Genomic DNA, 144,179 nt, shown 5'->3' on the forward strand with positions numbered 1-144,179 from the left:
ATCACGACCAGATGAAGCCAACAGGACCACGTCATCCGCAAAAAGCAGGGACCCAATCCTGAGGCCACCAAGTCGGATCCCCTCAACCCCTCGGCTGCGCCTAGAAATTCTGTCCATATAAGTTATGAACAGAATCTGTGATAAAGGGCAGCCTTGGCGGAGTCCAACCCTCACCGGAAACGAATCCGACTTACTACCGGTAATGCGGACCAAGCTCTGACACCTGTCGTACAGGGACCGGACAGCTCGTACAAGGGGGTCCGGTACCCCATACTCCCGGAGTACCCCCCACAGGAGCCCCCGGGGGACACGGTCGAATGCCTTCTCCAGGTCCACAAAGCACATGTAGACTGGTTGGGCAAACTCCCATGCCCCCTCCAGGACCCCAGAGAGGGTATAGAGCTGGTCCACTGTTCCGCGACCAGGACGAAAACCACACTGCTCCTCCTCAATCCGGGATTCGACTATCCGGCGGACCCTCCTCTCCAGGACCCCTGAATAGACCTTACCAGGGAGGCTGAGGAGTGTGATTCCCCTGTAATTGGAACACACCCTCCGGTCCCCCTTCTTAAAAAGGGGGACCACCACCCCAGTCTGCCAATCCAGCGGTACTGCCCCCGATGTCCACGCGATGCTGCAGAGGCGTGTCAGCCAGGACAGCCCCATAGCATCCAGAGCCTTAAGGAACTCCGGGCGGATCTCATCCACCCTCGGGGCCTTGCCGCCAAGGAGCTTTTTGACCACCTCAGCGACTTCAGCCCCAGAGATAGGAGAGTCCACCCGAGTCCACCAGCTCTGCTCCCTCATGGGAAGACGTGTTGGTAGGATTGAGGAGGTCTTCGAAGTATTCCCTCCACCGACCCACAACGTCCCGAGTTGAGGTCAGCAGCACCCCATCTCCACTGTACACAGTGTTGATGGAGCACTGCTTCCCCCCCCTGAGCCGCCGGATGGTGGACCAGAATCTCCTCGAAGCCGTCCGGAAGTCTTTCTCCATGGCCTCGCCGAACTCCTCCCATGCCCGAGTTTTTGCCTCGGCAACGGCCGAAGCCGCATGCCGCTTAGCCCGTCGGTACCCATCAGCTGCCTCCAGAGTCCCACAGGCCAAGAAGGCCCGATAGGACTCCTTCTTCAGCTTGACGGCATCCTTCACTGCTGGTGTCCACCAACGAGTCCTGGGATTACCGCCACAACAGGCACCAACGACCTTGCAGCCACAGCTCCGGCTGGCCGCCTCAGCAATAGAGGCACGGAACACAGCCCATTCGGACTCAACATCCCCCGCCTCACCCGGGACATGTTCGAAGCTCTGCTGAAGGTGGGAGTTGAAGCTCGCTCTGACAGGGGACTCAGCCAGACGTTCCCAGCAGACCCTCACAACACGTTTGGGCCTGCCAGCTCTGACCGGCTTCCTCCCCCACCATCTGAGCCAACTCACCACCAGGTGGTGATCAGTTGACAGCTCCGCCCCCCTCTTCACCCGAGTGTCCAAGGCATGTGGCCGCAGGTCCGACGATACGACTACAAAGTCGATCATTGAACTGCGGCCCAGGGAATCCTGATGCCAGGTGTACATATGGACACTCTTATGCTGGAACATGGTGTTCGTTATAGACAATCCATGACGAGCACAGAAGTCCAATAACAAAACACCATTTGGGTTCAGAGGGGGGGGACCATGCCTCCCAATCACTCCCCTCCAGGTCTCACTGTCATTGCCCACGTGAGCATTGAAGTCCCCCAGCAGAACAATGGAGTCCCCAGAAGGAGCACCCTCCAGCACTCCCTCCAAGGACCCCAGAAAGGGTGGGTACTCTGAACTGCTGTTTGGTGCATAAGCACAGACAACAGTCAGGACCCGTCCCCCCACCCGGAGGCGGAGGGAAACTACCCTTTCATCCACCGGGGTAAACCCCAACGTGCAGGCACCAAGCTGGGGGCTGATGAGAATGCCCACACCAGCTCGGCGCCTCTCACCATGAGCAACTCCAGAGTGGAAGAAGGTCCAGCCCCTCTCGAGGGTACTGGTTCCAGAGCCCAAGCCATGCGTCGAGGTGAGTCCAACTATATCTAGTCGGAACCGCTCAACCTCGCGCACCAGCTCAGGCTCCTTCCCCACCAGAGAGGTGACGTTCCACGTCCCTAGAGCCAGCTTCTGCAGCCGGGGATCGGACCGCCAGGGTCCCCGCCCCTTGCTGCCGCCCAGCTCACATTGCACCCGACCCCTACGGCTCCTCCCGCAGATGGTGAGCCCACGGGAGGCGGGGCCCATGTAACCCTTTCGGGCTGAGCCCGACCGGGCCCCATGGGCGAAGGCCCGGCCACCAGATGCTCGCTCTCGTACCCCGCCTCCAGGCCTGGCTCCAGAGGGGGGTCCCGGTAACCCGCGTCCGGGCAAGGGAACATTCATGCCCAGGTTGGTCGTCATCATAGGGGTCTATGAGCCGTGCTTGGTCTGGTCCCTCCCCTAGACACCTGTTTGCCATGGGTGACCCTACCAGGGGCATAAAGCCCCCGACAACATAGCTGCTAGGATCTTCGGGACGCACAAACCCCTCCACCACGATAAGGTGACGGCTCAGGGAGAGGAGCGCTCCAGGAAGAACTTAATGCCTACTAGAACACCTTGTATTTTACCTAAATGTGCTGCTAACCCTACCACTTGTTTTTGTCATTTTAAATTTTTAAAGATTCTTTTTATAATTATACTTTGAGTTGTTGTAAAACTTCAAGCTTTTTCCTTTATGAAAACTTTGGATGTCTCTTCTGTATGGTTTCTAACACGGTGCTGCAGGTTACAGAATAATAGGGAAATTTTTCTAGTCCTGTCTGATGAGACAAGGTAAAACATGAAAAAGGCATACATTTTGGTAGGTTAGTGTTGGAATTGCGCTTTTTGAAATTGATTAATTTTTTTTTTTTTTACCACCCAGAAGACATCACTCGGCCTCTAAGTCTCACCTAATTAGAGTTTCTTCTGTTTGAAAAGCCCCTGTACTTGGAGGTAATCCAAACAATAATTGTAATACTGAACCTTTTTGTTCAGCTGTTCAGAGTGCCATTCCAGATTGATTGTAGGTATTACTTTTAATGTCTTGTTGGTCATATATTCTCATTTATGACTCCACAGAAACATTCAGCCCAGGCCTTTCTACAGCCTTACATTGTAAAATATGCAGAACTAGTGCAGAACTCTTCTTTTCTTACCTCCTGTTGTTTGCTGCAATTTGACCTGTATTGCCTCTACACATTTATCAAAGCTGCAAGCCCCTGTCACTCAAAAGCTCTATCTTTAAATCGACATAAATGCACATTTTAGTTATATTGAGTAAACAAAATGACCTTACATGGCCAGTGACATCACAGGAAATTAAGTTGTGCTGCTAGGAAATGTATGTAATTTTCTGTTTTTGTTGTAATTTTGAATCTGTATCAAAAGAATAACATTTTTTTTCTATTAAACCAACAATAAAGATGTAAAATGACACCTAATGCCATTGCTAACCGTCACCTTGTTGTTTCTTTTATATGCTTAGATCAAGCAGGTTTTTTTTTGTTTTTTTAGTCACGTTAGAGATTTAATCTCAGATTCCTTTGAACAAATGAAGACATAAAGATTTGGAAAGAAAAGCAAAGCTCTGCTCTGGTACAGAGAAAAACTCATTGTGCCTTCAAATGCATAATCTGCTCATTATCACCACAGCAACATGGCTGAGTTCACTCGGGCATTAAGTCCTCCCTCAACTCCCAGTTCTCCTCATTCCCCTCTACATTTCACACCCAGGCACCCAATCCTGCTGAGCTATAAAGACTACGGTTCACTGGATTGGCTCCTGGAAGCAGAGCTGTGTAAGTACACACAGGGAACTATTGTATACCGGTCACAAGTGAAGAATAATCGGTTGTTTAGCCTATCTCTGAGCTTTGTGCCCTCCCCCCTTCCCATACACAAGTCTACATGCCATGAAGATTAATACTGTGGAACACACACTATGTCATTAAACAGGGCTGGCTACAAATTTAGTCTTTTTTTTAACCACTAGACCAGATCATTGTCTTATCTCCTATAACCAATGCATTGGTTTAACTGATTCACTGAGTTAAATATTTCAGGCCGAGCACACACGGCCTTAGGAAGAAATATTTCACATTTCATGTAGGCAGCAAATGTTATCACATTTAAAATCTATTTCATAATTTTACCAAGGAGTAAAAGAAGCCAACTTTTCACATTTACTGAAGTACTTTACATAAATTTGAAATGCTTCTACTTTTACTCTCCTATATCTCAGATGTAAATATTGTGTGTTTTAACATGACATTTATCTCAAGATGTATTATTCATTCATTTTCTGAAACGCTTAATCCAATTCAGGGTTGCGGGGAAGCTGGAGCCTATCCCAGCTGGCTTTGGGCAACAGGTGGGGTACACCCTGGACAGCTCACCAGTCCATTGCAGGGCCACACAGAGACAAACAACCACTCATGCACACACTCGCTAGGGGCAATTTAGAGTAACCAATTAACCTAACATGCATGTCTTTGGATGGTGGGAGGAACTGGAGAACCCAGAGAGAACCCATGCACACATGGGGAGAACATGCAAACTCCACACAGAAAGGCCACTGACCAAACCCCTCCCCAGCCAAGGATTGAACCAGTGACCTTCTTGCTGTGAGGCCACAGTGCTAACCACTAAACCATTAAATAAAAACCCATTTGCCCATTGGTCATGCCTGGTCAAAAGAAATATAAAGGGAGAGGCTGGAGCCTCTGTCAGCTGTGATGCTAATTACAAATCTAATGTTTGTAACTACAGTTTGTCAGAGTGTAGATGAAGTGGCTGCTGTAGTGCATTAATCAGTTGGGAAACTGACATAAACCTTGTAGCAGCTTTAGTACACAGGGTTACTCAACTTGGTCCCATGAGGGCTGAAGCCCCTGCAGGTTTTCAAAGAATCCCTGCTTCAATACATCTGACCTAAATTAAATGGATCCAACAGCCTCTGGAGTTCTGCACAATGACTCATTCATTTGAGTCAGGTGTGTTTGTGCAGGGATGCATGAAGCTGAATAGCTCTGATTTAAAATGATTATTTTCTTTACTACTTTCAGAAATATTATAGAATTATTATATTAAAGAAATAAAAAAAAGTTCATTCATTTCAAAAGTTGTCCTTTTTAAGCTTACGAGCCAAGATTCTTCCACTAAGGAAATCTCTTCCATTCATACTCTTTTACCACAAGGTAGAAAACATAGACTTATACCAAATTAGTGGCCTATTTTTTGTGTTTTTCAACTAGACTTTTTCTGGTATCAAATGAACAGATGTTGTTCTTGCTTTACAAAGGGAAATTATCAAAATAAAGTTCCAATCAAAAGTTTGACTTGTGATTGCTGCTGTACTTTTTCCATTGCTGGATGTTTCCATACACTGATATCAACTTCAGTAAACCTGTTTTAGTGTAGTGTAATGTTACAGGTTGTCCAGCAGGGGTCCTCACCCTCATTTCTTCAGACAAACTTCCTGTAGCAAAAGAAGCCTTTCTTACTTTAGTGATACTACTATAGATTAAGAATATGTCAAATTGTCCCTCAAGTAAATGTTGAGAAGACTAAATGAGCACGTTGTTTATAGCCATGTGCGTCCCAGCTCCAACGCACATGATCAAAGTCAAATGGATCCAATAGTTTCATGTCAATTTCTGCACAATGATGCCTTAATTTGAGTCTGTTGACTGAGGAAAAAACATCTGAAACTTGCGGGATAGTGGCACTTTAGGACTGGAGTTTCAGATTCTTGGTTAGTCTGGAAGTTAGGAACTTCATGTAAAAGTTTCTCACACTTTGTTTTAAAGAACAGATCATTTAAGGAAGGATCCAGTACTTCATTTAAATGGCCTTCTGATTAAAGATAGTCAAATTTATCAGCACATATTTAACTGTGATTGGAAAAAATCTGATAAAAACAAACACAGAGATAATCTTTGTCTTTTGTCTGTGAGAGAATCCCATCTATGTATTTATTTGATTATATATTTTGCAGTGATATCACCATATACATCACTGCTATGGATAAATAATGAAATAATCATCCTTTTCGGTAAAACTTCTTAACATTTCATTGTCCTGTAAAGTTTGATGATGCGTGGCAGAGCTGTTATGAAATGTTTCTACTTTTAGGAGTTTACATTAACCAATGTCATCACAATGGGAACTTTCAAAAACTGACGCTGTGTCTTCATTCAGAAAGCAGGTTTTCAGTGTAATTATCTATTCAAGACCTTAAATCAGTTAAATAATTAAAACTTGTTTTGTGTAAGTAATACAAGTATTGTAAGTTGCTTTGCTTTATAAAACACATAGGTATGAAGGTCAAAGGACCGACTGATGATTTTCAAGAAATAACATAACTAAAAATTACACAAAGCATGCACCCATACACATTGGTCACTTTTAAATGGTGAAATTATCTCCCAAGAAAAAGAGAAAAAAAGTACTTCTGCTTTCTTGTTCTACTGCAGGTTCTCAACAATCTTTCATATGAAGACAGGAAATGAGGAAATGATGTAAGATATGATGACAAAATTCTGGTAATTTTTTTTTCTGCTTGTGTCAAACTGTTTTCTTGTCTGTGACTTATGAAAACTAAATCCTTAAAAAGAAAGAATCAAAGAATTATTCAGTAATGAAAACATGTGGTTGTCTGTATTGGAAACTTGACTGTGAGAAAGACATGAGAGCTGCCATGTGACAGACCTGTATTTGTTGATGTTGCTGCTTTCACACACTGTGAGCTCAATCCCAGCTGCTGATAGGTGATCGTACCTGGGCAACATTCCACAGCCTTTCCATTGTCATCTGCTCTAACGTCATGTTTTTGAGCCATCATCCAGCAGGATGTGAATATTGGTGCTCCGTTTTTTGAGATTACAAATGGCATGTTATTGTTTTTCTGAAAGATAATGTGTGACAGCCACACAAAAGGTGCTGCTGCCACATCTTTGCCAATGTATGTCCCGTCCAGCATCCGACCTCCAAACAAAACAAAGCCCCCACACCTCCTCCATGCCTGAAAACATCCAGGCTGATAATGAGGTGATTAAGGTTGCTTGGACCGACACTCAAAACACAGTGCTTTATAGAGACATGGATGGACCTTGTAAATTTTACCATTCCCTCTTTGTTACTTTGTGAACTGACTTATTCTTCCTCTGTGTAACACAACTGCATATTTTACGTAAACAGAACAATGCTGGAGCTCGAGCGTTGTTTGTTTCTGCCAGGAGGGCCTGGTGAAGGAGGATAAGACCAAAAAAAAAACAGAACAGCTCAGGGAAGTTCTGGCTTAAAGACACATGGAAAGAGAAAAGAAAATGTTTGGGGAAGAGGGAGGAAATTAAAGGAAGGAAAGTTCTGGGAATGTGCTTTTGTGTTAACCGATGTTTCAAGGCATCATAGAAGGACAAAAGAAAAGAAACAAATACACCAAGGCTCAGAAATTTAGTTGATAAGATCTCAAATAAAGAACAAAAATAAAACTTTTCCAGTGATATACAAGAAGTCAAACAGTTTACATCCATCTGAGACTAAAATATTCACACACTTACATTCAAAAGGTTTGCTCTGCTCTTTGCACAGCTGTGTTAAATATTCTTCTGCATTTGAAATATTATATTCCTTTGAATATTCATAATTTCCCAACAGCAGGTTTATCAACAACAATGAAGAGATCTGTGGTAAAAAGAGAAGTAGTTCAAATGTAAACAAAGTTGTGGCTGCAGAAGAGATAGCTTCAGATAGTTTAAATATAACTTATGTGCTCTACATAGCAATTCTCTTTTCTCTCTTTCTCCTGTCAAACTCCAGAGGAACGCTACTAAAATTCTGCTGGAAGATGCTGGTTGTCTGGCCCCATGGTGTCAGACCCCTAGCTGTGTGTCACAGCCCAACACCTCCAGGCGGAGAGCGATGTCGTTGATCCAACCCCGAGGGTGGATGCGAATAAAGCGGCCAAATAGAGGAGAGTCAAATATAGCAAGAGCTTCCTCGTCTGGATCATTGTTTCCTGGAAATATCTGAGGGGAAAGAGAAAGGAAATAGAGAAACATTGAGGATATCTGACAAATATTAGCATTCAACACATACACGGAAGTCACAATTTAGAGATAAATTAATGCACATCTTCAAGATGTAGATAGAAATTTTACAAGAGTGACATTTCAAATTCTGTTAGTCACAAATACATAAAAAACAGCCTGATGGCTTGATTCATTTACCAGTGAGGAAGAAATCCCAGATTTTACGAAGGAAACAAATGAAAGAGCTGGTTTATGAGATTTCTTGGAAGCACTGATGCACTTCTGATCACATTGGAAAATTATTTGTGCTTTTAATGTACCTTTTCTCTTTGGGAGTTCTCCTCTAACACACTGTTCCATAAATGTCCATCCTGACTGAAGGTGACTGAGAACTCAGTCACCATCATCTGGGTCAGCAGGGATCGTGCTCCTTGGGTGACCACACCTGTGACACGCCTGACTTTTCCCAAGTCCACCTGCAGCCACTCGTGGGGGTTATTGTTCTGGGGTGAAGAAGAAACACTTTAGAATGCAGAGAAAAGAACATTCACACAAACGTAGACGTATTAGCTAGAAATATGAGCAGTTTGTTTTTTTCTGAGCCATCTAACACCCACTGATATGTGCTATGTTACTGTGGGACCCTATGTTGCAACTTTCTGGTATAAAAATGTTATAAAGGAACAAACAAAAAGCCAACAAACTGTAACATTAAGTGCCTGAGAAGTTCATGACTGTCATAAGATGACTTAATGTTATTGTCTATGTTAGCAACAAGCTAAGTACTGCAGCAGTACTATTTATTAGCTTCTGTAGTACTTTTGTACAAAAACAATGCTTATTCCATCAGACTAGCATTGACTGAAAGTGTTCAGACATTGACAGAAAACAGTGAGTAGTTTTCCTAAATTGCTGACTTTGCCCTGACTCAGTAAAATGAGGCCAATAAACCATCAGACCCACTATAAAAACACTGTTTCATTCTTAGTCTGTTTGGCAGAAAAAAAGGTTATAGTTGTTGCTGCTTTAGTCATTGGTTATTTCAAGCTTTTTTTCTAAATTTTATTTAAGATGATTCTGTTGCACCATGGCAACAATTACCAGCTCTGGACCACTTCATCTGCTGTACTGCAAGTTTGAGTAAAATCCGTGCTGCAGAGCTCTTCTTTCAAATAGGATGGTTCTGCAACAGTTTCTGTCAAGTAGTGCACCAGCTTCTTGATGACCCATTTATTTGAGTCAGGTGCTGCAGGGAATCATCTAAAACCAGCAGTACAGTGGCCCAAGTACTTGGTGATCCCTGCATTAGTGTGTACCATTGTGGTATTTATCTCTACATTCAGAAAAAAAGGCTACAAATGGCAGTATTGGTTTACAAAGGTCTCTGTCGATCCAGATGGATTTTGCTTCACTTATAAAAACATTTGATTAAGTTATATGTTAAGAGTATTGTTCCAGGAACATGGTTGATGCTTTGCTTCACATGTGTGTTGTGCTGCCTTTCCATGTGCCCCTCCTTCTGCTAAGTGGTGTGTTGTGGTGGCCTCTAAAGCCTCTAAAGGAGCTGGACGTCCTGACATTTGGCCACTTGCCATCCCACAATGTTTGCATGTAAGTGTTTGTAAGTGTTTGTTTGGGTTTATTTGGTTATTTATTTAAAGTTAGGGTAGTTCAAAATGAGTTTTCTTTTACTTTTGTTTTTGGGGATTATTTAAATTGTCTTTTACTTTTTACTTCGGGGTGTTCTGTTTGTTTAGTCGGCCTTTGCTCTCATCAACCCTTCTGTGTTTAAAATGTTATACAGACAATGAATAATCTTACTCCCTTCTTCTCCTAGACCTATCTGCAGGTTTTTCCCTAATTCAGTGAAGCAACTAAATTGGCCAGTGTAGAGAGACAGAACATTTGTCAGATTAAGCTTAGGTGCTGTTTGAAAATGCTATTAGATAAAGGGTGAGTGGGCTTTAAGTTCTTTGGACATTACACAGTAACATTTTGTGCTGACTAGATGGCAAGCGTCACATGACAGGCTCATTACAACTAAAAGTAACTCTAAACTTGTCTATGATATACACCATGCATGGGGCTTTTACTTTTACACAAGTTTTCTTTTTCTTTGTCTTCTTCCTTAATAGATTTGCTTACTACTGAAAATAGTAATTCTGACACTCAATAGGCCCCAATTTCCCTTTTTTATATCTTGATATTATTATAGACATATTGTAAATGAGTGATTGACATTCGTGCAAAATTTTAAACTTTACAGAAAGAAATAGTGCAATTTTGATTCTTTCAGATTTGGTTTAGTTGCAACAAATTTTCTCCGTTTACATATATTTTAAAACCTAAATATGCCATGATTAGGGTTAAAGTCGCTGCTGTACTGTACACAGTAAAGCTCCCATTAGATTTAAAGAGAAAATGTGTCCAAACCTGTGTCTGGCGGTGTATTTCAAAATCAAAGCTAAAGCTGTCCAAAGAAAATATTAGTGTAACAAATGGGCTGTGTGTATCTCTGTGACCTTTGTCAAAGATTTTCAAGTGTTGTGTGAAGGCTTTAATAGCAGCTCCACAGTTTGCCAGCAGGACAAGTAACACTCCCACAGTTCAGGGATGCAGGGTGTGAAAACGATAAGCTGAAGAGGAGGAAAGGATCAACCCCAGCCAAGCATGATAAGAGAACAGAGAGAGAAGGTAAAAAGGTTCTTATTGTTTGCATAACTGGTTTAAAACACACTGTAATAGTTCTCAAATACTATTTGGAATTAAAGTAGCTGTAAATAATATTTTTTTCTAATACCACATTACCATAATTCATTCTTCATAACCGTGATCTACTGGCTACCAAGTAGTTCATTTGATGCAACTCATTATGGATATCAGCTGTGGTTTTGCTCCAGTTTTAGAAATCCTCCTTTCTATTGCATCATGAAAGTGGATCTTGTTGGTGTGTTGTGTTTCAGTTGCATGTACAGCTAAAACTCTGCGCACCTGTGGCCTCCAGGCGTTGACGCTGCCTCTCTGGTGAAGACGGGCCAGGCTGGGCTTCCAACTCCGCAACAGAGATGAATGAAATGAGGAGGCAATAAAGTTCTCCTCAGGAATAATCTTCTGGAGTCCAAGAGGCATGGAACAGCCTGGTCACATATAGAACCTTTTAAGCTGAGTCATCCACCCCACTTTTTCATGCTAAAATACAATTCTGCCACTGTTATGGCCACTCACTGTTAAGATCACATCCCAGCAGCTCCATCCGGAGAGCAGGTTTTTGCATGTAGCGGAATGGGTGAATCCTGATATAGCGAGCCACAAACGGTGGAGAGAAGCTGTTGTCTTTAACTTTGGAGCTGTCCAGGTTCCCGTGAAATACCTAAAACACAGAAAGACACTGTAACTCAGAATGAAAGGATAAGGCTGGTTATTACGGCACATTTTGGATTGATTTACATTTTATTGCAACTGATTTAACTGGAACTGGCTGCTTGTTTTCCATCTTAAATCTCTGCTTTGCTGTAAAGTTCTTTAAAGAGGAATTAATTTTGTTACCAGATAATAACCAAGTATGATAACAGAAAATACCATGGTGTTCCTGGTGCTGTTTCCTTTGTAAGTGGTCCAAGTCTGTTGGTCCAGGCTGTATGAGACGGTGAAGAAAGAGATGTAGTGGTCCCTCAGCTTCGATCTCACCCCCTGAGTCTGCACACCATGCAGCAGGGTTGGCTTCTGAAGATCAACCTGAATACACACATAATCTTCTGCTCACTTTTTAAAAAAAAAAAAAAAAATTAAACTGATATTATGTGTTTTGGCATCAAAGTAGTTGCAAAGGAAACATAAAGACACACTGGAACACACATAGTTCTATGTCTAACCTGTAACCATGATTTCTTGCTTCTGCCCATCCAGGCGTTTATGTAACCGGACTGGTCCAGTCTCGCAAGCCTAGGTTCCCAGTTATCTGGATGCAAAAATGCAAACAATGTCATAATCTGTCACACTGTGTGTAATGTTTGAGCTTTCAGAATACATAAATGAGAGTTTTAGATTTTAAAAAGTGGTAAACCCTTCTCTTAATAATGGCAGGTATTAGGAGTCTTCTTGGTGTGTTTAGAAATAAAAACCACAAAAACAAACAAACAACAAAAAACAACAACAACACAGTCTTACCAATCTGATCTGATGCTGTGATTTGGGAATCATCTATTCTTTCTGATTTCATTCCCAGCGGTAAGACACACACTGCAGGTCAATAAATTAAAATACAAGATCAGTAAAGCATTTCAGATTTGTAACTATATGCAACAAGTGAAATACATCAAATATATTTATTATTTATGATTGCTACAGTATGAAAACACAATTTAGTCCACTGTCTGGGTGCACAAAATGATGTACAAAAGGAATAAATGCAAATAAATCTATTAGATAGAAATGGGTGTAAGAAAAAAGTAGAGTCAGCACAGTTATTTAAAATAACCAGAAAACAGCTAATTGCTCTGACAGATACACACACTGACTACAACAGCCTGCAAACTGGCTAAATATGCATCCAGCAAAGAGAAACAAGGAGAAAAACAGAGGTGAACTGAATTCAAAATGGAAACTAAGAAACACAAAAAATAAACAACTGCCAGATGCAGGGATGATAGCCAAGGGATAAATGACTGCCAATGAGAGAAAAAGAACAAGAAGAGACACATCAGGACAAGCTAAACGAGATGCATAATGGAAGCAGTCAGATACAAAAACAATGCAGAGACAAAACATTTGCAAACAAAGAAAGAGCCACAAAAACTCAAAACACACTAGATTTTGTGACTTTTCTTACGAGGATACGTGGGAGACAAGATGGCTCAAAATGCACAAAACCCTCTAAAGTCCAAACACATAAACTACTTTTTTATGTATAATAATCTATTATATTGTAGTTCAAGTGAGCTTATAAACAACATCACACATACAAGGATATGAGCACCTACATGGATTATAAACCAACAGTTTAGCCCTCATGCCAGCCAGCTGATAGTCTCCTATGGTGCACTCCACCAACCATGTGCCAACAGTGGGGGGGTTCATTTCCACTGTCCCAAAAACACCTGGAGGAATGAATGAGTGATAAGGGAAATGTAAGATGCATGAATTATATCACACATCAATGAAACAATTGAAAAAGAAGGTTTATTTCAAACTTATTTGTTTTTATTTTTACCAGGAAAAAGGTTGAAGACACCCATACGGTGTTCCTGCTTTGCGTGAAGAGTGAAAGGTAGTCCATGAAAATGCACGGCGTGGTACTCTTTGTCACCTCCCACATTCAGAAGGTGCCATCTCACGAGCTGGTTCTGGGCTACCACCAAACCAGGAAGAGTCTCCGCCACATAACCATTAATTGCTGAAAAAAAGGTGTGTCATTTCTGAGAAAACAAGGATGGAATGAAGACATCAGCACCAGCAAACATGATGCGAGCACTCAGCTACCTGCAAACGTATTGCTGGTGTGGTACCAGGGATCCTGAGTGTTGGCCTGACAGGGTGGAGCACAGTATTGCTGCAGGTTCTCCTCCATGTACCAGCTCTTAGTTTCATCAAAAGTGTGGAAGAGGAGGGTGAATTCCTGGATGTCCAGCTGCTTGTTGTAATGTGTCTGCAGGGTACCAGTCTTACAGATCACCAGTGGACCAATCAGACCAGAGTGAAGGTCCCTCTCCTAGAATATTGTTTTATAAAAAAAAAAAAACAAAAAAAAAAAACAAAAAACATTTTCTACATATTAATAAACAAGTTCCTGGAGAATAAATTTGTGAAATGATGTATATCTAAGTTAGAATACTGGCCTTGTCCACAGTGGAGTAGTAAGCTCCGGTCTTGCAGTCAAATTCAGAGTCAGTGGGTCCCTGTTTCTTGCTTATTCTCCAATTGTATGTTCGAGCTTCCCCAGGAGGCACAGGCTCTCCAGGAATCCCAGGAGGAGCAGAAGAGAAACTGCTTTGTGAGATGCCAGCTCCCTGACTTAGGTCATAGACTCCGTGGAGATGAAAAGAGTAAGGTCTGTTTGCATTATTTTTAAAGATAACCTGAAATAAAAGTGCAAGGGATAAGAGTGGTTATCAGACAGCAAAAAGCAACAATTTTGTTTCTTACTGCCCCCCCCCCCCAAAAAAAGTAAACTTTGATCATCATATCGCCAGAAATATTTCCAGATAAAAAAAAGGAAACACTTACAGTGAGAAGGTCGTTAATTTCTGTTCTGATAAAAGGTCCCATGATTCCCAAGTGTTCCTCAAGCTCTCCTCTGGCCACAGGATGCAGGAAATCTTTATCCATATAGGCCCGAAACACCACCTTCTTATAGACTGGGAGGAACTTCCTCATGCCCCGACGCATTTCTCTGAAGGGAATAATAAAGTAAACACGGCCGTTTACCCAGACTACATGATGAGATTTACATTTCATTTTTAACATGCAGAGAAATAAAATGGCACACAATAATGTAATTATTAAACTTTAATATGGATTTGTTACTGTATGCGACCTCTTAGGCTGTGGTGAAAAGCGATGACAAAAAAAACAACAACAAAAAAACAAAAACACATCACAAATTCCCCCAAAAATGCAAAGAATGGCTGCAAACAGATAAAAAAAAAACCCATGACACCACCAACACTATTACCTCACAGCAAGAAGTTTCCTAACCGGAACGTTTCTTCTCTGGTTTCTGTGTCAGAGTTTCAAGTGTTTTATTATAGCAGGGTGTTGTGTAGTATTTGATGTCCCAAGTATTATAGTTTAAAAATCAGAGAAGATTAATTCTGACAAGGAGCTCAACTAAATGCCTCTGATGGGGCCTGCAAAGAACAAAATTTTTACCTCCTTAAGCAACGTACAGCTAAAACATTGAAAGTTGTCCAGGCAAAAGCTACATGTATTTTCTTTCTACACCGGACCACTTCTCCATTAGACTGGTTTTCTTTGTCACTACAGTTTTCAGCTGTCATGAAAACACCATAGTTGAAGCATCGCCCACTTTTCAACCTTGTCATCTACAAGGTTACTTCACCATGTAACCATACAATATATGTACTGTGTTAATCAGGATGCTTTCTGTTTAACTGTCTGATACAGAAGTGTGAATGTGTAACAATACACAATGCTGCTCTTGCTTGAGTTTTCATTAAATCTTTTGAGGTTTAAGATGTTTTAGATGGTGAGAAATTGGCTTTTTTCATGGCCCCCTCCTGAATAAACTTCAGCTTGCGCATTGGAAATTGTTCTGATTCTCCAAGCTGTGAGGGCTCTGACATTTGTTTACTGCAACCATGATAGTAATCACACATAAGTACATCAACCTTTACACTTGAAAAATAAAAGATCTATTAATTGCCTGTTTCTAAATAGTGACGTCTCCTATAAATGTGATACCAAACAGGATGATACAGGCATACAATGTCAAATTTCTTCACGAAAACTTGGAGGAAGTATTATTCTTACCTGGGTTTAATAAGTTGACGTGGCGTTCTGATGCCATAGTTCCAGGTGATCTCTTCTGCAGCAATGTAGTAGTGCCGAGGTCTGATTTCTCCAGAACGGGGGTCCACAAAGCCTTTTCCAAACATATCTGGTTTGTTGTTGATCTGCAGATAAATTTTATCTTTAATTCTGGCAAAAGGTGAGTTTAAATTTGTGGTATTTCAAATTCTACTTAATAAGACTGACACACAGACTGCAGTACCTCATGACTATAGTCATCATACTCGAGGGAGAGATTGATATCCGTTGTGTTTGCATCCGTGAAGTTGTATCCCAAATCCAACATATCATCTGTGAGCCTCTCTCTTTCGGAATAAAAGGAGTTTTGTGGCACCATTTCATCATCCATGTCCCCTGAGGAGCTTGAGTCTGCAGTTTGTTGCCTGTTGTTTGTTGACGCTTCACTGTCCAGTGAGATCTTGTTGCCATCTTTGAGTTCTGCAGTCGTGCTGTTTGTTTCTCTTAGCATTGTACTCTTCTCGTCAGTGTCCGTCATGTTTTCCACATCTTCTCCAATATTATCTATTGTTATTCTTTCATCTAATACTTCAAAACTTGTGCCTTCCTCTGTCCAGTTCCCACTTACTTGTCTTCTTTGTCTACCACCTCTGTTGTCCCCATGTTCAGTCTGATTCTGAGGAGCAGTCAAGTCCCCATCTCTATCTATATTTTCCAGGATATCCCCTGGAATTCCTTGATCTGGGGGAGGTTTCCCTCTCCCCAGCGATGCCACTGGAACTCTCCTTAGATGACAGGCTGCATCTCTACCTTCAGTTTTGACAGTGAAATTTTGTCCAGAAGTGCTGTTGGCTAGGGGTTTCTTGCACACTCTAACCAAAACTGTGCCATTTTGAGGTGTCATGCCCCTTGGCTGGAAAGCTATGTCATCATAGTAGTCTGAAATATTTTCATCCACATCATGATCAACCAATGGGAAGTCTCCATTGTTGCAGGGACGAACAGTGTAACGGATGCTCATCCCCCGGTTCTTGAGGCTACTATCAAAGGCACTGATCTCCCACTCGCCTGAAAGATAAAGCAGAGTCTGTATGACTTATATGGAAAGTCAACTTGTGGAGCTTCCTGTGAACGTCATTTGGCAATACCTACTTGTAAGTAGCAACATAAAATAACATAAAATGTGTGGCACTGCAAAAATCACCTCCAAATTGACCTAAAGCTGAGTTAATAACAATTTACCATTTCATTTTTTGTGCCCTTCAACCGCCTTACATTGCACTTATTGAGAAAATGGTCGGTAAATGTGACTCTGTGATCTCACCGATCAGCTCGGTCTCCATTGGAACAGTTATAGCAGTCATTGGGAAGAGCGTGAGCACAGAATGGTAGAGGCCTTGGTGCTGAAACAAGTTTCCAGTGAAGTAAACAGAAAGGAAATCACTCTGGGTCCCAACATTGGCCACATGCCAAAAGGAGACATCAGTCTGACACATGACAAACTGCCGCCCGCTGAACATGATGCCATTTATACCTGAAGGAAGAGAGAAAGTCAAAGACAGCATGTTTTTGTTTGACTTTGACCAAGGAGAACATTTTTGAGATATTATAATTGGTTACTGTTTCCCTCATGAGCATTAGGAAGTGTAACTTACTGTAAATGACATTGGATTCGTAGAATTTATCACTTGTGGGGTCAATGGAGCTTTGGCTGGATCGCTGCATGTTTTCCTTGAAATACCAACTTCTGTTCTCATCAAACACAGCAAATATCAGGTTCAACTTCTCATCAGGTCCCAACTGCATGGAAAAAGAGATTCAATAAAACAAACAGATTTAAAAAAAAACAAAAAAAACAACAACTGACAAACAAAGGTACATAGACTGTGTACATTAAGGGCTGTCATATAACTGATGCTCAAACAAGTGAACATTCATCTCACCAGCTGTCCCCTGGTATCAATGGCGTTGTACTTGCAGATAAGCAGGGTGCCCACCAGCCCTGAGGCCAAGTCTCTTTCTGGGGTGACAGTGCTCTGATACAGCTGAGTCAGACACTGTGGGTCTCCATCCAGGGGTCCATCATTTGTTGTCAGGCTCCAAATGTAGCCAAAGGTCCCATTGGGGGGGACTCCCACTGAGCGCAAATCATTCTCTATTTTGGGTGTCAGTGAAGATGAATAAATGAGGACACTTAACTGTTAGAATCCGTATGTGAAGACAGGAACAGGTTGAAGTTTTTAATCTACACTACTCACAAAAAGTTAGGGATATTTGGCTTTCAGGTGAAATTTATGGAAAATGCAATATGTTTATGCTACAGTGATATAATATCATAAAAGTAAGACATTTAAGTAGAAGGATGCACTACTGATTTCCTCATCTCAAAAAATTCATTCAACACAAAAGGTAACAACAATGGTAGTTACACCACAACAAAAAATTTGAACGTCTCAATATCTCGTCATGTGCCCTTGAGCATCAATTACAGCTTGACAACGACGTCTCGTGCTGTTCACAAGGCAACTTATTGCCTGCTGAGGCATGGCATCCCACTCTTCTTGAAGGGCAGCCCTCAGGTCATTGAGGTTCTGGGGTGCAGGGTCTCGAGCCTCTACACGACGGCTCAGCTGATCCCACAGGTTTTCAATGGGATTCAGGTCTGGAGAGAGTGCAGGCCATTCCATTTGAGGTACACCAGTCTCCAACAGCCGTTCCCTGATGACGCGGCCTCGATGATCAGGAGCATTGTCGTCCATGAAGATGAAATTAGGCCTGTGCTGTTCATGTAGGGGCACAATCACTGGATTAATGATGTTATTCAGGTAGTATGGGCTTGTCACTGTACCATTCACAAAGTGTAGGGCAGTTCTGTACCAAGTGGACACCCCTGCCCACACTGTAACACCACCACCACCAAAAGCTCGCCTGGTGACAACAGTGGCTGATGCATAGCGCTCTCCCTGACGTCTCCAACATCGTTGCCGGCCATCATTTCTGCTCAGTGTGAATCGACTTTCATCAGAGAACAGCACTGAGGCCCACTGGTTCCTCGTCCAGCGTAAATGCTCCCTGGCCCATGTAAGACGATGATGCCTGTGCCTGGTGGTGTGGTCAGGTACCCGTGCAGGTCGTCTAGCACGCAGACCACGCTGATGTCAACGGTTTCGAATGGTCTGACGTGACACTTGGGTGCCTCTCACCTCTCTTAAACGTGCCTGGAGTTGAGTGGCATTCATCATCCGGTTTCTCAGGGCAGTGTTCACAATGTAGCGGTCATCAGCACGGGATGTGGCCAAAGGACGTCCACTTCTAGGCCTTTCTGTGACTCTTCCAGTCTCTCCATATCTCTGTTGCAACCTGCTGATGACACTCTGTGACACTCCAAGCTCAGTGGCCACTTCTGTCTGAGAACGTCCTGTTTGAAGCATCGCAATGGCAAGGGACTGTTGTTCCATTGTTATGTGTCATCTTGGTCTCATGATGTCAAAATGTGAACAGCATGATGAGGACAACTGTTTAAACACCAGCTCTAATTGAACCAGGACATTTATTGGTCAATTCAAGGATCACATACCTGCCGTGATTTTTGCCGTTAAGCTCCTTGTTAGAGAACAACAACTTGTGCAAAATTTATTGAAACATTTAACAGTTGGACATGTGCATTTAAAAGCTTAGAGAAGATCACATTAAGTTCACCTGTACAGGTTTGAATGCATTTTAGGCTTGTTGTGAAATTTCACCCAAAAGCTGAATATTCCTAACTTTTTGTGAGAAGTGTATATTGTTGCACTGACTTTGTTGTGTTGTTTAAAACTATTTGATTTAAAGGAATTTCTGAATTGGCGACATCTTAAAACCTGACTAAGCTGCCACAATTCAGAGTAATTCTGCAGGCAGGTGCTACATTTGTGTGACTACTGCTGATGTTTTTAGTTTCTTGCTGCTTCACTGCCTTATCAGTGCATCATACTGATTCAAGTTATGGATATTTTTGAACAAAGTGTTCCCAAATTTGTTCATACTCAAACTTACCATTGGTGGATTTCTGAAGTGGAGAGATCTTGGTAAGACCACTGGGGTAGATATTAAAAGAGTGACTGGCCAGGTTTTTAAAGATGATCTAGAAAGGAATCAAACCAAAAGGTATTTGACAGGATGAAAAACAAAGTCCTATGATTCACTACTGTCTTCTTATGATGTGATCATTTATTTTGCTTCACACAAATTTAATTAAATCTCACACAACCTTGGGAATAACTTACATGTATCTGATCGTTGACTTTCCCCTTTAATAACGGACCCAGCAATGTGTTTTCTGGGTTTTTCCTCTGGGTGAAAGAGCCATCTGTGTATTCCACATACACAACCTTTTTATACTTATAGCCAAGGTGATGGGGTGCCGCAGGCAGATAACTAGACTGCAACTCTCTGACAAAGGAAATGGAAAATAAAAGCAATTAGTTCATCCCCTCAATTTTGGTTCCTTCTGTTGCATTTCGTCTCTTCCGTTCTTTACCTGTCTGCGGGTTTCAGATGGGGAGCATAGTTCCATGTCACCTCCTCAGCAGCAATAAAATGTGTCCATGTTTGCGACTGTTGTCCTCTGCTGGTTCTGGCTTGAAATAGTGGCTTGTTGGGTTGAAGATTTACAGTGTTGAACATATAATCATAATCTCCATCATACCCATCCAGACTTTCTCTGTTGTTATCGTTGTGTTTGACCTCGCGCAGGCCAGGTCGGGGATCGGGGCATTTTTCCACAGTGAACAAAGCGTTCATGCCATCTAAGAGAGGCAGTTGGCATGTCAGCAATAAGTACCTCTAGTAAACTGAATTTAAGTGGCATTAGTAGACTGGTTGTGTGTTTCTTACCATTGTTGTGAGCGTGTATCTGACAGCTTACGAGGAAGTGACCTATAGTGGCGGGTTTCATTTCTGCAGTGACAAAGGTCATGGGGGCCACCTCTACTGTGACTTTACGATGGGCCAAAACCTGGAAAACAACATCCAATGCCATTCAAACATATGTACACTTCATTTTTGTGTTCTATGTGTATGTTAGATATTATCAGACAGCATGTATATGTTTTTCTGCTGACATACATCTGGAGAGAAGTTACATGCATGACTGCAATTTGACTGCTGTATAAACTGTAAACAAATAACTCAACAATTTGCAAATCCTTTAAGCAACATATTTGAATTGATAAAAAGAGTATCTAAAGTTTTAAAACTGAATAGAAAATATACGACAAAAATATTACAAAGTATTTGACTTTATTTTTGAGGAAAGGAAAAAATCCTCCTCTTCATTTTTGTTTTCTCTGTGTGGCCCTAACACTCAGTCGTAAAAAAAGATAGTGAGACGGGAAAGAAAATACTTGTATGCCACTATTACATTAATTCTCAATAGGCTAGTAATATAATTGGGTGTAAAAGGAACAGGAAGTAAAAATATCAGACTTTTTTCTATGCCTTGATGTGGTAAAAAGCATTTATCGTATGGATATTACTGCATATTTAATAAAAAGCATAGAAAAAAAGCTTGCTGTAGTTAATTTTTAATCTTAAACACAACAACAAGCAAGACACAACCTTGTGGCAAATATTTTGATTTAATCAGCCAGCTGATATCAGTTACAATGCTGAGAAAAGTGTATTGTGGACCTCATAAAAAAAATCATTGCACCTATATTTTTGTTTTTTCACATTTACGTGCTTACAAAAATTTTGTAAAAGCAAGTTGAAATGATGTATATATATATATATATATGTATATATATATATATATATATATATATATATATATATATATATATATATATATATATATATATATATCGGAAAGAAAGAAATAATCACACAAAAGCACATTTATAGGATCATTTTAGTTGAGTCTTCTGCTTTTATCATCATATTGTGTTGTATCAGTGAGAGCAATTATTTGGTAATGCAAAGGGATTTTGTATTTGCCAAAGTCTACCATTAAACGCTACCTAAACACAAGCCACACGTGTTTGCTGTGATTGTGTTTTTCTCTGAAAACTTGGTTTACCTGCAAGGAGTGATCCTGGAACCGAATGGAGTGGATTTCTGGAGCCGTGCCCATCCCAATCATGTGCCAAAACACAGGATCACGGCCCTGACAGACTGTCAAACCTGCACAAACACAGAGAAGGCAAATGGAGCCAAATTCCTGTGATACGATGCAGCAACTGATACACAGGGGAACAGTGTTAGGATCACTTAACATTACAAACATGGAACAACCTCTCTAGCTGAGCCAGATTGCTTCTTTACCGGGTAACGTAGAGTTGACATAACCATTGATGGTGTGGTATTCCTTCCTGCCGTTGCTCTTCTTAAACTTCTCTCTGCTCGTTCTCTCTCCAACCTCACCATACCAGCTTTTACGCTCATCAAACACAGCAAACAGTAAGATGAATGCCTGGTATCTTCGTTGGCCGTTGTCTGTGAACGCACCTGGAGGAAGGCACACAAAATGCATGTAATGTGGGATGTGGTAACATTTAGTAAAATTCATTCAAAAATTGCATTGTTGGCCTTTATTCCACAGGCTTCAGGCTTCGAAGTGTCAGTTTCAGGGTACTGTGCTGATCTGCACAGCAAAATGAGTTTGGTTACCCAAGAGGTACCCATTACTTAAAGAGTTTGCTTCTGATTGGACAGTGGGTGAGATGGCTGTCACCATGCAGACTGGTTAAAACTGATCCATTATGTCATTTTATGCTCATGGGATGTAGCTGCTCTAAGTTTCAGAGCTTCTATCTCCATAAACATGGCTTTAAAACAGATTTCTGACAAAAAAAAGGTGATTTTTCTAATTTTATACAATAGCTGATCTGACCTGAATACACATGATTTAATGCCAGTTATACTTGTCCCGCTGATGATAAAGGCAGATGCTGGTGGGTGTTTTTCCAGATATTCTTTTTTTTCCCAGAATAAAAGGTAGTTTATGTCCACAAGAACTGATTGAATAATTTCCATGATATTTCTTACTGTATTTAACACTTGAGTGCTGTTTATGTGGCAGACAAGTGTGACTTTACCTTTAAAGGGGTCCTATTATGGTATTTGGAGTTTTCTGAGTTTCTACAGTGTTGCAGTGTTGAATCCTCATCAGACATGTGAGCGGCACTGTTTTTTTATCACCTAAACGCATGTTTGAGTTTGAGTTTCAGTTCCAGCACTCTCTCGGTTCGGTTTCCATGGCGACGAAAGACGTGTCGTTTTAGAGAGTTTTTTCTACTTGGAAATCCTTGTGACGTCCCGGGAGATGAGGTTCGGTGATTGATTACCTTCTACTGGTTAACAAGGACATGTACAAATACATCAGGCGGGTGGAAAACGTCGGATAACGTTATTTCCAACGATGGCTGGTGAGTTTACCAAAGAGAGACATCCTGCTGCATTCGTTGCTGTGGGTTGCTGTTTTCCCACTTCGTTTTCAGGGTCTGATTCAGGTTCCAACATGTAGGGCTGTATGCTATGTGTTGACATTATATTTTGTTTTTTTTATTGAGTTCATATTAGCCTAATCCTTCTGTTTATGAGATGTTACAATGACGGCGAAAGCAGCTGCAGTGCGCGCTCCCGATGTAGTGCAGTGGTGGGAGGTGGGGCTTAATGCGGAAGAGTCTCAATCCACTAGTTTTGCCCACAGGCTGATCTGACAGCCTACGGAGAGGGTCGGTCTGAAGTAGATAAAGCGATTTGTGACAATAACTCGATCAATCCCAGCCCTTCTGGTCTCAGAAATAAAAATAAATTAGCCTGAAATGCACATTATAGTTCCACTTTAACATCTCTTGCACGTTCTCCTTTATGTTGAATTAAATTCTACACACATTTGTCAAGTTTCCTGCCTTACAAGACATATTCAGTAGGTAATTGATACCAGGGTTAGATGAACTATGAAGCTTATAAATGGTAGGTCTACTGCTTGATGACAAATTTTAGTATGTATGGCCTCTTCCATTAAGTCTGTTTCTTATATTGAAGGCTTAGTTTGAGCAATGAATGGATTTAGTTTTACTAATCTCTAACCTGGAACGAGATTATAGATAATTACCCATAGGTAATACTCTTCCATCATTCATTATTAACTAAAGCCACATGGTGGAACAATGATCTTCCCATTTTTTCTTATCTTTGTGTTCAGTTTTATGCATGTGTCAAATATATGTAATAAAAAAGAATGATTCAGCTGCAGCTCACTGACTTGATTTACAGATGAGCAGGGCACCGATGAGTCCCGAGTTCATGTCTCGGACGGTATCCACTTGGGATGAGTATGAGTAGGTGAGGCAGTCAGGGTCGCTGGCGGTGGGACCATCTTTAGGGCTAATGTCCCACACATACTCATAATATCCTCCAGGAGACACAGCGTCATCCTCTTTCTCCTGACCTGCAGTGGAGTCATCATATCCAGCTCCTGGAAGGAAAGAGACAGCATGACTTTCTGGTTCTACTAAGTTATTTCAGCAGCCAAATAAGTTGGAAGTGGAAAAACACTGCTGGCATTACAATGTGTGGTTTGGTTTAATACTTCCTGAGAGAAAAAACCAGTTAAGCTGCACTGCTAAGGAGATGGTTTTTTGTCATTTTGGCAGATGAAATAATGAATAAATAGACTGACTTAAACTAGGGAGTATTATTTGTTTTAATGTCCACATTATGTTCTGCTTTTATTTATTTATTTTTTTCAGTTTCTGTCTTCTAATACGTTCTCGTCACAAGATGATTGGCATTAAAAAGGAGATTTTTTTTTCCTCTGACCTGCACTCAGTCCCGATGAGCTTAATTTCTTTCCTTAACAACTTTTAATCACTGAAACAAATTACAAATACCCCCACCTCTTGGTTTAGTTGTAAAAGGTTCTGTGACATTAAGGTTTTAATATTTCGAGTGCAATTTCAAAGACTTTTATCAGATATGTATGGATACAGATGCAGACACACAGAGTAACCTTTTCCTCACCCACACATTGATGTGATTAGATGTGCCAGTGAAATCTGGACAGGGGGAGCTTTTCAGATTATGATAAGCTCAGTTATAACAATCTCCCCCTGGAGCGGGAAGACATGAGGCGCTTACAGGAAGTGGCTGCTGGAGATCTCCAGTGACAGCAGAACATATGCTAATGTTTTCTATGATTAACCACCTAATACAATGGCAGACTGACTGTTAGGTCCCAGCGAGCTCCACAATATCTGCACACACCAGATAATGACGACCGTTACTCAGTCATTTCTGAAGAATGAGAGGGCAACTTTTCGAGACTTGTTTCTTGGTGATTTCTAAATCAATTACTAACACTAAGTAGAAAAGAAAAAAAAAGAAAAACTACAAGTGATTATTTTTCTTTAAAGTGTCTTTTGTCAGGAATTTAATTGAATTTGAACCAAAATGTCTTAACAGACAAAAACCTGCTAAAGTGTAAGCTACACCAAGTCTGAACTTTTAAGCCTTTATTTTACATGCATAAAACCGACCATGATTAAACAACCTGAGTCCGATTCTTGTGAACTGTTTGACTAACAAGATCACAATGCTGCTGAGTAATATTCAGCTTAAGCTTGAACACATCCGGAAAAATGAAAAAGTGCCGTTTGAGGCATCACACATGCTCAGCATCTAGTTCACTTACCTTCAGACTGTTTCCAGTAAGTGATCCCAACAGGACTGATACTGTAAGGCTGAGATGCCAAGTTTTTGAAGTGGACTATCACTCTGTCACGAGCCTGGGCAATAATCACTGGGCCCTGAATACCTGCAACAACAGTAAATTTTATTTCTAAGGAATAATCTTACATATGCCAAACAAATACATTGTATTGTTTCTGTTGGAAAAGTCAATGACGCTGTGTTTCTGAGGAGGACACCTACCTGTCCAGGCTTCTTTGGCCTTGGGAACAGTGTACGTGGAGTCTGTGTACTCTCTATAAACTGCCTTAATGAACTTTTGGGGAACAGTTTTGGAATTCACTCTGAAAAGAATGAAGGATTATTTATGAGAAAGCTAGCAGATTCATAAAACATCATCCAGTCATATAAGATTCTACAGGTCACCTGTTATTATTAATTTGGATATTTAGACTAAATTTAAGCTGCTTGTAGACACCTAGCAATTACCGAACTGCACCTAAACATGTTCACCTTTGGTCGGACGCTGGGTCAGCATCGTCTTGGTGGATGTAGTCCCATCCGATCTCCACAGCTGCTATGTAGAACTCCCTGAGAACAGCTCCGGGCTGCTGCGCCTCCCCGGCGGAGCAGCAGAGGAGCGGCAGTAGGAGCAGAAATGTCCCCCTCATCCTGGTGTGCCCTCCGCTTTGCGCTGTCCTGCTGCCAAACAGTGTTCAGGCTCTGTCGCACCTCCTTCTGAGCTGCAATATTTAACGGGAGGGTTGTAGAGGGAGGTGAATTGCAATAAGTGGAGGGAAGCTGTGAAACACGTGGGGGGCGCGTGCGTGGTGGTAGATACTGATGACTTCAGAAGGGCATTTTTTAAAACGCCACTTGAAAACAGCAATACAGAAATTAATTAAAGGTTTAGCGTGTTTGTGAAAATACAAAACAAAACAAATAAAAAACAAAAATACAAACAAGCAAACAAACAAACAAACAACCCCCCTCCCCCCCCCCCCCCCCCCCCCAAAAAAAAAAAAAAAAAAAAAAAAAGAAATAGCCTCCTTTACACTTTACACAGGGACCACAAAATTTGATTACACTGGTTTTAATGACACACTAAGGACTGAGTCCAGGTCCAATTGTTCTGTAGCCTAATTCTCAGCCTAACTAAACTATGTATTTCTGCGAATTCTGATAAATAAGGCCATTATCAGGTAATGGTCAGTAACAGCTAAGGAAACACGTCACCAATTAGTAATTTCAGACAATAGATTATCATAAGAATTTTATTCTCTAACTATATAACATTTATTTAGCTAATCTATAAACATGTATACATATATTTCGAATAATTTTATTTAATTATTAATGTTCTTTTGCTGTGGTGAGTGGTGGGGCCCTCTATTGGCCAGCCGCCACGTCGTTACTGGTTACTTGTTAATGGTACAGGTAGTCATTGTTGACTGGAAACTTTAAGGGCTAATGCTGGTAAATGTAAAAACAGCCTACTCACAGTTAGTTTTCACTTCAGGAGCCACAGAAATCTTAAGGAATGGTGAGCTGATAATGGAGTACAGCAGGACTCCTGATGGTCAAGTTGAAGCAAATAGTAGAAAGGAGCCATGTGGTGTGGGGCTGTTGTCCAACTACATCTGAAACACTCACTTGGAAAGAGGTAAAAGCTAGTGATCCCTAAATATTTACTCGTCATTAAAGTAGTATAAATTAATAATTACTTACAGCATTTGATGAGGAGTTTTCAGTGATTAATTAGCTTTTAGTCCCCGATAAAGTTTCTAGTTGTTTTATGATTAACTGACCATTAAGTAACCATCAGCTGGCCATTATTTTCACATTTATCACATTTCACTGGAATAAAAAATAGGTAATCATTAAAAAACAATTAAACCCTAATACGTGTCCTATTATTTTCCCAGTACAGAGAAACTAAGCAAATTTTGTGCCTCTATTGTAAAGTGTTACTAAATAAATGAACCAGTTAAGGTTATAAGTGGACGAAGGCTTCAACAAATAAAAATGACCCTCTCAAGATGACCTCTGCTGATACAACTGTTACAAAGTTAATTTATTAATTTGCATGAACATTGATGACCACTGTTTACCTGACTCAAAACACATTTGATGGTACATAAGTATTACAGTAACATCATTTGCTTTTGTTATTGATTAAGAAGCAAAGAACCACTGGTATACATGAATTCAGAGTCATAATACTTATTTACAACAGTTATGGAAATAAAGGTTAACTACAGTTCAACAAAATGGTTGGGCTTGGTGACTGTCCAGTCCAATATTCATGGCAAGGATGAGCTCTGCTGAAGATGCAAATCTACCCCAAACACTGATTACTGATTGTTTTATGTTTTCTAAGGTGTGTTTTGACGTTTTGTATTTTCTTTCTTTTTCTTAATCACATTTCTGTGCCCTTTTTGTTGAATCTGTGCAACTTTGTGGTTGTTTGCATCCATTTACACTCACCAGCCTCTTTATTAGTAACACCTTGCTTGTACTGGGTTGGTTCCCCCTTAGCCTTCAGAACAGCTTAAATTCTTTGTGGCACCAATTCAACAAGGTGTTGGAAACATTCTTCAGAAATTTTAGTCCACACTGACATGATATTGTTACAGTTGCTGCTGATCATCCATTATGGAAATCTTTCATATTTGATGCTTGATTTAAACTTCAGCAAGTCTTCTTGATGTCTTCACAGCTACTTGCATTGAACTGCTGCAATGTGGTTGACTGAGGAGATTTCTGTGATAAACAATTGAACAGGTGTTCCCATTAAAGTGTACATTTTGTGTAACACATTTTGCGCATTTAGTGGGTTTTCAGAGATTGAATTATTAATTCTTTAGGTGAATACACATCTTCTTGTGTTCTTATGTCTGATTTGAGTAATCTGACAATCATTGTCTGATGTTTTGTGTCTCTTTATAGGATATTTCAGCGAAATCCAGAGTAAGCCCTAGTTATTGGTTTCCAGCTCCCGTGCCTGAACACAGCAGGCCAGTAAACACATGCAACCAGTGCCTTCATTCCTACTGCTGTGTCAAATGGCTGGGTAGCTGTAGCTTTATATGAAACAGATGACTGAAAATATGTACACAGATGCAGAACTTTCCAAACTTAGTGCTACTGAAGAACGTAATCTTATTTACTGACAAAATAATATAACTTTTTAGGCTATAAAGGGACAGGGCACTGTGTCCATAAGTTTGTTATCTAACATCCTAATTGATAAGTAAATACGGAACACTTTTAAATGACATGAGGATTTCTGAAGACTCAACACGATCCAGATGTTGGCTTGTGTAAGATGTGCATTCATCATTGAGCTTCACTGCCACCTTGTGGCAAAAGAGAGATACTGCAAAAGCTCAAGACTTCATCTTGTGTTTTATGTTCAGAAATTAGGATGCAGAAAGCAATGAATGATTTCAGCACTTCATTGGAAATATTACGTTTTGTTTATTAAAGATATGTAAACAAGAAAGTACCTGTAGTACTCACTGACAGAATACATTGACCAAATATGTATCACATATAGTATATAACAGTCAACAGAAACAGATGTTAATAAACATACAAGAGCAAAATAACATACATGTCAGATATTATGAAATAGTCTTAGATAAAAAAAAAGATTTACATTTGTACAGCAGATATGTTCACGCTATGATTTCTGCTCAGTATAATGCTCCACTGAAACAAGGGAAATAAGTAGAAAAAAAATTCAGATGAGTCAGACTTGTGTTAAATCCCTGATAACTGAAAAATATATATATTGCTCCACAACTGCTATTGTATTTTGTTCTCTTACAAACTGGTGTTTTTTGTTTTATTCAGCTTTTTCCGGGTGTTTTTTTTTTTTTTTGCAAAAGAATAACTTCAGCTTGACAAAACTGGTGCATAATATAAGCGGCGGCTATAGAAGTCAGTGTTGTTGCTTCACTTTTATACATTTAAAAAACTGTCATATGAAATGCAGAGGAATTCAAATGTGCTTTAAACAATTCCCAGCAATTAGCATGCGAGAGGCAGCGTACAACCAGGACAGGTCACCATTCATTGCAGGTACTAGAATCAGAATAAATAATTTCCATTCTTTATTGGATATTACAGATTTTAACAGGAAACACCACGAGTAATGGAAGCACTAGAGAATGACACATGCATAACTGTTACCAGATGCTTTATATGAAGACATAGTTTAACCCTTTGAGAAGGACAAATGAGCCACTGTCAAAATATACAGGAAGACATATCATAGTTTCATGGAATTAACCTCTATGATCTGCTGCAGGATGCTGTCGACATCACCCGTTTCCAGACTGATGTCTGTTAGGTCCAGTTGGGGCAGCAGGGCCGTAAGAAGCACAACCACATTATTACGGATGTCACGTAGATTCTGCTCTGTTGCTCTGACAGGAAAAACAAACAGCTTTATTATTGATGCTAGAAAGAAATTAATATTTCATACTTAGGTACTGAGAGGAACGTCCCCACTAAGAGTTTCAATATATGCTTAGTTTGAATAAATGTGCAAAAAGCATGGCTTAAAAAAGTGAGTGAGTAAAAGGGTTGGTAAAGATAAAAGCAAATACTTATCCTAAAAAACTTTTTCAAATACTTTCCCTAAATATAAATGTAACTGTAAAATTGATTAAAAAAAAGCTCTTTTTTATGTGAATAAGTGCATTTCTGTAGAGAACTCACCTGCTGATGTCACAGGCCTCGCTGTCACTCAGCACCATCCTGCTCTCACTATCAGTCTTCTCCTTGCTCGGTTTGTTCTGCTCAGATAGATCCTTTGGATCACATAGGGCTCTCTGATCCTGGATCTGCAGCCCCCAGGGCCCTGCAGCCGGGTCATTGACTGAGGTGGAGCACTGATAGACAAAAGATTATTAAAGTTTGCTTTGATCTTGAACTAAATGCATCTCAATAAAGTCTGTAACAATGGCTGAGAGTTCTATATTAAACTCCACTGACCTCCACCATGTCTGTCTGACAGCCAACCTCTTTTCTCGCTGTGGGTTCTGTTGAGATCACCTTTCCTTGTTTTGGCGTTTCAACATTGCTATCATCAGCTGTCATTGTGCCTTGAGTTGTCTTCATGACTTCCTGACCTAAAAGGCTTCTTAGCCTCTGAACCTCTCTCTCTAATGCGGCTAGCCTCAGCAACTTGGCCTCCCGATCCTCCCCTTCTGGAGGCAGCATCCGGGCTGGGGGCACCTCTCTTCTGTTCAGTGGGGATCCCACCACGGTCTGTGTGGCTGGCAGTGAGTGTGACCTGGTGTAGGAGCTGAGTGTTTGCTGCACAGTGTCTGAATTCTCGAAGAGATTCCTGCTATCCTTTTTGAAGGTGTCTGTTTTCTTCTCAGGATGCAAATTCTCTGTGGAAATTCCCGAGTCAGACTGCTCCCCACTCAGGTACTTCTTTTTCATGCAATGATATAATGATTCAGACTTCCTTTTGAGGCTACAGAAAACAAAGAAGTCAGTTAATTGTAGCTGTTGAAGGTCATACTGGTGTTTTTGTTATGTATTTTTTTCCTAATCAAGTTATACATTCTTTACTTTATTTCCAAACATTTTTCTAAAATATTCTAAAGCTTCCTCATATCATTACAGACAGCACAAGATTACCTCACCAGGCTGTTAAAATGCAAGATGTTTAGAAATTTTCTCTATTATGCGTTTCCTTTCCTATACAACACTGCCATCCTGTGGCGATTCTGTTGCTTTTTGTGTGATTGTTTTTACTTCAGTGCAGTGGTGTCTTGCTCCAGCCCTTTAGGGCCACAATCCTGCAGGTTTTCCATGTACAACACAGCTGACTTAAATTAATCAGTCATTGTGCAGAATTCATAGGCAGCTGGATCCATTTAAAGTAAGCCAGGTGTGCTGGAACAGAGATACTTCAAACACCTGCAGGACAGCGGTCCTTAAGACCAACTTTGGACACCCCTGCTTTAGAGTTTAAATATACATGCATATGACATATAACACATCTTACCTTAAACTGTTTATGTGCCCCTTCTCTGTCTCTACTCCTTCCATGCAGGTGTCTCTCTTTATGTCACCATCTATGTCTTCAAGCTGTTGACCATTTTCCACTGCTTGTGCGAGTATGACTTCATTCTTATCTTTAATGACTGTGTCTCTTTTAAAACTCTTCTCTTTTGAGTGTGCGGCAGAATCCATGTTTCCATCAACATTTGTTTGAGTTTCTGCATGATGACTTCTCAAGTTGTGCGCGTCTGTCTCATCATGTTCAAGTGTCTTTTCTTCAATGTGGGACCTAATTACTGAGGGGGTATGTTCAGGTGTGTGCGGGAACTGGAAGCATGGCTCTGATGAACTGCGTGACAAGACTTGATGTTTTGCCATTTCTTCCTGGAACCGACACAGCTGTAACACAAACCAAACACTTGTCCTGAAATATTTTCAAATATGACTGAGTGACTATGCAGGCAAAAGACAGCACATACCTCTAATGAGTTTTCACGTTTTCTGCTTTTGGATTGTTCTCTGCAAAGAAAACAAACCATGATGAAGATTCTTAATATCTTGTAAGTGGAAGTACAAAAAAACCCCTTTTAAAATAACCAACAAAACACTGTCTCTTTATTTTGTCAGCCCACCTTGTTTTAATTACCACAGTTAGCTTATATGTAAGCTACGTTCTGCAGCATTAGCAGATTAGCACTGTACTTTTAGTAGGATACCTGTACTGTATATTTCCAGCGCTGCTACACAGAGCTGCTGAAGTTATTTTTATTGTATTAAAGAAATTATTAAAATCTATTATGTAATGTCAAATGATTAAAATTCTGTTTGTGTGAAACAACACACAGGACAATGCCAGAATGAGTATGCTAGCAAGGCTAATGGCATGTAAAACTATGGATGCAATTGAAGCAAAGTATACAAACGCCAGTCATATGTAATGTTGGTTACATACCAATAAACTTTTAACTTGTCAGGCTTGTATGTTTTTGTTTTCTTTTTTTAAGCTTCTAACCTGTTGGAAGATAGCTTGCTAACATCCATTAATGAACAATAGTATAGCGTAGCAAAGCAAAGGCTGCCTGTGGCTGTGTTTGACTTAAAATTCCGAAGATTTGATGGTAAGCTCTTTTTGAAAAAGATGTCATGGGGATATATGAAAAGGAGCCAAATCTAATGACAACATATCCCACAATTCTTTGCTGCAGCAGCATTTTTATTAGTAGTAATGTCAATACTACTATTCACACCCACTGGGATTTGGGTTGACATTATATCTATACATGCTGTGGCTTTTAGCTCATGACAAGACTAAAAAAAGATGGAAACTTGATAATCAGAGCAGCTTGAAGCCTAAACTTTTGAATAAAAAAGATGACTTCTACATGTTTTATTACACAATTTAAAAGCCACACTTGCTAAAAATGAGAAGTCTCACAAGTCAATCATATCTAAATTTGATGCTAACAGGATTTTCTTTCTAGTTTTTTTGACATACTAATATAAAGAGCAATAACTATACAGATAAATGTTTAAGAAATCCATTGCCGTAATGAGTTTAAATGCTTTAAAATCTATCTGAGCCTCACCTTGACTCACGTTGGCTAATTTAATGTGCTAAGTAGCAAAAAAACCGTCATTTTTTTTCTGTCAGAGGCATGAAGTGTTGGACAACCAACCGGAAGTAAGAGCACAAAACTGACAGATGAAAACCGCAAAATGACATGCAAACCCACACTCACAAACACACACAGGCATGTAGGAAGAAAGGCAGTGTGAAACGTTCACAGTTCTCAGAAACAGTCAAAATGTGAGAAGTGTAAAGAAATAGGACGTTACAGTTTCTTGTGGTTTTTCTGGTAGCTTGGTGTTAACAGCCCCTCGCTCTCTTCTGCTTCCTCTGGTGATGAGCAGCTTCTGCAAAGACAAAGAGGCTGGATTTCCAACAGGCGATCCCAAAACATAATCAAATAAAGTTGAAAGGCTTTAAATACAAATAAAAAAAACCTAAAGTGTCATTAATTTGTTTCCTCAATAAAACCATATGATGCTGCTGTAACATTTCCTATCCTGATGGAAATAAATACAAAACAACTTCTGTTTTGAATCACATCAAAAATGCCCCCTAATCTGGGATTTCAGAAGATAAAAATAGAAAGAGATAAAAAATTTAACAAAAACCTGTAACGTGAACTGGGGTTCTGGCTGCAGGTCCAGCTTTCTGGAATAACTTTATAATAGCCTGCAGGGACGCTTCTCCATTTCAGACACTCTTCACATTGTAGCCAAACAGGACTCCTGTAAATACAACCATATGAGTTGACAGTGAGCACGTGAATTAAAAAAGGTTTTCAGTCACTAGAAGTTATTAAAATTGGAGCTATTTCTTCAGTAGTTCAAGATTTGAGCACATAAACATGTCTGTTCAAGAGCTATATTGCTAGTGAACCATCTATATTTTCTTTTACTGAACACTATACAGATAGCGATCAAAAGTCCATATAGATATCAGTATAACGCTTTCTGCTTCAGCACATTTACATCATAAGCACAACAGTCTTTCAATAATAACACAATTTGAGCAATATGTAAATGATTTTAAGATTTAGTTCACAATTTAAATAATAACATATGAAAAGCTGTATTAAATATTACTAAAAAAACATACTAAATATGACTAAAAATATGTGTTAAGTGTGAAAATTGATTTACAGAAAAAATATATATTACCCTTGCTTTTTTAAACAAATGTACCTTTATGGCATTAGATATGAAATGAACTTTGGCAAACAAGGGTGGTCAAACAATTTTTCCTGCGACCGTAGAACTGGGTTCAGCACTGAATGTTCCCTACAGAACACGTGCTGAGCATTGTCAGGGAGTCCAATTTCTGAGGTCAGAGTTCAACAAATGTAAACAGGGTGATAAGACAGGCATGTCAAAGCCCAGCTACTGTTGCATTTGCAAGTTAGGAGAAGTATTTTTATTATCAGCGCAAACAAGTGTGAGGAAAAAAAAAAAAGAAAAAAAAAAAAAAAAGAGTCTGACACTCACTTGTCAGCAACTGGCTGGTCTTCATTGTCATCTTTGTCTAAAGCCTGAAACTCACGCTCTCTGGCCTTCTTCTCCATCACCTCTTTCCAGTAGTTGTTAAGTTTTAAGCCCAACGCACTAAGAGTGAGTCTAAATAAGAGAAAATAGATACTATTATTAATATATTCAACAGTTATTACTCATTTCACAAGAAAGAGCATGTTTAGTCAATAATGAGAGCTATGTTGTGATACTGGCTAGAAACATCTTGTGTCAAACACCTTTAGGTCGTGTACCTGTATTCTTTGGTGTATTCAAAGTCTTGTTTGTTATGAGCAGGTTTGAGAAAGTTGCACTCGATGATGCCGATGACTCCAACCCCTGCTCTTTGACCTGACGTCTGGAGGAGATCGGGAAAGGAGATATGAGCAGAGGCAATACTCTGTCATATTTGAGCACAAAATGTAGAATTCCTTTACCTTTAGCTGACAGCCCACTTTCTCATATGCCTTGATGAGTCTGTTCTTGTGATACATCATGATTCCATAGTGATCCCTTTTAGGATTTAATCCAAAAGTCACCTTCACCTTCTCTTTCTGATGGAAACGGGTTAGGGATGACAGCAGTATTCCTCGATTTTAGAATATGCCATTATTTCTTTATAAAGCACTCAGATTATATAAAATTTCTCTGTATCAGTAAATTTGGGTTTAATTTCTTTTGAAATGTACAGTATACTGTAGGACAAACTTGAATCATATAAATGCTATTTTTTAAGATGTGAATTAAAATAGTGACAATGTCTAACTTTCATAACCACAATATATTCTTCTCATTGTTTGTAACATGTTTGACGATGTCAAACCAAGACACTAAAACAAACTACTGCATAAAAAAAATCGGTGTTTACTGATCCAAAGAGGACATCAAATAGTTGTCAAACATCTAAATAAAATAGCAATCCCAAAAAGCAATCTTAGAATTGCTTACTTATCAGGATACACTGAACTGGGGTTTGTAAACATCGTGTTCAACATGAGTCAGCCTCTTAGCAACGAGTTTGGCCAGAATCTTCTTCCCTCTCAGTATGACTTGTGTCCTTGGCTTCAGGTACAAAATACTGAGGTAAGCCTGAGATGAACAAACACACAAAAAGAGATGTTATGCAAAAAGGGAGTTATTTTTCATTTAAAGCATCATCTGCTTATTGGTGTGTCATCATCTAGTAACACTCTTGTATTCAAAACTCTTAACCATAAAAAGAAACAGTTTATTTTCCACAACTTTAAATGATTCTAACATTTAGTTATTAAAACAAAGTTTTAACAAAGTGAAAGTCAGAAACTGCTATTAAACCACAAAAGTCTGCAGTAATAGTGGTTGTGGGGAGCTCAAACAAACCTTTGCACATTTTATCACTTCTGTCAGAATATATGCTAAAGCTTGACTACACTAGAGATACAAGCCCTATACAGCAGTGTTTTTCAGTACTTGTGATTAGTACCCACTGTCCTGCATGTTTTAGATGCTATCCTACTCCAACACGCCTAATTCAGAGAAATGAACCTACTCAGTAAGTTAATGCTTGGGCCAAGAACCGTATTTGTACACTTCGTTAGACATAAAACATGCCTCTGCATGCTAGTCCACAAAATCAGAACCTGACTGAGTTCTCAAGACCAGTCATCAAACAGCAGGCGACATCCCAGCTACTTCACTGAGAACGGTCTTCAGAATGAAAACGAGAAAACACTGTTTGCACTGACCTCTTAGAGACATGAATAACTTTTATGATTTTACAAAAAGTATCCAAATTGTGAAGCCTTGTAATATCCTCCAATATTAGAAAAAAACAAACAAACTTTTTTTATGATTGAAAATGTACATTTCCATGTATTTCAAAGAGTGCCTGATAAAGGACTACAAAATAGAAAACTGTATTTTCGGCATAAAGATAAAGAATGTATGTCAGCTGCAGCAGCCCCTCAGTTACTGCAACAGCTTTGAGAGTGTGGTGAATTGTAATCACAAACACACACAGAAACTGAAACTTAACACATCTATAACGTATACAACCCCTGTCCCTTCCCCGTGTTCCTGCAGTGGACAAGCTGCTCACGACAACAAAAACCCCACTGAGAAATATTTCTAAAGGGCAATGTTCCTTTAATTGTGGTTGTTTTTCTCCTGCCGTGATCATCATACTAAAAACTGAGCTAAACAAACTTCAACATATGCTGAAGCCGTGCATGAATAAAACAAGTCTGAGTTTCAGCATTTGATCACATGACACTGACAAGTCTAAAGTAGCTGACACTTCCTGTAACCACCAGCTGGGGATACGCTGAATGTGACACTGTGGGCTTATAGCTATATCAATGTTAAAAATACTAATTTGGCTGATGGATGACATGATTTCTTTTTCTTTTTGGAGTGAGGGAAATAGTGCAACGTGGATAATAATGAATAACTGAATTATTTTAAAGTATTTTAGCCCTTCACCACACTAAATAAAACTTCTTTCATACAAATATGTCAAAAATCATGGTGGTGTGTAGCAGAATAGCCCCGTGTACAGATGCTGCACTTCCCAACAATATTTTTGAGCATAAAAAACTTAATTAAATATAAATCTTATATATTTCAGTGCAAATCAATGTGACCTGTGAACCTGGAAGCATTCAGTAAATATTGGACACTGCCATCAGTTTATGATATTCTGTTCAGCTGTACATGTCAACAACAAGCTGAATACCTACTGATACAGAACTTGGCCATCACTAAGGACATGTTAAAACTTACCTAGCTGGATTAGAATACATCATGATATACCATTTGTAGATCGACCGGATAGCTCGCGAATTTCTAAATTTCCATAAAGTTTTTAGAAATTCATTACTATCAAAAAAACTATGTATGTGTTTTTGCATTGTTGAAGAGAAACATTGTGTTGACTCACTACTGCCTCGTGAGGAAAAAAGATGTACTGTTTTTTTATCTTCTAAAATCACCCTGAATCAGTTTACTAACAAGCCAAGTTTTTCTCTTTCAGGGTTTTAAAAAAACTTACATCTAAAATCTCCTGGATCACATGAAAATTATTTGTCACATTGACGAAAGCTGGATTATCTTATAAAAATGCCTTTAAATAGCAACATCTAAAATGTCCCGACTGAACAAACCCAGTTTTCTGATCGAGAGGCATGGATACGAATAAAAGCCACAGAAAAGCAAGTCAATGTGTTTATATTACTGACTCACCCTGAGACTATAATGCATATCTGGGATATTCTGTTCAGGTTTCAAAGATCCACTGTTCCTCAGACCCTTCTTCAGCTCTTCAATCTGAATCTCAGGCAAACGAAGATCAGTATCATCAGTCTCAAAGTCGATCTCTGTCTTGCCATCTTTGGCTCTAACATTACAAAAAAAAAGGAGAAATGTGTGTTAGAACAAGCCATGACACGTCTGTCTGTGCAATGAAGCTACTTTAAAGAAAAACAAGATATTCAAATTTCATGTAAAGCTCCAAAATAGCTATAATGGATTTGTGTTTGCATCACAAAAACTATGTTTTACCCATGTGAACCAGTGCAAGTAACCTTTAGATGTAGTACTGGTTGATTCTAACCACAATGAAGACCTTTGTTTTGTTTGAAGTGTGGAGAGGAAGTGAAATTTAAGGTATGAGCAATATGAGAATTTGATCCCAGACCAGACTGTTTTTTTCCTTTAAAAATCGACTGGAGCTTCAAATCTTCAAAAATGGCACCTTGTGATGATGACGGTTTGACTCTGAATGAGCACTGCTCTCCCCTAATTTGCTTAAAGCAATGCTTAAACAAATGTATGTCTGCTCAGACCTATTTGCCTCTTCTTTGTGTCTATGACTTTATTCTTATCAATCTCACAAGGACCCTTTACACCAACAAAACAGATCTAGTATTTTAAGAATTTTTTAAACAACAAAAAGTAAAAAACTAATCAAGTTACATTCATAAAAAAGGCAAATATGTCTGCTTTTTATCCACACATGCTACTTGTAAAAAGACCTATCAACCTAAAAACAGTATAAACAAAAGTACATTCCTCACCTGCGAATATTCCAGATTAAAATCTTGGTGCCTTTTTTGGAGGGAATGGAGTCAAATTGAGCATGTATCTGTTCCTGGGATTTAATGATGGAGTGTTGTAAGATTGCTGCCAGGCTGGCCTCTGAGTCCTCCGTCACAACCAGCGACTGTGATGCTGAATTAAGGTCAAGACACAACATAACCTGTAGACGTATTGTTTCTTGACAGTATATACCTAGAGTACGCATTTCCTGTGAAACCTTGAAGCCGATCTCCTTATTTGCATGTAAGTCTTTCACATTGTGACATTCAAATGATTTCCTCTGCAGTATGTCCTCATAGTTGTGGAGATAATGTGCCACTGACAAAATCATGGAGAGATAATGATGCTTAGTGATAAATGCACATATAATTTGTCTTGAGGTTTACATATTCCTTTTGCACATTTCCATTTACAAAGGATATTGGTTTGCTGGTTGAAGGGAACTATGGGGACGATGACAGCCTGGGCTTTGATGTGTTCCAGGTAGGTCTGAGAAAGCATGCCCACAGTCTGGCAACCTCCATTCTTGGTGAAGATGAGAGCATCACGGCCCAGGCGCATGGAGCCGGACTTGAAGCCGTTCCCATACACGCCGATGGCCTGCAGACTGGCCTTACCTGAGCCCTTTTCTGTAAAGCCAAAGCTGGACACAAAGTAAAGAGTGAGAAAACACTGATGACTGCTTCTGTTGGATGAAAATGACTTTCACTGTAAATACAATTTTCTTTATCAGAAGTCTCACAAGATGTTTAGAGGTTGGATGAATGCAGGAGAAAATCTGCAGAACTACTCAACAAGTCTGTTAAAAACGCAGAAAGGATATGACCTGTTTAGTTTTTGCTCATGTGTGCGCTTCTTATTTACCTGTTGGAAACTCACCTGAGCATCTTGTGCAGTTTGCTGGGGGTCATACCACTGCCATTGTCAGTGAAAGTCAGACAGAGCTGATCTTCTTCTTTTACAACATCTATCGAGATCTGTTTGGCAGAAACACCAGGATCTGATGCATTATCTAAAACATGACAAAAACACCCAGAAGTTAGAAACACCAGGGTCTGATGCATTGTCTAAAACATGACAAAAACACCCAGAAGTTAGAAACACCAGGGTCTGATGCATTGTCTAAAACATGACAAAAACACCCAGAAGTTAGAAAAGAGACAGGGAGTCTCCTTTGAGCTACTTTACATTTTGCATACTTTGTGTTAAACAGTATGATACTATCTCCTATCTCACACAATGTAAGAAAAGACAGTATTAAGTGATGCATAACAGAAAGCATTAAAAACATATAAGTGTATAACAGCTATGCTGACAAACTGTATATTTACAGTGTTTCCAATGCAGCTGTTAATTTTAAGTTCTAGATCCAAATCCTGATCCTTATTAGTCGACTGGATGGAAGTTAATTTGAGGTGGATAGTCGGATGTTGCCCCCATGGCGTGAAATTATGCAGCATTATGCAAAGGTTTGTTCAGTTACTAAAGTAATATTACGAAACTTTTGATAATGCATAACTTCTGACTCTTTTTAATGGCAGATGGACATTCATAACACGCATTCCTGGAGCCATTATTGTTCTGAAGTCTTAAGGAGTCACACTTCATAATGTTTTTCCCAGCTCAGGGCATCAAATGACCACCATGTTTTACTTTGTGGCACCCGCTGACCACCAGCATCAGGTGGAGAACCAAAGAAAAGAAAGTGAAAGTGGGGGAACCAACAATGGACTGACTTTTAACTGGTTAGAGCTCAGAGAAGAGACAGGATGCAGTTTCAACATGAATAAATAGAAATGCAGATAAATGTGAAGTTCCATGAAAGGGAATACATTTTAAGTTCATAGTATCAGAAGAATTACTTTTCCCAGTATTTAATTTCACTATAATCCTGTAACTGATACTAAATCTACTACTTTTTGTACTCAACATTGTGCCTGAGTCACTTTAACAGTTTTTGCAAAATAACTTGTAATACCACACATTGCTGCATATGCTACTTTAATCTTATTTTAGCGTTTCTGTCTTTATTTAATTTATTAAATTTCTTTTAAAGCTTGTTTTCAATGTAGTCAAAAATGCTTCCTCTGCACTGCACAAGAATTTTTACACTTTTAATTTTTTTGTCAAACACTTTGAATCATCTTGTACATCAGATGTGCTATACACGCCTTGCCTAGAAATCCCACTTATTTAAACAGAAAAAAGAGAAAAAATTTGAAAAAATAAGCTCATTTTGCATTTCATGCCAGCAACACACATAAACATAGTTTACAAAGCACAATTACCTGTGTACTGCACTCTTTTAACAGCTGAAGAATTGTATGAACTGTGGTTTAATAAGTATTCCCATTCCTGCTTTGAAGGATTTATTCTACTAAACTGCTAAAAGAAAAGCTCCAGTTTTCAGTGGTTAACATGTGAGGACTAAAGCAGCCCAGTTTGCCACCGAAACTCCTTGAGTTTGACGTTTTTGGAAATAGAGTGTAAACTCTATTCTGTCAAATTTATGACTTGCTCTTGCTTCCTCTAAGCACAGACAGGCGTGCTGTGACAGTCAGTGGTGCATCTTTAGTGCACCCCGTGCAGTTCCTGCTGAAAGCCAGTAGCCAACAAACAGCCGTCACGTGTAAGCCAATGAGAGTGCACACAGTGGAGGGATGGCAATGTTGACAGGACACAACTATAGGTTTAAGACGCGTGAACACACAAGAGGTCGACCATTTATATCCAAAAAAAACCGTGTTACATTTTTAAACAGGGTTCACTACCAACAATGACACATTTTTAGTGCGTGTAGCAAATATCACCAAGGCTGGGACGTTTGAAGGATTTAATAAAAATCCTGCAATTTGATATAAAAAAAAAAGGATGCGTAAAAACACAAAGAGTAAACTGGCTTGGATTAACTTTATAGCAAAGTAATAATGCTACTTTTTCGGGCAGTATGGGCTCCAAACAGACGCTGTTTAAAGCGAGAAACGAAAAAGGAGCAGGTTTGAAAGAGGAAGTCTGTCAGTCTATTTTAGCAACAACACAAAGTCTGTTAAACTAGCAGCTGAATGTGTACGTACGTGTTTAAGTGTGTGTGTGTGTATGTGAGTAAGAGAGAGAGAGAGAGAGAGAGAGAGAGAGGGGGAGACAGTCAGACAGAAGGAGACAGCGGAAGAGCACATGAAATGAAAGCATGTGAAGTTCCAAAAGTACAAGAGAGTGGAGCCGCACAAGGTTAAAGTTTCATCTTCTTATTGAATGTTCACCTATTAACTCCGCCACCGCGCTGAACGGCCAGGTGTGACTGGTGGAGTTGCTGTTCAGGAAGGAAGGACTCATCTGGAAAGCAAGAGGACAACAATCAGTGAGTTTATTTCAGGCTTATTACACTTATCTTCCACTGTAATCTTTAAAGCAACTTCAGCACGGATGGAGGTAAGTCCTACTTGAATAAGATGTGAAAGACTTACGGAACTGAGGCGAATCCCATGCTCGCTCAACCTCGCCATGTTTTGTCACTAAGCCTCATGTGGTGACTGTTGACTGCGCGCAGGTACGTGAACTGCTCAGCAGTGGGTGCGTCCTGTTGTCACAGCCGCAGTGAGGAAGTCACACTGCATCGGCTGCAACAACATTTAGAGAAATGCCTGAAGTCTTAAAGCTGCTCACATGTTGCGATAAGAGTGATGAGAAATAGCTTAGATATAGATTTTTAACTATTTTACACGCACAGCTTCTTTGCGCGTGCACGTGATTTCTTAAAGGTGGAGTATGTAAGATTTTCAATATTTTCAAAATAAATTAACTAAAAAAATAACTACAATCATAACTAGATAGTTTTTAAAAAAAAAAAACATGTAGGTTCCAGTCTGTCCATATTTGATGTGTTATTAAATTACAAGTTTAATTAATGACAAAGACCCTTCTTACATGTTTGCCTACCAGTAAAAAAAAACAAAACAGCGCTTTATGTCATTTGTCATTAATTAAACTTGTAATTTAATAACGCATCAAATATGGAGACTGGAACCTACATGTTAAAAAAAACTATCTAATTATGATTGTAGTTATTTTATTAGTTAATTTATTTTGAAAATATTGAAAATCTTATATACTCCACCTTTAAGTTCTACAACTCTTATTTTTAATTATCAGTTTTAATATGAAACTCAAGGCTATATGTGTTCAGAAATATCCCCACATTTCAACGCACCGTTAGATCATTGGCCTACTTTAAAAATAACATCTGCACGATGGAAATTTTACTTAGTTGATTAATTCTCTCTTTTAATAATAACAAGCACGTGCAACATGTAGGTGTCATGATATTGTGGAATGAGCAACACAGCTAATCTGTGGTATTCAACATAGTTCCTTTGGGCTGAGATCAGGGCTCAGCAGGTCATTTCATCCTCTCTACTCTGAAATTCTGGAGCTACTCTGACATAATCCTGGTTCTGTGGAGGAGTGTGTGTGTATGTGTACACATACTTGCAGGTAAACAATTTCTTACTCATTTGCAATAACTTCACTCTTTATAAAGGGCAATAACCGTTGCTCCTCATATGTCTGTCGTATAATGTCATCAGTCCTGATGTCACTTTATTCTGTAAACATCACAAGCAATCATTCGTATGGACTATTTGTATTTCTACTTATTTAGTTTGTATTGTGCCATTTTATTCTTACAATTTGTGCCTTTATCGTTACCCACTGCTGTAACACTGAATTTCTCCTGCGGGGGATTACGGTAATAAAGTCTTGTCTTGTCATGTCTTCTCTTGTTTTATCCTATCCTGGAGGATTTAGTTACATCCTGGATTGTGGACATATGGAATCACCACTGGCTGCAAAATCTCATTTCAATTTCTCTGTTTATCAATTTGATGCCAATCAGACGACAGTCATTTATTTATTTTATTTTATTTTATTTTATTTTATTTTATTCTATTTATTCATTTAAGAGGCACAAACTTGGCAGCGTTTGGATCTAAAAACAAGAGTAAATACTTTCAGGTGATCATTACAGAGGGTTTTGGTTCGTTTCTTGGGGATACTTGTCATGGTTTGCTGTTTGAGTCTGTGCAGGTTGCCATGGGGACTCGAGGCGGAGTCTGGAGCTTCAATTACAACCACCTGGAGCTCATCTTCCCGATTCATCCTGCTATTTAAGGACAAGCTGGAGCTCCAGTCTTCACCAGATTGTCTCTCTTTACTGCGTGGTAATCAGGCCAGTTCCAGTGCTTACCTTGTGGCTCATCGCTAGAGATTTCATTTTGTTTTTCTTTGCCTCCTCAGCACGTCAAGACCATTACAGACGTCTTCCTGGATCAGGATCCTTTTCCTCAGCCAACTGCACCAACTGCTTATGCCTGCCTGCTTGTCCCGCCTCAAACCAAGGCCAACCACCACAACCAGAGACCACCCCCCAGAAACCTCCAGTATCATCAGAATTCCAATTATCTGAGAAGTTCGTCCCTGGACCAGACCAACTGGATCTGAGTACTAAATAAATACTTTATTTACCTCTTCATCTGTACGTTCTGCTTTTGGGTCCACCCCTCCACCCCGGTCTCTGACCGTGACAATACTACCCACATGGTTAGCTGTGTTGCTCATTCCACAGACACAAAATCCTTCCAAGTTACACAGTAGCAGTCCATCCATCCATTTTCTAAACCACTTGGTCAAATTAAGGGTCATGGGGAAGCTGGAGTCTATCCTAGCAATCATCGGTCAAGAGGCAGGGTGCACACTGGACAGGTTGCCAGTCCATCACTGTTCAACAGTACCAGACAAAAGTTTGAAATATGTCCAATAAATCATTAAATCAGGCAGACGAAGGATGGTGCAGTCCTCTGCTTGAGCCTACTTGCTAAATTTGTACTGAGGATTTGTTTTACATGTTAAAGTCTTTGCATTTCAGGGTTGCAATGTGTGTGCAAGTGCAATAAACATTAAAATCTTAGTGGCATCACTTGAAAAAGTGAAAAAAAAAAAGTGAAAAACATTTTATCCACTGCTCTAGTCTATACACAAATTCATGTTATCCTCATGTAGTATGCTTTCTTGTTGATCTGTCGGTAACCACAGTAGGCCAATTCATTTTCTGTTGATTTTTACAAACTGTCCTGAATATTCGACATAGTTTACTTATAATGTAATTTACACTGAGGTTGCATTGAAACAACACTTAGACATTTCAAACTGGGTCTATTTACAGTTTATTTTTGAGTGGCTAGCTGTATTTACTGAAGTAATAACGGTTGCACTAATAGGAAACACATACTTGATATCTGAGGATTGAAGAAGGATTTACTGTGACGCAGGACTTGCCAACATTAGGTGAAGACATAAAACCCCTGCGATCCTCTTTCATGTTGTTGCTGTTTTAACTGCAGGCTGTCTAAAGGTATCGGCTCACATGGAGACTAAGTTCATACAGCTTGTATCTTAGAAATGCAGCCGACCTAGTTTTGCTAGTGCCTGCTGAGTTTTTCTTGAACGTTTTTTTTCCTTCTTGTGTCCTTCAGCCTGTTTTCTGCAGCTTTCTGCTGTGATTTTGCACTTGAGAGCTCCGTTATTTGCAAACTAAACATGAGGTTTTTTATCAGGCATATTTGTAGAGTGATTTGGCTTTTTATGATTCTGTTCATGCTTCATTGTAATGTGAAGGATGCTGAAGTGGAGCAGTGACTTTACTCACGTATCATTACTGATTAAACAAATGCTTCAAGCAGCAAATTTAGCAACAAATACATTTGAATAAGCAAAGTACATGCATTACACATCTCAAACCCACTTAGTTCTTACTTCAGCCTCTGAATGAGATCATTGCCGTCTTTTATATTTAAACATCTAGTTTGTAACATGGCTGATGGAGACATTTAGCTCACAAAAACATTTTGTCAGTTAAATCAGGCTAAACAGTACATTGTATGTTGAGCAGCCTGTCTGACAAGAATGATGTACAACGTTGCTGGAAACTTTTTTTTTCTTTCCTGTTTTAATAACCTATTTGAGGCATATTTATTGGAAGATGGATGCAACTGTTTGTGGTTAGCGTCAAGTAAACAGGATATACAAGACTGACAAGTTTCCAGTTTTTCTGTTTTCTGCTTGTACTACCAAACAAGATTTGCTAAGATTCTCCAACAATACCAAACAATGTTCTCTGGAAAGAAAGTGTACTTTCACTGTAAACTGCTTATTATTTTTCAGTTTGAGCAAAGCTCAACTCTTTGGTATCCCCCATAAATTTAGGGTGATTAAATGTTGTCCTGCTTTTATGTTTATACAACAATAAATTTGGCCGAACCTCAGAGAAACAGAGAGATACTTTTGGTCTGGACTTGTGTCTCCAGGAGACGATGAGGTCCACCTCTGCCTGCATACAGCAGTGGAGAGATAAAATACTGGAGCCAGTTGTTCTACTTTTCATTGAAGGCATTTGATGAGGTTGTATTTTCCAACATGATAATACCAGAACACATGTAGCTGATGTGGATATCGCAACACAAACTCAAGGTTCTGTTACCCGCCTTGTATTTGGGTCTAAATACTAATGAAAATCCTAAAAAAAATAATGTTCTGTTGAAACGAAGAGTTCATGTAGGATGAGATTTCTTTTGAAAGTAATTTTGAACAAGTGCTGCAGCTTTAATTATGACTTTGATCACAGTGATATTTCTATAAACTTACAAAAACAGTCAAAAATAAACTTATTCTGGTAAAGATAAAGAAATTGCATAACATGTTTCTCTTTTTATTTCTGCCCCCATTTTACTATTTTTTTTGGTAAAATCTCAATTTTTTGTTGCATGAAAGAGTCCCCATCTCTGATCTCCACTGTTGGAACGCTCCAGTTTTTCTTTCCATCCGTTTACAATGGCAAAATAGTCCTCTTCAGAGAATTCCTGCAGAAGACACACACATGAAGGGTGATCATTCGTAGTGTCAAGCTTAAGAAATCTTTTTGTAGTACAATCTGTCTGTGTGTGCTTACCTCAATGAATTCATGTTTAATGTCCTCTGCTCTCTGCAGCTCTGTCTTAATCACTTGGATAAACTGGGCTGTCCGATCCTCTGCTCGAACATTACAGAAGCCAGCTTCCTGTATGAACTACACGGAGAGAGCGGATGAGTTGAGGTGAGATAAGCACCACCTCCTGATAGACCACAGTAATGCATCTATAACATATTGACACCAAATTTATCATGTCTTTTAGAGTTGTAATTTCATTTTAGGGCATTACAAAGCGGTGATTCATTAATTCTCTGTCTAGCATGCATGACACACGTAACAAAGCTTCATCATGAAAAGAAACAGCAATTACCAAACAGTTAAAGAATCACAGTTTTGTGTATGTTAAAATGTATTTTTCGGCACATTGGTGCTTATGATTTTCTTTCTTTTTTTTTTTTTTTTGGCAAACTGTTAATTTATATGATTGACTTGAACAAATTGACCTGAAAAGAGAAGAAAGGACAGTTTTAATACCATCACACGGTGGACTAAAATAAAAAGACAGTTATTCTTTTAAATAAAAATGACACTTAATGATGTTCTTTCTTGTCATTGTGTTATGTGTGCAAATCAAATGTATGTAATAATATGTGAATACATTCTATAAACACTGTACTGACTTTACTTTGTTGCATTGAGCAATGAAGTGTAATATAGTTTGATAAACTGCTCTAAAAAGTTCAAAGTTAAACTAAATAAATATAGGTGTGCGTCACTTTTAAATTGCAAAAACTTTGAAGGCACTTGGCTTATTTAAGTTTCCCTCAGCCAAAGAAGCTGTCAGTAATTGTAGACATAATGATCATTACAGAGCACTGTACATCATGAATATACACGATTACTCACTACTTTTTTTTGCATCATCTTATTAAATATTTTTGGTCAATAAGTGGTATAACCAACCACTTATTGGTGTGTTGGTGATATAAGTTTAAGTCCACACTAACCCCCCCATATGGATGAACATGTCCTCTTTTCAAGCTCAGGTCCTCTGCCAGAGCCTGTGAGCCTGAGAGTTCTGCACAGTATCTTAGTTGCTCCTGATGTAACCACTTATATAGCCGCTTATGTACTGAGATGTCCGATGTTTCTCCAGGTTTCTGTTAGAGCCACTTCTCCAGTGTGGGGTCATTTCCTCAAGGGATCCTGTGACCACAGGCTCCCAGGCTTTCTTTAGCTCTTATTTGAGCCCTTAGTATTTTTCTAGTTACTTTTTCCTGATGTTGCCATCTTTTGGGATAGCTACGTAAGCCACAATAACTTTCCATTGCTGCAATGTTTCGATTGCTCTTTCTTATTTTGTATCACGTCTCAGATAATTATCTTATCAATGATATTAAAGCATGTAATATTATTAAAAAAATGTAATAAATCAGATTTATTCCTATGATTCCTCTAACTTAATTTAAAGTTAAGCTGCTAATAATAGAATTTAGATAAACATCGTGATGTTGTTTCTTATTGGCATAATAGGTATGTGAGATCATTCATAAAAATTGTTGGAAGTAATAAAAATCCACAAAGTTTGACTTGTTGTGGATTCATCAAGTTGGTTTTTTTGCCAATAAATATGTGTTCAGCATTAACAATGGATCTGAATCCTCAGTGTTATAACTAATACGTTGCCAGGTCATGCCAAACCTGCCTACAAAGACCTGGTTGTGATTAGCAGCCAGCTGAACAATAAACTGAGCTTTGATCCAGTCAAATGCACTGTAAGTCTTCAATCAATGTAACAATGAAAAAGACAATGTAATAATTAGGGGTTGGGAAAATCGAATCGAAAAATTGAAAATTGGGATTTTTTTGCTTCCCAATTTTGAAATCGATTTTTTGTTTAAAAAAAAAAATCTATTTTTTTCCCCAACAAATAAAAATAATCCAGTATAAAAATTTTTGTCATTTTTATTGTTTTTATTGATCTTTTTACTTGTCTTCTGGGGCGTTAAAGCAGCAGAATGATGATCTGGCTACTGTGTCGTTTTTTTCTAATTGAAATCAAGAAATATTACGAGCAAAAAAAATAAGTTTTATACATTTTTTTTGTTTTTAATTTACAAAAATCAGCAATATCAAAGCATTGTGAGAATTGCAATTTAAATCGAATCGGCACCCAAAAAAAATCAGAATTGAATCGAATTGGGACAAAAGTCTATTGTCACAGCCCTAGTAATAATGTAATATATAATAATATATGTCATATATAATTTTTATTATATACTGCTAAAAATAACCATATTAGTTCTCTTATGGAGCTCTGTGGTAGGTTTACCTTGCCATACTCTGATGGTGTATAGAGGACGTAACCTCTCTGTTTGACATAGGCCTCAAATGCTGGTGTCCAGGGCTTCTTCCCACAGCAGTAGTCACTGATAAGCAGCTGCCCACCTGGTTTTAACCATGACTGGAAGCAAAAAAAACCCAACAAAAACCCATTGCTGTACAATAAAGAGAACAACAAAATCTGAATCTGGTGTAAAAATGTTTCTGCTTAGTTCCCATTTAATCTTTTTCCACATACTCTGCCAGTCAAAAGTTTACATACAGTTATCCTTTGCAATAAATCAGAAAGTATGTCCAAACTTTTGATGGGTACTGTGGGACTGAAATGGAAAATTAAACTCAATTCTGTGGTGTAAAAAAGAGAAACTGCTCACATGGAAGCGTTTAAAGAGGGCAAGTTTGTCATCTATGTGCAAGATTGTGTCTCTGCTGTAGATCACATCAAATGAACATTCAGGAAACGTCCTCTTGGTGGCATCAGCCACCTCGAACTGCACCTAAAGTCAAGTAAAAGTTTATACAGACATTTCTGACGAATTAATGACTTTCAAACAAAACCAAGCCTTCAGGTCTGGCATTAAAACAAACAGTATAAAGGAGATTTATAATCTCTTACGCACTGATGGTAGTTTCTCAGATAACGCCCTTCCCATGGCGATGTCCACCATGTTGTCAGACAGATCCAGGCCAAGCACTTCGACCCCGAACGTCTTAAAAAGAAACAATCCTTTATTTTATTTTAGTTCTTGCAATTATCACAACCATACTGTACAATCTCTGTACTGTTAGTATTAGCATAGGCAACGGGCTTCTAACCTTCGCCATATAGAAGTCTCCTCCACCAATGCCACAACCAACATCCAGAACCTTCTGTCCAGGTTTTAGGTTTAGCAGGTCCACAAACTCCTGTTGGTACAAACAAAACATTAAACACTGAGATCTGGTTTAAAGTGAATTAAGAGCTTGACAGTGTTTGGGCTGCAGAGGTGTGATGGTCAGCAGTGTCACCTGTCAGCAACACTGTTCCTGATCTGAACCCTCACTTTCTGGCATTTCTGTGTGGAATTTGCACGTTCTTTCCACATGTGCATGGGTTTCCTATGACTTCCTCCCACAGCTAAAACATGCAAATTTATTCTGGAAGTTGATTTGGTTTTACTTTTGGATTCAACTCGAGCTCAATGAACAACTGGAGCTGCAACCAAAACAGGTAGCAGGTGTTGCGCAATGCGTACTGCCTGCTCAAGAAACAGAATTTGTTCCCACAGCAGCCACATTATGATTTGTAGAACTCAAATTTGCATGCTCAAAAAAATGTGAAATTTGTTCATTTGGCACTTGCTGTTATGGACTGGCGACCAGTCCAGGGTCTGTCCTGCCTCTCACCCAATAATTGCTGGAACAGGCTCCAGCTTCCCCGCAACCCTAATCGGAGTAAGCGGTTCGGAAAATCAATGAATGAATGAATTTGGCACTTGTTTTGTTTCAGGTAGTGTCACAATGTTACAGGAGCAGTGACCAGTGGGCATTAAACTCTGTAGTCTGTGGAAGTGTATAGTCTGAGTCACAGAAGTACAGGAAAAGTGAAAGGAATCTGAAAAAGATTATGCAAGTTGGGATTTGCTTCGAGAATTTAATGAAAGCCAGAGGGTTATTGCCTGCCTGGACATCCAACTCTGGGAAATGAAAAGGGAAATGGATGGAATTTGAAAATACCTCCTCAGACTCCTGCCTCGATTCATACCACTTTACGGTTTCACAGAAAAGACTCTTCTGCATTGTTTTTGTTCTTACTTCCTGTTTATCTTGTAGGATTTTATATTCCTCCATTTTTCCATTTCATCCAAATTTATTCAACATCCCAGAAGAGGACGACAGCTAAGCCTCATATACGTTACACGATTTATTTAAGACAATTGTATAAGCCTGGCCAGAATATGAAGAGCAACAGAGTCAGAACACTTTAAGCCACCTTGGTAATGTTACAACTTTTATCCAATCAAAATTCAGCCTGAGAAGGCCGAACTTCCATGTGAAGAGGTGGCCTCTGAATAATATCTAAAAGAAGCTAAATAAAGGGTACAGCTTAAAAGAATGACGATCAGAATGACCTTTTTTTTTTTTTTAAAGCTCAGCATTTCTATTTATTTTGAGCCGTTCATCTCTTCTCTGTGCTGTTTTGAATAAAAAAAAACAAAAACCTTCATGTCACTTAACATGTCTGGATCTAAAAGCTTTGCCTCTGTATATTTCTGTGGTATTTGGTCAAACACAAAGATAAATAGTGACCTGAGGCAGTGAGGAAGGCCATTATTATTTACCAGTCCAATTATATAACTTAAATCTAGTTTAATTATTTGACTGGATTTAATGGAAATCCATGAAAGCGGATGTTTCCTCACATTCCTACCTTTGTGGTGCTGGGTCCTCCTGTGCTGACGTAACCAGCTCCAAACATCTTCTCGTAGCGCAGGATGCCTCGTCTGGTGTACTGCTGGTTGTCTAGGAACTGCTGGAAGGTGTTGAATCTGTTCTGGGAGTTTGAAGAGCGAGGAACCTTCTGCAGCAGCCAGCAGATTTGGTTTGGATTGTTTTTCATCTGAAACAGGAGAAGTTGAAAGGGGGATGAGGACACACACACTCACATACTACAAGGTATGTCTTTGAAACTTGAAACATTATGCAGCATTTAATTGGTCTTTTTTTTTTTTATCACTGTACAGTTACCTTCACATAGGTCTGAACTTTCTTTTTCAGCACAACTTCAAAACCAAACTTTTGGCCTCCATCTGGTGCCTCCGCCTGTACTGAAGATACCAGGTGATTGTACTGGGCCTCGCTGCGGTAGAAAGTGGGGTTGAAGTCCCCCTTTCTGTCCCCTTTTAACAAAGTGAAACAAAAGATTCTCCCTTTTAAATGTGTAAAAAAGATACAGACACAACTGGTTTGACTGTGAGGAAAAACTGCACATTTTATTTAAACAAACAGCCGAATTGGGATCTGAATTGTTACATTGAATCTTCAGCGATGTTATATATTCAAATACCTAAATCAATTTCAGGAGATGATTTTTAAAATTCTTTTATAGCTCAGTACCTGACCGGTGGTTGCAAGACTCTCTGAAAAATAAAAAGCCACCAGGCTGCAGCCAGTTAAGCATTTTCTCCATGCAGGACTGCAGTTCTTCGTCACTCAGGTACATCATCAGCCAGTTGGAGAAAATAAAATCGACACTATGGAGGAAGTAATATGTTAAAATGTTATGCGTGTGAGGAAAAAAAAACCCCTTTGTTTTTCTTATAGACAACTATTTGGATTTAAAGCTGTTGCTTTGAATCCGCAGCAGTTCTTAAAAACTGTCATAGAAAATTAATCCAGCTGAGCTGCTTGCAAAACAAACACCTGCTGCAAACGAGACACTTTAAATTTGTTGGCGGCACTAAGATAAATTAAAATGAATTACCTGATGAAATAAATTAAAATCATTAAAATTTATCTCTAGCAAGGTGATGCACTTAGAATTTCATAGAAAGCCATCAAACATAACAAAAAAAGTAAAGATATTCATCATCTGGTGTCATAGAACAACATTAAACCAGCTTAGTCATATTTTAGTTACAAATTTGCAGATTTTGGAACAAGCCCTCCAGTAGCTGGAACTATTTTAGTCTCCACAAATTGCTGCTGAGATTTGAACATGTCTGTAAGCCACAGACATCCTCACACACACCTGTGTCGGGGAACATCTAATTTTGTGACATCAGCTTGGATGAAGGAGGCATTGCTATGGTGACCGTTTTCCCGCCGGTTCTTCTCCACAAAGCTTTCCATGAAATCCACAGCCGTCACGTGGGTGGCCTTGGTCAGCAGCTGGCTGGTGTAACGTCTACAGGGAAACATGGCAGTATTTTATAGGTATATGAAATGTTTTTAGCTACAATGAGTTGATTTATTAAATGCAAAATAGAAATATAAGCCGCCCTATATTATAAAATCCAACTTTGGCTTGTTTTGTAGAAATATATATATATATATATATATATATATATATTTTTAAATTCGATTTTGCATTAGGAACTTTCATATTTGCATTTTTCCACAGGCAAACACACTGTTTCATGTAGCTAATTCTCACCCGATCCCAGCTCCAAGTTCCAGCACTCGATATCCAGCTAGAGGAGGCAGCATGGAGAGGATCTCTGGCAGCTCGTGTTCAGTCAGCTCACTGGCACGAGAATCCAGCATCATCTCCTCCACTGTGGCACACTTTGAGTGCTCCTTCCAAAACTCAGTCATGTTGCTACGAACTGCCGAGCTATGAACTGCCGAGCTATGAACTGCCGAGCATACAGGATGAGGTTGGTAAAAAGATGCACATGTGCACACAAACAGTAACAATCCATTATAAGGTGTACATGGTGGAAAGAGGACGACAACAACGGAGGAAACTCACTGCTTGGACAGAAGAATTGGCAAATAAATGCATATAAATGAACTGCACTTTGTTACTAAATCATCACTACACATTGTTGGGATCATGAATAAGTTATTCTGTTTTAATTATTGATCTGTCTGTAAATCATCTGTCAATAAGCTCAAAAAATGTTCTGAACATCTTATCTGCATTATGTTTAACTTAAAACCAGCTCCTGTTACTGTCCTTCAGTAACAAAGTACATGTTAGAGTTGAGTGATTATTACACAATGTTACAGCTAAAATTCCTTAAAAGATCATTTCTCACATAAATCCAGTTTGGGTACAGATTAACCAGATTGAGCAATCCTTGATCACTATGATGTGGCAAATTCAGATTGGCCCACAATCAGTACATGTGTTCTCTATCACCAGCTTAGGAAATTTTGTTTATTTTTAATAATATAATATCATTAATGTCTACAAGAAATATAAAAAATACCAAAAACAACAAACTACATTATAATTAAATAGAACCACAATGTTATGTTGCTTTACATCCAGACACCTTAATCTGTGGTTTACAAAGCAGCAAAGTAGACTAAACTTTAAAGAAATGAGGTGAAACTGAAGGAAAAAAAAACCCACGGTTCTCAGCCTGTTGCATGGTTAAATACAAAGAACAAGGATAACAGCAGGTCAACACTGAAGCTGACAAAGCTACTGGGGTCATTTGACAGATTCAGTCACATTCCAGTCCGGTGCTTACAGCAGGATTACTTCCACAAGCTGACTGAACAACTACAACAAAGCAACACTGGTACCTCCAACAAAATCCAACCCTGATGTCATCATGTGCTCCAAGGTACTAAAAATCCTCACATTTAAACCTACACATCACCAGTAGATGTCTTTTCTGCTCATACCTTTTTTCATGGTGGTCTTTGATTGATTATTGTTGCATAAAAATAATCTGCAGTGCCCCTTCAATCTGTCAAATAATGTCAGTCTTCTCAGATAGGACCCCCTCCCTGACAAAGTGCGGATTTCACTTTATGTTTGCGCTTTTTTAAACGGAGGAGGTGGTCGCCAGGTTGACAACTGGCCATTAGGATGCGTCCAATAGGAGGCCAGGGGAGGGGATGCACATGATTAATCATACATGGTGAAGGATCTGCGAAGTATAGACTTCAGGAGTCCCCCTTATGTAACCCCCCCTCCCCTTCCCTTTCATTAAAGACCTGATATGGATGTTAAACTTAGATAAACTTACACGTTCCACACGACGGCTGGTCTACATGATGCGTTTCTGTGCAGTCGGGTATTCCTCTCCGGTGTGTGGGTCTGGTTGTGCTGACACGTCAGGAAATGTCTCTTGGCACGCGACGATTACGCAACATTGTTAAGGTGGAAAAGCAGAGTTGTTGCGTTAAGAGAGTAATAACAATAATAAAAAAGATAATTACTGAGTAATAAATAAAATGTTTTTTTTAAATTTTTTTTAAATTATCATTGTTCAACTTATTTTGAATTACAACTTTTCGTTGCCAGGTTATAAAAAATCCCACGTCATTAAACGTCGGTTTTGTGGTATTTTCTAAACTTGTGGTTGTGTTGCCTTCGAGGCCAAATCCGTCTAAAAAACGATTTATAATCCCATTGAGGTTTTGTTTGATTAGATGAAGGAAAAATTAAGCCAATAACTCATCAAGGTCGTTGTTTATTTTGCAGATATAGATGTTAATGAAAGTTTTTAACAAATCATTACACTTCTACTCCTGGAACTTTATATGATCATATTTTATGATCATAACTGAACTGTTTTTTTTTTTTTCTTTTTTCTTTTTTTTTTATTTGTCATCATCTGACACATATCCTTTGTAATTTATTTAGATGGCAGAATGCAACAGTCAGTTTTTCAGCAGGCAGATGGTTTCTCATTAGTGCTGACAGTGTGTTATTGTCCTTTTTCTGGACAAACCAGCCTGCATTAGCAACAGAAATCTTCCTTTTAACTGGAAACCTTCAAGAGGACCAGGCTCAGGAATGATGGACATTTGCCTCATCAAGGGTCAGAAAAACTATAAAGCTAAAAAGGGTTATTTCCTGAGACATAAAAATAGAAACCACGGGTTAATGACAAAAATAATGTCAAATATTAATAGAAAGAGAAAAAAAGAGTAGAGATAAAAATATAGGGAAGCATTCAAAACATCATCATCCCCCAGCAGTCTGAGTCTAAAATAGCAAGGATATGGCAAAGGGTCACCCAAGCAGTCCTAAAATAAGCTTTAGTTTTAGGCCCTAATGTTATAGGTAAGGTGGGCGTTGCCTTCCTAAACTGAGAGCAAAGTGCTTTGCAGGAAAAATTAAGAACTATTAGATATTTAAGATACAATGGGACTTGACCATAACAAGCTTTTATGTGAGGAGAAGAATTAAAAATCCATCCTGGGTTTTCCTGGAAGCTGTAAAGAAAAGCTAAAACTGGAGAAATAAGCTCTCACCTGCAACATTTTAGATTGGCTAGAGACCTTTCAGACCACTTTTGGAAATAGAAAACAACAATTATAAATTTACAATGAAAAATGAAGTAAAACAAGCAGCTGCTAGATCTGTGAAGAAACAAATCACTCTATGGCCTCTGTAAGAAGACAAAGCAGGAAACCTTTACATGAAGACAGACTCAGAAAAACAGTAACGATGACATCAATGCCAGCAGCACGCTTATGGAAATCCAAGCAGGAGACGGCATGGTGAAGGCCCTGCTCTGATGGTCATGGAGAATATGCGCTTTAAAGCAAACCAATGCATGAAAAAAACAGCAGAAAATGTAACATTTACGTGATGCTGCATAGTGTTTGATGATGAAACGGATCATCCTTTGGAAGATCACCATCATGCCCCCTCTGTGTGAGCAGAGTGAGTGAACTTGGCTGGGTGAGATATGAATGTGTTGATCTTACTGACTACAACATCTGCAGACACTGATGTTTCCACTGATGTCATCACACCATTGTTGAGTCATCTGCTGTAAATATTTAACATTTCCCTCCTCCTGTTATTCATATCTCCTTTTTGACCGGGTCTTTTGTCTGGTTTCTTGCTGGTTGTGTAACTTGACCTGCTGACCGTGAACTTGTTTGGTGTTCAGTTTTCTGGCAAATTTATCTGAGAACATATCAAGCAGTTGTAAAAAGGAGGATCTTGGGCTGCTTCCAAGTAAACAGTGGAGATTATTAATCTAGGTACAGATAAAGATAAGGCAAGAAAACACTTTTTTTTTTTTATTACTGACCACATGACCCTTAAAGATTTAAAGGGGACAGGTGACATTTTAAAGGCATCTTGTTGAATTTTGAACTGTGATTTTGTCAGTATTGCATATGGATGTGTCAGTTCATGCCAGAGCTGATATATAGTGACAGTGATGTGTAAAAAATATCACAGGAAGAAAGTTCTCAGACTGTTATCTGTGTGTATGTGTTTGTGTGTGTGTGTGTGACTTTTTGTACACTTCCAACATAACCATATCCAAAGTTCACTGGGACCAGATTAAGCTGGAACTTTAATGTTGAGATAAAGGCTTAAAAAGTCCACAAAACATGACCAACATACTGCATATGTTCATGACATTTTATCTTTGGCAGTGTGACTCATTCCCTGAAATTAAACTGGTGACTCATTACTGAACTAATTCAATTACATTTTAAATGTGACTCCAGTTTATTTGTGTTCCAGATTGGTGATTGGTATTTATACTCGCTGTGTGACTGACTTCCAATGTATATTTCCTTTGTTGTGTGTGTCTATTTGTCAGAGCTCAGTGTTGAAATACTGTGTGTACTTCAGACTGGCTCTGATTTAAAAGACTTTTAAGAATGATATGGGCATGAAATATTTGGGGTAAAAAATAGTTCTTTGCTTCTTAACAGCAGATTTTCACCATGACATCCATTCTGCTGGTCTGCAAAGTTTAGAGGAGGGAAATGCAAACATTACAGCTCAGTAACAATCTGAGAAATTAAGGTAGATGTTAGGATTTGAATTAAGGTTCTGGGGAAAGTAGAATAGATTATAATTCACACGTAAATGAAAATTTCAGTAAAGTACACTAATATACACGATACACTATATATTGGTGAACCCCAAGGTTTCATTTTTCAGTTAGAAGTGTGAAAGATCACATTATTGGTTTATTTACATCATTGTATTAATATTAAAGTTGGAAGGAAATGGGATTAAAAAATGACTTATTCAGCCATTTTTAAATTTCTACAACTTTACTGGGGAAGACGAGGAACTTAAAACAAGAAAAACAAACAACAAAAGAACAAATGAAAATGCTACATACTGTGTAGTATGTGCACATTTACTGTGTTTGGAAAAAGTTTTTCTATTCCAGAATATGAAGCTGAGTGTGCACCTCTTGTGCTAGCAGGAATAATGTGTTCTTGTAGTGTTGGGCTTTCTGTTGTACACTGTGTTTTGCAGTTGTAAAGAAAAAAAATCATCAGAGCTCTTAATTGGAAAGACATTCAGCTTTGTCCACAAGATGTCAGTAAATATCTAAAAAATGAGTTAGGCTGCTGCGACACGCAGGTTGTGAGATTATTGGGTTCACTTATTCTAACAGTTTTACAGCAAAGTCAGTAAATGAGACATGTTTCAGCACATCTTGTCTGAAAGAGTATCACCAATGAAATTCCCCAAATTGAGTAACAAAGGGACTCATCGGACTCATCTGGAAGCCTGAAGAAGACTGCTTTTCCAGGCAGCTGGTTTGACAAATTTTTCTTCATTTGAGGCTTATTTTGACATAAAAAAGATTGAAAACTGATAATTTTAACTGTCTTGATAAAAACAAAACAAAAAACCCCAAAACAAAAAACAATTGTGCTCAGATTACAATTGCTTTGGTTAAAAGTAAAGTTAATTTGAAAGTGTTTTTTTTTTTTTTTTTTTTTTTAAGATTTAGGACCTTGCAAGATCAAGATCCTGAAATTAGTCAGTCAGTGATTTTCGGAACCGTGTACTCCAATTAAGGGTCACGGGGAAGTTGGAACCTATTCCAGCAATCACTGGGTGGGAGGCAGGGTACATCCTGGACAGGTCGCCAGAGCCAACACAGAGAGACACACTCTTTTGTTCGTGATGTGGGTTCGACATCAGGTTTAACTTGAAGAGACTGAGATTTATGAACATATATACTTAACGTCCAGTTTACAACATGTCTGCGATGCGACCTGTCACACAGGAACTGCTTATCCCCCCTGACCCACATGTCAGATTACGGCTGACGTGAAACATGTAACAAGCCACTCAGAGGACAAATAAGAAAATCTACATTTGCTCTTATCATTACACAAACAAGCATTGATGCTCACACTAGCTTTGAGGGACAGTTTGAAAGGAACCAATTAATCTAACATGCATGTCTTCAGACAGTGGGAGGAATCAGGAATCTCCACACAGACAGGCCACTCTTTGAGCCTTCCCCCAGTGGAGGCTTAAACCAGCAACCTTCTTGCTGTGAGGCTACAGTGCTAACCACTACACCAATGTGCAGTGAAGCCTGTTAAATCTTCAAGCATCTTGTTTAACTTGAACAGAAGAGGTTTTTACTCGTTTCCATCAACTGGTTTAAAGTTAAAATGGAAAAAAGTGTTGATTGGAATTGTGGATACACTTCTTGTTTTGGAATAACTGCTTTTATTTATTTGTTTATATATGTTAAAAGCAAGATGACTTTCTTTTCTTTTGTTTAGTCAGGACAGATCAACTAACAAGTGGAAGCTAAATTAAATTAAAAAATTTAAAAAGATGATTTTAAAGAGGGCCCAGTGATGGACTGGCAACCTGTCCAGGATGTACCCTGCCTCCCACCCAATGATTGCTGGAATAGGTTTCAACTTCCCCGTGACCCTTAATCGGAGAAAGTAGTTTGGAAAATGAACGAATTATTGATTTTTGAAGAGCTTTGCTTGGAGTTCAGATCCAGATGCTTCAACTTGTAGTAAAAGGGGGTGAGATAAGACCCACCTCGGAGTCCCGACTCTGGTGATGGATGAGCAGAGATAGGATGTGACAAACACTCAAAATGAGGTTGTTTTTGGATCAGCAAGTGGCAACAACGGGGTCAGTTTGGTGGGGATGCAGCAGAACCAGAGTTGTAAAAAACAGGAATCAGACTGGTTGACTAACAGATCTTTGAATGATGCTGAGACCGAGAGCAAACCTGACAGCTTAGACAAACAGGAAAGCAGAATGCATATTAAATAATAATGATCCTCATCAAAATTTCTTTGAGAAAAACTGAACAAGACTGAACACAATATTAAAAATGTATATATTCTTGAGAATTGGGACAAAAGAGATTTTAAAAATGATTTTTTAAAAATGATCACTTCCTGAGTTAAATATGGAGAGAAAAATCTTTGCCATTTAACGATGTAAAGGAACAAGCTCCAAATATGAACTTATTTAAAAGAAAAACATAACTTTTTTTCCAATTGAACCTAATTGTCATGATTTGGGTTTTTCGGTGCTTTGTTTTTGGGCTTCCTGTTTTATTTTGTAGTTTTTCCTGTTATTGAGTTCACCTGGGTTCATTTAGTTAATTTGTTTCACCTGTGTCTCGTTTTGTTCTGTGTATTTATACTCCTCAGTTTTCATTCCTTGTTTGCTGGATCATTGGTTGTAGTTAGTCCCTTGAGTGTCCTTTGTTGCGTGCCTTTGTTAAAATAAAGCCACTAGCATCTACATCCCTGTTCCCCTCATCTCTGCGTTTGGGTCCACATCTCCGCTGCCACCTTAACACTAATTTGTGTAAACTTCAACAGACTTAATAATAACTCATTTTATTTTTTCTAGCCAACATGAGCAAAAGTAAGATATGACAGAATGACTGGATAGTGTGCATAAGAAACTGTTCTATGCTATGCTATGCTATGCTATGCTATGCTATGCTATTCTATAGTCATTTAGCAGATGCTTTATCCAAAGTGACTTATATATGAGAGACTAAAATGAAACCAGAAAATTTGTCCTTTTGTCTTGAGTATAACCTATCCATTTGTATTTGTATTTTTATTTAACTTAACAGTATCCTGTCAGATATATTTGTTTTTCTTTTCTAGAGAGATAAAGTCCAAATAAACTATGAAATATCTTAAGTTTTCTGTGTCTGGTTGAAGAAAACACTAATTCTTGTAGAGGAGCGAATACCTGACGGATTGAGGGAAGAATTTCCTGCATCTTCGGTTTGGAGTTGGAGCTACACGTACTAAATTTGCAGGCTTTCCATTTCTTGCATGAATCAAGCTCTAATGATAATAACGGACCACTATTATCACTTATACATATTTATGAGGCCTTTCAAGTGGAGATGGCTTGTTTTGTTTGTGTACTGAACTCTAAAATTAGCTGCATCTCTAGGGACAAAAGAGCATCTTTGTCCATTTTACAAACAGCCTCTTCTAACTGAAGAAGACAGGTGCTGCTGATGTTATACATTAGGTGCAGGAAAAGAAAACATTTGCATTCCCCAGTATGATATGGGAAATTGCCAGAGACATATTGGACATGCTTGGTCCCAGCGAGAGAATAAAATAATTGCTCTTCACTTGAACTTGAGTGCAGACGAGTCGTCACTTGAGGGAAAAAGTGCCTTTTACACATGAAAGATTAATTTGAAGTCTTACAATCTACATCAAGTTGTTCCAGGTTACCACATTCCCATGAGGAGAGATGGAAGGAAGCATCAAAGTGATCATGTTATATAGTGTGTAAAATGTATTTATTTATTGATTTTACTTGAGGGGATGCATTTCTGAATTATACAATACCACGTGAGCTTGTCTGTACTTGTCCAAAGCGTATTTCTTCATCCATTCATCCATCATTCTGTGCATCCATCTGTTCCATCACTCTCTGAATACCAGGACAGTGCTGCCATTGACTAATTCCTGTTTGAGCACCCCATGTACCTTCTTTAAAGCTTTAATCTCCTCTCCTGTCAAGGATCAATAGACTCAGATGTTGTTGGTAGAACATCCTTTTTGTAAAATCATGACAACCTTTTTTATATATATATATATATATATATATATATATATATATATATATATATATATATATATATATATAAATATGGTAAAAGAGAAATTAAAAAATAACAGATTTTTAAAGATTGTTTTTATATTAACCTTGAAGCTTAATGTGGTTTGATATGTGTAGAACAATGAGATGTAACCAAGCAGACATTACCACTAGGTCCTCTGTCCACATCAGCTCTTGAACACTAAGAAATTACAAATAAAACATGACAATGCATCCCAATTCTGCTTAAACATGCAGAATAAACACATTGAAAGTGCAATGTAATCATATGATTATATCAAGCTAACAGGGTTTACATGATCCATCTGTTGCTGATCTAATTTATTTACAGTGTGTAAGCAGAAAAAGTTGGACCCTCGTTACAGGGGCTTTTTACTTCATCTCAGCATAAACACAAAGGACTGAAAAGTGACTGCACTTTTTATTTATGATGTTTTCTTTCTAATTTAGAGTGAACAGTGATTAAGTACATGTTATGTGCCTACATAGCGCAAATACTGTAAGTCTAAACTTCCCAGCTAAATGTACAGTGAATTTGAAGCAAACATTTCAAATTTTGAAATGCATGTTTAAACAAATTTAATCAAATGCTTAATAGTAATTTAAGAGGGAAACATGTTATTAGAAGATAACAGTCTTGGATACTTTGTGTAAGACTATAATTAACCGAGTTGTGGTTTCTGACTGGAAACAACACTTCAAGAAAATACAAGCGTCTCTCAGCGTATGCCAGGCAAAACAAAGGAATACTTTTTTACTTGGTTTCTTGTGTTTATCTTTCACACCTTGGAGTTCTAGTCATATTTATTCTTCAGCAGTGGAAAATGATTATTGTTCATGTGCTCATTTGTCAGAGTCATGTGTTAGGAATATTTCAATCTTCTTTCATAAGCGTCAGTTTTTTTTCTAAAAAGGCAGATAGATAGATAGATAGATAGATAGATAGATAGATAGATAGATAGATACAAATTTTCTGGCGGCTCTATAAAAACACTCACTCTTCTACCTCTCACAAGCATGTATTAAAAACTAAATCAATAAATAATTGAACAGACAGACAAGTTAAAATCACATTAGAAAAAAAAAAAGATGCCACTCTCCCTGGATGATGCATCTACATGTGGGTGTATTGCCTATTAATATTGCCTGAAGTAAGCTTCATGTCTTTAAGAAAGCCCTTTTTAAGTGTTTACTCATGCCCATTTTTAAAACACTCATAAAAATGTTGACAGAGATTTGAAACATCCTCTGAATAGAGAAGCCATCAGTAGTTCACATCATTCATCTAAATGGGTCCCCTGGCTTTTCTAATTATTAACAAAAGCGTCCGTTATGTGCATCATTTTAGCTCTCTTAGAAACATCAGTCTTTCAGATTGGCTGTGCAGTCCCTTCAGTTTCCGAACTTCTGATAAGTGGGGTTGTTTTTGGAAAGGACGACCACACCACATTGCAATCATGACATTTTTGTTTGTGTTCTCTGTCTCCAAGCGTTTTTGGGCTGACAGCGTCATATGTTTGTGTTTTAAAAAATATCACATGCATTCCTAGACAGGAAAAAGATCATTCGACATCCAAAAAGATGTTTTTGTGCCTTATTGTTTGTGAGGAACGGAAACATGAAATATTTGTTTCTAGACGTAGATTTAAAATGAAGTTTGTGACTATAAAACAATAACAATCTGATCTCTGCAAGGTCATTTCTATTAACACAGAAAAAAATGGAAAACTGTTGTCAAAAGAAGGTTTGAAGCCTTATAATTGGTTGAAGCCTTGTAAAGCTTTAGCTAAACTTCATGGTGCGCTGCTGCACAGAACAAAGATTTCAGATTTTGTCCCTCATCTGAAGTCACGCTGGGAACAATCAATAAATCTTTCAACGAACCCATGGCTTTGTGTGCATTGTGGTAAGAAGAGCTCAAATGGGTTTCCCCTCTGTGTGAAGCTTTTGTCTGTGTGTTACTGTTAGCGACATCTAAAATATGAATGCTGGGGCCACCTGAGAGGTCTCGTCAGAATGTGATGTCTGGAAGGAATTGCAGTGACAGGAGGCGTGTGTTTGCCAGCTGAACACGCAGGACTTCGTAACATCCCACAGGAAGCCGATATGCTTTGTGAGCATGATTTGATGCATGGGATAAGTATACCTGTTGTGGCAAATCCTCAATCCACTGCTGAGGGACTTAAATCCTATACAGTGTGTGGCCTTGACTGGTACGTTGTTTGGAAAATAGTAAAGAACAGTGAGGAGAAAGGCAAATAGACAATGCTTTTTCTTTTTTCAGTAACAAAAGCTGCCAAAGACCTGCTGCATGCATTTCAAGAATGTATAATTTTAAGAATGTTGCTTGTAACAGAGGGTATTTCTAACATCTTAATGCAAGTAGATTACAGCTTTTCAGTTTTCTACACTTCAAATGCTTATATAGACGATATAAATTGATTTTAAAGTTCCAGTAGCTCCAGTACAATGCAAAAATTTGAACATAATTGTTGTAATTTCATTTGAAAAGTATAAAAATGAGATGATGAAACATCCACAAAACCAAATTTTAGAAATGGTCCATTATTTAATAGTTTGATATCACACTTGTCATTTCATCAAATACATTATTTTCTATCTGGTGGCACAGTGGTGGCCTCACAGCAAGAGAGTCACTGGTTCAATCCTTGGCTGGGGAGGGGTTTGGTCAGTGGCCTGTCTGTATGGAGTCTGCATGTTCTCCCTGTGCATGCGTGGGTTCTCTCCGGGTACTCCGGCTTCCTCCCACCATCCAAAGACATGCATGTTAGGTTAATTGGTTACTCTAAATTGCCCCTCAGAATGAGTGTGAGCATGAGTGGTTGTTCGTCTCTCTGTGTGGCCCTGCGATGGACTGGCGAGCTCTCCAGGGTGTACCCTGCCTGTCGCCCAAAGCCAGCTGGGATAGACTCCAGCTTCCCCACAACCCTGAATTGGATTAAGCGGTTCAGAAAATGAATGAATGAAACATTATTTTCTTTTTCAGTGAAATGTTTGAGAAGCACAAATCATGATGGATCCTCCTCTGTGCTTTACAATAAAGGTGTGTTGTGAAACTCTGCTTTGTTTTTTTCTCCCAGGAAGGCTTTCTTTATACAGGTGTTTATGCTGGATAAAACAGTGCCTACCATGTCAAGTCCACTAAATCCAACTGGAGTCCATAGCTTGACCTGCTTTAATAGTTACTTCCACTTACATACCAAAATCTCATCAGAAGAGAAACACCTATTTGAAAACATGTAAGAATCTTTACATGTTTTGTAAACAGATATTTTAATTTTCCAAATGTTTCATGGTAGCTGCTTGGATGTGCCCACAAGGAATGGGAATATTTGCATCACTTGTTTTCCTAATAATGATTGTAAACAAGCTATAGCCCTAACAAACTGTGTAAGGTCCGATTAAGGGTTTCAGAAACCTTTAATCTTTTGGGATGCACAATGTTCGCATGATGCTTTATTTACACTTCTCTACCTGTAAAATGATAATAAACATAAATAAGAGACTGCTCTTTCACTAAGTTTGAACAGTTTGCCTTTCAGATATAATTTAATCTTCTTCTTAAGTTTTCACAGTTCAATGTGTTCACAGGCCGCTGCAAAAATCAAAACTCTTGCCTTTATAAATATTTGCTGTGGTTTTAGATGTTTACTGTTAAACCTATTTTTCCATTTCCTCTGCAAGTGAATGTGAAAAAAGTCTTTCAGCTGCTTTTCACTTGCAGTGCATCTCAAGCACTGCTCTGCAAAAAAAAATAAATAAAAAATAAAAATCAAACATTCATGTAGAACAACACATGAAAAGGCAGAAGGAGTACTTGAGGATGCACCATGAGAAACCACCTGCTTTGCATTTCAGAGGAAGCCAAACTCATATTTTTTTCTGCCACGTTAGCTTTAAAAGAATATTATTTCTCTATGAAACTGTATACTGAATACTGTGAAAACTTCTAAAACGGATATATCTTGGTTCCACATGTTCACATATACATTCCTACATTTGTATCCAGAATCTAAACTAGGATTTCATTAGTTTAAAATGAAAAACATCCAAATTTCCAGTACAAAAACTTATTAAAGCTGTGATATATAAGATATACTTTATGATTGGTAAAGTATATGATTGGTAATTTGTTCTGCAGCAACAGCTTAATTATAACACAAAACATCAGTACGGCTGCGTATAAATAGTTTTCACTTATCTTTGTAAAGAATAGAAATATTACAACTAAATGAAAGTTGATTGGTCTCACAGAAATACTTATTGACAGTAAAGTAGATGAAAAACAAGATGCGTTAAAATAGAAAGTTTTCTCAACTCAGTAAGAATAAGTATTTGTCAGTTGACTGTAGCAGGTAAAAGCATCTCTTTTCAAGTCTGCTTTGCAAGATATAAAAACTTGGTTACCAAGGCAACTGTACATCCATTGTGTTTTTCTCTTTTCCAAAACTTAAATATACTTGTACTTGTTTGTCCCTAAACTAAACCAACTAAACCTAAACTAAACCAAGTAGCTTCAGCTCAAACTTAACAAAACACAGAGAAAATGGAAGAATATGATGACTAAACTTATCAATACAGCAACTGGTGAATTGACCATAAATTAAGAAAAGTTTTGTTTAATCAGAACATTATCAGCATACAGTATTTCTCTTGAGTTCTCTTTGCATTGTGCATGTGAAAATGTTCTTACTTTAACTATTAAAGCCAAAGTTAAACTGATGTTTTCCTTCAGTTTGACTTTTGTTCTCCCCAGTTTTTAAGAATGTGCTGGAAAGTTCTTAACCCAACTTTGGTAGTTTCTGCAATCTCCTCAGACATTTTCTCTGCATGATGCATATGGAAGCAATTCTTTACCGTAATTCAAATAAAAATAAATTTACAATTTTTTCTTTTTTTAAAAATCAGAATATTACTGCATTTTTGACTTGTCAATAAAATGAAAATAAATCATTCAAGCTGCATTTTTATTTTCTTCTAAATCCCTGCTGTTTTTGTAACTTTAAATAAAGTGATAAAGAAAAGGACATTTAAGATTTAATTATCAAAAGATGCCCCATCAAATTGTTACCAAGATTCAATTTGAAATGACAAGTTTGAAAATGAAAATGCATTAGCAGGAATGCTTTTTCATTTCAAGGTCACAGCTGCATTGTTTGACTCAGCCCAGATCTACACACCTGGAAGTGCATCAGCTACACGCGTGATAGTGGAGTGCCAGGCACTGTCCCATTTAGAAGGTTGCCTTGAATCCACCCTACAGACTCACACTTTGTTCAGCATGTAGCAAAATCGACCAGTAGTGGATCATTCGCAGCCTCTTTTTCCCCAGGAGTCATTTTCCACAAGATAGTAAGGAATGAGCAGCAGTTTAGTACATATGCATACATACATATATACATAAACATACACACAACCGTGGCATAATGCTTGATACTTTATTTACCATACTTTCATTTTCCTCTTCATCAAAAACAGTAGCAGAATCTTCTTTGTGGAGTGGACAGGCTGCACTGTGTCAAACAAGCTGCACTGATAGGAGACAGTGTATCCTTCTGTCATCATCCTCTCTTTTTTTATCTACTGTCATTAACCCAGGTTTGTTATCTATTACTGTGGTTGCGCTTGTCTTCAAGTTAAACTTTAACTTGTATTCATTCAGCACCTAATCATAAGTTTCAACCCATCCAACTTTGCACAAACACTACAATTTAAGATCGGAAATAACCGGCGGCTTTTGGACTTCTTTGCAGGCCAGCAGGGCCACTAGGCTGCAAAAGTAATTACACAATCTGTTTGGGTGTCATCAGCTCATAATTTCTGGGGTTGATCAAACATGAAGGAGACCTTGAGGTGTGTGTATGTTTGTGTGTTTGTTCTCCTTATTGCAAGCTGCTGTCTGTCAAGGTGTGGAAATGTAATAAGTAATAAAAGATGCTGTTCTTTACTCTATTGATTTCAGTCGCCCTTGCAAACGATCAAGTCGCCGACAATCTGACACACAAGGACAAATGATGCAGGAAAGGACGTTATCTGGCTATTTACTGAAGCCTTTCTTTTTGACTGAAAAAAAACCCACCGGAAACAGGAAACGTTAGTCGCCGAGAGCAACCATGCTTACATGTTATTCATAAACAGTATTTTCTTGTGATAACATGATAATTTATTTCATTATCTCCTGAAAGAAAACTATGTTTTCTTGAGATAATAGATTATTTAAATGTAGGGTCACAATGGGGCTGAAGCTGTTCCTTATCCATCACAGAACTAACAGAGAAAGACTAAGATTCAATCAGACTGGTTTTTGCTGCACTGCCCTCATCTTCACAGTTGTTGGGTTCCTTCAGTGGAGCCTAAGCTTCTTATGTAGGACCCGACAGCCCATGACTGAGGTGGTTCATGTGGTAGTGGCCTCCGTGGTCTTTGATAGGGTGGGACATGGTGTGGGTGGATCCCAGAGACATTGTTTCCTAACGGTAGCATGAAGCCTGATGTTGGGGATTGGAGATTGTTTATATAAAATGGGATTCATTGGTGGGCAGGGGTCAGGGGGCTTTTATGTCTGTATGAGTTTGTGAGAGACAATGAATGATTAGGTGTATGTCTTTAATTTGGTTAGGTTTTATTATTTGTGATGTGAAGACTTATCTTTTTATTTGATGTTAAAATAATTTTGATTTCATAATTAATTACTGTTTCTATGTGAAGCCCTGTGTGCTGTTGTTTGGTGTGAAAAGTGCTATATAAATACATTTTGATTTTATTTGATAATGTTTGTGTCTTTAGACTGTGGGAGGGAGCCATAAAAGAACCAATAGATACACAAGGGGAACTTTACACAGGTTCCACCCAAAAACCCACTTATCGTTATTTTTGAGAATCAGAAAAATAATTTTATAAAGCTTGTAAACTAAGAAATTGTATCGGATCTTATTGAGTGTTTTCATGATCTACTGGGAGTAGTGCTGGTTTCCAGTCTAACTGTTGCAGAAATCTTCACACTTTTAATGAAGCTGTCATCTGGGGCAGTGGAACAGGGGACTGTCCTTCAAGATGGATGAGAGCTTAGCCATTATCATCTTCTCTACCAACACCTCAACTTCCCAGTACAGAGCTGTTCTGTACTGGGATTCCTCAGTCAAGTCAGCAACGAATCCAAGCTGAATTCAGATGAAGGAAAATTAATCACTGATGAATATATCTGATTTTATTTCTGCCAAGTCTTAAAAAAAGGCTGAAATTGTGACTAGTCTTACGATCAAGTTTTACCAATCAGTCATTCATGTAATAACATATACACCATGACCACAACCCCTACCCAGCTGTACTGGGACCGGTTTGATTAAGGAAATCGGGAGTAACATGGTAACTACTTACTCACGAAGCTACCTTGAATCACCTTATCGAGAAAACAAACTGTTTTTTCAAGAGATAAATTATCCCTTTAATACGGTAAAACGGTCCTCATTATATTGAGGTAACGATTTTAAAAGAGAATAATAGATGAGCACCACTGCTCTCGGCTTCCGTAGCAAACAGATTGTTAAATGAGCATATAGATAGTAATCAGTGCTATTTTTAAGACTGTAGTCAGTGAGTCTTCTTAATTAATAAAGACTAAGACATAAATGGACATTTGAAAAATTAGTGTGTGTGGAAGGATGATTGTGTGGCTAACGGACACCAGGCAGGCTCCTGACTTGAATTACAATAGCCATTAACTGAAGCTTTCAAAGGCAAGGCAAGTTTATTTGTGTAGCACTATTGAACAACAGGGTGATTTAAAGAGCTTTACAGAAACATTAAAACATTAGGAAAAAAAGAAGAAAAACAAAGGAGAAAGGGAAAAAGAAAGACTATTATATAAAAACGATACTAAATTGTGACCTTGTGAACTTCACAGTCTGTTCTCTGACAGACAAGTGGCCAGTGTTAAGACTTCAGAGCTGGACTGATGTGGTCCACTTTCCTGGTCTTCGTGAGACTTTGAGCAACTGAGTTCTGAATGAGCTCCAGCTGACTGACTTTTTTAGATGGATCTGTAAAGGCACGATTACAGTAATCAAGCTTACTAAAAATGAAAGCATGGGGTAGTTTTGCCACATCTTATCAAGGCAACTTCAGGTTTAACCCTGACTTTTCTGTACTGACACAGTTTCAGTTATAATGGGACATATCACCTGACCTCAGTAAGCTGAATGGCTAACGTGAAAGCACCGCCTCCTGACCAGTCGGTTCTCTTGGAAAAGGCCCTGCCGATTCTGACAACATTGGTGTGCAGATCATGAGAGGAATGTTTAGGAGAGAAAGAGTTTTTAGGGACAGATGCATCCTTTTGATGAAAAAACAAAACTATATTAATTACCCCTTTAAAGTATCTTTTTGTTCTTGTTCTTAACTTACCAAGTCTGTTTAGCTTCACTACAGTTGCATCTGAAATAATGAGCTTAATAAAAATTCTCACACATGGAAGAACTGCAGAACCATGAATTTATTAAACAACTTTAATTAATTTAATTTATTAATCAACTAAATTGTGCCGGTGAGGAATTAATATTCTGCCACAAAACGCACTCACAGGAAGTGCTAAGCCTCAGAAGAACTAAATGGAAAGTATAAAGGAAAGGAAGAAATTTAGAAAGCACTCTCTCTGAAACATCTGTGCTGTTGTAAAGGGAAAGTGAGTGGTCAGAATGCTGTCTGTTTATATTGTCCAATGGATTCATTTGGTATAATGTCAAGAATTAACGCATTAATAGTCAGCAGTGTGTGGCAACAGTGTTTCTTCTGGTCTGGATGACGTGTTTAATTCTTCATATTTCTAAAGAATAATTGTTTGTACCACCATGGTTAAGTAGCTGCTCTGCAGGGTTTCTCCATGTCTGTGACTTGTCACATGTAAGCGCTCTGATCTAGTTTGGAAAACGCTGGTCAGAATTACTGAGTTCATAACTAGTTTCAAACTATTGCTTGTTCCAGATCCTAAATTTCCTGTTAAGTTAACCTGGGTAAGGTAATAGATGGCTGACTTTGTGATTCCCTTAATGTGTTTTTCAAAAGTCAGGTCTAAGTCCATCATTACACCTAGATTTCTGGCCTGGTTGGTGATTTTAAGGTGTGTAACCTGAAACTATGTGGTGACCTTTAATATTTTCTTTTTGGCTCCAAATACAATCACATTCATTTTGTATTTGTTTAACTGTATTAAGTTTTGGCATATTCAGTCATTAATGTCCTCAATACATTTACCAAGAGCCAGCACAGGACTTTGGTCTCCTCATCAGATTGTAAATCTGTGTTGTCTGCAGAGCTATGGTAACTAACGTTTTTGTTGCCTGGGCCAGCGGGAGCATGTAGATGTTTAACAGAAGAGGCGCCAGAATGGATTTGGGGAACTCTCAATGCAATTCTTGTCTGCTCAGATGTAAAATTACTGAATGACACAAAGTACTTCCTGTTCTTCAAGTGTGTTTTGAACCAGTTTAGTACAGCGCCAGAGATGCCCAGCCAGCTCTCCAGTCATTTAACATATTGTGGTCAATTGCATTAAATGCATCTACAACTTAAATTCATTTATTCACGGTATGGAAAACTGTAATACTGCATTAAATGAAATGTTATTGAAGCATGTGAGGCCTGTAACTGGCCTCATGCTGGATTCACTGCAGTTTGCCTTTCTAGTAAACAGGAAGGTGGAAGATGCACTTATCCTGTGAATGTGCCACATCCTGCCACACCCTGATTCCCAAGAGACATGTGCTTGGACTTTAGCTCAGCATTTAATACCATCTTCCATACAAATGTGCCACCATCTTTCAGTGAACTACTTAGCAGGTGAGGAAGGAAAAATCACATCCAACAGGAAGCCTGTCAGGACGAGTGTCCCTTGGGTTCTCCCAACTGGTTTGCTCCTTCTACATAAAAAAGAACTATTTCCACGGCAGACATTTTGACCTGAAACAGTTGTACTTGCTCGTGTGGTAATGAGGACTGAATTCCATGCAAAGGAAGTTTTGTTTTTGTGCAAGTTCTACATAAAATAGACCCATTATCACACCACTTGAGTCTTGTTAATTTCTCAAAGTTGGTCGATGACACTTTTGTCATCAACCTCTTGAACAACAGTGATGAGTCTGCAGACAGAGAAACTGAGTGGAGAAATTAAATCTTTGGAGACTTTGCCTTAAAAAACCTAAAAATTGACCCTCAGCATTGACACCATGGCTATAAAAGTGAAGAAGCTCAACTAGCTTCAGAACGAGCCAAATAATACATCACTGTCTGGTTTTAATCAACCAAAGACAGAAATACATTTCAACAGGCAGTCAAGTCTGCTGAGAAAATCCTTTTTGCCTTCTTGCTCTCTATTTTTGACCTGTACATGTTCAGAGTCAGGACAGGGGACCTTTCACACCCCAGGGAGCCCTTGTCTTAACTTCTGCCCTCAGATATTTGTCACAGAACACTGTGTGTCAAGACCCCAATATTTAAGACTAGTTTTATTCAACATGCCATTACCCAGATGGGCATTTAAATCACTGCCTGCTTGCCTGCACCTAACATCTGTAAAACCACAACTTACAACTGCACATACTGTATATGTACAGTACTATGCACTCTGCAGATTTCATCTGTGGAAAAACCTCACACATATTGCTTTTGTGAATGATTTACTTGCATTTTTCAGTTCTCTGCACAGATAGTTGATCGCCTTTATTGTCTTTATTTATGTTTAATGTTTCTTGCACATACACCTACACACACACACACACACACACACACACACACACACACACACACACACACACGTACACACACACACACACACCTACACACAATTCTGAAAAAATTTATAACTCAATGACACTTTGAGCTGATTAAAGATAAACATAAATTTACCTAAAATATTATACTTCTTGTCTCTATACATTCAAAAAACCCCACTAAAAAAACACTCCGTGTTTGTTGGGTGCTTTATTTAGCTACCATGGGAAAATGATAAGGCACATTGTTCTGCAGGGGGTAACTTCTGTTGTCAGGGACAGTTGTTAAGATGCCTGAACAATGTCAAGAGTGTAGTTTTTGTTCAAGGTAGAGGGACATAGGCATGTTAGGTTCCAAAATCCAATTTCTTTTTCAAGACAAGAGGTGGTGGAGTGGGAAGGATGGCAGCATGACAACCAGAACAAAGAAGAGGCAGGAAGAAAAACAAACAATGATGTTTTAGATGTACAGTATATGTGCAGGAGAGAAGAATCCAGAATAACATGAAATTGAAATACTGAAACTAAAAACAACAATGAAGGAATGCAACCAAGGAAAATTAACTTGAAAGTGGATTTTTTTTATATATATCACTGATTTCACAAAATAAAAATTGGGTTTTATTATCAAGGGAAGTCAGTTTATAGGTAATTAATCCAAGGATTTATTACACAGGAAATTAAATTAACAACAGCAACAAGAACAGACACGAGTTTGGCAGAAAACAGCAGCCATTACAGAAAAGACCAGGCAAGAAGCAATGGATCACCAGCTTAGTGAAAATGATCTGGCACGGAGCAATGAGGGACTAGCACTTCTGTGCTGAGCAGAGTAATGAGTCACAGATGTGGGTAATCGGGCACACGTGAACTCAGTCAGGCAATCAGAAGATGCAGCAAGAAGAAAAGAGGGAGTAAATTTGGGGAAAGGGGAAAGCAAAAGAAGGAGTAAAAAAAATCAAACTCTGTATAGATGTTATAGAACAGAAAACAAATCTTTGAGTAGCCCAGAGGCTTGTACTACAAAGTGTGATTAACATACCTTGGATATCTCTCTGTTACCTGGGTTGGCTTACCCAGACATTCAGAGTCTGGGAAGCAGTAAGAAGCTGGTTAACAACTCAATAATTCAACCCAGGCTTTTCCAATCTTGATCAATGCACTCATGTAAAAGAGGAGCTGTTTGCAGCACCTGACCACTCGCAAACGTGGATAAACCCTGCAAAGCAGCCTACCACACCACGGTGGAGAAGACAGTTGTTCTTTAATAATACAAAGGATTTAAAGATATCATCCAGGCCTAAAGCAACACTGCGATGGCACAAGTAGTTATGCGTTCCTCAAATTCATGGTTCTGCTGTTGTCACTTGTGACCATTATTATTAACATAATTATTTCAGATGTAACTCTTGTGGAGCTAAACAAACTTGCTAAAAAGTCAAGAACAAGTTACCATCCTTCAAAGCAGTCAGTGACAAAGCTTTATTGCCTTGCATGCATCTGTTCCTAAAAATGTCTGTCCTAAGCACTCCTCTCACGTTTCAGAAACAACAGAATGAGCAGGCCATTGCAAAGAGAGCTGATTGGTCAAGAGGCGGTGCGTTTATACACATTGATCTTGCATCCAGAACATAACCTGCTCTTTTCAGGGGGATATACCTCCGTAAGAAGGAAACCAGTGCAGTAACCTGAAGTTACCTCAAGAAGAAAAATCCTGCTTCGTATTACAGGCCTCAGGACTTCACAGATTGTTTTTAAAGACATGACATCCTGGAGGTAAACCTTAAAGGCTTTATTAATATGCTGAAGTGAAAATATTCAGTCAAGTGGGAAAACAGAACCAGTAAAAAAATACTACAAATGCATACCTACACAACCATGTGAACAGTCATGAAAAGCTTTGCAGTGCTTTTCAAATGAGTGTTTCTAGGTCTGACCTAGTTACATGAGCCATGAGAATTACTTTGGAAGAGAACTGGTGAGTTCATTTGGACGCAACGCTGACATGTTCAGTGCTGTCAGATCAATGGAAAGCCACGCATGTCTGAAAGGAGCTTATGCTAGCTGTTCTGTAGGCTTCATATCCTGGACAGAAACCTCAGATATTTTAAATGGAATCTATTGAAGTCTCTTTTCCCATTATGGGGTTGTAGTACTTAACGCCCCCATTAACACAGAGACCATTTTAGACTGTTGTTTAATTTGTTCCTATTAGTTTTTTTTTTCTTTTTTTTTAATCTTGTCATGCTTCTGATGGCACTGTTTATTTTCTAGAAAGTTGTATCTTTTTACAGCTACTGTCTTCTGCTTTTGTTTCCTAACTCTTATTAACTCAGTCAGTTGAAGTTTCACATGAATTTAACCGCTTTCTTTTCAATTCTAAGTTCTATTTTTTTCACTTGAAACTTTAGGACTTCTCATCCATACTCCCACTATACTCAGATACACATTTCCAGCCTTTTGCCTCCCAGTGTTTGCTTTCCCAGCTTGCATTTTATTTCCTGTGCTGTATAGATGTATTGATGACAGTAACATGACTTATTGACAACTGTATGAGGAGGAATCTACCTTGTCTTGCACCAAGAGTAACTAATTTACCTCCCATGTCAGTTATAGCCACTCCAGGTTTTATAATAATACTTTCAATTGATCAGTTCAAAGCACCAGCTCAGAAACTGTGGGTACTTTGAAACATGCTGAAAGATTTGATTGATTTCTCACCTTTTGACTAACAGTGGGCCATGCACAATCTCTTGTTTTATGTGGAAATCAATTTTCACAGTGAGTGTATGAAATCTTTCAGGATTTATTATACTGCATTCTTTAATCAAATTTTCTCCCAACAAACTTATGAACTGCAATGATATATGATAATATATTATCATAGCTATAAAGAAACTTTTATTCTTATTATCAGCAAGTGCTGCAGTATAAGGCGCTGATGTTGGCTTCAGAGTTCAAATGGAATGAGAAAATGTTCTCTCCAGCCATGCCATTATAAATGGCAGCATTACCATAGTTTCAGTGGATACAGCCATTGAGAGGTGTTTGAGGCAGTTCATTATAGTATCAGCAGCTCAAGTTCTAATTTGGGAATTAGATCCTCTAAATCCAACAGTATCCACAGTAAACAGAACAACTTAAACCTCAAATTCTTGGTATCCAAGGCAAAGCAACCTTACTGCATCAGACCTGCATGCATTGCACTGTTAAAATAATAAAAATGAATTACGGTCCTTCCGTATGTACTTCATTGGTTCAGGAGTTTTAGAGATGGATGATTTTTCCCATATAACCTTTTTATAATTCCTTTTGGATTGTAAAGCAAAGCCTGAACTGATGACATTTAAAAACTGTTGCTGTTTTCTGGGGCCTCGAAGGCATTATTTTCTGCTTTTCCCTATGCTTTAAGATACACCTGCCAACCTGTGCCAGACATTTAAAAAGCGACATGCGGCTGCAGTCCCAAACCTACATGACAGTATAATTCCAAACTTGAGGTATTTATTTTTTATTCATTCCCCCATCAGCTCAGCGATCAGTATCTTTGAAGTGGTTTCTTGCATGCTACCACCTTATCACCAATATCGCCATCATTTTGCATCATCCCAGCCTGGGCAATTCAAAAATCTAGTCTCAGTGAGAGCACTTCAAGTTGGTGAAGATGACAATTTTCTGTAAATTAAATTGGTTTTGACTGAGGCTGCTTTACTGTTAGAATAGGCAAGGCATGGTAAGTTTATTTGTGTACACTCCATGCACAAGATAATTCAATTTGCTTCACATGAAATCATTAAAAGCATTACAGCAGGGTGCAGGAAGCATTAAAAACAAACAAAATTAAATAAAGAGAGGAAAATACATGACATAAAAGTTCCATTGTAAAGAATTAACAGTTACTTTGATAAAAGGCAGCAAATAAAAAAGTTTTTAACCTTGATTTAAAACAGCTGAGAGTTTAATCAGACCTTCAGTTTTCTGGAAATTTATTACCACATAATAGGAGCATAAAACCTAAATGGTGCAGCTCCATATTTAGTTCTGACTCTGCGAACAGAAAGTAGATTGGATCCTAATGACCTGTGATAAAAAAAACCAACACATAAAATGAGGATATTTGTGTTTGGTTGATTAGTTTGGTTTTATCACAAAATTTCTAATCAGAAACTCTTATACCACTGGAATATCTCTTCATTTCACTTTTAAATGGTGCAACCCTTATAAGCACATAGCATTTGTTGAATGAGCTGCAGTTGACTGTGTGGGTTGTTCCCCCAAAAAATGAAAATTTAAAGCAATATGAAGTCAGTTGGCCTGGCGTTGCTTTTCCTCTGGGAATCAGAGTGGCATCTCTACATCTCAGTAAAATGAATATATAGTCACAGTGCAATTTCCCAGTCTGGAATCAGTAAAGTACGTCTGACATTTATGGCTGATCAGGTGATAAACTGGCTCTACTTCTGTTTGCACTTTGTACAGCGTAACAACATTTCTTCAAGATCTGAGTCTGTTTGGAATCCCTGCAAAACAATATGGATCTCTAACGGATCAACACCATAAAAACACTTTGAGTGCTTTATCATCCACAATATACCATTTAATCTAAAGTCTCTAATGATAAAACCATTTTATTTTCAGTAGCAAATGATTTTATAAAGCGAAAAGTGCCCTACCAGTCTTTCTGTATGTCTACTCAAGGAAACAGTAAAAATCATGAAAAATAAATCTATCTGGCTTAGGATCATGGAACAGAGTAGAAAGACACGATGATGTTTAACTTCATTTTATTTTATAATTTTGTTGTTTTCTTGTCTATTTGGAAAGGTTTATTTATCAACCTGAGATATGTGTAGGTTTGATTTTAACATTAGGGACATAAAAATGGCTCACAGAGGCTCCTACAAGACAAATGTTTTGTTGCACTTACGATAGATGTCTATTTACAATATCATGCAATATCAAGCAGACAGGACACCTGAACAAGCAGAAGATTATAAAGCAAAATATTCTATTCAGAAATTAACAATAATGTCTTGTGCATGTGTCTGTGGGTGTGTGTGTGTGTGTATTTTGGCTTTATTAAATTCAGGAATATTTTACCTAATGATGTTCAGAATTTAATGAGTAAAGTTTACAGGTCTGTTGACAAAATAGTTTCACAACAATCTTGTCCAGAAAAGAAGACAGTCTGGACTTAACAACTTCGGAAACACACAGTTAGTAATGATAGTCCATGTGGGATTACTAAAATTCATATTCACATCATCAGTATAATTTAACTTCAATTAAAAGATGTGCTTGGTGAAGAGGGGGCAGAGCTGTCGATTGATCATTACCTGGTGAGTTGACTTAGATGGTGGAGGAAGATGCTGATCAGATCTGGTGGGCCTACATGTGTTGAGAGGCCGTCCTGGCTGACAGATCTCTGCAGCATTGCATTGACATCAGGGGCAGTGCCTGTGGACTGGCGGACTGAGATGGCGGTCCCCCTCCTTAATAAGGGGGACTGGAGGATGTGCTACAAAATTTCCCTGCTAAGGTCTATTAACTCAATTAAATAATTAAAAGAAGACATATTGGTCTCTGTCAAGCTGATCAATGTCCTCATTAGGAAGATAACAGCATTGTCCCTGACCATGTGGGGTAGCACTCTGGGGGTCTTTTCCTTCATGGTGAGCCACAATGTGAAGGGCAGCACAGGCCACCTTGATGTCACATATCCTGCCTGGGCTGACCAGGAACGGTTGTTATATGTCGGCTGTGCTTGAGGGCTTGACAATGGCGTCAGGAGAAAATGTTACAGGCACACCCTCGGTCAGAGAATTCACCTTTGAATATAAAACGCCCAATCACAGCCTCATGAATAGGGTGGCACTCCTGACACAGCCATGATGTCAAAATTGATTATTAATAGAGGTTGTGTGGTTCACCCTGTAATAGGCGCTGATAGATTGCATATGTCTGAAAGACTCTTTGACCACTCTGCCCCATTGTTGCTGATTAGCAGTCAGGATAGCAGACCTTTTGGAAGAAGATGTAGGCTATTACACCAATCAATGCACATCACAGGCAATGTGCTCATTAATGGACAATACCAGGAAGTCAGGTTCACCTGAACAGTAATGCTATGAGAGGATTTCCTAATTACCCTTCATGATGCCCTAAGGGTGGATTTTTATGTGGGTACAGCCCAGTGCACCAATGGCATCAGGGAAACCTGTAATACAAAGCAAAGAGTATCCTACGATGATTATAAACACTTGTTCTGTAATTGTAATTTCATTGAACTGCAATCAGATAAAAATCCAGAGTCTCATGTGGCCAGGGAAGGAATTAAAGACATCAGATAGATGTCATCGCCAAACACACACATTCACATGATTTCACTCAAATTGGCAATTAGTTTCACTGGGTTTCTAATCAGATTACAGCTACAATTTCAGATTTGTTAATTGTATAGATTGTAATCGTGATGGTTCCAGTGGGGTAGTGAGTGTGTACTACTTATGCATTCAGGTGGTTTGCCACTCTTTCTCTCTTTATTATATAACCATAGCAGGGTTTCCCTTCTTTCTTTCACCAGTTAACCTAAGCTTAAATCTTTTTACTGTTGTGTCTCCAGTGTCACTTCAAAGGCTGAATCAGAGCTTCGCCAATTAACATGAATAGGTTGGGAGGGTATAAATAAGTAGCCAGTTAGTCAGTCATTCTCTGACCAGCTTAGTCCAATCATGGGTGGTGGGGAAGCTGGAACCGATCATTGGGCAGGAGGCAGGGTACACCCTGGACAGGTCATCAGTCCATCACAGGGCCAACACAGAGAAACAAAAAACCATTCACAGACACACTCACTCCTATGGACAATTTAGAGTAACTAATTAACCTAACATGCACGTGTTTGGATGGTGGGAGGAAGCTGGAGCACCTGGAGAGAACATGTAAACTGCACTCAGAAAAGCCATCATTTGAGCCTCCCCCCTGGTGGGGGACAGACCAGAAACCTTTTTTCTAAAGCCACAGTACTTTAGAAACACCACCGTGTAGCCCAAGTCCTGTCCAGGGCAAATACTGTATGCACATACTGTATATCCTGCTGCTTTGTGCGTTAATAGTGCTTCGTCTCAATTTCATTGATTCATTGATTGATTCATTCATTCATTATGGTGCTTAATCCAATTAAGGGTTGTGGGGAAGCTGGAGCCTAACATTCCAGCAACCATCAGGCGAGAGACAAGGTACACCCTTGATAGGTTGCCAGCCCATCACAGGGCTTTGATATCACAGTATAAACCTATTTGCCCTTTGGTTGCCCTGTCTAAGGTAACCCTGCTTTTTGCCTGGTGGCTGCTATGGATGAATGGATGCCTCTTGTTTACCTGGTAACAGCAAATCTAGCCAAGACATTGCTGGTGTTAACTTTGAAAACAGTTCCTATGACATATTTACCCATATAAGCATTTTCTTAGAAACTATAACTACTCCTGCACAGCGTTCAAAGTCAAAGAAAAAAAAAAAGAAGAAATTATTCTACATTTTTGTGTGGGCTTTTCCTAAATGCAATAGCTCTATCTGCAGTTACAGGAAACAAAAGTTGTCAATATTCTACTCTGTCACCGGGAGCAAAAAGGCCTCAGCTGAACAGTGGGTTCAAACCACTGCCTTGAAACTGGAACTACACCATGCAAAAATCAAGTGAAGGAAACAATGTGACATTTAAAATCATCATTTGAGAGCATTTAGTGTACGTGACGCAGTAAACTTAACTCAACTGGACTAATATTAAGATGTGCAGTTAAGGGCAGTCAGATGTTGGTAAAGACCCAAAGCAATGAAGAAAATGTGTACAAAACTACAACTATGTTTTGTGTTCCACAGGACTAAACATTTTTTTTAAACCATATGAATCTTGATCTCTGAGAAATATTAGCATTTCTTCCTTTAAAAGAGATCAGGCAAAGGTCAATTAAAATGGAATTGTGACTGTAAAAAGTGAAAAAATGCATTTCAATCTGAAGCTTGTTTTGTTTTTTTTTCTTTAAAAAAATAATTTTTATGGATTCTTTGAATCTTTGAACCCCATTGCCTTTAAGTACTGGTTTACATATGACCACACATCATGTTTGCCAACCTTATCACCAATCTTTGTTATCTGAAGTTACATGTATATAAACCTATTCAAAAGAAGTTTGGCTACTAAACAGCCAATTGGCCTCATCACTGCTTAACATTTTCCAGCTTTTGCTTCATTACTTGTAACTTAGTACACAGTGGAAAGCACAGCTCAGACCTTAATCAATCTTTCTCATCTGTTCAATATTTTTATTAATCATTTTATGCCTTTAAAGTTTAGAAACGAAGCACATATTTTATGACTCAGGTTTCCTCACTCATGGCTTTCTATATGATGCCACAATGTTCTAAACTAGATTTATCATCAGCTCAATGACAATACTCTGTGCATCTTTTGACCTGTGGCAGATGCTATGGTTTGACAGTCACAAGGATGTGCTCTTCACATCTGATATGTTCTGGTCAGATAGAGACCACAAGGCATATATACACAACAGATCCACACACATGCTGTATGAACGCACAGGCTGTGACACATTGTTTGTGCAGGCGAGGGTTTGCTAATTGTCTCATAAATTACACAAATGACTGATAAACGTTCAGAACAATGTGAAATATTTGTAGCTTACAAGGCATGATAACAGCTTGACAGCTTGACAAAAAACCCTTATTAAAATCAAAGCAAATAATTGAATCTAAATCAAACAAACAAATCAGTGAGACCCCGGTTTTTCAGCTACGCTTGCAGACATCTACAGAGCATTTCAATAAATCATTATTTGGAGCTTTTGGAGCAAAGAAAATAGTTATTCTCTGGGCTAATGTTGCATGCTGTCTGTGTTTTCCAGACTCATTTATCAGGTTTTCCCTATTGAGTGCAAAGATGTGTGCACACCAAGGTTTCGGGATGTATCGGACGGTGAAGTTACTCACAAAACATGTAATACAATTACCAAGAAACTAAAATACAGTAGAGACATTAAACATTACCTTTACAGATAGGCTATTGATACTGACAGATTTCGACAGAAAACAGTATGTGAGATTTTCCTGGCTGGAAGTAAAATTAATTCCACTTTGGGCTGAATGGCTTCCGGGAACAAAGTGATCAACAACAAACTGCAGCTGAGTGTATTTCCAGAGCTTGACATCCTATGTGAGGTCAGATCATTACGTCAAGGAATTAGTTTGTGAATCCTTTTACAACCTTTAATGTCTTCTTGGAGTTGCAGTTTGACTGTGATGCATTTGGGTTTAAGCACCATGAAGGATGAGGAGAGTGTTTGTGATTTGTAAAATTAGCTCTGCAGAACATGTGTACTCCGCTTCACGTGGAATCTGATCATTACAGCTAAGAGACATCTATTCTTATTAACTGAGGCATGCAGACATCAGAACTTGTCTCTCATCGTTGTAATAACTTGATTTATCACCCTTTGTTGGTGAGGCTTTAAGTCAGAAGCCAGAAAAAGACTTTTCACTTTCATCCTGAACAGCTGATCTGTCAGGGATCTACTGCAATGTATTATGCAGAGCAAAGTTTTCCTCACTAATGCCAAGGTCTTTTTTTCACTTTGGAAATTTCTGCTGTAGGATTCTGGCTAACCACAGCCTTTATCAGAACTCAGCACTAGCATGTTATTAGCCCAATATTTACCTCAAATAAACTTTTAACAATCACATTGTTTGGCTTGAATTGATATGTCTCTGAATTGCCCTGAGATGACACTGTGGTGAAGTGGTTCTACAGAAGTAAAACTGAATTGAATTGAATATACTTTAAACTGAAATAGGTCTTATCTCAAGTACGTCAGGTACTAGCTGTGTAGACATACCTCAATATTTTCCCCAAGCTTACCACACAATATTGTGTGCTGTTTATACATATTGTGTATATATATATATATATATATATATATATATATATATATATATATATATATATATATAAATTATTTCATGTAAATTGGTAAATGAGTAAATGGTATGTTATTTGACAACATAAAGTTTTATAGGACACTTTGTAGATGAAATAAATGAAAGAGGAGTTATTTAGAGTTTCACTTTACAGTTTTAGACACATTTAGAGATTCTTGGGCAAATCACTGTATCTTAAGAATTCCTTTTGAGGCATAGTAACCCTACAATCAATCATCTGTGGACTGACTAATAAGATTTTATTTATTTTTTTATTTTATTTTCAAGTAGAGATGCGTATTTTAAATGAAAATAAATTGATAATAGAAATATAATTTTTCCTAAACAACATGTGTAATAGGCGTGAAAGTTTCTGTCATGAAGTCAGTACTGTGGTAGATGCCTCCTTTATCTCTCACTTTCATCTGCAATCCATGAAATCTGTGTCCTTGTAGACTTACCTTTATCTTGACCTATTTTGAAAATATTCTTTCCATGCAGAAAGCTGCAATGAAAGTGTGCTTTGTCAGCTGTATGGAAAAAAATATACAGTTTTGTTTTATGTTTTGGGTAAATCAGGACTTTAAAGGCGCCTGTTCTGAGAAAATAACTCCAGCATTACATTGCTGTCACTTCTCCTTAGGGAATGGCTATGTGAAAATGGCAGAGAAAATTGCACTCAGGCACACTCAAATGAAAGAAAGGGCATGGACATGAGCACAAATAGGCTTACTGGCAAGCTCTGATCAAGCACTAATACACATGCAGTCAATCTTAAGAGTATAAGATGTAAATTGATGTTTAACTTAAATATCATTAAACATGGTCTTAAAAGTTAAAAATTTTGAGCCAAAAACAAAATGAGCAAAAAATGCCCAAGTGTCAGCCTTCTGCAAATGGCTGGCTGGTGGCATATTCTTTTTTTCTATTTCATAAATAATTGGAATTATCAGGTAGATCTAAATGTACTGAAAAAAAGGTAGCTAAATATAAAAAGGTGATGCTGTCCTGGACTTTCCTCAGCTATAATAATGTAATAAGACCTTAATTCATTCGACAAGGTGTCATATATATTTTTCAGCATTGTATTACATAAGTAAACGCCCGCATATGACTTATTTAGTTCTTCAAAATTTTACAAAATGTATCAGTCAACTTCCATGGCAGACATAGGAAAATGAGCCATAGGTGTCCCTACATGATCAAGCATCCAACTACATGGACATCACATATGTACATTATATTTGCTGTCTGCAACAAAAATAAAAATTCACTGCAACTTATATCTATTAACTCTTCCTATCCCAAACAACTAGAACAGGGACCCTCAATCCTTGTCCTCGAGGATCAGTGTCCTGCAGTTTTTCCAAGTGTCACTGCTGGAACATGCATATTTCCAGCCAAATTTAGTTATTGGGACCCAAGCAAGGTAAAAAACTACTTCAATTCTACAGAGCTTAAAGGTAAAGATGTTCAATCCCAATGACCTGTTTTTGGTTGAAAAGACTTTGGAAAAACATCTAAATGTGTCATCGGTTGTGTGTTCAGTGGTATGCTACAATCGGGCTAAAATAAATAGATGTTGACGATAAAGGAGTATATTTAGCTCAGATTTCAGAAGGGTTGGAGATTGGAAAATTGAACAGTAAAACTCCTGTTTATTGTAAGCACTTGTCATTGTTGAGGCCAAATGATTGCTATTTGCTTTACATTGATCCAATAAACTGCTGCAGAAGCATAAGACATTTATCTTGAATTTGAGCAATAATGTATCTTTGTGCAGAACACCAGTGAAATATGTTAAGAAATTCCTTTTTCACCATGATAACGTATGTTTTGGCACAACTAAACATAGGGACATTGTTTTTTTTTTAATTTTTTTATTTTTTATTTTTTATTTTTTAGCATGTTTTTGTTAGCATTAAGCTAAACAAAACCATATAGATTATAACAATAATAAGTAATAAAGACAAACCTAGGCTGAATTAATGGACAAGAATCAGAAATAAAAATAGCAATAAAATATAAACTGCACTAAATAAAAGCCTAATGAAATACATAAACCTGGTGTTACAAAATTCAAGTTTCACTTCAGAAAAAATACCATTACTAAAAAATAAATAAATGTGAAGAAATAAATATCAACCAATAAAATTTTATTTACAGTTTTCATATATGAGTAACACAAAGTGCTTGATAAAAGTGCCAATTTGCATAATACAAAGATGATAAAACAGCAGTTAATACTCAAACCTCTCTCTCTCTCTCTCTCTCTCTCTCTCTCTCTCACACACACACACACACACACACACACACACACACACACACACACACACACACATCTATATGCCCCCCCCAGCTGCCCACCCCATCTCTTACCTTAATATAAAGATAAAAATTATAATCTGGCTTTACAATGGTACATTGAAACAATATTGTATGGATCTATTTACACAGGGAGCAACAATGACCACAGGGGCCATCACCACAGAAACAGCTTAGATCTGGGCAGGCTGGGGCCTTCACCACAAACACATGGTCACAGAGCTAGACCCCACACCCAGTCAAAATCATCACCATGGCAACAACCCTGCAGACTAAGCAGGCAAAGTTTCTGGTGTGATGGATCTCCATAAGCAAAACACTGGGGTTCACAATGTCAAAAAGTATAAAATCAAATAAACCTAAAAACAATAAGATCAGATAAGAAGAACTGACTTTTTTGTAGATGAAAGAGAACATGATTAAATAAATAGATAAAATCACAATGACATGAAACAGAACAAACTAACTAAAACATTGAATTAAAATGTAATCTAAAAAAAGGTAGGCTTTGAGCCTCTTTAAATATACATCGACAGTCTCTGCGGCCACAAGGCTCTTTAGCGAGCTGTTCCACTGTCAAGGGCTGTAATAATGGAAAGATGTCTCAATGTACGCTTTGGTTTTCACTTCAGGAACAACCAAAAGGCCAGTACAAAAGGACGTTAGGGTCTTTTAGGGCTCATAATTTAAAAACAGGTCAGATAAATGAAAAGGCCTGAAACCAATAATGTTTTTAAAAACCAATAAAAACAACCTTAAAATATCTCCTGAAATAGATGTGGAGAATTCAATGATTTTAAAACTGATGCAATATCTTTCTGCCCTCTGATCCCTATCAGAACTCATGCGACTGAGGTCTGGAGTAATTGTAGGTCAGAAATAGATATTCTGGGAAGACCAGAGAACAGAGCATTGCAATAATCCAATCTACTTAATATAAAAGCATGCATCAGCACAGAGAGAAATGGGCAAACTGTGGCCATGTTTTTAGGATGGTAAAACCCTGTATTTATGACATTTAATTTCTAATATGTGAAATAAAACACATTAGAGTTAAAAAGGACCCTCAAATTTCTCATTCAATAAGAAGGTTTAAAATTAATTAAATGTGGTAAAATGTTCCTTCTTCTGTCCAATGATGGGATCAATGATTAAAACTTCAGCTTTGTCCTGGTTAAGCTGTAAGAAATTCACTCCCATCTATGACTTTGTGTATTTTAAAAGGATGGTTGTCAGAAGACTTGGCAATGTAAAGCTGTATATCATCAGAATAGCTGTAAAAAGCAATGCCTTGTCCCCTGAAGACATCTCCAAGTGGCAGCATACCAATTAAAAAGTATTGGGCCTAACATTGATCCTTGGACAACCCCACACTTTTTTTTAATGGATTCCTGAGGAGCATGTCTATATACTCATCTATACTCATCGATATTCGTTTATCTGTGAGATCTATGAGAAGTAAAACCTTTTTACCTAGACACCCTGTCTGTCTAATAAAACCTTGTGATCTCCTGTGTCAAATGTGGCACCAAGATAAAGTAGCACCAGGACAGAATTTCTGAGTGTCCATATAAATTCCATTCTAGATTGTACCGTCTGATGACAGCAATTTGTAGTAGCTTTGACATGCTCTCTTGATTTTTTTAAAGAACAAACTCTTTACATATAGATGTCTACTCAAATTAGTTCTTTTTTCTGAGGATTTCACGCAGAATCAAAGGGTGTGCTGCAAGGGAGATTTTTCTGCATATTCTCAAGACCTGTTATGATGACTCTCCATAGCAAGGAAAGTTGAAATGAAACTTGTTTGCCATTGGGATCAACTACTTAAACTCTCCAAAATCAGGATTATCAATGAAACAACACATTAAATCTCAATGGAGTTGAAAAGAAAAGAGAAGAGGATGCAGAGCGGGAGTGAGGCAGAGGAGAAAGTGATGGAGATTCAACCATTTATTCTACTGTTGTGATGGGTAATGTGAGATTGCAAAACGAACAGGCTTGAGATGCTAACAAGGTCTCAGAAAGAATACAGAGAGTGCAGTGTTATGTGCTTTACAGAGACGTGGCTGCATGAACACATCCCAGACTGTAATGTGTCTGAACTGGACTATAAAATGGTCCGTGCAGATCGCAGTAGACAACACAGTGGAAAGTTAAAGAGTGGTGGAATTGCAGTGCTGGTTACCAGCGTTGGTGTCATCCTGGACATGTCACTGTGAAGGTGAAGCTATGCACATGGGACATTAAACTGTTAGCTGTGAGCTTCCATCCATATCGTTTACCCAGAGTTTACCTGTGTTATTCTGGTAGTGGTTTATATAATACTTGGTACCACACCAGATACAGCATGTGACGTCATCAGCTCTGTTGTTGCTCGGCTACAAACACAGCATCCAAACTCATTCATGGCAATCTCCGGAGATTTCCATGTCTCCCTCTCTGCAACTTTACCAACATTCCAGCAGTTTATCTGCTGCTCCACCAGAGAAAATAAGATGTTGAACTTATTTTGTGCAAATATGAATAATGGATACAGTTGTTCTGCCCTGCCTCCTTTAGGAAGATCTGACCATAATCTGGTTCTTCTCTCCTCCAACCTACAAGCCCATCATTCAGCAGCAACCAGTCATCACAAAGACTATCAAAATCTGGTCTGCTGAAGCTGAAGATGCTCTTAGAGGAGGCTTTGAGGCTACAGACTGGAACGTCCTCTGTGAACCTCATGGAGACGATATCAACGGCATCACTGAGTGTGTGACAAATTACATAGACTTTTGTGTGGACAGGATCATCCCAACAAGAACAGTGAGGTGCTTCCCCAATACCAAACCCTGGATCACCAGTGACCTAAAAAAGCTGCTAAACATAAAAAAGAAAGCCTTCGGGGATGGAGCCAGGGAATTATAGAGGGCAACACAAAAACAACTTAAAACACAAACTAGGAAGTGCAAGGAGGACTACAAGAAAAAATTAGAAAGTCAACTCCAGCAGTATAATGTGAGGGATGTGTGGTCTGGAATGAAGAAGATCACCGGCTTCAAGTTAAAGGGAGACCAGCCTGATAGAGGTCTGGACAGAGCTAATGAGCTGAACCTATTCTTCAATAGGTTCAGTTCACCCCCTACCTCCAGCCTAACAGACCACACACTCCAAAAGCCCACTGCACCTTTTCAACACCAGTCTGAGACAAAATAGAGTCCCAGTGCTGTGGAAAACATCCTGCCTTGTTCCAGTGCCTAAAAAACACAACCAACTGAACTAAGTGACTGCAGACCAGTTGCCCTGACATTTCACATCATGAAAGTCCTGGCGAATCTCTTACTGAGTTTCCTCAAAAAGCAAGTAAACACCTTTCAGGACCCATTACAGTTCGCATATCATAATGGACTTGGGGTTGAAGACGCCATTATATACCTGGTTCAGAGAGCACACTCTCATCTGGACCATTCAGGCAGCACTCTGAGGGTCATGTTCTTTGATTTCTCAAGTACTTTTAATACCATTCAGCTTGCTTTGTTATGTGGGAAGCTCCATAAATTCCAGGTGGATACCTCCACAAACATCTGGATCTATGACTACCTCACAAACGGACCAGTTTGTGAAACTGAAAGGTTGTGTGTCTGAGATGGAGGTCAGCAGCACTGGTGCACCACAAGGAACTGTACTCTCGCCATTCCTCTTCACTCTGTACACCTTCAACTCTGAGTCCTGTCATCTGCAGAAATACTCTGATGACTCTGCAGTTGTGGGGTGTATCAGTGATGGACAAGAAGCAGAGTACAGAGAACTGGTCAGTCAGTTTGTTAAATGGTGCAGTGACGTGATAATCATTTTATATTAAATACCAGCAAAACAAAAGAGATGATTGTTGACTTCAGGAGGAACAAGAATAAACAAAGCACTGTTTCCATCCTGGGAGAAGAGGTGGAGGTGGTGGAGGAACACAAGTATCTTGGAGCTCAGCTGAACAACAAACTGGTTGGGAAATGCGACACTGATTACATCTATAAGAAAGGTAAGAGCAGACTCTACTTCTTAAGATAGCTGAGATCGTTTAACGTCTGCTCGTTATATGCAAGATGTTGCATATCTTCTATAAGTCTGTTGTGAAGAGTGCAGTCAGCTTTGCAGCCATCTGCTGGGGTCGTAGCATCAGAACCAGAGATTTGAAGAGAATCAACAAACTTATCAAGAAAGCTGGTTCTGTGCTTGGAGTAACTCTGGAGCCGCTGGAGCTGATTGTCCAAAGAAGAATGCTGCTCAAGCTGATGAAGATGGAGGATTCTTCACACCCTCTCCACAACACAGTGATGAAACAACAAAGTGTGTTCAGTGAGAGGCTTCTTCAGGTCCGCTGTAAGACTGAAAGACACAGAAGATCATTCCAACCAGCAGCCATCAGCCTCCAGAACAAGACCTCCTCTAGTTAATTATCTGCTACAATATTGAATTTCCCTTTGGGGACTGATAAAATATTTTTCAATTAATTTCATTTTATTATATCTTAGATTGATAACTAGCTTTTAAAAAGGCCATCTTGGTACTGGGGATGGTCCTAAAAACAGACTGATTTTTTTTTTTTTTTTAAAAATTGTGATTATTTAAAAACTTGTGTAACTAAATAAAAAAATGAGTAGTTATCAAGACTGTTTGGTCTACAATACTCTTCCTGACCACTGGTGTTTTAAAAGCAAATGGAAAGACACCTGTCTGAAGAGAGCCATATGTCTAAATCTTCACACTCAAAGGAGTCATAAAATATTTTTAAAGAAATGTGGAAACGGACCATTTGATCTTGTTAGTTCTGTTTAAAAGATAGTGATCCTTTGATTATTTTAAACTGTATATATGTAGTTTAATGAAATGTAATGTACCCCCTCTGCCAGCTGCTGTATACAGTTGGCTAAATGCAGAATTTACAATCAACCATCTGCTTCAAAGTTGTTGGAATAAAGAGAGATCTACTGTAAGTGTTTGCACAGTATTTGCACAGAAGGTCTGACAAAACAAGTGGGCTTCATAGCAAACTGACAGAATACAGCTGGGCTTATCAAGCTGGAATTGGCTAAATAAAAATTAATGGCAAAACTAAGCCTTGTTGAATCAAAATCAGATGTACACAGATCAAGACCTCACTACGCACTGTTGAAAATAACAAGGCATTGTGAGTTTTCTTCATGTAGAAAAAGGAAGATGCAGAACTAACATCAGTTTGCCTTGTATATTCTGGACTGCACTGCTGCCAATAATTAGTTTATAAAAGTGATAACCTTTTCCTCCACAAAACATAATCATTTTGACATTTTAAACTCTGGTCCTTTGGATGACAACAAAGATGAGATGTAATAATAGGTGCTGATTTCCAATTAGAAGGAGAGCAACAAAACTTTTAAATTCTAAGTAACTATATTGCTGTTTTATACCATGACCCTTCCCAGATCACTGAGAAGCAATAGCGGTTTCTTTATTTCTATAATTCCTGACATGACTAGTAAAACATGCAGAAACAATGGTTCAGTGCTTTTCTATTCAAATAAACCACTACATGCCTCCCTTGTTATTAAATGTATAGTATCATTTCATGAATAATCAAGAGGATCAACATATATTTATTGTTTGTTTGAACTATTTCTCCTTTTGTTGTCACAGTAAAAGTGGACAGTGGAGAAGTGATGAAACAGTAATGCAGTTCTGCCAAACCATGAGCTATATTAGAAACACGACACAGTTGCATGCCTCAGTGTCTCACATGGTGACATTTACATTTTGGCTGTTGTGAAATGTCAGCTTACTGAGAAAAAAAGGACAGTTTTCAATTCTGTGACTGTGATCACAAGTAAACGAATGGCAAATTAAGAACTGGTTCAAAGCCAGTGTTACCATATGGTACCTCTTGATCCTTATTTCACATCTAGTGTGCATTATATAATAATATTATACAATCCTGATGAAACTTTGCTCAATAAACACATAGATGACAAGAAACACCTTTAGCATCAGGTTCATAGTCACAGTGAAAGGTTTAGTTATCTATAGAACATTAAAGGTAGATGGAAGGTATTGATGCTAGTTTAGCACCTCAGCCTGGTGAAAACAATATCACCTCCTTTTGCTGCAATTCTCCTGTTCATGTCTTGGAACTAATGGAAAGGATGAAAAAAGAGTGAGGGCGTCATGGCATTTCAGTCCTAAAAGGAATAGCGGTTTGATAAAAGTGTTGGTCCATCCATGGTATCTGATTCACATCTTCATATAATGTTTCCAACCCTGCCAGCCTGAATCCCACATTTGAAAAGAGACAGCTGCTCAAGACTTCTGATATGAAATAAACTGGCAAATGTCTCCTTTTGCTTTGCTTGTAAAATCTTGTTTGAAACATCACATAAACCAAAAACCCTCAGTGGAAAATATCGACTGTACAACAATGTGCAAGCCAATTCTCACTTCTATGAGAAATTTGTAACATGATTTTATAACCAAATCCATCAGTATCATCACCGCTATTCAATAAGTTACTTTAATCTCAGCATCACTTTTTCAGTTTGAGAAGAAATCCACAGCAGTTTGAAGAGCAATGGTGCTGGAAGACATATTTTCAGAGACTTATCAGGTTACAGAAAGTGAAATAAAATGTGTATTAAACACATAATATCTACAGCAAATGCATTTACAGTCTGATTTTGATTATTACATCATTTTTAGATGATTGCTGACTTTAGGGGGAACAAGGGTAAGCAAAACACTGCCTACATCCTGGAAGAAGGTGGAGACAGTGGTGGAAGAATACAGATACCTCAGAGTTCAGCTGAACTCAGAGTAGATTCTCTTTTTTTAAAAAAAGAAGTTATGATCATTCAACATGTGAACCAAAATGTAGAATATTTTCTATAAGTCTGTTGTGGGAACTGAAATCAGCTTCGTAATCATCTGTTGGGGCAGCAGCAGCATCAGAGTCAGAATCCGCAAAAAACTGGACCAACTGATCAAGAAGGGTGGTTTTGTGCTGGGGAAAATTCTGAAGCTGACAGGAGCTGATTGTCCAGGAAAAAATGCAGCACAAGCTGCCACCACCCTCTGGAACAAGGCACTGCCATCGTCTAACTCAAGGTTGGCCAACTCTGGTCCTTGAGAACCGCATTCCTGCACGTTAGTCGTTTCTGTGCTGCAACACACCTGACTCAAATCAATGGGTAATTAGCAGACTTGTGCAGAGCTTGACATCAGACTCTGCACAAGTCTGCTAATTAAGTCTGATGTGTGTCAGGTGTGTTGCAGCAGGGAAACTCATAACACACCTGCTCTGAGTATTGTTTTTAATTAGAAAAAAAACTACAAAATGAATTTCCCTTTGGGATTTACAGAGTATTTTCTATTCTATTCTATTCTGTTCTATTCTATTCTATTCTATTCTATTCTACAGTCATTTAGCAGATACTTTATCCAAGGCAACTTACATATGAGTGAGAACAACACAAGCACAAAATCAAACAGTGGCAGTCCTTACATGTGAAATATAATATACAACAAAGACCCAGAAATAAACCATTTTTAAATAAATCCTTACACGTTTCAATAAAATACAATTAAATAAATTTTTGAATATTTTACCAACTCTGGAGCAACCAGAGCTGCTGTTTAAATGCAGCGCGGGACTCTGGCAATAACAGGAAGTAGTGACAATAATGGAAAGTAGGAGAAGAAGAATGATGCTCTTCAAAATAAATGCATAATAAAATGCAAAGTGGCAGAGGCGCACTATTTAACAAAATTAACCGACTTTTACAGTTTGATATTATGATGACAGAGTGTATTGTTTTAATGGAGAAAGTTGTTTTTAGAGATGTATCAGACAGACATGATTCAAAGTAAATACAGTTAATTGAACAAAATAATCAGGATTTTTGATGACGTAATATTTCCAAGTAAAGAGTTGTGTTGGAGGTTAGATAATCAGTAAGCAGTCACTTGTGCTGTGTTTCTATGCTCAGAGATTCCACAGGACCAAAAGAAAGGTTCTTGTCATTGTCTTTGGTTACAATCCTACCTACTTGAATGAAGGTTATTACAGTTTCTGTCTGCAATAACAAACAGAAATTCATGAAGTACCACAGACTTTATCAGCATTTTTGTTTCTAACCAATATATTTTAAAACACTGAAAGTTGCAACCCCAGGCTATCATGTGAGAAGACCTGGAGTATATTTTCTTGATCCATTAACTTGTGAAAGTGGCTTTAGGGAATGATAAAGAGCTCATCTAAGACACTCTCTCTTCTGGCTGAAACAAAACCTCTTCTGGATTGTTTCATCCAAATAGAAGCAATCAATCTTAAAGACAGTTTGGCCAAAACACTTCACTCTCGAAGCAAACCCTGGACAACACTGTGCTTCAGAGATGTTTTTCCAGGATTTTCCAGTTGCCAAAAGGGTGAATAATAGATACTAGAGTAATTCTATCCTTGCCAGACATCTAATATAAACTATAGATTATGTAATTTATGAATTAGCTTTGCATATTGTGGAAAGAAAATCAATTAGTAGATATTGTGAAAAAAAATGAATGTGTACGTGCATTGTCTATTTTCCTTGGACTTTCCAATATACTTTTTATTCTCAGGAAGGCTGTAGTATTTGCATTCATGAAATGACAATATGTGCCATAATGGTAATTTGGTAACTTTAACTTTGGTTAAAATAGGTTCTTATTTAACCATAACCTTTAAATGTAGACACTTTTGGGTCCGTTTGTAATTACAGTTTTCCCGCTGAATGACTGTGGAAATCTGTACATGAAGAAAAGAAAGCACAGCAACATGATGCTGCTTAGGATACAAAAAATACAATTTTGCTTTAGCAATCTTTTAATGAAATGAGTGATGTCTTGGCTGTTACTTTTTAAACGGTTCTTTTGAAAATAAAAAAACAAAACACAACACCGTTGGCCCACACTAGTAAATATACACATATTACAGTCCACACAGTGGACCTGTGTAAATATAACTCCTGCTTAAGTTAAAAGACTTTTGTCCCAAATACAACCCCATGAGTTATTTTTCTTTGAACAGGTCCATAATTAAACACTGGTTTTGACCTTTAGCGGTTGTGAGAACAACTGAAGATAAACTGTAAAAATTGTGTCCATGGAGGAAGCGGTCATGTAAAAAGATTGTAGTTTAATTTCACCAACAGTTGCTTTCTTACTATATTGCATAAACCCAAGAAGTGTGTTAAATGAACACAATTCAGAACTGAAAAATAAGTTGTTGTAGGTTGGCCTTGGACACAGAGGTCATGGAGTTGGTTAATTTGAATGTTTGGCTTGTTAAAGGATGTAATTGGGAATATCATCTGCTTCAACGTGAAAATGCTCACTTATGTCTTTTATGCCTTCTGCTAATTTTTGGGGTTTTACACCACAGCAGTGTTTCTCATTGGGGGACACCTGCCCTGAATGTTTTAGTTCCTTAACCTCATCAAACCTGATTCGTACACAGGAAACTGCTCATCAAGCCTGCTAACAAGCTTTTCATTTGAACCAGTTGTGTTAAAGCAGGTTTACTTCTAGAACGAGGTTCCCAAAGTCAGTACTCAAGGGCCGCTGAATACCAGGACTGAGAAACACTAATCTACAGGATGCCTATTATAGGTCATATTCAGTGTCAGTTTGATATGACTGTTTTGATTGCAAGACTTGATGTAAGACTGCTTAGACTTGTCTGGTTTTGCTGAATCAAACTCTGGGTACTTAAATTCATCATTTCACCTTAGCAATGTTAGCTTCATGGTGGTGTGGTGTTCAGCACTGTGGCTGGTGGGAGGTTTGGACAGTATAGAGTTTGCATGTCCCCATGTAGGCGTCGCTCCAGGAGCTCCAACTTATTCCCACTGTCCAAAGGCATACATGTTGGGTTAACTGGAGTGAGTGTGAGCGTAAATGGTTGTTTGTCTTTCTGTGTGGCCTTGTGATGAACTGGTGACCTGTCCAGGCTGTACCCTGCCTCTTGCTATGATTACTGGGATAGGATCCAGCTTCCCCGCGACCCTTAATTGGAACAAGCAGTTAAGAAAATGACTGACTGACCTTTGCAGTATACCACAGTTTCATAGTGATGATACCCAATATGAACTTTACTGTTTGTTATGTTTTATGAAAAATCAAAATAAAAAAATGGTCAAAACCACCATGGACCAGGTAAAAATGGGCAAAAATATATTAGGTGTGTGGTTTGCCTGTAAGGCTGAACTGGATAAAGGAGTCATAGAAAATAGAGGCATAGACTGAAGTTTGATAGGTGCACTCTCCTGTAAGAACAATTTCAAATGATTTATTTTATTAGCCCAAACAGCCCACAACATGGGATTGTAATGATGAAAAAGATGTCACAAAGAGTTAGTTACTGTCAAGAGAATAGAGAAAACCCTTAAATCTGTTCACAATTTCCTGAAATTGTCACCCAAAACTATCTGTCAATATGTCAGAGTAATAGCATCTCTATGAATCTAACACCCTGTCTTATTCATAGGGAAAGATGGAAAGGTCAAGATGTGCAGGTCTGAGCACTTTAGTGTATTGGTTTCTTTCAGCAGGATCATCAGGCCGACAGGGCTCTCTGAGCTGCTTGGTGTGTGTTGATTGATTGGACCAATAGAGATTAATCGAGATATTGACTGTGTGCAGTGAAAATGCAAGAATGTGCTTGTGTGTTGAAATAGGAGATTCACAGGCTTTGTCTGACAGAGACAGAGAGAGTGGGTTGAGTGATCTACGGCCAGTTTATACTCTCATTTCTCAGAGTTCACAGCTCTCTCCATCAAGTTGGATGTGGAGAGCTAAGGTTTCATTCTCTCTTTCATAATTGGCTAATTCATTCTCTCTTGTAAGATCAAAGTAGTCTCTGCTTGTCTCAACAAGTCACAAAGCAGCTCATTCATGTTCATATTAGGGTTGGGACCTTAACGTGTAAATTGCGCTTAATTAATTACAGAAAAATCATTTAAAAATTACACATTTAATCACAGAACACAAAACATTTGTCAAAGCACAATTACACTGATGCACATGATAGACACACAGATTTAGACATCTGCTAACAACTTTAAAAATTGGTGCCATTTTTCAGACCTCTTGATTAATTTAGTAACCCACTGAAATCCATTAAAAAAAAAAAAGAAAAAAGTTGCATTTTGGGGCAAATATTGCCAGGTCATTAAAATGGGATTTATTGAGATTAATTAATTACAAAGCCTGTAATTCATTTAATTTCTTCTCAAATAAAGTCCTACCCTTAGTTCATATGCATCATGAATTTAACACAAAAGTAGACTCAGTTTTTGAATGACATCCTTAAGCAAAGGTTAAATAGCTGAAAGTGTAGAATAGGAAAGAAAACAATCTCAATATCATGCACGTGCAGCCACCCACCTTCAAGCAGGCTTAATAAAAAACTGACTGAGGACTGGACACACTTGCACTCCTACTCACACCATCAAACTCTCGCATGTGAGAGCAGATCAGGCTTGAAATCAGGCAGATTCAAATAAAGTGGCAGCCTCTCTTCTGAACAGATGTTAATGAAACTACCACTTTTTTTTTGCAGATATCACAACACACAGAGCAGGTACTGAGATTGCAGCTGAAGCAGGTGTGTGAATGTGACACAGTGCCAGGGGCATGATGGTAATTTGTAGTTCATCATGTCCAGTTGTGCAAGTAGCTGTGACAGACCCAAACTGTGATGATGCATCACTGACATACAAATTGTTGCTCACAATAGATGACAAATCTGGCTAGATTCTGTCAAGAGGTTAAAATTAAGTGGATGTTAGTTTAACATGATGTGAATAAACTGCTGGCTTATTGTAAAAACTGCAAAGGTTGGGCACATTTAAGTGCAGCACAGCAGGATGTACATCAAAAAGTTGAGAAACTAACAAAATATGCTAATGGAAACCCTTTGACTGTGGCTGTGCATTTGCTCTGCTAATTATTGTTTGCACAATTTATTGGGCTATTAGTGGAAATGCCGTAAAGCTTAATATTGCAGAAATGGAAGACTTTCTGTCTTCAGTTGGAGGGTATTAGTGTGTTTGCTTTATTTCATGTGCATGTTGCTTAAAAAGCTGCCAGTTTTACTGCTTTGTTTGGAAAGTAGAGAATTTTAAGCTAACAGGACCTATAAAAGCTGCAACAGCATTGAAAACACTCATTTTGAAACATTCAAAGCTTCATACTGAGATAAACCCAAAAATTTAAAGTTAAGGTTTGATCAACCAGAAATGAGGTTTCTATTCTAAAGAAGCAGACAGTGCTTGTTTCTTTGGTTTCTCTGATGTCCTGTTAAGAGATTAACCAATGGTTTAACATAATGTTCATCTGTCATCAGACCAGTGATGTTAGTTAACCCATGATACTTTTTGGCCAAATTGTGTATGTCCAAAACAGACTTTTTTTTTTCCAGCAAAAAATATTAGGAGGGACGTTGTGGCCATTTCTGAACACTGGGTAGGACTCTCAAAGTATATGGCGACCACAGCCTTGATCTGGTCAGATAACCTTAATGAACATGAGCACACTGACTTTTCTCTTCATTAAAATGTACATTTATTTACAATTTGCATTTATTTACATTTTCATCTGTTTTCCTCATAAAACACATGCAAACAGATTCTGCCGCTTTCCTCATAAATAATACAGACCAAAAAACAAAATTATGGTGACAAAATGTCAAGGATAGGGTAAAAATCACTCACAAATTTATCTACTCAAAGTACCTTTTAGGTAGGAGGACCCAACCTGTGAGGTGCCCACTGCTTGCCTGATTATAATACATTTTTATTTATGCTACTTTAATAACCTTTTGAAAGACTTTGATATTTAGACAAAGCAGGATGTGCTGTCTTAATAACACATACATGCTGGTATAAATGAAAAAAAAAATACAATATTTGCATGGGTGGCCAGTGGGGTGGCAAGCTTTTTGTTTAGGGTGACACTGGCCACCCCTGGCCACCACTGTGGAGTGTCCCTGAGCAGGTCATCAGTCCATTGAAGTCAGTAATGTTGGTTCTTATTTAGTGACCATCTCCATGCGGTTCTGTGTGGCTCACCTGAGTGGCTGAAGTTTGTTTGTAAAAGGGTAAACTGATAAATGGACTTGGACTCAAATACAGGAGTGTACTTCAGCTAGCTGCTTCTGTCAGTCACCTGCTGTGCTTGATATTTGCTGGATAATATCTAATTTTTCCAAACAGGGTTAATGAAAGGATTCCTAGTACTGTGCAACAAAGTATATATCATGTCATGTTTCCCTCCTCATTATCTTAAAATACTTTCTGATGTGACCGTGTTTGTCTTTGAGGAACAAAATAACTGGACCTTTCAAACTTTGGTTCAGGAAAAAAAGATTATATTGTGGACATAATGGACTGTGTAACTTTAACCATACATGAGTATGTAACAATTTGTGAGAAGACATTAAAGTTACTCAGCCAGGTACCCAGTGGACAAATACATATTATTATTATTATTATTATTATTATTATTATTATTATTATTATTATTATTATTATTATTATTATTATTATTATTATTAATAACAACAACAACAACAACAACAATAATAAATAGAATAAACATTTCAATAACAATAGGGCCCTGCCATACTTCGTATGGCTCGGACCCTAATAAAAATAATAATAATAATAAATGCTTGCCAACCCCACCTTGTAGAGCTTTCTGTCTTTGTAATTAGAAAGTTGTTGTGAGCCACATTAGAGGTTTTGGTGGTAAATGTCTTAATGAGCTACACAGGGACTCTTAATTATTCTGCAATTAGAAATGTAATTATGGGTTGCTTCAACAATTTGCTTGCTAGCTAGCTAGCGGTGCGAAGAAGCAGATGCGGAGTGAGTATCACATTTTCCTGCCAGCTAATCTTTCACACATGGAAAGGTAGACAGAGCTCCAGTTACTGGCCCACCACCTAAACCAGTTTTTTTCCTACTCAGTTCTACTCAGTCTACTGTCAATAACAAACTGTACCCACTGTAAGGAGGATCATTGGGCCTAATTTGCAAGTAATTCTCAACAAAAACTTGTCTTTACGTCTTTCTGATGTACTTTTCTGATACTGATTTTGTGGTCATTTTAAAGTCATGACTGCAACATGGTAAGAAAAGGTGCATCTTTTACAACTGCCTCTTGCCTACAGTTCAAACTGGTGAAAGCATCTTTTGATCTGGGGTTGTTTCAGATACCCTTTTTTTTGTAATTGTGGCACAAAAGCCCAAGATCAGATGATTATATGAATGTCCAGGTTTTTCTGGATATAGTGTTTGCAGTATATTCTTTTCTTTACTTATAATACAGAAATATTTCAAGATGATGATTCTCTGCTTGCATTACAAAATTGTGGTCCAGTGACCATACAACGTCCTTTTCACACATGGATTAGCTACCACAGAATCTAGACCTTAACATGGGAGAACATGTGCTGGAGGTGATTTCATGCACAGTCTGACTCTCTCATGAGACATGAATTTGACATTGCAGAGAGGTATCAAGATTAAGCAGTTACTCAGTCATCTATGCTTAATGTGGAATATTACAAATGTGTGACTTTTTTTTGCCATCAACTGCAAATGTTTTTATTTCTTATTTTATATTATTAATATATTTTTAAAAACATTCTTATGGCTTTACTGCTTCCTGCAGAATATAACTAACGTCATCAGCCACGGTAGCCGTGTATTCCCAGGTACATAATGGTTTCTTTGCTGTCTAAGACAATTTTGGAGGAGAGACATCAAACACACAATTGTTGCACGGGTGTGATCATTTCCTGCTTCAACATTTTTGTGATAACCTGTTGTCAAATATACTTTCAAAAGCTACATCTATCAAACTCACCATTAGACATGAAATCTCCTGGTTGCTACGTAATTCCTAACTGGTGTTTACATGAACCGGAAAAGCCAATTATTACACTGACACACTGTATTTATTTATTTCAACATAACTTTTTTCCCCATTATTTTTGTTGAGTGATAACACAACTCTGAGATTCCTTTTGGATCGTCTTGACTTGAAGAATCGTCCGTCTCCTCAAATGAAAATTAACTGCAGAATAGCGAACATATTGCTCTTCGTTTCAGGGTCAACGTCGGTGTGTGCCATGGTTGCAGGCAGTGCTGAGGCCCATGCAGTTCACATATATGTAGAACTGAGGAACTTTTGCTATAGATGACAGATGGAGGCTAGGCGGGTATTTGCCCTCTAACTCCACCCTGAGCTCTGGATGACCTGCCAGAGTCTGGCAACTTCACCATGCCATCAATTTAATGCTCTTTGGGATACTTTTTAAATTATAAGTTTATGGAAACCCACTGAGCTGTTAAGTGTACCATTTATGCATCACTTACCAATACAAAGATTTTTGTTGTGAAAGTATGCCTTTCCGATGAAGTTTACTAGTTAAGGTGACATTAGATGTTTTTGGAGACAGACGGATTGTTCCTAAGGCTGAAAACTAGAGGAGAATAATAAGACCGAACAAATAAAGCTATAGAATCTTTTTAACTCCTTCAGGCCACTATTTCACAAATTTCAGTGGAAAATCACTTAATTTTCAAACAGTGTCTTCTGGAAGTGGAAATAAATGCAACTGGGAAGGAATCTTGACTCAGACATTTTTGGGATCAGACTTTTAATTGGACTTAAATTCACATAAATAACATTATATCATATATATTTTGCTTTTATACATTTTTATATAATATATATATATCCCCCTATGATTTACATTCCTCTCTGGCTTAAAGTATCTCTTGTATGGAAACAGAAAGCATTGTTTCAAGGCAAAACTGCTATTTTTGTGCTGTTCATCAAGGTCCCAGTGCCAAAGAGGAGAGGAGCGCTTCTCTCTTCAATTACAAAAAAAAAAAACACACAAAAATAAAACCTGCAAAAAACAATTCCCCCAAATACACAAACAAAAAAAGCAAAAAGGAAAATCTATTGCATTGTTTCTAGGGTATTAACACTGCACTACAAGGAGTGGATAGCAATTGAAAATCATTCACCATATATATTTTACTGGACTGACTTGTGACACAAAAAAGAGCACTGCAAACAATCTGATATGCGTGGCAATGACATTTTTGTGTTCTTGTCATGTTTTTTTTTCACTGTAAAAATAAAACAGAGATAGCATGTTTTACTTGGTAAGAAACCTAATTGGTAAGATAAGATTTATGAACCTGCAGCAAGGTCATATTATCATGCAGCGACCCAGCCAAGCACACTTGCACAGATGAGCTGAGCTTGTCAGTCCAGATCATAAATCAACACACAGTTGAGCCTGAGTCTGACATTATCTAACAAGTTCAGTGGATATCTACAAGTCAGGTGACATTTGTTTATCTCCATGACAGAAATGAAAACCCAGCTCTCATAACAGAGCTGTCTCCGCGTCACTGTTTATTTGGATTATATTAGCCATCAACACCATCAAAAAGGAGGTTTCCTCTAATAAATAGTTGAGGTACACCAATACTGGACTTTTGCTCCCCATCTTTAGCTGGATTTTTGTTACTCATTGAAAAATATCAATAAGCTTACTTATACAAGCACCAGCATATGATTTATCAGTGTGTCCTTGTACTGTTTGCTTTTTCCAAGGCAATGACCTCATAACCTGAAGTGACATGTTTCACGACGGCCAACGTTAAATACACACCTGACAATGAGAAAGTGTGTAGAAGTATTCATAAGGTGTGATGTTTTGATGAAACTTTTAAAAGTCAACATCTTTTCCTTTAAACTCAGCTTCCATGGTCAGTTAGCTACAATCCTAACTTCACCTGCTTTGCTGTCTCTTAAATCTGCATGAACTCCAGTATATAACACACGTTTGATTGTCTGAATCTGAGTTGCTACCTGAATGTCAAACCCAATAGACTGTCACCCAAGAGAGACCTTGAAATTCAAACAGAAAAAGCTGCTGTTATTTGAATAGCAATGGAGGACTGGAAAGCTCTCTGCTGTAAGGACATGTTCAGCTGAATGAAGAAACAAGATTTAGTGAGATGGACAAAGAAATTATCCGGTAGAAAACTACCAAGTCTCATGCATTTATCACAACAAAAGCAACCTAAATGGAGAGTGGTATGTGTTGGTGTGTGTGTGTGTGTGTGTGTGTGTGTGTGTGTGCATCTGTGTGTTAGCATATCACAGAGGAAAACACAATCATGCTATGACAATTCAACAGACAGAGTTACGTGTTTACCCTCTTTGTCCCTGAAATCCAACAATAGGGTACATTTCTTTTGAAGTTTATCATTAAAATCATCACATCCGTTTTCCAAACACGGTTATCTCAAGAAAAACCACCAAAACTCTAATAGAGAGGGCAAGTCGTCGGTGGCAACAGAATAATTTTCATTTTAATTTTACAGTAGAAACATTTTTTTTGTTATTGTGACCGTATAAGGTGTCAGTAACGCATTCAGAGTTTTGGTGTTGCCCCCCCCCTCTTTTTTTTTTTTTTATTGTGGGTATTATAGTAATCATATTCAATTCCAGACAAGCAATTATTTTGTAAAGTAGGAAAACAGAATGAGATAACATAACCAGTAGACAACTTTTATTGTCACTTACCCTCCTCATTACAAGCCTGCAACTGAGCTCCATCTATTTCACTACACAGAGAGGGCAAATAGTGTTCGTTACAAAGTGCATCATAAATATGCTGCACTTTGTTAATAATAATAAAAGTAAAAGTAATCTTCTTTTCCATAAATAACACTTTTTTTGCTCTCTTGTATTCAATAAATCTGTTATTATACAAGTTAAGTAGTCACATGATGCATTTTTGCCCCTTGTGATATTCATACAATATTTAGGAGCAATGTTAACACTTCCTGGAACTTAGAAGCTGTGACCCACCGATGCAAACAGAACTGATGAGCCAAATCTAGAAGGAAGATCAAGGAGAAGACTTCAGGGACCATCACTTACAGCTACCAAAGGCACATCACATGAACAGTGGCAACAGAGTTATTAAAGGTCCACTACCAGCATCTCATAAAATATACATTAGTCAAATGAAGACAGTAAAATTGACTCAGACATCGTGCCTGGATTTAGAGCTGAAATATTTTCAGATTTTCTTTTAACACGTGAAAACAAAAAACACTCACAAGTATCTTGTAATTGCCGTATTTTTTTTTTTTTTTTGCCTCAGTTCCACCTGAATGAAGTATTTTGAGAATGCATGTGACTTCAGTATGATATGGCTGTACTGAACGTAAGAGAATAAATTTATGACCCTATGAATCTGAAGTATTCAGCCAGTCTGCAAAGTTGTCTTTCAGATTGACAACAGTTTTAGTTAAACTTTCTGTGATAACTGTGGCCGTGTATGTGTTCTGTTTACAGACCATAAAAAAGGGAGAAAAAAAACCTGTTTTAACTCTGTCTTTAAAGGAAAATATGCAGGAGTCACAAACCAAAACATCAAAACCAACTCAAGTTTTAAAATGCATAGTTAGATTTGTAACTAATAAGTCTTCTGTAATTTTGTGTGTAAGACTGCAAATATATGCCTATATGCTGCACTGTAGCTGTAAAACTTTTTTTTTTTTTTTTTTTTTTTTTCACATCTCAAAAGCTTACCACTGAAAACAACAACAAAAAAAAAACTTTGTAGTTTCTGGTCTGCTATATTTTTCCAGTTATGTTGCTGAGCTAACCATGCTAATGGCACTAACAGGACTTGACTAAGTCACAACATTTTAATGATTTCCTTTTGATTTCTCTCTTGCCTATACGGCAAAAATGGTTAAATCACATGACATTCTACCTCATTGATCATTTTGTCAACTTTGTTTAGTCTTTCTTTCATGCCATTTACTTAAATTGTCACTAAACCTAATGAGACAGAGATGTTTACATTTAAAATCAAGTAAAAATGTTATAATTTAATGTGGACTTTTGTTTCTAAAACTTTAGAAACAGATTGAATCTTATTGTTCATATGATGCAACTTCACACTTTCAGTGGCTGAGATGAAGATTCTCACTTTGGTCTTCTGCCTAGTGATCAAGCCAAAAGCAAAATAAAATAAATAAGAAAAGTTCAAATGGTCCTGAAAGCTGCAAGATCAGTTTTGCCCATGTGACCCTGCAGCATTCAAAAAATGTTACATGAACTGGTTTCAGCCATGAGACCTTGTTCCTTTATGTTAATGGTTTGCGTGACATAAAATGGGAACATACTAACAGGACTATTGTCTTTTCAGACTGGTGTGCATGTTTCCAACATTTTCCAAGACTGCGCCTTGTTCACTTCTGAGCCTTAGAGCAGAACTCAGCGTCGGTCAAATCCCAGTCATCAAACATCTCAGTCAATGGACCAGTTAATGGCAAGTTTTCATTCCTGTCAAGTACGGCGACTCTTGTCTGCACAGGCCCATTTGCTGCTGTTGCTGCTCTTGAAGATCTGAGGACACCCCATCAACAAAATCTGGGACAGGCAGCCCTGAGAGAATCATGACTGACTTGTTCCAGATCATGAAAGTGGGTACGACGGGCAATAGGAAGGAGATTTCAAAGGTATGGATGTGCTGGGAATTCATGGCGTCGTAAAAGGACAGCGAATTGTTGTCGTAGTCCAGCAGCACACCCAGCCGCCGCAGCTGCAGGCTTGCCTCCACCAGCATCTCTTTACCATCATGCCGCACCATGAAGTTGTTGTTGCAGCGGGAGAACACCCACGAGGATGAGTTCTTGCCGCTCCATTCGTTTTTGGGGGCTGATTTGTAAGCCACGCCGATGGCATACCTGCAGGGGAGAAACATTTTGGAGCATATCAGTTATCTGATACAAGTGTCCCCTATAATGACTTTAGTTACCAAATGCTGAGGACAGATGAGATAGGAAAAAGATCCTTTGGGGCTTTCCTGCATCTGCAGTGCAGTCAATTAGTAGGGGAATATAATTAAGATAAGAGTACACACTCTCTGTAGGCCCTGTTGTTTGTGTGTAATTGGAGCTTAACAACCTAGATTTAAAATCCCAAAAGTAAGATATTCCAGTTTACCTAACCGCCTTGCAAGCTTATATAACGCATTCATGTGGGGGTGTGTTTCTCACCATGTGGATGCTCCCAGCAGCACCTCCCAGTAGTGACAGCCGCTGTCAATGAAGACATTACCGGCAGCTCCATAGGAGCCTGTGCCGCTGAAACGCTCTGGGGTGTGACTTTTCTTCAGCGAACTCTCATCTTTCTCCATGGTCAGACAGTCGTTGGACAGACGGAGCTTCTTGTGGGCTGTCTTCGGGTCTAACTTGAAGGGCTGACCTGAAGAAAAGCAGATAGGATTCAGCAAAGCGGTGTACACTCTTCTAACAGACAGACCCTTAGAGTGAAAATTATTTTTTTTTTTTTTTTGCACGAACCTTCCTGTTACATAAATACATCATCAATATAACACAAACATTGCTTGCCATTTGCTTGCCGGCTAATGATATCATAATTCAAATTTAATAAGATTTAATTTGCACCCTCAGTTAAATCGATTCCATAAAACAGCCAGCACATATCTCTAGCTGGATGATGCTGGCAGCACTGGAGCGGGCTTCATCCCAGTGCCTCATCAAAAAGTGCTCCCACTCATGTGAGGTTTGACACGGCCCACAACAAACATGCAACACATTTGGTAACATTAGTGCAACACACACAAGCAATAGTCACTATCTGCTTTCATAAGAGTGCTTTTCTGTTTCTGTTTTGACCATTTTCTGTCTGTCCTACCATAAAAATACACGTTGGGACAGAATATATGAATGCATTCTGTTTTATTTCATACATTTTCCACTTAAATGACCAGTTTATGGGAAGAGAGCACCAGTAAAGACACTGATGCTTTTCAGTTCAGATTTTCAACAAGGAACCCTCAGTGGAACATCACTAAGGAGGTGCAGCGGTTTGTAAAAGGACGCCTATCTCCTGGCATTATACACACTTTCTATCAACTGGGAATAAATAAATATTAAGATGCTGGTGCGTAACCTCATGATGTAGTACAGGTAGACAAAATACTGGTTTATACAGAAAGTTATGTTAATCTTTTAAACCCCCTGTAAGTCCCTTTGAGAAGCATTATTTTTATTTTTTGATTAAAGTTGCTTCATCATTAGCACTTTTATTAAAAATCATTATTTACCAAGTCTTCCGGAAAAGCACAAAAAACTATAGAATGATGCAAAATAGGTGAAAAAGATAAACAATATTTAACCTAAGAACAATCAAATTGAAATAATTGGATACAATTTTAAAAATAAAATTTCCTGCATTTCCTCAATGTGATTACTTATGATTGCTATGAGTGTCTTCTGTCCCCGTTACATAATAAAAATTTGTTTTTCTCCTCACAGATGTTGTTATAAGACAGTCCAGTGCAGCCACTGAATGTATAATAATCCCTGTGTGACATAGTGCACATTATCGTACTAAACTGAGACACTTTCATCTTTGCTGTGGTCCCTGCCGTCTCCGGAGGGACAATCCACTTCTTTTAGATGTCGCTTTATTCGTGTGTTTTTGCTAACTGTGTGTGTCTGCCATTTTAGTTCGAGATCACTCAAGATTGTTGAGTGGAAAAAAAAAAAAAGCAGAAGATACCACAAGATCAAAAGGACAAAGAGCAGAGAATAAGAATGAAAATTAGAGGACGGTTTTTGTTGAAGTAGCAGCAAAAGAAGTGGATAAAGAGAACAAGGGGTGAGGAGTGCATGTAGAGAACTCACAGGGAGAGACAGAAAAGGAGCTTGTTTGAAATACAAGGGCGAGAGTCTAAACTTCAAAGCCTTGTGCTGCCTTTGGTGAAAACATTTCATAACAGTGAAGGAAGTCACCCGGCATTTTCTTCTCTTTCTCCAATCACAGAGACTTGTAAATTAGCCGAAGGAAATAGCTTTCACTTCCACTGCAGTAGGTAAGAAAGAGTTGAGGCTATCTAATGAAAATTCTTCTATCCGGCTGCAACAATTTGCAATGACACCAGTAATTTGGGTCTAATGGATGGAAAATTGACAGGGCAAAACTAGGTGAGCTGCAAAGAGGAAGAGACGAAAGAGTGGGGAGAAGAGAAGTTGAGGGGATAATATGAAGGTACAATCAGCAGAGGTGTCCACATCTGTGCGTTGCTATGTGTGTGTGCGGCTTCTCGAAAGCCCGCCACATCCCTTCCAGACCTGACATTTAACTCTGACACCTCTCATCTCATCTCTCAGCCTCTCTAAATCTCCCATGGCTTAATGAGCAACACAATGAGGACCCTGACTCCTCCTCCCTCCTCTCTATCTGCCCTTCCCTTCATCTCTCTTCCTCTCATTCTTCTATTCTCATCCTCTCTACACTCTCCTCTCCAATAATCTGCGTGGTGAGTGTGTGTTACCACGTGTGGATATGAGACGATGAGGCCAATGTGCTGCTGGCAGCCAATTACATTAATGCGCTCTCTTCTTTGAACTGCTTATCGCTGCCAGCGCAGCCATTTCCAAACACTGGGGCTCTGTCATGCCTTTCCAGGGGATGACTCCTGAGAGCCCTGGCTGGGCCTGAGGTTGGGGAAGGGGAAACGCACGTGACAGCAGAGGACAAGTAGACATTCACACACACACACACACACAAACTACAGCCAGAAATGCAGGAATATAACAGAAAACTACCAAGTGGAAGTGTTTTGAACCAGTGCATTACATGGAGAAAATCCAGTGCAAGTTTGCACAGCAAATAAAACATGCTTAATGGCAGATGTGTCTGAATTTGGCTACTTTCATACTTGCATTTTCTAAAGTACTGTGAAACATCCAGATGTTGTAGTTTACATGTTGTACAATTCTCCATGGTAGCTAACATGGCAAAAGAGTGGAGATCAACATCTACTTGGTGCTCATGACCTAGTGGAAAATACATGTAAATGGTGCATCTTTCTGTTACTGGCTTAGAGGAATATTGTCATGTCCTGCCTCCCTGAGATCCTCTGCACTGTCCTCCTGCCTGCAGCTACACTTAACAGGACTGAACACCTGTCCTTCGTCACACTCTCCAGATTAAAACCCAGTTGCTGCAGCCACTCTTGGTCAGCCCATTAGCTACTAATCATTCGGTTTATTTAGCCCATTCCTGCCTTCTTATGATTGGACAGCGTATTTTCCCTTAATAAACCATATATGATATGTATCCTGTAAGGGACCTCTCCTGTATTTTTTGGCCAAGCACCCTTACAATTTATTGTGGAGTTATGCATATACACTGAAAATGGCCCCATCTCGCAATAATAAAAAATCCTTAAAAAAATTTGGATCCACATAATAATCCGGATCACTCCCAAATTATAACGGCATCTAAGTTACACAAAGTAACTTTCTCAAAAAAAAAAAAAAAAAAAAAAAAAAATTCTATTTAGTAGTTTTTGCATGAACTTGCAAACACACAGTTAGACAGACAAACAGTTAAACACAGCAAAAACATAAACTATTTGGTGGAGGTAAGTATTTTCTGTTGCTGTGAAACACTGCTGGCTTAGAGGCATGTGTGTAGTTACACAGTATATTAAGAAGACTAAAGCTAATGTAGGTTTAAATGTTTTGACCCCCTTTTACATACTACCTGTCTAGACAACTACAAATTTACTTAATTCTTCAGCATAAATTCTGTTGCTGCTAATTGCTTGAATAAAGTATCATGTTGTTTAAAACACACACAGACTGTGGTCACATTTCGACTCAAAACAATAAAGACCCTATCGGATTTGTACAATTTATCCTACAGACTAAGTTCCTTAGAGGTCAATGTGATTAGTCTATTTCGACTGTGCTGTAATATAGAGGTAATTAGAAGAATCTCTGTCTGCAGATGATAACAGCTTTCTGCTAGATTGCCTGGAACCTTTGCACTGGAAACTTGTAAAGCACAAAAAAGAAATGGCAGCAAATAGAAAAAGAGAGGGGAAATAAAGGGATCTACTGGTGGGGGAACATATACAAGTGTTGCCTTTTGCAAAGTAATAGAATTAACTGCTTTTAACATGATAAAGATAGAAGAAAGAAGGATTTCACTGCACAATGAAACAATTAATGCAGTAAAAGCAGCAGCTATAGGGAATCATAGCACAGGCTTGAGACATCAGGAGTCTGACACAACCTTTCACAGGTTTCTACAACCCTGCTGAATTTACAGTTCCTGCTGCATAAGTCAGCCTGCCTGGTTTCTCAATCTATGTCATATGTAAATCAACCGCAGTGACTGCTTTCATCATCTGGATGATATACAGGCATAATGCATCAACCCAGCAGGAGTGTTAGGTGCTTAACGTGTCTTCCTGGGTATGCAGGTTTATTGGTATCGTGTTTCATCTTCTCAGTTTTCACTGAACAAATTCCACATAAACTTGTACTACTGAAAAAAATCATTGTGTGGTAAAAAGCAAAGAGCGTAGTCCTTGATCTTCTTCAGCTTCATCCTCTAATGAAGTAGACGGAGTCTTCAGAGACCAGTGCTAGAAAAATATTTTTCGGAAAGGCTTCTCGGTCTGTTTATAATTTCACTGTGATAAACCATTTGCGGGAGAGAGGTTTCCGTAATGGTTCATAAAGGGAAGTATAAGATTATTTTCTTTAAACAAAAGTCACTGTTAGGGCTTTTGGTTGTGTGTAAAAAAAAAAAAAAAAGTAATTGGTCATTGTAACACAGCGGGATAAGTATTTTCTGGCATTGCACAGAAATGCAGTGATGAAAAGAAATATATGTTCGATGGGACTTCATAACATTGCTGATCGATCTCTAGCATTTGTTGGTGAGATGCTGAACTTTCTGGCATTTGGTGTTCACATTCAATCTGTTGAGTTTAGGAAGAGCAAACCTCATGATAAAACTCTGAATTCACCATGATTCACTTTTTAATGTAGAATCTCTAAAAAAAAAAAAAAAACAAAAAAAAAAAAACAGAGTGGCAAGCTACCTACTTAATCTATTTGATGGACTGTGGATGATTTAAAAAACAAAAAACAAAACACATGATACAAGCAGTTTTCAATTATTAAATAGCATGAAAAGCTTATATGGATTAAAGCTACATCTCTATATTCTGTTGTCATCTAAAAATAATGATTTAATGTGGAGATAAGGCCTGTATGGGCTTCATGCAATTTGCTTAAAGATTATTTAAGCAAATTCTTTTATTCAAAATAGGGTTTTTATGAGTATGGGTGCATGTTTGGAGTCATTTCATGCTGTAGCCTGAATTTGAGAACCAACCATGAGCCTCTTGTATGGTATAACATTCATTCATTCATTTTCCTAACCGCTTAATCCAATTCAGGGTCGTGGGGAAGCTGGAGCCTATCCCAGCAGTCTTAGGGTGAAAGGCAGGGTACACCCTGAACAGCTCACCAGTCTATTGCAGGGCCACACAGAGACCTTCATTTTACAGCAAAGTCCTGCTGGAATCAAACGTGGGACGGTTTACATGCACAAAATGCACCGTCCCAATATTTCATATGAACACCCCTCCTTTCCTTTTCTATCCTTAGCCTCACCTCTTCCTCTCCACTTCCAACTGTTTACTTTAGGGGGTACGTGGCAGCTTGAGGCCTGTCATGAGAGATGCATGCTGGATAAATCTTATTGCAGGTTTTTTAACAGAAAGACGGATGAACATGCATCCCTTGGGCAGTTTATCATGTCATATTTTCAGCCTGGAGTTTAGCTTCTTAAATAACACAGTGACTCGGATCTGACAAAACGCACAAATGCACACACGTGCAAACACAAACTCTCTGGGGTGTTTGCCCACTCCTTGCTTTGTACATATAATGTAGATAGCCAGTATAGTTTACCAACAGAATGACAAACAATGCAAAGTCCACAGTTAGTGTTTCATTGTCAGGAAAATGGCTGCCTAAAGAACGGCCAATATGTACTCACATTTACTTTTGTTTAAACACTAATAATATGCTCACTTAAAATAGGGATTTGTTTTTTGGTTGAAAAAATAGAAGTACTAAGTAAAGATATATCTAAGGCTGGATTTATATTGTTGGAACTGCTGCTTCGCACCATCCTGCAGCCTTGGACTACAAAATGAGGAACGAGAATGTTAATGTTTGCAGGTATTATGCTGAGAGAGACACAAATGTCAAAATGGCGTTTGAAATAGGAATGTAGCTCATTGCAGATAAACACTATTAGACTGAAAGGAAAATGTGTGAAACTATAGTGTTTAGATATGACAGTACTTTAGTGTAGCCCTGGTTAGAAAAATCAGAGTTGAGACTCTGCAACTTCTGTGCATATTGGCGGACATGACGGCGAATAATACTAGCAGAAAAACTTTAGCATTATGCTGTGAAGGCTGTTTTTTAGCTTTGGAAGATGTGTTGAAACTGTGTCTGGGGAAATCATATGTTATAGCTCACTTCCACCTGTAACAGCATTCAAATAAACTATTATGTAAAAAAACAACAGCGTGCATTTCTCAATCTGGATAAGACCTTCAGTGGTCACAATGTGGAAGAGTTATCCAAGACAAAGATACGGCAGGACTGTCTACTTTGAGCAGCTTGTGAAGACCAGAAATATCTCATTCTAATTTTCAACATGTTTCTCTGCCTCCAATCAGCAATGTGCTCCTTTGCTTCTTGTTGGTCTGAATTAATTAGTAAAAAGATAGCCAATTAGAAAACAACGGCAAAGCAGAAACTAATAAAAGCTTCCTTTAATAATGTGCTCTTTCAGCCACATCTCTGATAAGTCGTGACCAAACTCATTTGCAAGTTTAATTCAATTTCACGCTAACAAATGCCCCAAAAAATATTGTAACACAAATAATAAAAAAAAGCACTATATCAGTTAGGAGATGTTCTTCTTCACAGGTTTTTTACCCAAGGTGGATGTGGGATTATATTAATGGATAATATACTGAAAGTTAAATAGTGAAGCTATGGAGTGATAAACCAGGATAAGAAATTAACCGAAAAGGAAACAAATATTTCCACCTTTGTGCTTCATATTACTCTTTCCCCACTTCATATGTGGCTAAATACACAGCAGAATGAGTCTGCAGACACTCATCCCTGCAAAGAGCTACGTGGCGTCTTTTATTCATTCAGTAGTCTCCCTGGCTCAGTCTCAATCTGACACTTTTCTACCACTTTCATAATCCCTCGTTCTCCTCATGTCTGAAAGTGGGAAGTGGGAAACTGGTCACAGTTCACTTTGAGGTAAATGCAGAAGTTCAGTCATGGTGATAAAAGGTCACACACAAGTGCACATGCTTGTGCACACCTGATTCTTCATCATGCTTAATTCATGTGTTTTTCAGGACGTGGTGACTTACTTTATGCTGGTATTGAGCATGTAACAGCGCAGTGATACTTTAAAGTGCTGCATCTGTGGCACTCTTCACTGTCAGCCACTCAGCACTGAAAGAGTGGTTATATTGGAGTGGCCTAAAAAGCTCCAGAAAGCATATAGACATGATTTTAAATGCTGTCTCAATCAAACCAGCTGCAGTGCACGTGAAGAGATGTGTAGGTGTTGGAGAATTCAGCACTGCTCTCACAAAACAAAAGGCATAAAGAAAGTGGGGGGAGAGCCTTTTTTTTCTTGTCTGGTGCACAGCAGGCACCATAATGCAACTCTGAGGTTTCAGTGGGTTATCCTAGTGGCTTCAAATGTAACTTTGAGCTTCTGTCCTCCAGCTTGAGGAGAACAGGCTGCAGAAGTGTAAGTTAACTACCAGCTTCCTTGTGTTTTTTTTTTTCCTTTAGCTTAGAAATATTAAAAAAGAAAACTTTTAGAGGTTTTATATATTTGGACAAAGTTTTAAAGAATCACATGGCAATAAATGGTTATATGAATATAAGAATCAAAGGAGTTGTAATGATCAAGTAAAAGTCCAGACCTTAATCTGATTAAAATTCACTGGTGGGACCTTAAAACAGCACTATGTTAATAAAAAAATATGTGTTTTCGGCTTATGTTGATGGCACAGTAACATTTATTATGTACAGTCCTACTCTTTATTTTAGTTTTTTGTTATAAAGAATATATGGCATACTATATTATGTGTTGGTGTTTAACAAAGGTCATCTTTAGTTGTGTTTTTTTTGACCTGATAAGTACCAGAGCCTTCATTTTTCAACTGTCCTAAATGGCCTGTCAATGAAATTTAGGATTGTTCGTACAAAAAAATCCAGATTTATAAAACATGTTGGGCTCAGTCACAGCACGCTGGTTAGTAATAAGCTTTTGATAAATCCCACATGTTCAAAATCACTTGCTCAAGCCTGTTTATGGCCAGCGACATTCAAACACACCCTCATTTAAGAATATATACTCTGCACGCCTCTTTAGAAGTCAATAGCACTCGCCTGTGGTCCTCTACAAGAGAAAATACTCATTTATATGGAACTTGTCAACTAAACATCTCTGTTCAGTTCACTCATATAAGGTCAGTTAAGATAAAAATATGCATTTGAAGCACATTTGCACAAGTTTAAGTGCTAGAGATAAAAATTGAACATTTCTATGAAACAATATACAGCATAAAAAATTATACAGAAAGATTTAAGCAGTTCATGATTTGGGATCAAAGTGAAAATTATCAAGATAATGAATCTTCAAATGTCAAACATTAAAACGTTCAATAAAAAAAAAAAAAAAAAAATACATGAACGTGCAACAGAAAGGCTTATAAATAAGGGTCCAGGAGATTTATATGTCTGATGTGTAAACATCGGACATATAAATCAGTTTATATTATCTTTCATATAAATGTGTCACTTGAGGTTACTTATCAGCCCTCATGCAGCTCCCCTGTAGTTCTAAAAGGCTTCATGGTTTGGTTTCTAAATAGGCAAAATAACTATAAACAAACTCTGATGTGCAAAATTGCTGCAGTATTATGTTCCAGGGGTTGCACGACATCCCACACCTTCATCATATACATTTTTTTTTTTACTATTTTCAATACTGAATGTTTCTACAGCATGTTCTTACATGTTATTTGATAAGCAAAGCACTCATAAACCAAGCTGGGATGTCTTTGGAGCTAATGCAGCTATCTGCTGGAACCAAAAGGTGTACCATTTTAAGACGAACAGCAATACCCCTGTGACAAATTCGATGTGGAAAAAAAGGAAAAAAGAAGGCAGGAGATGAAACGATAATGAGACGTTGTACCAAGAGAGGTTTTACAGAAGGATATGAAGAGTATGAAGAGTCTGACAAGATTTCACATCTTGGAAGAGAACAGATTTTGCAGCAAAGTAGCTTCCATGAGCTTTCTTTTAGTTTCTATCAGAGGAGGATCAAGTCATTCCAGTGCCCAGGTGAGATTATGGTTTGGTGTGGAAAATTTGGAATCTGTAAGAAATCTAAGTTATATTGTTTTCTGTTGATATTATGGTTCAGAAATATTAAAAAAAAAACACATCTAAAACATTTTTATTGTTTCCATGTGTGAACAAAAACATTCCAGATGAAGAGGGCGGGTTAGCTGCATGTGTGTGTCTATTGTCAATATTGTGACAGATCAGGTGTAAATATTTGATAGAATTGGAACAATAAATGGGTCTGAATTTGGTAATATTGACATTAGAAAGATGACTGGTTCTGTAAAAAAAAAAAAAAAAAAAAAAAAAATTAATAGCGTTCTACCTGTGATTATTATCACTGAAATGTTCTATAGTTTATAGCGCCTCCAGCTGATCCAGATAAAAAGTTAAACTGCATTTTAATGTTCAAGAAAATCTCTTAACTGCACTGAAACATCTTTTCTTTTCCAAACTTTGTGAGAGCTGCTATTGAGTGCTTGGACAGTAAATTACTGACCGCTACTTGAGATGTGTCTATAACTCCCAACCCCCCAAAAAATGAGCAGAAAATAAATCAAATCAGTGTTTAACCTGCAGAATAAAAACTGTTATGATGAGATGTCAAGTCGAGTCGAACATGTATGGTACTGGACAAGGTTAGTAAATGCTTGCTTCTGTAGTACCATGCTAGCACAAATTTCAACATAAACATTCAGGCTGTACATGTTAGAGTGCAGTTATTCTTTTTATTTTTCAGCAGTAACTCTTAAGATTAATGAAACTGTAATGATGGGCATGACTTTCCAGGATCTGATCACGCTCTACGTCATAATATTTACTTTGCAATCTTCAACCTGAAATATGATGAGCTTGGACCCAAAAAAACCCCATTTCTGGGCTTTTTCATTCTGGAAAAAATGAGACAGTTAATCCTTCTAATCTAGCATCAGATGGAAAGAGAAACTTCAAGTGCAAATAAGAGAAAAAAAAAGAAGCTCTCAGCTCAAAGTTTGCTATTACAGCAGAACCTGCACAGCGACAACCTAATGAGTCTGTCAAAGTGAGATATTTGTGATCAGATTTTTATGACCTACTTTAATCCAAACACTCTTTGCTATCAACAGACGAGATGAGAGAAGCTCTTTAATATGAATAGGAAAATTCCTCTGACAAAAACAAAGATGGTTGAGTGGGAGAGAATAAAAAGAGAAACATATGAAAGACATTGATGCCATAAAGAAAACCTCATGGATAAAAATATTGAATGTTTTTTTTTTTTTTTTTTTGTTATTCTGATGGCTTATCTAAGCATCGCCGCCCAGGGAGAAACTAGTTGCCAATCACAAGCTCAGAATTTCTACCACAGTGTTGGCTGTGGGTGGACAAGCTTTCCTCCATCATAACACCGGCTGCCAGCAGAGAGGGCGAGGGAGTGGGAACTATCCATCAGACGATGCAGCACCGCTAGGCATTTAAGTACTCCATACATTATATTTCATACTTATATGTAGTGTTCTTATTGTATTTTACTGGCACTTATGAATAGCTTTGATTGGTAATTTGATCTTCTGCAGAAAGCCTCTCAAACTCCTCAATCTCACTTACTGTTTATGCCACAACATCTGGCTTCTGCCGATCTGTCTGTTTCTAAAATTCCAACATAAATGAAGCCTCAGACATCAGTAAAATAATTGCAGAGATAAACATTTTTATCTCTGCAATCAAATGATTGCAGAGATAAAAATGTTAAACGATATGACTTTCCAAATGCCATCTTTATGACCTATGTTTCTTTCCAATGCTTATGAAAGAAAAATGCATTCAGAAATGACAATATTTCAGAAAAGTGGAGGTTCTTTATAAAAGATTTAGGGTGCAAATATAAATTTAGAGGAAGGCTTGAGTTTTTCTGTTGTTAGAAACAAGGTGCATGATTCTGTTTGTGTGCACGTAGGTGTGTATATTAATAGCTTGCAGTGGTGGCAAGGCATACAAACTGGTCTATTACAGGCAGGAGGTCGAGACCGCTTTACTTTTATGTGTGCAGCTTTATATTGTATGTAGTTTTATATATTTATTGTTATATTCTATAGTTTTCCACTATATAATGTGTTACAAACTGTTTTATACTGTATATTCTTAGTTCAGTACTGAATTATACAGTTTATAGTGGAATTGACAAATAGTTTCCTGGAACCTTGAAACCTGACGCTCAACACCTTCAAGACCAAACAACTGATCACTGACTTCAGGAGGAGAAGTTTGGTTTTCTGCCCATCTGCATTAGGAGGAGGAGAAGTTCCTGAGTATGCATGCGGATGCAGACACCCAGTGGTGGTTGTGAAGTAGGCTTAGCAGCGTCTCCACTTTCTGAAGGTCTTCAAGAGGATCAATTTGAAGAGGGACCTTATTATATCTACTGTATGTGCGGTTCTGAAGCCGCACCGAGGCACACTGGAGGACTCTGCAACGGGTCATTAAAACCACCCAGAAAATCACTCTGGTCATTTTCTCTCTTTCCTGGAGGACCTCTATAGCACCCGCCTTCTCAAGAGGTCACACAGCTGCACACACTAGAACAAAGGGTGTTTGAGTAGATTTAGGCTGCTAAGATCATGGGCGTAAAGAGTATGAATGTGGGGGTGGGAGGTGTGGAACAGGGCAACAGGGCAACGGGGCAACAGCATAGTAACACTTGGTCATACCTGACCTGATCATCTGCCTTTTAACTGCATTTCATGCATATTTTATCCTGCATATTTTTATTATTCTGTCATAACTGTGGAGAAAAATCTAATTTCTTAATACTGACTTACATACAGCTTTATAGTTGTATTTTATTGTTGTGTTTGTATATACTGTTTTATGTATGAGGACACCAGATGAATCTGAAAAGAAAGAAAAAACTAAGTGTTTCTTGAAAAACTTAAGAGGCTAAAACCTGCAGAATGGAATCCAAAAAGGTTGGAAACTATTTTAATCTTTTAATGTTGAGCTGTTTTTGAAAGCTTGGTATTTACCTTTTGTATTAAATAATGACCATAAGAGCAGCTGGTAACTGGGAATGTAAAATAAACCTACTGCAGAAGAAAGTCAGAAATTGGCACCTGAAACGTATACGTATCTAATGTAACATTAACAGATATACACAAACTGTACTTAAATAATACAGTTGTGTAATTCTACATGGTTGTTTCATTAGATTGGGAGAACAAATAATAAGCATTATTTTTTTAAATTTTTTTAATAATAATTTTCCCATTTTCATTTCTACATGAAGTCTTATTTTGACGAAGTGGGAGTGGTCCTTTCTGGGGCTCCTTGTCACCTGGAACTAAAATCTCCTCTACATCATAGCTGTTCTCAGAAAGACACTGCAGAATAATCCCTTTGGTTACAGCCGTTGCTCTCCTTTGCTTGTTCACACAGACTAAAGAAAGGTGGAACAGTGTTTTAACAACTTGTGCTTTTCCTCGCACACTGAAGGTGTGACAATAATTTGTGTGTAGTGTTGTATGCCACATATTATCTGTTGGCTTTGTGACTACCTTCACACTAAGGTGCAAAAACTCCCTCTTGCAATGCTTGTGCTTTGAAAACATAGCTGCAAAGTGCAACAAGGTGCAACATTCTCACCTTAAATGTGCCGTGCAAAGGACGAGTGTCGCTTCAATTAACTCAGATTTAGGACTATGTTTGAAGCTGTTCAAGAGAAAATTCTTCCTCTTCCATGAAAGCGCTTATGTACTGCATCTTGATGTCAACTGAAAGTCAAATATCTGTGTCAAACTAAAAGGCACACAAGGTCTAAAAATATAGACTTGATCTCACTTACAAGAATATACAAGTTTAACATCAGCTTTGTAGCAGCAGGTCTTACTGTGTCATTACATTTGGACCCAAACTGTACACCAGAAACTGCAGATACCGTAGTCTTGTGATTAAAAAGTTACTTATTCATGTCCATTAAGTTCTGGAGTTGTATCTTCTACTCTTCATTAGGAGTGATTAGGGATAGGAGATGTCTGCTGTGTTTGGGAAAGTCCTCTGGGGACATGTAACACTCATCAGCTTGTCACTAACTTCAGGATAAAGCTTCAGCTTCAAGGGTAATTGTTTATAAATTTGTCACAGTGAACAACTCCTTTCACACAGTCTCGTCATCATCTTCATCACATTGTCACGATCATGTCCTATAATGCATACTGCATTTTTATAAGGACTGCTTTCAGCAGCTCAGTACTCAGACAAAGCCCCCTAAACTTAATTTTTTCAGGGTTGTTTTTACTCAAATATATCTGTTTAAAACATGTCTGGTTTTAATATTACATACATGTTACATTAAATTTATGAAGAGATGGATTTGTCCCTTGGTCTCATTTCAGAGTATTACAATAAATGATAACTGAATAATGACAAGAAGGAAAACACTAGAAGTAAGCAAAACTAACACACACGCTGACCTTGAGCTGTTCAGGACAGAGAGTGTTTTTGTCAGAGGAAGAGGGAGAGATCATCCCTTGGCTATGACAGCTTCCTGCATGCCTGTTTTACCATACCAGACTGAATGTATCCAGATTAGAGTTAATCCTAAATTCCACAGCCGCATCCTGACAGAAGCTGGGAGGAGTTGACATATCAACTCCAGTTGAGCTTTACAGCAGAAGAGCTGCAACTTAATACTTATTTTAAATTTTTATTGAGCCCTTTGGGGTAAATTTAAAATGAGCCGTATCACTGAAGTTTTAATTTATTATGTGCTGAAATGCAGGAGTATTTTCCAAAAACATAAAGGACTGGTAGTGTAATTGTGCAGGGACATTCTGTCACATTGCCTCTTCTTTACTTTTACAACAAAGCACATTAAATTATCTACATATGTTTTCTTTACTTGACTTACAAATGGTTTATTATTATAATTTTTCTGTTTTCATTATAATATTAATATAAATGATAGTATTATTTTTTTTTACATTTTACTTTGTTTCAATTTACTGTGAATAAGAAAAAAAAGAGGTGGCAGTTTATACCAAAACATGATTGTCAACAGAGCAACCTCCATTTGGTGGGGAACTGAGAAACAAAAGGACACTGAGAAGAGGACTAGAACTGAACACATGTAAAAAAAATTAAACTCATACCAATCATTGAACTTGGTATAAAAACAACTTTCCTATGACGTATATGACGGGAAATTATTGCTTCTTCAATGTTGAGAGATTCCTAAAGAAGTGGAAAAAATGTGTAGGTGAGGGAAAAAAGGGACGACAACCTGTAATTCGCTAAAAAAAGAAGAAAGTGATGGAGGAGCCGGTGTTTGGAGTGTTGCAGGTTTCATCCTTGCTGCATCGACAGTGCTGTAAGAATGTCTGAGAGTAAAGCAGCAGCACAACTCACTCACAAGTTGACAAGTAGGAGTGGAGCCAAGGTAAGAAGCTGCAATATTTACGACTGCAGCTTCTCTTAAATTTGCCACAGACACAAAACTACACATAACTTGATGAAGGTTCTGGAACCTGCCATATTTCTAAGCTGCAGTTTCCTGCTTTCCTTGTGCCAAAGGCTGAAAATCCAAACACTCTTTTCAGCAAAAAAGGTGGAATTATTTTGCTGATGTAGCTGGCAGGGAGAAAAGCTCATGGACATCTTGATGGCTGTCTGTAAAATGTGTTTAAACCTACACTTGCAGAAATAGTGAACGCTTTCAAGTTAGAAAATCATCCTGCTGACCTGACCTTGAACATATTTGAAGAGCAATCGAAGAGCTAATGTAAATAAAATATGCAATCACTTAGTCATGCCGTTAAAGTACAGAGAGAACAACATTTGTTTACTCCCAGAGGTAATGAACAAAACACCTCTTTAAGCAAACACAGGGTTGATGAGGGCGGTGATGCTAGTTTTATTATGACTTGCAGGCAGTTAAAAGTCACGAGACAATTTTAAAGGCAAACTGTTGTGATCAGTAGTGATCAATTTCAGTTTAAGCAGAACTCAGTCGGCATGAATGCATTTTTGACAATAAGTGCTTCTGTCACGAGAAAATATGAATAATAAAGCTGCATCCCCATCATGGAGACTAACACTGATTTCTAATACCAAATTTCAATAAAACCACACAAAGACACTGTCGGCTAGAGGGGAAATGAGATTACAACATAACATCTAAATTCTTTGTCAAGACTGATCTAATGTTTAAATACAAATGTTACTAAGTGTTCTAACCTGGACCGCATCATCTGTAAAATGACATAATGTGATGGTGAGCTCTTCAACTGAACACCTTTATCAGGTCAAAACAGAAATAATCATGAACTGATGACAAACTCGCCCTGCGATGGACTGGCGAGCTGTCCAGGGTGTACCCTGCCTGTCGCCCAAAGCCGGCTGGGATAGGCTCCAGCTTCCCCGCGACTCTGAATTGGAATAAGTGGTTCGGAAAATGAATGAATGAATGAATGATGACAAACTCGCCTGATGGGAGTTTGACACCTACAGGACACAAGTCTGACTTATTGTGAGTAATGCAAACCGGACTTTCCTGTCTAAATGGCCTGCAGCAGGAGGCCAGACTTTCAAACCCGAAGCATCTCCACAGAACATCTTAAACACGCTCTGAGGGACTTTCACAAGAGCACACAAAAAATCATGCTTTCTAAACTGGCAAATTCACATAATGTGATTTATTCTTAAATATTGATCCTAAACTAAATTAATGTATAGCTGCTATTAATTTATCAAACACAAAAAATGAGAAACTAATTGCAGATAAAAATAACTTTTAACTGTGAAAACACCGCAGGAGAAATTTGAAACGTAGTGGTGGGGAATTGAATTGAATAATTTTTTTTTTTTTTTTAAATCTGGATTTTTTGCTTCATAATTTTATGAGCAATATTTTTGCAAAACATTTTTTTTTTTCCTCAAATAAATAATAAGAATCCATTATAATGTTTTTGGCATTTTTTATTGCTTTTATTGATCTTTTTACTTGTCTTTTTGGGCATTATGGCAGCAGAACGATGATTTGGCTGCTGTGTTGTTTTTTTCCTAATTGAAAAAAAAGACTAGCAAAAAAAGCTTTGTACATGTCGCAAATTAAATAAAATTGGCCCTAATAATTTCTCTGCTCTTTCTAGCTTATAGAAGAATGAAGTTACTTGGGAAATTACACCTATTGTTACTTATGTGTAATGACTATGAATCAAAAATCTGTTTGAATCGGGGAATCGATTCTGAATCGAATCGTCACCCCAAAAATCAAAATCAAATTGAATCATGAGTTGTTGTTAGATTCACATCCCTATTTAAAAGACACAAAAACAAACAAACAAACAAACAAAAAACCCAGAAGTATCACAGGAGCTCTGACTTACTATTTGTTTTGAGGCGAGCCGGCTCGCTGTTGCGGCTTCCTGCCTGGTTGATAGCCTTGACGAAAAAGATATAACGGGTGCCACTCTGTAAGCCGTGGACGGTGTAGTGGTTCTGCTTGATGTTCGGCACAATCATCCAGCTGTCTGCAGAGTTGTACAAACCTGGCGGAGGCATACAAACACAAACAGCATTAGTATCAAGGTTCTGTTGATGCTTTCAGGCTGTGCAGACTCTTGAGTCCTGCTGAGAATCTTTTTCCATTGATATTTAAAAAAAGCACAAAGAAGAAAAAAACCCTTCCAAAAAAAAAAAACCCCAAAGAGGTGCATTATATTTTCCTTGAAACCCCAAGTGAGTCATCTCACGCTAAGAGGCTTGGAGACCAGATGTTATGCAACATTTATGTGTACGTACATATCCATTCCATTACCACTCAATCAGGTTATCATGACAAGCACCCCGAGGCAGTTCTGTGTATTCACAAGGCTGAAGCCATAAGCCACTTGGTGCAAGGTGCTTACTGTTTGACAACTACTGAAAGTAAGCACCTTAAGGCGAAAGAGTATAGAAGCCTTTCATGTTCAAATGCACAGAAACATGGGCAATACTCATCTTATCCACTGTTTAAAGCAGAGAGTTAGTAATGCTGGGTTAGCGCCGCAATCACCTGTTAAAAAATAGTCTCCAGTGTTTGAGATCCTGCCAGCCATGAAGGATGAAAAGGAAATCTCAGCTCAGAAGATCACATACAGAGTGGTCTCTAGTCTTGTGAAGAATAATGATGATGTATTTACACATCAATACTACTTAAAGTTATCTCATCTACCATGCATTCTTGTAAAGTATTCTCAAAACCTGTTGCCAAACAAGCCTAATTTACCTTTAAGCCTATGTGATAGTTTCTTCTACAAAGACTGATATTAATGGGTTATTAAGAAAATGAATGGTCAAACCTTCAGCTACATCAACAATATGAATATTAGCAATATGAACCTGGAGTCTGGACAGAAACTCTGTTTCAGAACAAACAACTTAGAGACCGCTCCCACAGAGAGCCAGAGACAGCAGTGCAGGAAACATTTCTGATCTCATTCAAATGAATCTTTAACTAAACAAACAAAAAGACTTGTTTTAGTGCCGCTGCAGCTGCAGGTAACATTTAAAGAGTTACGAGTGATTGCAGAATAACAATCATTTTCATTGTCTCATCTCTCCATCTTCCAGCACAATTACAGGGAAATAAAAACCCTGCGAGGGGGAGAGCTCTCAAAGCTGTGCTTACCTCGTCCCTTCTGGTGAGGATGCTTGGTGAATTATTGAGCAAGGTGGAAACAGCATGCATAAGTAATAGCAGAGAGTCTGCTTGTAAATATAAATACTTCACAGGACGCAAATAAGGCCTTTAAATGTAAGACGGCTTTAAGAATGAATGAGGGGGGAGGACGTTTAAAGCTGGAGTGCAAACTACGTTTCTGCCAGAGCTTTTCTCAGATCAACAAATCACATGCAGGAGGTTCATCTGCGGGGAAAATTACAGACTACTTTTAAAATTGTGCATATAGTATTGACAAAAAAGTCTAAGTAAGACAACTGTTCTACAGTGGCAGTCGTCCTTTTGTTGCTGTAAATTTCATGCCACCCACTTGTCGTTTTATAAGCATCTTGGAGAAATTAGGGAGGCTGCAATGGGATGTGGGCTTTTAAGAGATGCAGTGGAAAGATGAAGGAGGAGAACTTCATGTTGCTTTTTACTGTTGGAGCTTTTGATGTTGATAGAACCTCTTCATTTTTGCCAAATTAGGTCAGAACTCAGCAACACCCTGTTGGTAGTTTTGCAGCTGCAAAGGGGTTTTCTAATAGAAGCTTCTGCTGCTTTGGAGAAAATTGCGACTTCAAAGTAACAGGGAGGAGAAAGTGAATGCACCAGTGCAGACAGAAAAAGAAAAAGGAAAAGAGAAAGGGAACTCTTGCATCCAAACGTATTTTGTGTGTGTGTGCATGTGGTTGAATATGTACAGTTGCACATCTGTGAGAAGGGAACAGCAGCTCAAAGTGTCCTGGGAATGGAAGTGGGTATGTCTTTGATGATGCAACACAGAGTTAACCGTGACAGTGTGCATCTGCTTGTGTGCCCATATGAATCCGTCAGTCTTTCTGCTTCATATGAAAGAAAACACACTGTCCACAAATCTATGTCATAGTATGTATGGAAGCAGCAGTTCACATGAATTTTATTTCTTGGTGCATCTACTTTCCCTCAGAGTGAAAAGTGATTCTGCTGAAGCTGTGAGAGATTTCCTACCACGATGCACATGAAGACAGCTTTTACCAACCTGTGGGCTATCCAAATACCCGCTGTGATTCAGATTTTCTCTTGTGATAATCATATTCATACTTCACTGCAAGACTGTGCTGAAATATTTGCCACAGACTGTGAAGAACACATAAAGGCAGGTAGAAAGGGAGACAGCGGGGTCCAGGGTTGGAAACATGAAAGACAACTGAAAGTAAAAACATAAAATGTGATAAAATATTAGGAAAAAGAGCTTTGTTAATCTAAGTTATTGTATCAAGAAAGCTTTTAGCTGACAAATACAGAAAAACTGATGTCCATGTTACTAAAAGTTTTAACATTTTCATTTCTTTTTCTCTTTAGCAAAACAGTGATTCCTGCATTTCGTTTTCTTTAGTGTTCTTTTTATTGCAAAACTAAAATGGAAAACTTCCTACAGTAGTTTCACGTTAAGAAAACTGATAAGTTTGGACCAGAACTAAATCTTGTGCAGAAGGCACACTTGCTCACCATGTCATAAAAATCAGCCTGATGGCAACAATAATTCCTGTACATTGGTGGTCACTTTGAATGGCGAGAAACCAGTTCAGTATTCTAGTAAATACAACAATTTACTACTCAGATATACAGCATATACTCAGACATACTTTTGTGTGCTCAACTTATTTTCCCATAAGAACTGACGAAAAAAATAATAATTATGCAGCATCACAATCTTGCTATTACTGATGAAATGATGAGGTGAAAAATCTAAAAATAGTGTGTGTTATTTGGAAAAAAAAAACAAACAAACTGTAAAGCATTATGAGCATCAACATCCCAATGTATAATCTGATCTTATGCGTCAAGGTCTAGCTACTGCATGGCCACCATTGTCCGCAGCGATATGTAAATCACCATTGCTCAAACATAAACCTTAACGTACCAATAAAAAAAATCTCGCTTCCTAACAGGCTTTCCAAGATACCAACCAGCAGATTAATGTACAGGTCTGAGAAAAGTGTTCACAAATACAAAGCTACACCGACTGCCTGTTGCACACACACATTTGTGGCCGTAACTCTGACTTCCCCTTTCTGCCCTTCCTGCCTCCATGTTGGAAAAAGTGGCCAACATGGCTCATAGTTTACAGTCCACTGCTGAAACTGCGCAGCAGAAACAATTTTTAGTGTTCTGACACTGCTTACATTTCTTCATGCTATCTGGTCTCACTTGCTGACGATATTCTACTGCTGTGCTTGAATGATTCTACAAAAGGCATGGTTCACGAGCCCCCATGACCCCACTCCCACTCCCACTGAAAGGGCTGAGGCCAGCCGAGAAAACATATAAACAGAGAGGGAGATGGGATGGTACTCATCGGGGAGCATTTAGCCGCTTGGAAAGTTTGAGGAAAAATACTATGGTAGAAACTCAAGTGGTATGGCGGGCTAAATGGGTTTGTCTCTTTCTCAGTTTCTCTTATGATTCTCTGAGGACTCTGTGGCAGCAGTGCTGAATATCTGAGTCACTCAGACTATCACAGCTGAAATGTATCCTGATGGTTCAAATGGATAGGGCACTTGAATTGCTGGGTTAGATGGAAAAATATCAGGCTACAAAGAGGAGAGAAGAGGAGAAGATGAAAGGATCAAAGGGTAAAGAGGTACAGGTGTGTGTTTGTGTGTGTGGGTACATTCTTGAATGTGCACAATTATCTACATTAATCACATACTCCTCATATCAATAAGTGGTAATTTTCACCTTCCCTATATAACCATTATTCAGAATGATTTCCACCTGTTCTCATGTTTTTCTCCTCTTCCACTGCCATTTTCTTCTTATTTTCAGTTCTTATATATAGAAGCAACAAATCAGCTAGAACTGCAGGCGGTTGGTTAATGCCCACAATCCCATAAAAGAAATTTGTCTGCATTCTTGCAAGTTTAGACTCAACTTCTCACCAATTATTGGAGAGCCTTTGTTTGCGCAACACACAGAAAGAACGATGTTCAAGAGAATGAAAAACTAAACTGAATGTCTTCTGAAAATCCTGTTAAGACTTATTCACACAGAACAGTATTGTTGGTGGGACTGACCAATGAATAGCAAAATTCTCTTTTTTGCCTCTGAGGCATGTTTTGGATGCCTACACAGCCTGCTATATGGAATTATTGGGTACTGGATGTGAATATGCGGTGAAAGCTTCCCCACTTGGATGTGGTATCACTTTAATAACAAGAAAAAGCACTCAAACACTTTTATTGTTTTGTCATCTCGCCAGATTATGCCTGCCAGATTTTGACAGACTTTGATTTGCTAGATCAGAAAAAAATGCTTGAAAATGATCTCAAATAAATCTCATTGTGTTTTAACAGCCCTAAAGCCAAAATTAAACAATCTGCAAAGAACTTGGAAAAAAACTCTGATTCGACATTTCTGCAGTTTTCACACAGCTACAATAAAAATATCTTTTAAGAATCTTTGTTCCTGTATCTACATTAGGTCTTATTTTATGATGAGTGCTCTTTATAACTCAGCTCTGTCACAATAAATACAATCACTGAACACATCAAACTATTAAAGTCCAACAAAAATATCTAACTTGTGCACAGAAATTTGTATAGCTCACTGAATATGTGAAAATACCAGAAGTTAGATATTGTGCTATTTTATTCACGTTCGCATTTTTGCAGTGCTGTTTTCTATTCACTACTTCTGGGTTTAGGTGTTTAGGTGCAGATATGTGTCAGTTTCTGATTAAAAGTTGGTTATTTTTTCTAATATTGAACAGGACTGTTGTGAATCCTTGAGAAAATGTGTAAAGTCCATCTGTGTGAATTTGTGTGAGAAGAGCCCAGGCTGTTAATGTGTCAACATTTATGACAATCACCAATAATAACAGACAGGTCACTGATTTCCTCTATTGATAAAGTGATTAATATATACATTGAATTAACATAATGGCAGCAATTTACAGCACAAATGGTCCCTGGACAACTACTGCTGTGTTGTAAAAACCCTTATTTAACTGTAAAGAGAAACCCAATGAGACCTGTGATGGGTGGACCCTGCCTCTTACCTGCTGGCAGCTGGGATGGGCTCCAGTTACCCAGCAGCCCTGCACTGGAATATGCAGGTTTAGAAAATGGTAGGGAGGATAGATGGATGGAAACCAAACACTGGTGGTAACCTTAACTACTAAACTAATATGATGAACATATTACAGATCACACTAGAATTTGGCTACACTACACCTTTGCGGAGATTGTGAAACCAATTTCTTTTCCAACTACATCTGAAACGGCCCATTTATTTCAGCCTGATTTCCCAATTCTTCCATCAATTCAATCTCATACGATATTTAAACACAGGTCAGCAAACCATTTGATCCCTCTTAGGCAGACCTTGGATAAAATACGTGCACAGAGCTCTTGCTGAAATGCATCCAAAACCGAGTGAACATGAAATTCTTTTCTGTTTGATCACACCTGTGTATAAATGTGTGTGTGTTTGTGTGTGCGTGCATGCTTTTGACTCACTTATGAAATTTGTCTGGCCTGTGTAGATGGTGTACTGCAGCTCATAGGAGGTGACGCTGAACTCGTCCTCTGACGTCCAGTGAACAGTAATCGTGTCGTGGGAGGCGGTGCACAGCTCGTCTCTGATGGATGGTGGGTTGGGGGCTGCAATTGGAAGAAAAACACAGCACATAATTGAAATGAAAACTCTTCTGAGCATAACCTGACATCATCTAAAGGATCGAAGATCTATAATATACAGTATGAATGCCTTACCTGTGAGGTAATCTAACCCCTCAAGAATTTTCTTCTCTCTCGAGAAGTCAAGAGCAAAGTTGTCGAACGCCTCGTTCAAGTTAACATCAGGAATCAGTACCTGAGAGGAGGCTGTTGCCATGGCAACCCTGTAGCGTGATCAGGACATTGGGGGTGATGAGGGAAAATCAGAAGGGTAGAGGATATGAAGTGTCCACAGAAAAAGAGGGGGGTGGGGTGAGACATGAAGAGGTGGGGGGGAAACAAAAGGATGAAGGTTGTAATATTAATCATATAAACAAGAAATTGTGTGTGAAATATTTGTAGTCTCAGATAAGGCATTTCCACCACAGCCCTGGCTATGTATGTCAAACCCGTATTGTCAAAACACACAGCCAGAAACACACTGAAAAGACTTTTTTCTGCTCTTTCTTTCCATGGCTCTGTGGAAACTTGTGCCTACTTCTGTTCAGAGCATCAGAATGCAGTCTGAACCACAGCTTTGGCAGGTTTACACAGCAGAGTGTATTTGGCGAAACACAGAGCTGTGCTGACCCGTAAGACTTCTGCTCCTGAGTCAAGAAAAAAAAAAAATGGATGTGATGGTCAATGCAGGGCTTGGCCAGGTGCTGGAGGAAAAATAAGCTGAGCTGGGTCCAAATAAAAGATGCTACGCTGGCTGCAGATTTTTGAAACAGTCCTCTGCAAGAGAGACAGAGCTCTGAGCTAGGAGGAGGAGACGGTGGTAATAAAGGTGGTGGAAAGAAAAACTGCAAAGATGACCCTTAAATGATAGATTATTTTCAGAAGAGGCCTGACATTGATTACAGGAGCTGGAAATATTTGATATCATGCTCACTTTACCAGCAGCCTTTCAACTGGATTTCAGTAGTAGAAATCAAATAAAGGAGAGCTTGTCTCAGGAAAGAAGATTTGATTTAAAAAGTCAAATAAACCCACGTTGTCAGATGCATTAAAAATACATATCTATATTATTTTGCCATAAAGTAGGACGACTGCATTTAGAGTAGAGAGTGAGGAAAAAAAGAGGACTTGTTTAAATCTAAGTTTATTTTCACCTTTTTTGACTGAATGAACAACAACATGAGCCAAAACACGTAACTGGAGAGCTGAATACCGAAGTGCAGGAATGTCCAGTTTCAGACTTTAAGGGCCAGTATCCTGCAGTTTTTAGATGTTTCCCTGCTCCAACACATGCAGTTCAAATGAAATGGATCTCTGCAACATTTTATTCTGCACAGGCTGCATTAGTGTAACTGGAAATAACTATCCCAGGGAGAAGATATGGGAATCCATGGAGGAAAATGAAAACACACTGCAAAAACTCAGCCTTAAAAAACATGAAAAAAATATACAAAAATTAGGTAAATGTTGCTTAAAATAAGAGTAATTATCTGCCAACAGAAAAAGAAAATTTGGCTTGTTAAGACTTCCCAAAACAAATAAAAATACTCTTAAAACAAGAGGGATTCTCTGGCATAAAAACTAAGAATTATTTTACCTTTAAAAAAATAAGCACGTGTGTACTCAATTTCAGATTTTTAATCTTACTTAGATTTCAGTTTTTGCAGTGCAGAGGGATGAAGTATAACATATAATGTCAATAGTAGTTTTATAAATGACTAAATTCTCATCAAATACAGCTGCATGACTACAACTTCCACCACCTTGCTGTGGGTGCAGGTACTTTCATGTTTATGTAGTACATCACCCACCTCTCTGCCACATTTCTGGCCGACTGGAGGAAGCGGGCGTGGTCGTTCTCCTTCAGGCTCTGTTCAGCCTGTGTTATGAGGGCACTGGAGCGCTCCAGACACTGGCGACAGTTTGCAATCTGCTGAGCCAACTTGCGCAGTTTCATCACCTAGAACAAACACAAACAGTACATGTTGCTATGCTGTGACACATACACATGATTTATATTCATTTGCACGACCCGAGCCCTGACAGAATACATTTCTGCTATGATGAAATAAAAGTGGTCAAGAGCACAACAAATACCAGCTTGATATTACTTTGCCCAGGAAAGTTTAGCCAGCAAGCAGGATGTTTTAGCCATGCACTGTTTCTCTTCCTCGCTTCCACGATTCAGACAAAGCACCTGCCCTCCTGTGATTTCAGCAGACAATATTCAACACTGGGGAAGTAAATAATCCACAACTACTTGCTATGCACCTTTTGAGAAAAGACAGCCACATTTTGCAGCCAAGTTGCTGGAAAATATTGACACATTATCAGTCATGGCAGCACCTGTGAGGTGGACTGTTCTGATCAAAGCTAACATGACGCCTGGATCGCAGAGGCTGAAGTTTTATCACCGTTAAAGACAAACAAACCATTTGCAACTGAACATGCTGCAGCTTCAGCAGACATTGTGTTGTTAGGGAAACCTTCACTTGAAAACAGTCAGGTGAGGGCATGACAGTTAATATGAGAAGCTAATGACAAGGAGGAAGTTATTATACACTCAGTGTAGCCAAAATATTTGCCCTTTCTTTCATAAAGGTTCCTACAGATGCCTGAAACCACTCAGTGACACTCCTGTAAATTCCATGCAGACACACAATCCCAGTGTTCTAGATGCATGCACATCTAGGAAAACAGGAAGACATAAAGAATGCAGATGGGAGGAGAGGTCCGGTCACAGGGTCAGAGTTTTATGAAACCATCGCTGCTTCATTCTCATGCTGACCTTATAACCGTGTTGCGTAATATAGAGGGGCAAAGACACATATCATAACAGCATTTTATCTGGAACAACAGCAGTCTAAGCTGCTATAAAGCTGTGCATGTGTGTGTGCTGATCTGTCAAAGAGCAAAATCCTCTGAAAGAGTAGCAGAAATGGATTGTTTGCTCATTAACTGTATCTCTGTGTGTTTATAACAGGAAACATCTGATTTTGGCCCACAAGCATTCCTCTTCATTACAAATGATCATTCTGTGCACTAAGAGTCTCGCCACGGTCAGTCACAAGCACACACACAAGTTTGTAGTGTGTGCTATTTGACTGCAGTTCATCAGTGGGTAATGTTATTGCCGTCCAAGGAAAAAGATGCCATTCTATGTTAATTTAAATGGAAATAATCTGTTTATCTTCATTTATCTCATATCCTGGTTCTGGACATGAACTTAGTTTGATGAAACTCGCAAAAAAAAACAAAAAAAACAGCAGCTTCTTGTGAGCTCTGGGAGTGTCTATAAAAGGTAAGCTGCAGAGCAAAACCCAGTAAGAGCTGCAGGGAACTCTGGTGGGACAGAAGGGTCCAGCCAGAACAGACACGCACCTTAAAAAAGCCAAACTTTGGAATTTTATTGATCAACAAATGTCCTAGTTAGATTTTAAACAGATGACCAGAGGATTAGTTCTTCCTGGACGAGTATGCCCTTAGTCTGCCATTATTGGTCTGAAGTTTAAGGAAACTTGCTCTGAAGAGCTCAAACCAAACTGCATCTTATCATCTAAAGGAAATTAGCAAATCCCTGAATTACGGTGGAGGTTGCTTACCAACTGTGTGCCTCTCTGATGGTTTTAACAACATACTGTCTAACAGTTACGTCTAAATCTGACATTCCAAGACAAGGAAATGAAGAAACAGAAACATTTGTAACATTAATCCAAACACTAATATAAAAATTTAAATCCAAGCTGCGTGTGATCTTCTGCTGAAGCTGCAAGACTCTGTCTGCTCCTACTGGCTGAACACAGTAAACCACGCCCCCCTCCAGGCACGGTCCCGCCAGTGCAAACACAGAAAACTCAGAGAAGAGCAGAGAGTTAAAAGGAAAAGTAAAGACAAAGAGAAGGACAAATGGGTTGTATTCCTCTCCATCATCTTTTCTTTTGCTCTTTGTGTATTTGTCATGTTTTCTTAACAAGTTTTAGCCTCCATCGTTCATGTTTATTGATCTTGCATAGTTCAAGCAACACGCCTGCACTCCACATTATTGGTATCGACAGTAATCACCAAACACAAGCTCATTGATCGTTAACAACTATTTTTGTAGTCAGAACAACTTGCCAGATTTTCTTTTCATTTTTCCACTCCTTGGAGCACCTTTTTTTTTTTTTTTTTTTTTTTAGAATTTTAAATCACTATTGTGACTATTTGCTTGTAGTTTGTCACCATCCATTGTCTGGTGACATCAGTCCTGAGCTGGGTCTGAGACCAGGGGGGAGGAACCACTGCGGAGCGATGATTCTGTGCTGCTGACAAGGAGTTACAGACTAAATATATTGTTGTCTGTTGTTTCCTTGTGTGGTCCTCAGGTCAGTACAAACAAGAACTCTAAGTAGATCATGAGAATGATTTATCTAATGATAGAAGCTCTGTGATTATTAGTTCCCTGAACTGTTTTTTTTTAAAATTCTGTTATTAAATGGGTTAATGCATCACAGCTTTATGAACATATAATTAATCAAATGTAACTAAATGAGTTTGTGAAGTTAACTAAACAGCAAACATTTAATGGAATGCAAAAGTTGGGGTCATACGTGGCCATCAGTGATTCAGCATGTAATCAGATATGGTACAACGTTTCAGCTATTTGGTTTGTAAGTTTCACTGTGATTTGGTGCTAAAGGCTGCAAAGAACTGGATTAACCAGCTCTTAGAAGTTTCTCCATGCAAAATACCTAATGGTGGTCCCAGCACTTTTCCACTCAGTCCACTAGAATGTGTGGTGAATAAGAACAACATTTGAATTGGTTGTTGACTGCATACAGGATTGTAACGATTGGTCTCTTATTTGGCAGCACATGTTGCAAAGAACAATTAAAGAGGTCATTGCTCCTCTCCTTCAGAATAACAGACAAAATGAAGCATTGCTTCATAGAAATATGCATAAAACTGTCACTGTTGCATTTATGATTGCTGTGTGCTATAGAGAAGATGTGAAGATGACATTGTTTAGATTTTTTGATTAGTTTCTTACTTGGTCTGTTGATGTCTTTTGTATGCACAGACTCAGAAATGTAACTTTTAACTTCTATTCTAACTTCGTGATAGTCCGGTGGTTCGAGTCCTGCTCCTGTACGCTTCAGCCCTGAGGGGGACACAAGTGTTCTCTGAGGGCCGTTCCCAAACCCAGATAAATGCAGAGGGTTGTGTCAGGAAGGGCATCCGGCATGAAGCATGTGCCAAAGTACAACTGAGCACATAGGGCTTCCGTACCGGCTCGGTGGATGGAAGCCGATGTTTTACTGTGGCGACCGCTTCACGGGGGAAAGCCGAAAGGAAAACAACAACATCCAGAGACCATTGCTGCCTGTCTTTAGCCCACTGCAAGGGTTAAAGCAAAAAGATTATTCCGATGTCCCGGGATGTCCTGATTTCTGGAACTGACCGCAGGTGGTCTCCGCACAAACAACACATAAACACAACCCAAAAAGAAAGGTGATGTAACACAGTGGGAAACATGCCCCTGCACCAGCTCTTTTGGAAGGTGTTGCAGGCCTCCAATTCAAAATGAACAAATATGTGCACTTTTTTTCTCTGTCAATCTTTTTGTTTTCATGTAAATTTCTTTTGCACTTACTCCAAATTTTAGACAAAGCTGACTGAGATGATTTATCTTCTTGTAAGAGTTTTATAACAATTTCTGTTTCAACTGACACATTTCTAATTAAGCCAATGTTTCCTGCCTGTCAGTCAGGATTGGTTTGATATGCTTTGGAAATGCAAATTCCACAGTGATTCTGTCATGTTTTCTTCTATTTGATCAAAACAATTGTATTAATTCCTTTAAAAAGCTAGAATGTTCAGCTATCTGTTTACAAAAAGCACTTAATGAACATCCTCAGGTGGCGATTGCTTATTGCATTAATTTTGCCAAGTATTTTATTATGCAAAAATACTTTTAATACATGCTAACCGTCTAAGCAGCATATTACAAGTGACAAATGGGTCAAAAGTAATGCTAGTAGATCTTAAAGGGCTACTATGAACATGACAAGTCAACTAGGAGCCAGTGAAAACCCTCTTCTGCAGTACTAGTCGGTCTCTTCCCTTCAGGTTTTAACTTGCTGATGCTGCATAAACAAGTGTCAGTGTAGTCAGAGTATTAATACAGACAAATAGGTACAATGTGTTAAGACCCAAAATGACAAAAAAGGTAAGGTGAGGAAAGGCCATGCTGAGACTGCAAAAATAGAGCTCGATAAAATTGTGTGCAGAGTGTAAAAGTGGACATCATGATGTACAGTGGTTGTAAGTCAGTTTGAATAAATCAAGCTGTGAGATTAGTGGGAGAAAGAGTTGGAGGAATGCTGAGTTCTTATAGCAAAGTGCTCTGATGAATAGGACCCACCAATGACCCGCCTATATATGAAACTGTGCTTTAAATACTGAAGAAAATTGTCACCAGTAAATACGGTCAAATGTATAACTTTGATGATGTAAAAGAAGAGGTTTGCTTGTGTAATGGGTTTAAATTATTTTCATAATCAGAGTGAGAAAGGAAGAGAAGATGCTTGGAAAGCAAGACGTCATATCAGAAGAACACAAACACTCATCAGGCCGTGGGAAAGTGTGTGTTTTGCTTTTGGCAGGAAGAGACTAAGCCAGACTGTTGAGCATTCCTCATGAGATACAGAGCTCATTAAGAGGAGGTGAGAGAGAGGATGCAAACATCTTTTACAAACTGTCTCAAACAGAAAAACTGGACCAACTGCATGAACCAAAGAGTTAAAAGTGGACAGAATTTTCCTGACAATGTAGCTGTAGGAAATATCAACATGTTGTCTTCAATTCATCTTTCTTGACCGTTTAAGTGACCTTCTGGTATTTTGCAAATGCTTTGTTTTTACCGTCCCTTCCTGCGTTTCCTCTGCTAGACAGCCTTTTACAGGTTGAGACTCTCTGGAGAACAAACCTTGCTCTTTGTCTGTAATCACTGTGGGCACACCGACACGGTTTCTCTTTCTTACACACACACACACACACACACACACACACACACACACACACACACACACACACACACACACGCACGCACGCACACACACACACACACACACACACACACACACACACACACATTCTTAGCTAGGTTTGTCTGTTGCCTCAAGGGATCCTCTACAGAAACCTTAAACAACCAAACACACACAGCTGGCTGTTTAGCAAGTCCTGGGCCAAATCAACAAAAACTGTGCATATTTTTCAGGTAATAAGAAAAACAAAAGCAGAAATATCCAAATCTGTGTGGATTTCTTTAAAAATTCTAAAAATAGTGAAAGTTCACACATGTGCAGAATCTTGATTCCCATTCCCATTTTTAACCCATGAATGGATACAGCTAGAGCAAGAAATGCTGCTTCTTTCTTTTGACAGTCTTTGGAAGCCCAAAGAGATGCAATTATCAACTTCTTTAAGAAAACAGATCAATCTCTAAATGTAAGTCCACCTTTTAATTCTCTTTAGTCTTCATTTCCAACACAGCCAATAAAACTATCCTTTCCAAACATCACTTTATGCACAGCTGCAGTTATTCATAGTATACTAAGTTAAGTATGAGTGTATGACATTTATCTTTTTTTTTTCTCAAAGTCTCAAAAATCATATTATATGCGGAAAGTTATTTAATTTTAAATTCTGCAGTATATATGTTATTTTATTCTAACAATTTCAAGGCTGAAACTGCACTAAGAAGGTGTGTATTTGTTGTCTGAAGAAAGCACTATGTGCGTACATTCTCACTTCCTACTCTATCCTCAATAACAGCAGTTTGTGTGCAGGGGAATTTATACTGCAGGGATGCTTCAGGACAGCCAGATGTTTTAAACATTCACCTAAGTAAGTTACCTGTGTGTTCTTATTTTTATTCTCTTGCACATAACCAAAGTTGTGCAACATGGTACTTTTAAAAAACCTCTAAATGACACAGTAAAATGGTTTGGAATGTGAATTGGTGGAAGAAACTCCCCATCTTTGTGTGAGAAAAATCCATATTTTTTTAAATCTAAATATTGAACAACATTATATTATATTATATAGGTAATGAAAGGAAATCTTTATGATGAACACAGAAGGTTTACATTTGTGGAACTGCAGAGTAATTTTGCCAAATTTCCGGATACATGAAAGGTACCTGGTTCTCCATTACTGCTTCTATCAAGCAATCCTCAGCACCAGGAGCGAAAATCTAATGACATTTTACATGACATTTCATAAAATTTAAGGTAATTATACGTTGTAAGTGAATCTTTAACTAACTGTGACAGGCCAACACTGTAGTTCTGAATGCTTATACTCTATATTCATAATTCAGGCCTGTACGTGCAAACATACCTGAATTCTTGTCTGCCTGTTAGCTATGCATACTTTATGCTAAAATATCTACTGGCTCTGTCCCATACTGTCTCGGCTCAGGATGTCCAAAGGTCACTCAGTATAACTTTGATTGACATTAGGCTCTTTAAATTGTATTCAAAAGTTTTTTTTATGAAATTCTTACCTTGGACTCTTTGATCTTCACAGCGATGACCTGTTTTCTCTGGCGGATGATCTCTACTAACTCGTCACACTCCTCCACCAGCTTAGCTTCATGCATGGCTGTGTTTACCTGGACAGAAAGGTGATAGTAAAAGTTAAAACATTTGCAAAAAGCTTGAAAGGTTCATTAGCAGACCAGTGCTCACTAGTATGCAAACACTAATCAAGATCACAACAACTCACACGATTTATTTCCACTGCAGCTATGTGTTTTTTTTTTAAAAGACATTTGAATGTGTTTGTATCCGTGCCTTCTTAGAAAAAGACTTTGTGGGATTCATGAGATTGCATCGAGGATGACTCACTTAATTCTAAACAGAGAGGTCAATGTATTGTTTTACTTCATTTTTCATTCTACATACTGCTTAGAAATATGCCTTCAGCAACATTTATAGTTTGATTACAGATAAGTTGAGACAAACTCAGCAGAGATAAGGGATAACTGACCAGATATCATTATATAAAGACTATGGTGGTTCAAAGGGAGAGAAGATCTTATACACACATAGCTGGTTAATCAGTTGGCGGTGGACACTGAGAAAAGTAGACTAAATTTCACCTGCAAAATGTTCTTTTCATTGCTGAAGGGAAAGACTGATAATAGAAAAGGCACCGTGCTGTTGGATTTGAACCACTACTTGTTAAGTGATTAACCTAATTAACATACACAGAAAATACCTTTGATTGCCATGGTAACGCCACATGACATCCAGAAATAGCTACTTTAACTTCAGCAATAAACAAGCGGACGAATGATGAAACACTGACAGCATTATTTCTAAAAAATGAAATGATAAAAAGAACCACTGAGAAAAGGTGCCTGTAATTTTCCCTGGCTGAATATGCGAACATCATGCCAGTTTAATAGATTTTTTGTTTTTATATGAGGAGCAAAGTTGCCAAGACAACTCATTAACTGCACTACAGTTTGAGGCCAACACCATTTTAACAGCCAACTTCAGACCTGGGTGTAGCTGAGACACGGAGTGTGTTTGCTGAATTGCAACAATGAGCCTTTATCAACGAGCCTGCCAATTGCAGAATATAATTACACCAAAAGCTTCTGAAACACTTAGGGCAGGAGTTCAAATGAAAAACACTCTGATCCAACTTCACTGCTGGGCAAATAAAGAGAGAGAGAGACAAAACCTAAACTGCAAGGTGTGCAACTGCTAAACTTTTCTCACAGTTAGGATGGATAGTTACCACTGAGCTGCTCGAACTGTCGTTTCACTGGAAAATGTACTAAACAGTTCCATAATTTCTGTGTATCAATTACAAAACACTTTGCTTTTGAATTTGCTTTTTCAGCTTCAGGAGATCGACTATATTGTAACATTCAAACTTGTCACTGCACTGATGCAAGGATGTAAAATAGATAAAACAGTCACAGAAATGTCCTCACCTGTTTCTTAAACTGAGTTGTTCTCTAAGTTTTACACTGTCCTGACTGAATTACCACAGACACACAAAAGAGGTGAGACATTTGTGCTTGCTATAAAATTGATCCTGAAAGTAAAAATGATCATACATTTTAACTGCTATACTGAGTTCTAAAGCATTTGTTATAAGGAAGCCATGTGTAAGGCTATCCTGCAGTGCAACAATCATGGCAAGTGTCTCTGAACTGCAACCCACACACTACACCAGAGAAGCCATTACTGTTAACCACACAATCTTAAAAAAAGACTAAAAGATCTAAATAAAATCAAATATCACATCAGATCAAAACAATCAGCTTTTCATATGCAATGACAGATGTGTGTGTTCATTTGAAAGGGTATCACTTTAAATACTAAAAACTGTTGTCAAATTAAAGACTATCATCTGACAGTTTTCCTTTATTCAAGTGTTCAGAGTGGAAAGGATATTGAAAACATTTCATATAAATGTACAACTAAATGTACAACCAAGCAAGTAATTGTGAGGCTTTGTCCATCCTTATTAACATACATAAGGGTTTATCTTATCATTAAAACAGACTTTATTCTTTTCTCCATTATTGATACTCCTGAGTTTCCTCAGCTGGACTCCAACCTTTATTCCTGGACTTGATAACAACACTGGTTTTGGTTTGGTGTAATCTTTTAAAAGGACTAACAGATGCATCACTGCTCATGTTTTCTGATCGTTAGGCCAACCAATCAGGAGAGCTAGATGGGAATATCACTAGTAGGAAAAACATAACATGACCATTGTACTTCTGGGTATTCACTTTTAAAACAGGAAGTCCACATTTCTGTTGGTTTAAGAGTGATGCATAAAGTCGTCTGTGCTGCTAAAATTCCTGTCCTGTCAGAGGTTGTTGTGGAATAGCACCAGCGTGCTCATTTAGACACGACACCGACACATTCAGCCACAGTTCATGTCTGAGAGGAGCTTAGGAAACTACTTACTGTAACAACCAAGTTCCACTCATCACTCCACAAAGCTCATTACAACACAGCAATCCACTTAAGCCTCATTAGTCACACTCGCTCACGTACACTCATACTTTCTACAGCTATCTTTGTGAGGATGCTCACTGAAACAATGCCTTCTCAAGCTCCTTACCCTAACCTTTACTACCTCAGCTAACTGCTTGACCTCCAGCAGCCTAAACCTAGTTCTGAGCTGAACTGTAAAACCGAGTCTTAAAGCATCTTTTGTAAAAAAAAAATAAAAAAAAAGTGAGACTTTGTCACTTTTCACAAATATCCAAACTTCAAACGCTCTGCTTTGCCATCACAAGGATGGACAAAGACATTCACACAAAAAAGACACAATTAATTCTGCAAACAGGCCTCTTTACTGCAGGTTAGTCATTAAGCAGGATGAGTGCAGCTGCCCAGGATCACTGTGAATTACAACTGCAGCTCAGCAGTTACAGAATTTATCCGTTCCTCTGTCCTCCCCTTTCCCTGCACTAAAACCTCTACCTGCTCCCGACTTAATTATTCACCGCCTGCAACACAAAACACTGTCACCTTCTGTGTTTTTCTTCATTCATTAGGCTGCTTGCAGCTGCATGGGATCTTTGAAACAGCAAGGCAGCATTTTGATGATGAGTAATTAATTGTTAAGTAAAAATATGGATTGTTAAATATAATTTCAAAATCCAATAATTAATTCATATGAAAAGAAATCCCACTGCAAGGTCTTTTGTAATTACAGATATTAAATGGAAATATTAAAAAAAAAATGAACTGCAGTGTCTGAATTCAACACTGTGATTTGGAAATGTAGTTTCAAATGCTGTTGCTGAAAGGAGAAATAAATAAAACAAATAAAGTTGTTCTTTTTTCCAGATCCATTTTATTTTCCTCTGCATTTTTAAATCCTTTTTGCAATTGCATTTCCTTTCTGGTTTACTCGCTCCGTAGTTTTTCTGTGATGCTTTGGTGAAAACTCAGTTACATCAATCACAGCTGCTCCTTGAAGTGTCATACTTTTGTCTCTGTCAAATACTTTCCCAGCGTTCTTGCAATAAAAGTAGCCGCAAACATAAGCAAAAGGTTTTTATGTTACATTAAGTAACTTTCTGACCTTAAAACTCCACATTCTGGACTTTTTTGACGACATGGTGACATCTAACACGAGCATCTCTGAAGGCGCTACAGCCCTGCAGCTGTACAGCTGTTTCATCTGGGATGCTGCGAGACGCTGTAGCTGTGTTTCACTTCATGTGCTAGAAAATGGACATAAACACACTGGCTGTTTGGAATGCGTACCATTGCTGATCCAGCAAAGAAACGCAAGAAGATTAAAAGAGAGAAAGGGACAAAAAAAGTAATTGTAAGATTGTCGCTTGTTGGCTGGAGAGAAGTCACAGTACAGGTAGAATGCAAGATGGATGCTGAATTAGCTGTGGATAGGGGACGCATCACTGGAAAAATGGCAAGAGTTCTGTAGAGTGTCTTTAACAGGGCCTGTGGTAACTGTGCTACAAAGTGAAGTTTAACACTTTTAAAGCGATGCAAATCGAAGCAAACTAGTTCCCAACTCATATTTTTATGTTGCTGTATGCAGATGATGGGTGAATCTAGTGCTTCCTTATTTAACACATACTACGAACAGAGATATTTCTATGCTGCCAGGATAGAAGATAAAATGCAGGCATGAACAGCAACTGAGAAGTAAAACAATTTGTTACAACGTGTGTCACACCTTTCCATATAAAGTTCACACTTTAAAACCTGCCAGACTCAGTTTAATCAGACTTAAGTACAACGAGATACAATGTGAAATCTCTTAAATGAGTTTTTAGCATATTAAAATAAGAAAAATAATATATCTACATGCCGGGATTATCGTTTAAGCTGGGACATCCCGCAGTCACTGAATTGAGGAATAAATCAATAACTCCAATAATGACTGAAAAATAACGAGTAAGATAGAGGATAGTGAGAAACCCTGTCTATTTCACTATTAACATATTCTGGTTTGGCATTCACATGACCTCTTTTCCAAACTTGCACAAGCATTTGGTCATAAGGTCATGAATACAGGAGCTCAATGTTGGTAGTTAATTTACTAATTCAGTTTTCAGACATTGTGTTGCATTCGTTAAACACTGGAAGTTTACATTTTTAAATAAGCAAAACTGAGTCTGATGCAAAAAGCACGAGATGACTGTGAGTTTTCCACTGCATCATTTCTCTCCTTTTCTATAAAAATCTTATTCTTTGCATTGATTAAACTCTTAATAACTCATCTAATTTCATTAAAAAGAATTGAAAATAGAAAACCAGCTCCTATTGGAGCAGATATGTTTACTTCTCACATGCCACACTGGTCAGCAAGGTCTCTAAATTCATTTCATGACTCCAGTGAAGGAGTGAAAGTGACTTTAGTTCCGTTATTACTTACGTTTTGTTGATTTATATGTACAATACATTTTAACATGCTTTATATGATTCATAAGCAGTAGTTTTCTATTTGTTTTTCCACTTTACACAGCAGCCCAACCATCTTTTAATCGGGTTGCAAAAAAGTTTTTGTCCATTTTAAAAGTGGATGAATTCATGATTTGCTATTAAACCTATAATGTTCTTTTATTGTCTTAGTGTAAATATAAAAGTGATAAAAATATCCATTTAAAATAACCATTAAGATTCAAATATAGCTCACACACTGCAATCTGAAGAGCAGCACGCTGTTCTTCACCTCTGTGTCTCTGACACTAGTGTCTCACCGAACACAAGTAATATGATCCCAAACAGCATTCGTTTTGAGTTCAGCCGAGGTATCACATCAAGATTGAATTTATTTATGGTCACATTGTGGAAGTGATGGTTAAATAACTTACAAGCTAAAGTGAAATAAAATGTATAGATTTGGCACCCAGATAATTTCCTCTAGCACTCTGTGTTGTTTCAGCAAATAATGACATTATTGTTACGTGTGCACCCGAGCAGAACTGATAATCAATCGTTCAGACATTGTCAATCATGCAGAGGTAAGTTAAAAAGAAAATGACTCACTGCTCCTTCAATTCCCCGCATCACAATGTGTTCCAACATTGTAATTTCCATCAATGCTGGGATTTAAAAAATGGGTTTCCCCAGAGAAATTAGCTGAAATGTCTATGAGTTTTAATAATACTCCACTATTCATCCGCTGCTGAAAGTTCTATATGCATTCACCACAAAAAGTCACATCTGCATCACCTTAATAACCACACAAGCCCTGGTGAAGGCTTCTAAATTGCTTACTAACAAAAGACCCAACAAAAGAAACTGGAACTTGTTTTCTAAAACTGCAGATCTTTTCAGTCTTGAGTTGTTTGGAAGAATTAGTCACACCTACAGAGTAATGATTCAGAATTTTCTCACACATACCGAGAGAATGTGGCAGGAACAAAAAAAAACAGGACACAAGCTCATTCATAGTCTAAACATATTTTAAGATATAGCCACTGTAGTTTGTATAACAGAACTTTTAAGTGTAGTTCACACATTGTACATGCAGATTATATGATGTGGAAAGCTTCTTTAAGACTAATATAAAATGACAAAAAGAGTGTAAATTGTTGGGGCATCACCCAGAATAGATCCCCATGGATCCCCAAATACAAATAATTAGCAGTTATTTCAGTTTTATTTTATTATTTGGCCTCAGAGCGAACTGAAATGTTTTGTTGCAAATACTACATAATATAATACTGATGATGAGCGAAAGGAAACACACATAGTTTAAGTATATGTGGTCATTTAATTAGTATTTCTAATATATTTAGGAGAACTTTAAATTTTCAAATGACCTAAAAAATTAAAATGAGCAGGATTATATCAGTTATTGTTTCTGAATGTTGCTTTTTTTTTTATTTTTTTTATTCATTCTTAATTAAATGCTCAGCCTTAACAGTGGTAATGAAGAGGTTACATTACTGCTGTCCTCTCATTTGCACACACTGGTTGGAAAATGTGGACATTTGAGGCATTAACAGCTGAAAAAGCACAGACTTCAGGCTCCTAGTGTAAAGTCTTCCAGCCTAAATGGCTCCCATACCACAGCAAAATCTGGTTCGCAGTTCGAAACAGCTGCTAACCTTTTGCTGACATCAAAACCTTTACATCTTGAATCAATTCTGGGCTCATTCCAGCCCCGTCAGCCTCCCTGTCTTCCACCCCTCGTCCTCTGCCTGACTTGCTCTGACTGTCAGCTTCCCTGACTGACTGCTCCAGTTTCACGCTGTCTCCCTCGTTGCTTCTTCCCCTGAGATGATGATGATGTCCTCAAACAGATGCAAGGATTGAGTCTGACTTGCTGTCCTCTGATTCTGGGATGGACACTCCAGATTTATGACACCATGTGGCAACTGATTCTAAAACAGTGTACAGCTTTATTTTCTGTGAAAAAGAGGTAAACCTTCATTGATCTCATAGGCTTTGTAGAAAAATATCTTTTTTTGAGCTTTTTTAGGCTAAAAAGATTTAAATTAACCAGTTTCATTATTGATATGCTACTCAAACATGGAATTTTAAGCAAAAATGAACTTCTAACTTGTGTGTTTGGAGAGATATTTAGTCGTAAATGCTGCATCCATCCATTTATTAATTCTTTTATAAAGTTTGTCCAGTTCAGGGTCAGGGGGAAGCTGGAGCCTATCCCAGCTTTTAGCAGGCAAGATGCAGGGTACAGCCTAGACTGGTCAGCAGTCCATCGCAGAGGAACAGTCCAGTTTTTATTTGTTCTGGTGACACATCTTGACTCTCTGGTTTAGCCTTAAATCTAAACCGTTATTAAACCTCAGTAGATAAACTGGCTGACCAGCTTTATAGGCAGAAAATGGTCTGTTAAAAATGTTGAGTCTGCTTTTGCCCATGATGTTTTTATGTTGAATGCTTCCTGTGAAATGAAGTTATTGTTCTGAATTGATTTGGTCATTTCGCAGGTATATCAAACTTTTGTTCTAAAAAAGAAAAACAAAAGTGCTTGTGATTTAGAAAGGGTGCTTCCATATTGCTTTGTTAAAAAAAAAAAAATCACCATTAAGACAATAAATACAACAAATACAAAACAATGTTTGAGCTTTGGGTGTAAACACAAGATGAATTAGCAGCTCTGTGAGAGCAAATATTTTACTAGCTACACCTGCAAATGACACCACACCAGCAGACTGTCTGATCTTCCTGATGCTCACGCAGAAAGGTAAAGAGATACCATCGGAGACCTGATATGAAGGATAATGCAGCACTGCAGCCATCTCGACACAGCTGATTCATATTCTATACACAGTGGGACCAGCTTCAGTGTACACACACCTAAATGCATCTTGATTAACAGTGTGCAGCTCCAAGTTTAATCAGCATATATCCATGTCAAACAATAAAACACATTATACATCTGTCGGATGTAATTCTCCCCTTTTTCTGTCAGTCCAAATACACAAACACAGCCTTAGGGTTGGGAAGACCGGCTGCTGCTTTGAATACTATCTGAAACAAAGCTTACTCTGCGTTAGTTGTGACTGAAAGATGCTTCCAGGCAACCTAAGCCTTATTAAGAAGTGTTGTCTTTATCAAAGTGCTTGGTGAAAGTGCCGTGTATAAGATCACGCTCCGTTTCATGTGGCTGAACCTGTATGAGAACATTACAAATGAGTAAAAAGAAAAAAGGGGACAGAAAATGGACTGACAAGTCCCAAGATATATACACTATTCACAAAAAGTTAGGGATATTCAGCTTTTGGGTGAAATTTCACAATAAGCCTAAAATGCATTCAAACCTGTACAGGTGAACTTAATGTGATCTTCTCTAAGCTTTTAAATGCACATGTCCAACTGTTAAATGTTTCACTAAATTTTGCACAAGTTGCTGTTCTCTAACAAGGAGCTTAACGGCAAAAATCATGGCAGGTGTGTGATCCTTGAACTGACCAATAAATGTCCTGGTTCAATTAGAGCTGGTGGTTAAACAGTTGTCCTCATCATGCTGTTCACATTTTGACATCATGAGACCAAGACGACACCTAACAATGGAACAACAGTCCCTTGCCATTGCGATGCTTCAAACAGGACGTTCTCAGACAG

The 144,179-nt window shown here is 38.3% G+C and overlaps 4 protein-coding genes across 6 annotated transcripts in view; all 4 read right to left on the reverse strand.

Moving 5' to 3' along the window:
• Window positions 1-7,923: 7,923 nt before the first annotated feature.
• On the reverse strand, window positions 7,924-25,910 carry f8 (coagulation factor VIII, procoagulant component; the record flags this gene model as incomplete). The annotated part of the gene is made up of 27 exons (XM_079250103.1): window positions 7,924-8,079; window positions 8,403-8,585; window positions 11,074-11,219; window positions 11,308-11,452; window positions 11,662-11,817; window positions 11,955-12,040; window positions 12,250-12,321; window positions 13,062-13,178; window positions 13,292-13,474; window positions 13,561-13,789; window positions 13,917-14,156; window positions 14,305-14,470; window positions 15,571-15,713; window positions 15,812-16,635; window positions 16,892-17,101; window positions 17,223-17,367; window positions 17,511-17,722; window positions 19,603-19,690; window positions 19,833-19,998; window positions 20,087-20,354; window positions 20,443-20,563; window positions 21,626-21,729; window positions 21,871-22,053; window positions 23,816-24,028; window positions 25,244-25,366; window positions 25,483-25,583; window positions 25,753-25,910. The coding sequence occupies 27 exons, from the start codon at window positions 25,908-25,910 to the stop codon at window positions 7,924-7,926; spliced, it is 4,938 nt and encodes a 1,645-aa protein (XP_079106229.1).
• Window positions 25,911-29,515: 3,605 nt separating this feature from the next.
• LOC306763322 (MORC family CW-type zinc finger protein 3) lies at window positions 29,516-41,915 on the reverse strand (the record flags this gene model as incomplete). Its single annotated transcript, XM_079250108.1, has 17 exons — window positions 29,516-29,672; window positions 29,968-30,140; window positions 30,244-30,733; window positions 31,271-31,353; window positions 31,746-31,785; window positions 33,103-33,180; window positions 33,445-33,561; window positions 34,318-34,446; window positions 34,593-34,696; window positions 34,776-34,892; window positions 35,299-35,427; window positions 37,558-37,711; window positions 38,391-38,536; window positions 38,833-39,055; window positions 39,292-39,424; window positions 41,673-41,745; window positions 41,877-41,915. The coding sequence occupies 17 exons, from the start codon at window positions 41,913-41,915 to the stop codon at window positions 29,516-29,518; spliced, it is 2,385 nt and encodes a 794-aa protein (XP_079106234.1).
• A 4,194-nt stretch (window positions 41,916-46,109) lies between these two features.
• pmt (phosphoethanolamine methyltransferase) lies at window positions 46,110-54,504 on the reverse strand. Its single transcript, XM_079249636.1, has 12 exons — window positions 54,403-54,504; window positions 52,851-53,052; window positions 52,446-52,601; window positions 51,812-51,948; window positions 51,443-51,594; window positions 51,126-51,314; window positions 49,532-49,621; window positions 49,336-49,425; window positions 49,090-49,212; window positions 48,705-48,836; window positions 46,412-46,528; window positions 46,110-46,322 (listed from the first exon to the last, which is right to left on the reverse strand). The coding sequence occupies exons 2-12, from the start codon at window positions 53,009-53,011 to the stop codon at window positions 46,212-46,214; spliced, it is 1,458 nt and encodes a 485-aa protein (XP_079105762.1). The 5' UTR covers window positions 53,012-53,052; window positions 54,403-54,504; the 3' UTR covers window positions 46,110-46,211.
• Window positions 54,505-100,046: 45,542 nt separating this feature from the next.
• mid2 (midline 2) overlaps window positions 100,047-144,179 on the reverse strand; it is a 159,726-nt gene continuing 115,593 nt past the window's right edge. For all 3 annotated transcript variants that reach the window (XM_079250016.1, XM_079250017.1, XM_079250015.1), the window contains 7 exons: window positions 135,629-135,736; window positions 128,892-129,040; window positions 127,177-127,304; window positions 126,922-127,065; window positions 121,107-121,268; window positions 104,500-104,707; window positions 100,047-104,187 (listed from right to left, as the gene is read on the reverse strand). In XM_079250016.1, the coding sequence (XP_079106142.1) occupies window positions 103,764-104,187; window positions 104,500-104,707; window positions 121,107-121,268; window positions 126,922-127,065; window positions 127,177-127,304; window positions 128,892-129,040; window positions 135,629-135,736 (1,323 nt within the window). In that variant the 3' untranslated portion in view covers window positions 100,047-103,763. The remainder of the gene's footprint in view (window positions 104,188-104,499; window positions 104,708-121,106; window positions 121,269-126,921; window positions 127,066-127,176; window positions 127,305-128,891; window positions 129,041-135,628; window positions 135,737-144,179) is intronic.

Source organism: Telmatherina bonti (assembly GCF_933228915.1).
Source record: "Telmatherina bonti genome assembly, chromosome: 12".
NCBI lineage: Eukaryota > Metazoa > Chordata > Actinopteri > Atheriniformes > Telmatherinidae > Telmatherina > Telmatherina bonti.

What these genes read in the sequence shown, in the direction of transcription:
- pmt (XM_079249636.1), bottom strand. Translation starts at nt 53,011, where the DNA reads ATGACTGAGTTTTGGAAGGAGCACTCAAAGTGTGCCACAGTGGAGGAG. An exon ending in TTAGATGTTCCCCGACACAG is followed by an intron (nt 51,949 to 52,445) that starts GTGTGTGTGAGG and finishes CTTCCTCCATAG; the next exon opens with TGTCGATTTTATTTTCTCCA. An exon ending in TATCTGAGAAACTACCATCA is followed by an intron (nt 49,213 to 49,335) that starts GTGCGTAAGAGA and finishes ACTTGACTTTAG; the next exon opens with GTGCAGTTCGAGGTGGCTGA.